The 144,179-nt window shown below is 35.9% G+C and overlaps 3 protein-coding genes across 6 annotated transcripts; 1 reads left to right on the top strand and 2 right to left on the bottom strand.

The window, feature by feature from the left end:
- Positions 1 to 34,102: 34,102 nt before the first annotated feature.
- Positions 34,103 to 57,549, bottom strand: LOC149775784 (uncharacterized). The gene is made up of 2 exons (XM_089944291.1): positions 57,259 to 57,549; positions 34,103 to 38,468 (listed from the first exon to the last, which is right to left on the bottom strand). The coding sequence occupies exons 1-2, from the start codon at positions 57,437 to 57,439 to the stop codon at positions 37,750 to 37,752; spliced, it is 900 nt and encodes a 299-aa protein (XP_089800417.1). The 5' UTR covers positions 57,440 to 57,549; the 3' UTR covers positions 34,103 to 37,749.
- Positions 57,550 to 57,770: 221 nt separating this feature from the next.
- Positions 57,771 to 70,133, top strand: LOC149775783 (exonuclease V-like). The gene is made up of 3 exons (XM_089944290.1): positions 57,771 to 57,899; positions 62,679 to 62,975; positions 66,440 to 70,133. The coding sequence occupies exons 1-3, from the start codon at positions 57,779 to 57,781 to the stop codon at positions 67,192 to 67,194; spliced, it is 1,173 nt and encodes a 390-aa protein (XP_089800416.1). The 5' UTR covers positions 57,771 to 57,778; the 3' UTR covers positions 67,195 to 70,133.
- Positions 70,134 to 75,723: 5,590 nt separating this feature from the next.
- LOC149775782 (major vault protein-like) lies at positions 75,724 to 126,380 on the bottom strand. 4 transcript variants are annotated; one of them, XM_089944128.1, is made up of 13 exons: positions 126,360 to 126,380; positions 114,486 to 114,645; positions 112,111 to 112,306; positions 109,542 to 109,665; positions 105,578 to 105,804; positions 99,302 to 99,427; positions 96,043 to 96,153; positions 92,236 to 92,361; positions 90,449 to 90,837; positions 89,364 to 89,561; positions 88,822 to 88,963; positions 79,772 to 79,983; positions 75,724 to 77,607 (listed from the first exon to the last, which is right to left on the bottom strand). In XM_089944128.1, the coding sequence occupies exons 2-13, from the start codon at positions 114,626 to 114,628 to the stop codon at positions 77,031 to 77,033; spliced, it is 2,571 nt and encodes an 856-aa protein (XP_089800254.1). In that variant the 5' UTR covers positions 114,629 to 114,645; positions 126,360 to 126,380; the 3' UTR covers positions 75,724 to 77,030. The 4 variants fall into 4 exon arrangements, with proteins under 4 accessions (XP_089800254.1, XP_089800251.1, XP_089800252.1 ...); XM_089944125.1 differs by lacking the exon at positions 126,360 to 126,380 and adding an exon at positions 125,844 to 125,977; XM_089944126.1 differs by lacking the exon at positions 126,360 to 126,380 and adding an exon at positions 125,529 to 125,650.
- Between the last annotated feature and the right edge of the window lie 17,799 nt (positions 126,381 to 144,179).

Here is a 144,179-nt window from a genome sequence, read left to right as displayed (position 1 = left end):
CTTTTCCATCGGTGATGTCAAACTGGTCATTGGATTGTTGCACGTGTTGAATTTTGTCCATGACTTTGGAAGTGGTCAATTCTGCAGGGGTGCTAAACTCGATCCAAACAGGGGATTTCAAACCGTCGTGTTGTATGGAAAGTCTCAAGCGATCGTCTTCTTTGGGTTGACATTGTCGCTTGAGTGTGGTGAGCAAAGAATCCCACACTCCGGTGATGAACCCTTCTGCTTTCTCTAACGGTACGTCGGACTTGAAATCTTTAAACTTCACCGTGTATTTGTAAGCCGTGGTTCTAAATTTTCTAGAGGAGCGCTTTTCCGTCTCTCGAATGGAATAGTATTTTTCAGGGTTGACTAAGGGTGACGAACTTTGTTTAGAGGGTTCGAATTCTGGTTCACTCATGTCCTCTTCAAAATCACTGGCATGAATTTGTGCCAAGACTTCAGCTCTGGTACGAGGCGATAGATCACGTTTCTGCCTCTTACTTTCTTCTTCTTTCTTCTCAAATGAATTGGATCGTTTCATCATGAATGCAAAACGTCAAATGACTCAAACTTAAACACCATAAACTAATTTATAGTCATGGCAGACCAGCGTATATAAAAGGGTGTGTGTCTTGTCCATTCACTATTCATTTCACTCTCAAGCCGAGCACAACGATGGAAGAGACTACCCAGATGGAACGTTTCATCAGAGCTTTGCGAGGGGTCATTAGAAAATTCTCTTCAGACCAGCCGACGGACTACTCTCCTTCCTTTCGAGATAAAAGTCAAGATACTTGCTATATCTGTCAGAAGAAAGGGCATTGGTCTTCAGAGTGTCCAGACCATCAAAAAAGAAAAAAAGGGGCTAGAAAAGACAAAAGTCAAGATACCTGTTATTATTGTCAAGAAAAAGGACATTGGTCTCCAGATTGCCCAGAAAAGAAACAAGAGGAGTCAGAAGAAAAGAGGGATTCTTCAGAGGAAGAGAGGGATTCTTCAGAGGAAGAAAGCAGCCAGGTAAAGAAAAAGAAACAGGAGAAGAAAAGAAGAAGGGAAGAAAGTGAGGAGGAAGAAGAGGAAAAGCCTGTGAGGGTGAAGAAATTGAAAAAACAGAAACTAAAAAATGAGACAGAAGAAGTTTATGAACTTTTTAAAGTGTTCTGTTGTGAATTGTGAATTGAATTGTAACTATGGATAAAAGAATAAATTAATTATATAAGGTAAGTGTCTTTGAGTTTTGATTTTAAAATAAGAACGTACACTCACGCACTCATAAACACGTAATATAGGGGTAAAATGTTTTTTTTTTTTTTTTGTTTTTTTTGTTTGTTTTTTTTGAGTTATTGGCAATTGAAATTGTATTTCTTTTCGAGAGACATGGGTGGCCCTGAAAAGGGCCTTTGGTTTTTATGGTGTAGAGTTGAGTTTAAACAATCAACTTCAACTGTCTTAAGCCTTTGCCACGGCCGAGGCCTACTTCTGGACTGCGTACTGTTGATGATGATGATGATTTGGTTGAAATCACTAAGGGTGGTACGGTAGGCTTAGTCACAGGGTTGACGTGTTTAGCTCGGGAAGGTCGTATTCTCTTTGGTCGTAATAAAGAAGTCTGATACATTTGTTTCAGACTTCTTAACTCCGCTAAAATGTCCAACAGTACCGTGACCGTTTGATTTTCACCCTCTTGTTTCTTTGCTGCTACTTCTTGTTGTTGTTGTTGTTTTTTTCTTACCTCTTCTTCTTGTTGCTGTTGCTGTAGGAGAAAAGCTTGTTCAGCTTCCTTTTGTCGTTGTATAAATTTCTCCAATTCTTCTTTCTGTCTCTGTCTAAAATTCTCCACTTGCGATAATGAAGAAGGTAACGAGGGTTCCGGAACAAATTCTTGCGAGGTAAGAAAATCCACAAAATCCCAATGTACCTCTTCTGAAAGTAAGTTCGGGTTCCCTTGGGCGGTCTCCACTGCTGGTGCACCCCAATGAATCGTTTTCTGAGTTTCCGTCATGTTGAATCACTGTCGCATAGATTGACTACACACAGGCGCTAGCGAATCTATATAGACCACGTGACGTCACAGACTGTTCTCTTCGGATTGGATGCGTGCTAACTTAATTTTGTAACGCGTGTTTGGATTGGTGAATGAACTCAATCCGTTTCAATCCTTCCTCTACCTATAAATAAGCGCAATTCACTGCATTGATTCACCTGTTCTCGTCGCCTCAAGATGTGGACCACAGTTGAATCATCCACCCTTGTGTCTTCAATGATGTTTAGGACGGACATGCTAATGTATGTCCGATCCAAGTGGACCGTTGTCCACAGGACAGACACCAGTCTTTGGATACGTAGGATCTACGTAGAAAGACAAGGATGACTCAAAAGAGTGCTGATTTACGGGCCAACAGTGAGACGCAGCCTAAGGACAAGAAGAAGACCAATGCGGTGCCCTTTATGTTAATGGATACATTAACATAAACCCAAAGGCCCTTTTCAGGGCCGCTCATAGGTCTCGAAAAGAGAATGACTTTCGATTGCCTACCCTTTTTTTTTAAATTTTTTTTTTTTAAATTTAAATTCCCCTTGTCCCTAGACAGACCCAAACTCTATTCCCCATGTTCAATTCCCCTTGTTCCTAGACAAGCCCAAACTCTATTCCCCATTTTCAATTCCCCTTGACGCTAGAGTGGCCCAGGGTTTTTTCTCCATGTTCAATTTCCCTTGACGCTAGAGTGGCCCAGAGTTTTTCTCCATGTTCAATTTCCCTTCACGCTAGAGTGGCCCAGGGTTTTTCTCCATGTTAAATTTCCCTTGACGCTAGAGTGGCCCGGGGGGGGGTCTGTAATGCTAATTCCCATTGATGCTAGGGTGGCCCCCTTCACTACTTAGAGACAATCCCTTACCCTCAGTAATATGCTACACTAATGAACAAATACTGGACTTGAAGTCGTTTTTATTATCGAAAGAAGGTGTTGTGGGCATCGATAGAATATTTTCACTGGGAAAGCGTTTTGTCACAACCACGGTATACAAATCGAACAAGGTACTGCGCAAGGGAACTGGAGACGCGCCAATACTTCTGGGGCCACTCATGCTTCATTGGGATGGCCGCCAACAGAATTACTTCAGATTTTTTTTCGCATTTGAGAGGGGTGCTTGGCATGGAAATTCCTGGGAACTGACGACGAACGGGCAATGATCAATGCCATAGACATGGCATTTCCGGGCTGCTCAAGAAAACTGTGTTCAAAACACCTAAAAGATAATATACTTCGACAAATGACTGACAAGATCCCAAAGAGTACCATTGATTAAAAGGAAATCGTTGACATAATTTTCGGAGCAAACGGCGTTGCAACTGCAAACGACTCTGCGACCTTTGAGGAGCGAAACATCAACCTTAGAAACAACTTTGAAGAACAACGTCACAGTGACTTCCTGCAGTATTACGTTCGGCATGTTGAGGACAAATTGGCGAACTACGTTATTTCCAGGGACGAATACCAACTTTGGACAAACAACAGCACCGAAAGCATGAACCACAGATTAAAAGTGAAACTTAACTGGGAACCCAGAAAAACCGGCGAACTGGTTGAAAAGCTATTCGAATTAGTTAAAGTGGAGATGGTGGACGTGAGAAGGGCATTATACGGGACGGGTAACTTTTTGTCAGAACACGCGATTTTCGAAATTTAAGATTACCAAACTTTCATGGACATCGAAGACAGAAGAAGAGAAACAACAACTCTTCAGCAAATTCCTAAGTACAAGTACTCCAAGTGTTTCAGGACTGACATCGTCGGATGGGAAATATACGGCCCATAAGGACCCAAAGATAGCCAAGAAGCCAGATCAAAGGACACGATGCAGGTCTACCAAGACACGAAGCAAGTAAACAGTTAGATAATGTGAGGTGTGGTAATCGCAAATTTCGAAAATCGCGTGTTCAGACAAAAGTTACATCACGAATATATGATTATGAATGTTAATAAAATATTTCATTGTCAAATAATATAAAAGAATACATATGCAAAAGTAAAAGAAATACCTATGTTTGAGATTGTCGACTCCGGTATATAGTTAAAGTTTGATTAAATTATTACTGTTTGAACAGTACTGCATGAATAGATTTGTGTATCTGCTCGAGACAATGTAAAATAGCCACTAACTGCTACATGTGCGGAATATCACTAATTACCATCGTCTGATTTTGCCGACAGCGGCAGAATAATTTGTTACTGTTTGTAGCATAATCGATTCTTAATAAAAGTATTAGTACATCTTTGTCACAATGAATCTGTCTTTGTCATACAATATCTTAAGTTTATTGCATCACGTTGGCATACTATATTCGATTAAATACTTATATTAAACTTATGTATTTCATATTACTTTCATAATATTATTACGTGTCTCTCAATAAGATAATTATTATATAATATTATTAAATCTGGCTTTGTCACATTGAGATTTCTTTTGTCACACGCTATCTGTTTTATATGACTTTGTCATACTCTATCTACACAAATAAGGGTGCGTCTGTACCATTTTTATAAATTTAAATATCAAAACAATGTTATTATATTATAATGTATATGAATATGTATAACATAAACAAAAATAAACAGACTTTGCCTGCCTTTGTCTGACTTTGCCTGCCTTTGTCTGCCTTTGTCTGACTTTGCGGTGTTTAGTAGGACCCCAAATATTTCCACCCCATTTCACATATTTGGACATTTAGGTTGGGGTGTTGGGTCATTGCAACAGCATATCGAAAATTTGGTATGGTAGTCGCTTACCAGCGGGAATAAAAAATGTAGACTTATGTTATATCGACTCATATCTGCATGAAATCGATAGGAAAATTATTTATTTTCTCAGAAATGGCAAGTATTGTACTCATTATGTCGTTAACACGCTGACAGACAAGACGAAACTACGGCGTAGATGAAACATGACCCAGTACTCGCCATTTGCATTACTAGTCACATGATTTCACAAAGCTCAGATGACGACATCGGAAGTCCAATATTCGCGTGATATCAACAACAAACTCCTTTATAATGCTGTTGTACAGAATTCAGTTATATTAAATGAAAGTCATAATTTATGTAAAAACCTGCAATAAGTCCAGTCTGATTAATCAAGCACAGAGCATATGCCAGCGTGGTAGTCACGTGATACAACAAAACTCCAGAAGTTGTTCTCGGAATACATAAATATGGATAAATTTTGAATTATTTCGTTTTTGTATTTTTTTTATAACCAATATACGATTTTCATTTAATACTTTTTTTCTTTCTCTACAACATTTGAAAGTGTGGGTTGTTAGATTTGTGTACTCATGCGACTAGCAATGCAAATCGCAAGTACCAGGTCACATTTCATCAACGACGTTGTTTAATCATGTCTTTCAGGACAACAAAGACATAACGATTTTAATGTTCACAATTCCTGAGAAAATAAGTAATTGTCTTATTGATATCATGCATGTATGTCAATGACTTTTGTAACAGGTAGAGAGAAAGAAAGCTTTAACATAATGGATTACATCCAGATAGTCTGACTTCTTTTTCCGGCGCATTAGACAAAACACAAGCGGCAACTGCTTTTGTGTGCCATTCCTTTTGATGAAGGCACGGACGGACATGAGCTGACCCTGTTGTCTGAATGGCTCACCAAGGACCTAGAAGTTATAATCACACTTATTAAACAAATGGACACGAAGGCTATTAATGTGTGCTATTATAAATTTAAAACCGAAAAAAAAAATCTGGAGCCCAGCAATAACTGGTACTCGTACAGCAAAAACTAACGAATACAACGTAAATATTCACCTTAAATGTTCCATCCATGTACCACCGTTTCGCTTCTCGCAAAAGTCCTAACTGATATTCAGTTACCAGCAGGAAGTGTCGCTCCCAATCTAGTCTGATGTCTGCTGCCAAGAAGTCATGAGCGTTCATGAAGTCCTCATTCTGTTGTAAAAATCAGAACAAATAGATAATTGTTATCAATATCATTCATTTAATAAATTATTATAACTCGTAATAAATTGATAGACGGGTATGGAAAACAGATTATGGTGAAACAAGATGAAACAGTAAGTACCAAAAACCTAATTGTGTGTCGTTGAGACAAATTGTACACAGCAGGTTATTTAGTAAAGCAATCCTAAAATTAAAATAAATAGATTGTAATAAAGTTAGCATACAAATCAATCCCTAAGCACCTGAATCAGTGATCACCAGTAAAGACTTTGCCGTTTATATAGGTATTACATGTTGTAATTATCTTATTTGTTGTTTCGCATGCACATGTACTTTATGGGAGTAGATGTTTTCTGGTCCCATATGAAGTTTACAGATAATCGCCTGGGGTAGTTCCGTAAGGAGTGTCTCAGTAATCGTTACAAAAACTTAAAATCGTATTACATCAAGCGCTGTCGAGACTGGAGGCATGGCAAAGAGTTGTGATTGTAGAGACTTTTATTTACGTCTTAACTGTGATTATCAAAGTTTCCTAACATATTAAATAAATCTGAGACAGAAAACAGGTAAAGGAAGTGTGAAAAGTACAAGGCGATCGCTGATTCTTTCTTAATATCGGTACTACAATCTGCGTAATCGGTAAAGGTCTGCTGTTTGCTATCTGGGCTTTATTTTTTTTTTCTAGGTGTTAATCATCACTAACCAGTGCTTCAGTTTTGGCAGCTCAGTGTTTTAGCAATATATGTAAAAATATCATTGACTTAGGAGTGAATATATTGTAGAAAAGCTTTCTTTTTCTTCTTCTTCTTCTTCTTCTTATTATTATTATTATTATTATTATTACTATTAAAATTTATCAATCTTGTAAACGGTCCGTTTTAACCCGGGCCTTTTCCGACCAGGTCCTTTCTGACCCGTTACTGGCCTTTCTGGACCGGGCCTTTTTGGTACGGGTCCTTTCTGACCCGTTACCTCCTATATATAGGGTAACATATTCACATTCTACACAAAAGCCACAAAAAGTAATATAAACTGGGTACGGTTTTCTCCAGGCGGCTTTTTAGCACCAAATGTATATCCTCGCGGCAGTGGTATTGTTAGAAAAAATGTTGGGTAGCCCAGTGAGAAGAGTCATACGAAACTGACTCAACTATTTCTGAATTATGCCTCGGATGTATGTTGGCGCAGTATTTTACAGAAAAACCATACATTTTGTTTCCAGGAAATTTCACAACAAAAGAAACACAATCTATTCGGATCCATTAGGCTATTTATACTGTACTCTGCGCCACAGTCGCTAAATAAGCGACTCTGCTATCTTGCGATATTCAATTGTAGATATTATCCCTACGCAGACAGCTCTGAGGACGTGTCTGTATGTTAAGAGTAGCAAAACAGTTGCAAACGCTTGGCCCCATTACTTTGTTTCAAGACTTATTCATATCATTCTAATATATGCCTTGATTATAATTTAAACGAAGTCAAATTCTTTGTAAAAATACGTTAACACTTTTTTTGTTGCAAAACGTAATATTTCTCATGCTTTTCGGAGCACATCCGTTGTCGAATCTTTTGTTACAGAGCACAGGTGCTCGACGCGAGCTCGATGTTGAAAAAAACAACAATAACTTAAAGGAAAAAAAGTCATACCGAGTGACCAATTTGTCTTTAGATTACCCTCATTAACCGTTCTATCATATGACCCTGTCTATCATGCTATAAAAAAGACTCTTTGATAGTATGACAGACAAGGTCCTATGTTAAAAAGGGTCATGGGGGTAATCTGAGGCAATTTTGTCACTCAGTATGATTTTTGTTCCTTTAGGTTATTGCTTCTTTTGTTTTCACCACCAAGCTCGCGTCGAGCACTTGTGTTATAGATGTGCATAGATTAACCTATTATCAATCTCTTCAATTTCGGAGGCAAGTAAATCTTGCATGCCGACCTCAGGCCCGTAAAGCCAAGATAGAAGTGATCGGTTTGAGAAAACACATGAACTAGTGAAGTTTCATTTCCACGATTGGATCGATTGCATGATTTACCGAGAAGACACGACTGAAGAAAAAAAGTTCGATTATTCGTAATATCTTTATCTATCCTTGTTTTGTAAATAGCCGAAGTAGTCCGAATGACTACTGTCGATACGCATTCTCGATCGAAACATCGCACGGCCATTTCCATTAGGCTGTGAAATAATCTCAGAAGTAGTTTTAGGAATACATATCAAATTTCATATGTTTAGTGATTCTCCTATGGTGGAGTGGACTACATATGCTATGACATCAAAGGCAGAGGATGTTCCGATTGTGAATTTGTCTACTTCCGCCACCATATTGTTTCATGTGAACAAAACTAGCTCAGAGTATAGTTTTCATTGGCAACGAAAAACATTCGACGTTTCTTTCTGGACTTGATTGAGTATGCCAATGTTCCGATTGATACATTCGAGGTCAATCGAAACATTTTCCGCCATGGGGACTGTTTTGCATACACATGCAATTGCAATTGTAACCTGTATGAAGCCTGCGTCACGGGTTTCGAGGAGCCGTGGACTCGTGTACGCTGCTACAGTAGTTCAGTGCGTGAGCATGTGTATCAGGGATGCTTTGCTGTGAGCTCGCAGGCCGATGGACATAAGCTGGCAACACATAGGTGATTCACTTTCAGAGAATTGGGGTGGACTATTTTAACACTTCACAGTTTGACAATTATAGAATTGTGAAGAATGCACGTTTGCAGTTAATGTAATCAAATTACCAGATCCATGGTGCGTTTTAACGCCAAGGAACAGCTTAAATCGCTGTTTAATCTGAATTCGTCATAATGATTTGTCAAAGAAGCCTAAAAGATGCTATACAATTTCTCAAAGGACGTTTCTTGATCACCTTGTTAAATTACCCAGATTAGGGATCGTGTTGGAGCCACCAAGACAAACGCGAAGAACATAACAGAATGGTAGAAAAATCATTGTATGCTATTGTACATGAAAACATCAAGTCGATGACATTAACCGAATTAACGGCCGAAGACAGTGAAACGTCCAGCGAAGACATCGAAGACATTGAATCGACCAGCGAAGACAGAGATGACTATCGCAGCTAGAGAACTGCATTCAGAGTTATTATACAGATGACATCCGATCTCACTGACTTGGAAAGACATTCGAAAAACATCTACAATGATGCCAAGGAAAGACTGCAGGCACTATGTCTTCAGTACCACTGTATGCTCGATGATGAAGAACCAGGCACCATAGCGGACTTACATATACACGAGTAGTCATTCGCCACTTTTAGACACAAACATACAATGAATGGCTGTGTACGAGTTGTCGTAATATTTCGTAACGTAAAATTTCGAGGAATTTAGCTGAATGCTCTGTTGGAGAAAAAAAATTCTGACCGAGGACCTCACATATTTGATTGGGATCAAGAACGTGTTTACTTAGCAGAGCCCGATGAGACATTATTTAGCAATATCACTACAAAGTATAGTATGCATAATGCTGTTAAAATCGTGTACTATTATCTGGAGTATGTTGTGATAAAACAGAAACTAGAGGAAAGGCGATTAAAAAAAATTCAGTCAAGACTGGCTGCAATGGCAGTTCCAACTGTGAATCAGCTGAAGTAATCCTCGCGAAAATTTGGAAAAAGGATGCCAAAATGTTCAGCAAAGGCTAGTATTATTGCACTATTAAGACATGCTCCGGATGAACCTCGTTTGACGGTGAGAGAACTTGGTACAACAGCAGCACAGTTACAAATTACAATTTCTTCACGTGCAAAAATCGCACGTGTGGTTGCTGTTGAGGAAATAAAAACGCCTCGTTATCACAGTTATTTTTTCCGCCGAGGTTCCGCTCAGACTTGATGAGTGCAACTTCACAACTTTACATGGGTGCTAGCCTCCCATGGCCGATTTATGACCACTCGTCGATACGGTGGCGCTGAACCGGAAGGTTCAATTTGCTTACGTGTAAAGGAATCTACCACGACGAATACATGAGCGATTATGAGAAGTTTCCTGTAACGCAGTTGCCACCGATTTTGAGGCCTTTTATTCATAGTTGTCCCGCGAAGGTATTTCCGGTGACGGCTACACAAGTCCAGTAGTACGTCCAATCGTGTACCAGGCTCGTACTAAATGTGTATGGGTCTCTAAAGGATTCATATATGTTTATCACCACGATATTTACTCCACGGTACCCCGGGTAGCTTCATTATTACAACAGCGATATCAACGCCTACTTTTTTATAAACCTGGAACATTCAGTTCCACCGATGGACTAGGGAAGTTTCACGAAGTAATCTTCTTTGCTCCCCATCGGAAACAAGTTCTGGCGATTCTGACTCTGTTATTACGTGTCACAACCCATGCTGAAATTGAAGCATGAGTTTTCGTGTGACATCGCAAACAATATAAAGACATGAGTAACAAGTTATACAACAAATGACATTCAACATGGCATTACTAAAGAGAAAAGGCTAAGATGCTTTCACCATCGTTGACTTCTCAGCGTCAGCGAAGCCCCAACCACCCGAACATGGCGTGGTGATTCCGAATTCAGTTAGCGCTTTAATTCTTGGGCTGAACGGATCTTGGAAAACCCAACTGTTGATGAATATGGTCATGCGATGCAAACACATTGTGGGTTGAGTTTCGGAATTTGTGTGGAGGTCACCCAGGACCTGTACGTTTTCCTTACGATTAACTTAAGTGGTGAACCGCGCATGTATCGCGCAGGTTTATGCACGAATGTATGAAGCAGTTCAATACCCACAATAAACATACAAATGTATGATGAAGAAATCCGAGAAATGCTACACTTTCTGAAAGCGATGTCATAGAAAAGGGTGCAAAGCTAACCGTGAACACTCGGAATTTATGCACAATTACGTAGGTGCCCGCGAACGTGTCAAAGACATTCGTCATTTACGATAGTCCGCACGGGATGACCTCACAACGGTTTCGAAAAAAAGGTTTGTGCCGCTGGTTAAATCATGAAAAGATATTGCAGACGGGAATCCGAGAAGGCATTAAAGGCAGACAAATTGAAGATGGTGTAGTCACAAAAGGCACCTGTACTAGACGAACATGTCAACGAGGTGCTTGTAAATTTTACACGACCACCATCTGAATAGTAGCCACAGATTAAAACACCTGTTTAATTGTTTAATGAGAAGGTCGCTAGTGAATTTGTGAGAATCCGGTGTATACCGATCTTAACATACCAGATAACTGAACATAGATCGTGCTGAAAGCAACAGCGAAACATACGATTCAAAGATGAATATAGTATGACCCAAGTGGGAATTCATGGAATTCACTGGGAGAACTCTGCCGGCGGTTAGGAGTGGAATTGAATGTTTTTTTAAAATATACTTAACGAATCTACTGACGGAAGAGTAGAAGAGTCAATGAGTTGTGAACAGAATTTATGAACATACCCATAGATCAACAAGACAGTCAAAGCACGTTTAACTAAATCCGGACCATCATACAAACCCCAACCCGGATCCTAGTACTAATTTCAACCTTGAAAATTGTAGGAACCCGAACTCGAACCTGAACCCGCACCTGAACTCAAATCCTCGCATATACGCGATCCTCTACGGGTAGAACTTTCCCCAGCTCAATAATCGCTTTTCTGGCGATGAGAATTTACAATGAAGACAAAATAAAAACCCAAATTGTCCGCATGACTCGTGCACATTTTACCATGCATGTAGAACTTAGGAAAGTTCGGGATAATCTATTGAAATGTCCAACTAGACGTGAACCATACAACCCTAACCTCTATACCCGTATGAACGCCCACTTTGACACGAACCCATAAGTAAACTGAACTCACATACCCAAGCACCACCTCGATGATGGTTGTCAACGAAACCGGAATTCCACGTGGTTTTCCCGGCACCAATCATTGCGGAAAATGCACACTCGTAATCTCACTAGAGTCGTTGAGAATTTATTGCAATCCGATCTATGCCGGAGGGTTGTGTGGCTTCCACACTAGTAACTCATTTGTGTTTTCGGCACTGGGCGATGTAGAACGTACATGGAACGTAGGTAGGTTCCCCATGTGCACGCATGAGATTAGCTCGATCAATGTACGCAAACACGAGACCACGCTAAGATTTACCATCTCAATCGAATCTTCGCAACGCTGAGAACGGTTCTCAGATAGATCGAATATATTTCCAAAATTACAGCGCACGAACAAACCATACGCATGAGAAATACCACGGCTCCCAACATCGTCAGGTTCACCTCAACGATCCAGATAAATCTAAATTGTCATCATCAGCGGCATTACCGTTCAGATTCATCTGCACTTCCACGAGTATTGATTCACATGATTGCATTTTACTTGGATTCTCCCCAAATGCGCCTCCTGGTGATTTGCTGATGATTACTCTCACGCCAGTGTATCTGCCATGTAACAATTCTTCATTGACGCAAGTTCGTTTCTCTCTTATGAACCAGAATTGGTATGCGTTGAACATCCGCGGAGAAACTCTAACATTAAGACTATGCATTAGACATCTACAAGATATATAATACAATGACATTCGTACGCGGACGTGTAATACCTATTCAAGTTATCAATGCGAGAAAGGTCGTTTACGCGACATATGACGGTGATGGTCTTAGTGGTGTCTTTCGGGGATTGTTCACAGAAGCCCAAAAGGTTCTCGCAGCCCTGAATTCACGCGCTAAATCGATCGCTAAACACGTTGCAATGCGAGTAAATGATAGCATCAAAAGCTCAGCTGTTGATCTACTGAAAAATCTGGTATCGCATGCGGTTCAGTCGACTGCAGATCGACTGCGACAGAGGCGGTTACACTTCCATCCACATCAACAATGCCAGTCCAAATCGGTGAAATCATCAGTGAAGCCGCTCAACAATATCTGGCACAAGCCAATACAGATTCGATGGTTGCATGTCTAGTAATAGGAAGCGGTCCTTGACGACATAAAGGGTATTAGGAAGTTGCGTAGATAAGTCTTACACTCGCCCATTACAGCAACGATTACATGAGGTCCACTGGCCTGTCTTTACAGTTTTACAAGGAGATGTCGGAACATGATGATATTAAATACGCCTTTGTGGTTCAGTTAGAGCCGGTTAAGCCAAGTAGTTCCTATGTCAGTGCTGTCCAACCCGCGGTTTTAAATGGCCCGCCAGAGATCGAGCAGCTATATAGTCGTTGCTTTTCCGTTTTCTGCTGCGGCCCTCGGCTTCAAGAAAAACATTTTTCAGTGGCTCATGGTGTCAAAAAGGTTGGACAGCACTGTCCTATGTAAATCTAAAGGCGTTGATTGATTAGGTATCATGGTGTAGAATATTTGTGATAGGGACTGATATTTTGCACAATGGGATAATGTAGAAGGGATTGTTGGAATATCTAGAGACGCCTTTTATTGTAACTATGATGGTAAATGTTGTGGAGTGTGATACATGCGAAGTCAGGTTTATTTATAAGCGTGATTCGACCGACACAGGGATAGAGTAGGAAAACAGTTGCCTGTATTTGGCATTTGAATGGTGATTTGTATTTTATGTTATTTAAGTACTGTCCATCGTTACCGAAATTTAACAAGGTGAAACCATGTAGTTGTGAGGTTGCCGTGCAATCGTGAAGTTGTATACAAAGGTGAAGTTGGGATAGGGCAAGCTGGTTGGAAAATTGAACTAAATTGAATATATCCTTTGGACATTTGAGCTTATTTAGATGAGAGAGAGAGAGAGAGAATCTAGTTATTTAATTACACAACCGAATAACAGAGCTGCAAAATCATCTTTTCATACATATATATATATATATATATATATATATATATATATATATATATATATATATATATATATATATATATATATTTTCTTCCTCTTCTGCTCACAGCAGAAATGGTCATGCAAATTGATTTATGCATCCAGTAGGAAAACAAGGTTAAAATGAACCCGCTACTGAAAGATTCGAAAAATATCAATGATTTCACTCTATCCCGTTCTTCTGGGGTGCGATGTGTCCACTTGCATGTCTGTTTATTATCATTTAGTCGCCTTAAAATCGTCCACAGGCATCAAAATAGTTGACAAGCCTACTTTTACGATTGAGTTTGAGAACACTTATTTTTTTCCATTTTAAATGTTTGCGAAACAGTATTTACGTATCGGTCTCCTGTTAATTACCACATAAACAACAAATCATAAATACCTCTAGTGGCTGGTTCATTTTCGGTTCATTGATCATGCTTAGAATGAAATCCTCAGTGGTTAATCGCTAGTGACGAGTTCATTTTATTTACAAACACACCTGCCAAAGAAATCTCACAGGTTATAATATTACCAATTACGCCTTACTTACTTTAAAATCGGAGACATGCATCAAAACAGTCCTTGTAGTCGGCAAGCTAACATACTGCCTGAGCCTACGTTAGGGACCTGAAAGTCGGGCGAATCCCAGATACGCACAAATATTAAGGTTAACATAAATGGATCAGTTAGAGTACGCTTATTTTATTCCTTATTTGTCAACATTTGCTTCAAATAGTAAATATCCACCTTTGCGAGAAAATTAGACTGATCAGCATATTTGCCATAAAACGGAAATATATACTCTTGTAACCTATCCTATTCTCCCCGTCCCCCCCCCCTCTCTCTCTCTCTCTCTCTCTCTCTCTCACACGCACACACATATATATATATATGTACTTGTTCGTGAGAACGGGGTATGAGGTCAAACTAATTTTCGAACTGTTTTACAGGTGTGTTCCTGAATAAATGGTTAAATCCTGATGTGTAAGTGTGATGAAATTCAGTGATGGGAAAGTGTGATTAAATTCATTCGACTATGGAAGAGACAGTATGTATTTAAGAGAGGAGTTAATATTGGAACGCAATTATATTACCTTTACATACCTTCAAACTCTGAGCAACGACTACATTTTTTGACACTTTTATAGTACATACTTAAAGTAGGCCTATAGGTATTTAGTGATTTTTGTATTGGCGCTCCGTTTTAAGGGACCTATTGATCCACCGTAAATGGAATCAAAATTAGGTTTAAAGGAAAGAGAAATTAGAAAAACAAAAGAAAGCAAGAACAAAAAAGAGTTGGTTAACAGCCTCCATCATCAGACTAAAACCTAAATTGTTTACATACAACAAATGATGAAAATTAACGACTTAATTTGGAGCATTTCAGTTAACATGGTGACAAGAAACCAATTATTGACTGCAAAAAAAGGAATATAAAAAGAAAGAAAGAAGAAAGGAAGGAGGGAGCAGTAAATGGAACGAAGAAAATAAACTGAAAAAGGAAAATCCCTTCAATGAATAAGCTGATCCAAACACATATGCCGTTTTTTAAAAGAAATAAAGAAAATACAGTCAGTGTGCCTGACTGAAAAGCCTCGAAAAGTCGGTCATTCTCATTGTGCAGTATTCAGCTCCACTGTGTCTTTGCTTTTGTGGGCCCCTCGCCAGCTTCCATCTATAAAAATTGATAACCACTGAAGAGTCCCCGCCCCCCCCCCCCCCCCCATGTTTCCGAAATTACAACGGCTTTTATATGCTAGTGTTTGCTCAGAACTGTGATGTTGTATAATCATTAAAAATTCAATAAAGGATTTGGACTTTAAAAAAATGGTTTAAAAACTGTTTTTGATTCGAAGTTGATTTTACTACTAGACAGCACTAACGCCCTGGCTGGCTGCCCCAACGTTCCCATGATTGAGGTCCCCGCGCGATACAGAAGTATAAGGCTGGTTTTCTTCTCCCTTCTTCTTGTGATCTTTGTCCTGTTGTATGCCGTGTGAGTTAAGCTATTTGTGTGCATGCATGGTTTCTGTTTGAGGACGGCACATATACGAAATTCAAATTCCCATCAGTCTTCTGTGTATTTGTTCTTGTGTAACACACGTTCAACCGTGAACAGTGCATATTGATGTTTACCGTCGCATAATGCGCCGGGAGGTCAATATCTGTGCGGTTCCCTTGAGAACATAAACAAAATGGACTGCACAGACCATTATAGTATGTCGCATTCTACAACAGTACTGCTACAGTGTTCTTAATTGGGTACCTTTCACACACGGGTACAAAAATATCTCATACGGGACAATCCCCATGGGAAAAAAAATAATTTAACTTTCAAACCTAATAAATAAATGAACATATACTTTTGCCTACATACCGTGAAGGTTAATATGTAACCGTTTTCACCTTCAAGTGATCTCTCTCCTTCACAGTTAGTCAGTTCGGTAAACTGCGCATTATAAAGAAGATTCAGTGCTAATCTTTGGCCATTATCAAAAGCTTTCGATTTAATTTTAATCCTGATTTACATCAGAAATAGACGACCAAGCATATTAAAAGATAGATAAATAGATTAGAGTTATAATGGAGTATAGTTGGAAGGCCAAAATCAGACATGCACATGTATATTGCCTGGTTAAGGGATATGCAGTAAAGATTTGGGAAAGAGCTACATTTTTATGAGCGAGAGAGCTAATTAAGACAAGACTTTCTAATTATTTATTTATATTCACAACTCAAGGATTTGTAACCACTTATTATCTCATAACTCGCATACCTCAAAGTCACCTCAAATCAGCGACAAGCATACAAATATTAGGACAGAATTTTATAGTACAAGTAACAAGATTGAAAATTCCTCTAAATTGTATTAAGAGTAAGTTTTGATTAAATTATATTAGAAGTAAATTGATAAATCATATTGGAAGTAATTTTCTACTAAAATATATTGAGATTGAATCCATTTATTCGTGTTACAATTATATACTACTATTCAACAATGATTACGCTATTATGATCAAGTACGAACCATCTTATACACACATTACTTGTATCTCAGACTCAGCACAAAAAAGTACATTCATTAGGTTACGTAAATAGATGAACTAGACAGATTGCAAAGATGCATATAGAGGGCAAATGTGCTGAACTTGCAGCAGTACCTACGTAATAATGTACATAGACCTAGACAATAATCTGTAAGAGACTACGAAGCTTCTCTTTGAGATTCTGGCCATCGCAAGAGCTAGGAGCACGCCATATTTGGTGTTGTCTTAAGAAACGGGCATATAAAGCCCCAGCCACGGGCTGACACCAGTTTTGCTGGCCAGAAGCTCAAACAGACTTTTGTCTTTGCAGGTAAGATTATGATCTATGTACAATTTTTCATAGTATAAGACTTTTTAGAGTTATAAGAATTTTTAGTGTTAAGATGTTAACCTAACATCAGTATTTTTAAACATTAGATTATTTTAATATTTCCTTGCTATTCTTTAATATAATGTATCGGAAAGTTTAATTGTTTGAAGAACTTATATTTACTTATAATTATATTATTGATTATAGTAAAAAGCAACGTTCGCTACAAACTTCATACTCAGTAATAGTTAATTTAGAAATAAAACACTCTTTAAATAATAGAGTTTAATATGTTGACATTTTAGAATAAATTTAGTATCATATATTTCAATTACGATATTGGTCTGAAATATTGAATTTTGGATTCTTTTGCTATCGTGAATTTATTCGACATTTAATTATCTATATTGCTTTCTAAACGACATATATTATACAAGTATGATGTTGGTAAGTGAAAGAATATCGTAGTTTTATATGTATTTCTTGTATCCGCAAATTGAGCTTGTTGTAGTTTGATATTGAAATGTAAGTTTATATGTTGAGTATTTCAATAAAGCTTTGCTGGCCAGAAGCTCAAACAGGCTTTGTCTTTGCAGCTCGACCCGTGTACTCTCTCATGCCAAGCTTCCCCAACATGTAGCTGTATTTACAACATCAACAGGTGACACCTCTTTCAAGAGGATTGAACTTCCTTTCTTTTCTCTCTCTCTCTCTCTCTCTCTCTCTCTCGATCGATCGATTTTTGGAAACTGATTGACTTAGAGTTTACGAAACAAATCTTCACATAAAAGCTGGTGAAGAAATCTTTTCGTAAAACAAATATTTGAGAATCCGACTATTTAGAATGATTTGAGAACACTTGTTTTTGTCTATTTAATTGTTTGCCAGTCAGTATTATCGAGTCACCTGTAATTACTGACTACTCAGTGTTACGAGTCTATGCTCTTAAAATAAGTAACAGAAAAGATTGAAGACAACAAGCTTTGTAAAATTCAGCAAATAATTTATTTTCCTTGACTACAAAGTAAAAAATTAAGAAAATGAACTTACGGTATTGCGAATTAAATCCAAATTGTAATCCAAGGATTAAAACCCAAGTCCTATCAACGAAAAGTTATGTTTTAAATGAATCACAGTTCAAATCCCGACGAAAATCCAAGATGGAAGGTGATGACGTATGCAATAGTCAGCGTTGTACTGGTATGTCAACAGTCTCTTGTTGAATCACAGAAAATATTATTCCAGTTTTTTTAATTCCGTATAAATTCCTGTATGTGTCTTTGTCCAAGAATTAATTTAGAACACTTGTTTTTCCAGGGAAAACAATCACTTGAATGTGAATAATTTGAAGAAAATAAAAATTCAGCCTCAAACTGGACACAACATAAAACAACTTGACGTCTCAAGTGGTAAGGCACGACTGATATAATTCTTATCATAATATCAGTTATAAGACTAACTAAAACGCAAAACAGATTCACGGATGGGGTCAAGAGTTCATCTTTCTGGAAAAAAATAGAAGCTTGTTTACGAATTAACACGTGCATCACGTCACGTAGTCAAGGTATTACCTTGACTCAACTTAATGATTCTTACTCTGAGAAAGAATATAAAAATTTAAAAAGTTGTTTACCAAAACTGACACTGATTTTAAGGTCTGCAACAGGATACAATGTTTCTATCATTAGGTATTCAAATCAATGAAATAAATAAATTTAAAAAATCAAGTCAAACAGAACTGAATTTAATTCTGACAAAAAATCAAGTCCAGTGAATAATATTACATTAAAATAGCATGTAATGGAAAAAAAAAAATATTTTAAAAATAACAGACAAACAATTAATTTAATTACGCATAACAACAGCATATCATAAACGCCGCATGTGGATGCTACATTTTCCTAACATAAATGACGCTTTCAATGAAATCCTTCGGGTAGATAACCGTTAGAGACAATTGCCTTTTATTTCCAAACACATCTATCAAAAATATTTCACGAGCAGTTAACAACTACTCACCATAAAATCGCCAACATGAATCAAAACAATTTTGGAAAAGACTGTTGTTTGGAGTCGGCAGTCTGACAAACTGCCCGATACTAATTAGGAGCTGAAACTCGGCGAATCTCCAGTACGTATAAATATTACGAGTACAATGTAACTGAGTAGTTAGAATATATATAAATGTATTCTTGTTTGTCAAAGTTTGCATTAAATATTAAATATTAATTGTATTATGTCTGCGCGACAAAAATGCGAGACTGACCTTGACATTGACTACAAGATAGCAAGGAGAAATACAATAGATGAAAGGAAATGTAGCCAGATATGCAGAAGAAGAAAGCGCTACATACAAACGCGTAATAATGGTGCTAATATACCTATAGTGGCGAGGTCGCAGGGTATAAAACTTACAGAAAATAAAGCATTGGAACTGGGCACGGCCCCTTGTCGGTAAAGTAGCTCACATAGAGTCATTGTATTTTTTCCAGGCCACCGAGTTCAATAAACTTTATTATATTTCTCTCTTACTTCTGTGGACTTTCGCGCGAGCTAGTGACTGTCTTCTACATTTTATACTATATAAAAACTCATCACTGTACTATAGGTTTAATATAACTTTAAAATGTTCGTACGGAGAATTGCATGAACCTGATTTGACCGTTAGTCCGTGCACTCGAACAGTGTGAAATCTTCCTATTACATGCAAACTCATATAACCCCATCTTTACTTTATGTTTTTTACAATTTCGCTATTCTGACATTATTTCTCTGCTCCAGTTGCTATTGTAAAGTGTTAAAGTCTTCAAGATTGTTTTTGTTTTATTCACGTCAGCCTCAAAATCATTTCTCTCGATCGATCGAAGTTAATCACTTGATTGATCGGTTGTATATATTGTCTAATGTTGGGCAAATCATCTGATTCGTCTTTTACTGATTACTAAGCAAATAGAAAAAGTATGGACTATTGTATGAACCATTTACGTTCACCTAAAATCTTATGTCTTTTCTCGTCAATCTGTTTTTGAAGATCAGAGAGTTGTGGTTCTTTCCATATCATTCTCTTCAATATCGCTTAATTTATCGTCAACTTATTCCAGCCACGGCTTGATGTCTTTCAAATTATTATCATGTTCAGTGTTACGTAATTTATATATTTGTACAAACCACCTAGTAGCTGCATCACCAAGGAAATGATGATACGTTTATTCTTTTAGAGCTTAACTACTTTTAACAGTTTGTTCCAGTGTAACACCTCACACTCCTTGTTTTATCAGAATTTAAAGGTAAAATAAATGGCGAAGCCTGTGCAAGATCCAGCTCACTGGGACCTCTTAAAGATATCGCAATGTGTCATTTATGTGACGTGAAAAAGAAGTGTTAAGAGCATACAGTGAACATCTATCACTCTTTTATCTTCTTTGTAAGCCCGGATATTAAATCTATTAAATGTACCCCTATGTAATTGTTTATAATGACCATTAGTATTGTACGAAACAAAGTTTCAGCGAAATACAGCCTTGACCGGCAAAAACTATTGTAAATATGAATAATAACTACTAGATTCATTCTTAGTGTTATTGATCTGATCAAGGAAAATGTACATATTTTAGGGATTCAAAAACCTGCAAAATTAATCTGATTTATTAAATGAGTGTGAGTTCTCTAACATATGAAATCGAAAAATGCATAATTGTAGTTGCTTATGTATTCTGTGTAATTTATACTCCGAATTATTTGAACTTCTTTTAATTGTTTTTTAAAACATCAATATCAGTGCTTTCTTGTTTTATTAAAATTAATACCTTTCTTAGTTTTTTCTTGTACAAGGTTGTAATAATTTTCAAAAATTAAAATAATCCTCTTCCCACCCAGCCTTTCTTTATGAAATATTTTCCGATCCAAGCAAACGAACATGCTAACGAACAAAAATGAAAAGAACAATAACGAAAATAACAACAGCTCTTAAACGTCGTCGTTCTTCTTTGTAGTAAAAATACATAGGAAGAACCTTTCAAACTGTCCAAATACTAAGCGTGTTTGATAAGCAATATGTAAAAATTAAAACTTACGACGATTGTATTTATGTTAAAGAACATACTTTAAACCTTCGCTTCGTGATGCGCGAAAGGGATTTATAAAAAGAATTGAAAAAAACGCACAAACACGTATACACTTTCGAGTGTATGCACGCGTTTTTTGCATCTTGTACAGGATAAGCGTTACCTTTTTAAAGAATATAAATAAGTGACGATAATTTTGAAAACGATTTAGTGTTACTAAAGAATTTTGTTCCTTCTAACTCATCAAATTGCTCATTCGAACGAGTTTATACGATTTGTAATGCATTATGATGACAGCATAAAATACCATTTGATAACGATCACTGAAAATAGTAATAATGGTAGAGATGTAAGAAGAAATTACAGCGAACCAAATTAAAATGTTTTGAAATAAAGTTTGTGTTTTTCAATAACATTTATTTAAAAAAAAAAAATAGTATAATATTACCATTTCAGCGGGTTCGCAATTAAAATTTTCATGTAAACAAGGGTAGAATGATACCGAATAATAATTGTGGTTATCTAATGGAAAGGTATAGTATGCAAATATTTCACAAGATGGATTCCTGAAGAATAGCTTAGAACTGTACTGTCGCAACTTTCATAGGCATGCTCTTCTGGGAAGTAAAATTGGCGTCTTAAGACAGTCTTAAGCGGGTTATGGCCTAACAGAGAATGTTACACTAGACAAAGTACATTGTATTGAATGTACACTGTACTTAAGGATAGGACATCTGTGGTGTCCATCCGATATACGCAAACATGAGTCCATTGAAGTGGCTGATCCTTTTATTGTTTTTAACTGCTGAATACTGAAACAATTTCCGATCATTCTGACAAACCAACTTTGGTACCAAAATTATTTTCCTATATGTTCGAGTAAACATTTGCACAAGATAGCTCTAATTGCAGTACAACTTTTGTTTTATCATGGCCTTTGACCTTGACTTGATAGCACGCTATTGACGTTTGAACATGACATCTCTGAAACGTTTGTGCCTCAAAGTTAAGATATACTCACATTCTAAGTTTGGTTATATCTATGATTATTTCGCATAACCCACCACCCACCTCCACCCCGGATAAATGGCCATTCATACTTTTTTGTGTTATCAGGCTCACAAGACAGAACTGCTAAAAACTGAGTCAAGACCTTTGATCTTGAAATCAATATCAGAGTCCTGACAATAAGCTTGTTTATTGGAATGCAACCAGGTAAAAATGTATGGGAATCCATTTGTATATGTACAAATCACTGTGCTCATACGACAATGAAATACAAACACCCCCCAAAAACAAACAAAACAACAAATAAAGAAAACAACAAACAACGAAAAAAGAAATCAAGCAGCGACCTTCGACTTGAACCCAAGGTCAAGTAGGTCTCGTTTTCAATCTCCTTAACAAAAATGCGGATACGTTGGTGGTCAGATATGTACCATTTGCATTCAAAACTAATTACATTTTGCAAGAAACGTTTTAATGAAAACCTCACGTCAATGGGACCATTCGTGCACAGGAAGTAGCGGTAAAAGAGAGTTTTGATATGGCTACCATAGTACTATGTTGGTGGTAAAATTATCACCGTTCTTGCTAAGAATCAGCTACATACTGTCATAGTGTAAGGTCGGCCTCTTAGTAAGAGGGGTGGTTAACTGGATTTGGCTGTCGTTATCTAGAGGATGACCTCCCTCTATATTATAGCCTGGCGGGAGTGAAAGAAGAACATAATTTCAACAGAGAACTGAGCGAGAATACTGGGAAGAAATAAAGCATTACGAGCCTCCTTTGACAAGAGAATAACAAATTTAATTAGAACAAATTAATAACGGCAATTCTAATTTAGGTTAGATTATATCAATAGAATTTAACAGGAGTGTCCAATATGGATTTATTTCATCATCATAACGAGAGGTGAAAAGAGCTCAATGTCCACGACCGATTTGCATCGATTATCAACCTCCTCCTAGTACACCCTTCCTAAGTTCTATGCTTTGTCCCTTCATGGACTTCTTGGTCCTTTTATTCTGATCTCGCCCTTCTTTTCCTTTGACTTCTGTCTTCAGACTGTCCCGTCTCTCTCTCTCTCTCTCTCTCTCTCTCTCTCTTTTTCTCAGAAAGCTGTTCCTTAAAGGACAAAAATGCCCCATAATTTATGTATACACCAATCTCTAGAGGCACATAAAATTCCCTCACGTTACTCAGAGCATGTTGGCTATCCACACACTGCGTAAATTCTGACTTAGTACGATAGGACATTGACCTCGCTTCCAGCGGCAGGACTTAAAATTACCACGTGAGCGTCTATCGAATATTACCGTATTCTTTTACACGTGCTGCTACATGTTCGATTACTATTGCATGACATTCACAAATTGTAACTCACAGTAATCCTTAACCTACAAGATTATTCAAACGTTACAAAATCAGATATAATTAGGTAATTATCGTTGACTCATTATAGTCTGTATCGTCCTAACAAACAAAGGAAGTTATTTCATATAACCGTATGAAATCCTACACATATGAATATTTGGATCGCATGCAATCAATTCTACCAATGAACTAATAGCTCTAAAAATTAAAAGGTAAATTGCATAACAATTCTAGCATCAACACTTTCCATGAAATTGAGCAAAATAACTTGCATAATAGCTATAGGGTCAGCAGTTTCCATGAAATTTAATAAAATAAATCGCATAGCAACTCTAGCATCAACACATTTCCATGAAATTGAATAAACGATACATAATATGGAAACCTAGTCATAGCAAACACATTTGCATAAATAAACAATCAAATAATAGAATAGTACGTGAAACTAAAAGTGCGTACCTTATTGCTGTTCTCTTTCAAAACATTTCGTCCTAGCACTAAAACCTGTCTTTCTTTTTACAAGACGGTCACCTGGTCCCTTTCTTATTTAACAAGGAAAGCACTATTCTCTTTAGGCTTCCACGGAGTATACAACTTTTCCTCTTCCAGGAAATTATCAGACTAAAGAATTTCGACTAAGAGTGTCACTTTAAAGTCTGATTGCTTCTAAAGTGCACGCCTTAATTTATTCTGCCCAATTGTAGGCAGCGGTCTTAATTTTTCCAAAAGAAATAACTCCTTTCATCAGGTTCAGACAGTTTGGAATCTGTGAAAGACGGTTCGTAACAATTTCCCTTTGAGAAAATGATAAGTGGGCATAGGTTCCTACCAAGCGGTTAGGGTTGGTAGCTCAAATGTTTATTTTCTAAGGACCGTGTTAAGATACCCCGGTCAATTTCACTGAGTTGGAATGCTGCCCCTTTGAAGTTTACACTGACATGGAGGGAGATGAACGAAGAAAGGTCGAAGTGGCCCTTCACAAAGATTTTTTTGGCTTATTTGCGATAAAATTTTAATTCTCAATGCGTTCAACTTTAAAGTTCACTGGAATTCAAAATTCGACACTTCACACATAGCATTGCTTTATTTTTTTTTTTTATCGAGACCCTATGTCGATACGATCATCCGTTCAGAAGGGTAGCGATAGCAAGATTTTCAAAATGGCTTTCTGGGTGGTCATGTTGGATGTGGTGTCGGCATTATTTTCATTTAGGACTATGTAGATATCATATTAAGTCTTTCAGTGAACCCCACCCCCCACCCATTTCGATCAAAGCAACTCTGTTCAGAAGTAGCAGTAATAGCAATATTTTAAGATGGCCGACATGATGGCCATATTGGATATCCGATTGGCACCATTTTCACGTAGGACCAGCTAGACGCCGGTGTGTGTGTGTGTGTGTGTGTGTGATGATAATCCTCCCAGTACTTTAGGAGTAGTAGTGATTACAACATGTCATCGTATCAACTCGTTTGATCTATGTTCAGTAAAGTTATTAAACAAAAGGACAACATCTGATGCTAAATTTAAGTGGCATGCAGTACATAAAATCATCAAATAATATATTTAGTATTAATGATAAAATCTAGTTTAATAAAGTAATATTGTGACTGTCGTCGTGGAAATTTGCTCAGAGTTGTTCTTGTTTGGTTTAGTCAACTGTAAAAGAATTTTTCAAACAAACTAAGCAATAAATAATATCTGTACTGCAGGAGAAATCCAGCGATTTTTAAAATTGGATACCCCATAGCGAGCTAATACACAGAATCGAACAAGAGTCCAAGTAATTGCGTTGTTGTTGCTGTTGTAGGGTTTAACGCCATTTTTCAGCACAAGATAGGCTATACATGGCGGCCAGTACAACTGGTGGAGGAAGAACCCTGGAAAACCCCGGGAAGAACCAGCGACCCACGAGAAGCTACTGGCATGCTTTCTCACGTACCCACGTTAGCCGAGCCTGAGACTCGAACTCACGCAGACAGAGGTGAGATGGCAGTGATCCGTAACGGTGAGCGCTTTAGTCCACTCGGCCACTCGGGGCCCCCAAGTAATTACGTCAAGTACTATGTATATGCTTAGTTTAAATTTAACACACCTGTATGCAAATTGTCAATTACAATCAATTTGCCTTCAAAATCGAATCACTGTGCCTTTGCAATCGGTGGCTTAGGACTTACGGCATCAGACTCCTCACCAGAATGTTGCAGGTTTCATTCCCAGCATCGGATTATATAACGCAGTGTATCATTGGATAGACAACTATGTTTATCTCATCACGAGATAATCTTCAAAGTATAGATGTGCAGTAAAGGACCGACTATTTCTGTTTCATGCATGCGCGTGTGTATGTGTGTTGGGTAGGGGGAAGCTGGTATTTTCTTTAGAATTTTTATTTTCCTAAATCGCATTCACTCCCTCAAAAAAGTTAGATGTTCGGTCCTTAAAACATCTAAATCATCAATTTTTTTGTAATCATGTTTTTATTTTTTTAATTCTTTCAAAATGAAACGATGGACTAATGTGTACTCTCGTCTTCATAAATGCACACGCGTGACGTGTTATGTTGTACTGATAGTGTAGATGGTGTTGGGTATTCATGTAAGGTAATGTTTTAGACTTAAATGTGTTTATGTTTTGTTGTATTATAGTTGCGTTATGTGCGTTCTTTTACATGTTATACGACTTATTTTGAATCTTTGTATGCTTTACTTATTGTTATATATTCTGATCCAATCTAAAACAAACAAACAAAACACAACAAGAATAAATCAAGTTGGGGAAATACATTTCTAACAAGTCAGTCTAGATACTTCAAACTGAATCAAGACAATTTACGCCACTTCTGTTGTATTGTGACAGTTTTAAGTAGAATCATTATCAATTCTTGTGTTCACAAAATGCTTTCCAAACCGATTTTCTGTTCACAGAGAGATAGTATTTATCATTTTAAAAATGACCAGTAGGACAGTAAAAGGATTGTATTGTGTCAACTTGGAGATCAAAGAACTCGCACTTCAGGGAGAATTTGGCCTCGTTTTAGAAACAAAGCAATTTGTTACTATACAACTCAAACAGTAGAGTTTTCTATATCTTGAAATAATTAGCGTCACCCATGCAAATTCAGGTCTACAACAAACTAGCTACATAGGTATGTATGTAGATAGATAGAATGATGGATAGACAGACAGATTCTGATAGATATTACGTATGTATATATGTATGATGTACTATACTGTATGTATGTATGTGTATATATATATATATATATATATATATATATATATATATATATATATATATATATATATAAGTGTGTGTGTGTGTGTGTATAATAGTGTGTGTGTGTGTATACCTATGTATGCATGTATATAGGTAGGTATGTACTGCAATAAAAAGATCCTCAAAATGTCAGTACGGCCACCAGTTTTCAAAGCGACAGAATTCAACGATTCGTATACTAACCAGAGAAGAAACGCCTCACTCTTTTAATTATAGCTTTTGATTAATAATCGTGTTTTGAAAGAAAGTTAATTGCATACAAAATTGGTTGTCATTTTGTGGGTCTTTCTGGAAGATGCTGGCGAGCTTCATTCTTTGAAAAATACAGGCAAGACCGACCTTAGGCCAAAATGGTTGCTCTGGGCCCCGTGCTCTAAGTGACAAAAAAAATGTAGGCCTCGCAAACTATCAGGCCGGGCCTGAACACTGATCATGCTAGCATAGAAAAATGATTACAGCAAATTCATTTTGGTGGAAGAAATACATTCTCCAACAATGACTTGTCTCTTTGTTGGGTCAGCATAGAAACATCTGCAGTGTTTCTAGCCTGGCAAATACTGAAATATATATTGATCCCTAAGCAAACTCGTGTCAATTTATGGCTTGGTTGTGCAATGAAATTGGCATAGAAAAAAAAAAGATTGACTAAAAATCAAAGACAGCGTCTAGACGGTAATATCTCTGTACCTGGCCTAAAGTATGGATCACTGAAGCACGTGGGGATTAGCAATGTTAAGAGCTTGCTGAATAACGATGAAACTAAATTGTCTGATAAGAAGATAAACTTACCATTAACTCATTTCACGAAAAGACTATGATCTGGTTATATATTAGTGTATTGTAAAGGTACATAGATAAAAGCTAAATTCTGTTTATAACAGTCATGAAATTGTTCATGGTTTTGTAGATGAATGTTATTAATACAATCGGGAGAATGTGCCCATCATTCTAAATAAGAAGAAAAAGAGACAGCTAAAGAAGATTCGTGTGGACTTGTTTTAAATGTAAAAATCTGACTTTGCGACAGAGACTGCAATAACTACAAATAATTTCGAAGATATTATTTGGGTGAATCTTGATTCCTCATACTTAAAAATACCTAAAAATGTATGCATTTGTTTCCGTTATATTATATTACAAGGGACATGCAGGTAGCCAATGACTGATTTTGATGGTTACGAATCTATGTTCTTAAACTAAGTAACAGAAAAAGGTTTAGGAAAATTAAACAAATAAAATATTTCCATAGAAAATAAAGCAAACATTTACGAGGAACTTACAGTATTGTGAATTAATTCCCAAAAAATCATAAAAGTTATATCACAAATCGAAAAGTTTAGAGAGTTCCCAATGAATCCCAGAGGAGTTCCGCAAGAATTACAGTCTTGAATGTGCTGACGTATTAATAGTCTTGAATATGATGATGTGACAGTAGTCTTGGTGTATCACAAAGATATGATACAGAATGTCTTTGAATGAGCCCACAGTGACCCCCAAATAGTTCTTTAGTCTAAAAGTTTGTGAACACTTTGTAATTCTAATCAATAAATAATTCCTCTCAAATTATAACTGAACACAACTAAAACTCTGATTATAGATTTCCCAAAGACTGTTACTAAGATAGGAATGAATAATTTGTATTATCAGAACCTTTTATAAAACTTAAGACACAATCAGATGACTAAGTTGTGGGCTATATGTTCGCTTCCAGAACATTTTAAGGTCACGTCAACATGTTTACAACCCACAGACATGGAAAAAAGTTAGCTATCTAAACGATTCTTTACAAATCACAGTTAGCTTAAACTATAACTTACAATTGTGGCTACATGTTTATCACACAACACATATATACATAACATGATATAATACTAAAACTGACAATTAAACTCTTAAACGATATAAATGGTACAGGGGAGTTCATAATTTGCTGTAATACGATGACGAGACTGGAGTAAAACCATATCGTGTAGCTTATTATAATTCAATTCATATACCTGTTTACTCTGAATACAAGCCTGCGTATATATTTGTACGTGTATCCCTGTAAAACTGTCCAATTCAACTGGACACATCCTTCTAAATTTCTGTAAATCCACGAGTCTAAGGATTCTAAATGATCGAGTAGGTACAAAGAGTGGTCAAATATATTTATTGAAAGCAGGAATTATAGTGTTGTAAATTATGTCCTTGCTAGTTATTTAAGTGATCTAAGGATTTTTTTAATAGGTAAAACGTCTTCCAGAAACGGATAAAAATTCTCGAGCCCAGAATGCAACTGGCTTGACCGACGCCTAAGGTTTCTTCCAGCCAGAATTCCTACACAAAGAAAGCGCGAAAAAATATCCATTGGCATGATAGATCACGTTATCTAAAACTTTAAACAGATTGTCCATAACATCGGGTTCAATGCCAAAGTTTTCAGGAACAGATGAATCCAATCACACCTCCCACGTATTTCCGTACGCGAGCGTAAATAAATTTAGGGTTCATGATTCAACTATTTTTTTAGACAACTGCCTACTTTATGTTTTCTATTACGTCTTCTTAGTTAGAAAAGAGAAACGAAAATCATGCATTTGAATAAGACTTATACTATGTTAGTTTGGAATACCAAGTAAAGAAATGAATATATGAATGCTACAAGATCCCATGATATAAATGAATAGTTATGGCATGTGAATAGCGTGTAAAGATTAATTGTACTGTACACGTGAAGATCTGAATACAGAACAAGTCATACGGGTTATGTTATGTTCTGAATCGACTTTTTCATTAACTGGTGTAATTTTTTATTACTAAAAAATTTGAATTGCACATACCTTTACGTGGACATCATTGACTTAATGTTGATCCTCATACATCCACGTTCGTTTAGATGGTCATTATATACAAGCCGTGATCAACATGAACGGCAAAAATAAAGTACGTGTACATTTCTGGACAAGGTCAACGCAGTTGTTTGATCCTGCACAAACCAGATCGAACGTCACGCGATATAATGTCACATCGAAAGCTGCGCGTATAGAAAATGTTCGTACTACTATGGTATTGTTATGATAAACCCAACCTCCTCTTTTCCTGATACAGTTTAGTTTACTACTGGAAAGGTCCAATAATTTCGTCTGGACATTTTGGATGACATTTAACGTACAGAACGTTCAACAATCATGATTTAATAGACTTTGGTTAAACTATATTAGCAATAAGATTTAGAGTAGCAAGGACTATTGAATTTAATTTGAGTAAATGCGCCTACATGACCACGTTGACATACACTTTAATTGTATACTTCAAGTAACAGATACATTTTAAATAAATCTGAGTACACCTTTATTTCAGAAACGTATTACTGCTGTTTTACCAAGGTCGGCAAAACGTTTTATACATTGGTATACATTCGACAGCGAATTAAAAGATACAAGAATTCTTATACCTATCCTGTCAGTTTAGAAATTCAAAATCAGATGTTAGTAGATCTAAAATTACAAAAGATCGGACTAATAATAACAATCCGACAAGGAACTGTAGATTGACACATGATAGACAGACGACCAAAACACTGCGTGAAGCAACATTCTAAAATAGTAAGGAATATTGTAAGTTATTACAGAATTAAACGATTATAGTTCGGTATGTGACAAAATTTACCTAATCACCCACAAAATAAATCAAGTAGCATAACTGGTGATTAAAACACAGTGTCGAAGCAAAAATAAGTAAAATTAGAATAAGTAATAATAAGTAAAATTAAAAGTAATTTGCGACAGTTAATTTGCTCTTAAAGTCTGTCATATGCTGTGTTTGGCTAGAGTGCCGAGTATCTGGAAACAGGAAGGACGTGCGATTGTTATGTTTGTCTGGGTTGCAAACTTTGAGCTGAAATCGCGGGGGAGGAGGGGGCATAGTTTTTGTTCCTTTGATATTGTAAGTGGTTACCCTATTGGGAACCAGACGTTGCGACATTTGGACGTGATTTTTATTTTAAAGTATCTTTTTTTTAAAAAAAATCTCCTGATGATATTATTGATTTTGAATGAATGCTATGTGATGGGTGAATTCCATTTCATGCTTGATGATTTAAAATACTAAGATATCTTATAATAAAATTATTAAATACACATTTTAAAAAATGGGGAACATGGGAGGCAAGATATTATTATAATTAATTAATTAATTATTGTATACATGGTGCTGGCACACTGGATCCTTTTGCCAAAATAAGTTATTTAATAAAATTTGCAAAACATTTAATTTTACGAAAGGGTTGTCATATGGATACTCTTACACAAGAAAGGACCTTTAATAATGTAAATAATTAAAACAGTATCACCTAATGCGGATAAACTTTGACACGTACATATACTGAACCTTAGACTCATAAATTGTTTTGAAGAATTTTATGTTTAAGTCGAATCAAAGTTAGTTATTTAGAAGAATATATTGACTAGAGATAATATATTCATTTTGCATGCCCAAATTACTCATATGATAAATGGTGGGAAGAAATTATATCGTGGATTCATTGATTGTACAAAGGTTTATAAGTCGCTTATAATTTGAATCAAACTGCAAACAACAAAGATCCGGATCTGCCATAGCATAATGCATCTGCAGATCAGGGTCTGTTTTGTTTGTTCTAATGATTACTCTTAACAACCTGCACAGACCCAGATATGCCTGCACATTATGCAACGACAGATCTGGGTCTCAGCAGTTTGCAGTTGGACTCGACTGCGAATATAGGCGGTGTTATTCAAAGTATGTATGTAAATGTAAAAAAAAAAATCAAAGGTAACGTCCCAAAATCTTTCGTGTATTTAAGGTGTACGTCAAGGCAAATGCCTTTCTCCATTGTTACTTCCAATGTATATAAATAAACAGCATGACGAATTCTACCTAAACGGTGTTGATGGGATATAAATAGATACTGTATTGTTAAAAGAAATGTAATAATGTATTCCGATGATATATAAATTTCTTAGCCTTAACTACTGGTTTGCAAAATTAACTTGTCACTTTAAAACTGTACTATGATAGATGGAAATTACTGGTAAATAAGAAAAAAGCAAACTTAATATTTAGAACAGGCAAAACAACATGATATTATAAAGTTTTCTTTGACAGGAATTGAACTGAGTCTGCAGAACAATTTTCTCACTTGTTTTTATTTCAGGTAGATCTTTGACATAAGTTCTAAAAACCTGGTCAGACTCGGTTAAGCAAATACCTTTGCAAATTCACTAAAGTTTCTGTAAGCCTCGATTTGGAATTACCTGATAAACGAGTAAATTAAGTATTAAATTACGAAACAAAAGTATCGAGATTTACAAAGTTAATTCCATTTAAATTTCATAATTACAGGACATAAAGAAATTGTTTGGCGTGAGACAGTGCACACAAATTGGTTTTATATATGGTGAAGCTAGTAGAACATAGTGCCTTACTGTAAGATATTTTATGACAGTTAATATTTGTTATAAAGGGTGCAACGATATAGCGGCATATTACTGTTCTGGCAATACATACCAAAACACGATTTTCTGTACCGCGATTTTTTTTCACGGTCTTGCTTTCATCTTACAAATCTGTGTATTCCTTACAATTTGTCCAATTTATTTAAAGAGCCAGATTTTCTTTTTCTCACAGATACATGCTTACCACGAGATTGCAAGAGAATGTAAAATGCACTTCACAGTACCATTATTGCGTATTCGGGCTAACTTAATTGGACGGGGTGGGGTGTGGTGGGGGGCAAAACAAGATTAGGGGATATTTTTAAAGTTATCAATGATAATTTATAAACTTTACCTTACCTCGTGTGTTTATGTCCTTTCCCTAATGAAACTAAATTAACAATACTCAATACAGACTTCAGAGAGTGAAGAATGAGGTTGACTTGTTCAGGAATGAATCCCTAATACTATTGGATAAGGATCTTTTGAAATGGTGGCCATAGTAGCCAGGAAAACGCTATGCATTCCTGCAACTTCCTTGCCATCGGAGAGAGTCTTTATTACAGCAGAATACATTGTTACCACACAGAGGGCTGCTTTGAGTACAGTGTGTGTGTTTGTCATTTGGATTTTTAGCGTAGCTTTAAAGTTTTAGTCGTATCGCTAAGATGTCTCCAGTGTGTCAGTTTATATTGATGTCTAGCACTGGGTCATCATCCCGCAGACATGTCCCACCCAGCCACATTATGCAGACACCAGGCCGACCTGTCCTAACACTAAAAGTAGTAGTGAGCAGTACCTAAAAGCATTATACAGACCATTGAACTTTGGGTAGGAGTGTGGAGTACCTAAATACCTTCTACAGACTATTGGGCATTGAGTAGGAGTGTGAAGTACCTAAATACATTCTACAGGCTAATGGGCATTGAGTAGGAGTGTTGAGTACCTAAATACCTTCTACAGACTATTGGGCATTGAGGAGGAGTGTGGAGTACCTAAACACATTATACATACCATTGGGCTTGAGGTAAGAGTGTGGAGTACCTAAACACATTATGCAGACCACTGAGCTTTGGGTAGGAGTGTGAGTACCTAAATACCTTCTACTGACCACTGGGCATTGAGTAGGGGTGTGGATTACCTAAACACATTAAACAGACCACTGGGCTTGAGGTATGAGTGTGGAGTACCTAAATACCTTTTACAGACTATTGGGCTTCAGTAGGAGTGTGGAGTACCTAAATACCTTCTACAGGCTATTGGGCATTAGGTAGGAGTGTGGAGTACCTAAATACCTTATACAGACTATTGGGCATTGAGTAGGAGTGTAGAGTACCTAAACACATTATACATACCATTGGGCTTGAGGTAAGAGTGTGGAGTACCTAAACACATTATGCAGACCATTGGGCTTTGGGTAGGAGTGTGAGTACCTAAATACCTTCTACAGACCATTGGGCATTGAGTAGGAGTGTGGATTACCTAAACACATTATACAGACCACTGGACTTGAGGAAGGAGTGTAGAGTACCTAAACACATTATGCAAATCATTGGGCTTAGGGTAGGAGTGTGAGTACCTAAATACCTTATACAGTCCATTGTTATGTAAATTAGACAACTGTAACTTCAACGCATGTACAAATAAGACTTCTTTAAATAGCTTCTCCATAATTCGTTCATTTATTGAAATTAAAATCTGCATGAGTATCTAACATTCTACAGATATTGCTTGTCTCAAATTTGATCATGTAGGACGTAAAACTCAATAAAGTCATCAACTTTATTTTGGCAATACTATACAAAGCAATAAATATGCATAGTAAATACTATACATAACAAACAATATGTATTGAAAATTCTTTACATAACAATAAATATGCATAGCAACTACTAAACATAAATAATATGCATGTCAAATACTACACACAGAAAGGTATTGTATAGTTACCATTTGTACTGACTGATAATGGCAACGTTTTTGCCCCATTTTGAATTAACATCTTACAACTTTGGCAGTGGCATTTACTATATTTATCTCTATTTTCAAAATCATATTGAGTTTTATAGTAAATGATGATTTTTTTTATAATGCTTATACTTGCAAAGATTTAAGTGAATGAATTGTATGAAATTTATTACATACCGAATTCGTCTTACATGTACATGGACGATCTGATGCTTGATGCAGATGTCTTCCCATATTTCCATAAACATCCAGACTGGAACCATTCAGGTATTTTCACCAATGTCTGCGAATTGATAGGCCAAATTGGACTTGTATACATATATCCCAGTCTGCTCTGAATTTGATTCACACTAAAAGAGGGGATATTTATAAACACAAAATCATATTGTGTTTTCTTCAGATCTGGGGGCAAGAATTTGCTGTACTTTGATATGGTGTATGCATACTTGATGTCTTGATGTATCCCTATGCAACATCAAGCTTGTTCTTTCGGCCAGCTTACACCAATAACAAATAGTTTTTGTTCATTACATTTTAGTAGCACTCTACAGTTAGTCGAAAGAGGGATTGGTATATGGTGAATTTGTATACATTGACAACATGCACAATGGAAAGACTATTGTCATCCCTTTATGCTCGATTTATGTACTGTTGCTAAAATTTCTTTACATGTGGTCAGTGTGGAAACAATGCACTAAAGCAGACAGCTGATAAAATGGCTGCTCCCATGTGCTTGAGAAATGAACCTAACATAGTCCAAAGTACACATACTTTATTAGTTATTACAATAGGGAAAATGAATTTTTCCAGATTAGACAATTACTAGCTTCTGAAAGTGCAACTAATGAATCATAAAATAAAAAAACTGTAAAAAGAGTTTTATCAGTTCATCGTTTGCAATTTACCTTTTAAAATCCAGGAAGTGAAATGGACCAAGGGCAGCTAGCAGTTGTGACACAGGTGCACATCTGAAGTTAGGCCAAGCTCTATAGTCTATGACCCAAATTACACCCATCAATCATACACCAAAATAAAGGAATTAAAAGTTAAACAACCAGGATAACTAGTGAAAAAAAATTGGGTAAATTCTTTTTCCTTAAAACTCAAAACCTATGCTAAGTGCAAATCTGAAGAGTGCAACCTTTGAGAGAACAAAGGTGCATACTGTATTTAGTCGTGCATCAAAAAGGAAAGACAAATGCAGATCTAGGATTCTTTCAATGGGGTATGATTTGAGGAGGTGTGGTTCATCAGAAGTTAAGATGGCTAACTTTTAACGGGTTTTTTCCCCAATGAATAAAGTGAACTTCTAGCCTGAAAAGATGAATCAGACTGAATCCCATTTAAATCCATCGCTATAAAACCCTGATCTAGTGATAGTGTTCCCATCTGATCTATTGATGAAGTATACAGTATCACATATAAATACACACTGTTATACACACTGTTCCCATTTCTGGACAAGCATTTCACATACACAAATCAAGTCAGAAATGTAAAGACAATTTCTACTTGTGACAAATTTCATATTCAGTTGCATAATTTGGCAACTATAACGATTAAACTTTATAATTATTAATAACTAATACTTTTATGACATAATTTTCATTACCTCCCCAAATATAAACTGATTATATACTTCCAACATAATGTCAATACATTGCTTTCGAGGGTAAGGTTTACACCAATATATTAAAACTCAAAGCACACAAAAATTTCAACAGAGTCCTCTAATATTTCCCTGTAAGCATATGCTGGTTAGTCTAATTTCAAAACATACCTTACAGGTGTGTCATAAATACAGGATCTTGGACAACCAGTGTTCATCTGATACAAAATTTATTAAACGAATTGAATAATATCATAAGCCACAAACTACATGCAGTGTATAGCATTTAGTGTTATTCATAAATTTCATGTCAAATGAAACCAAGTTTAAGATTCTGTTTATCACATAATGTTAGGATTTTGTATTATCCAATGACATTGATACTGTGGCATTATTTTGTTATTTCATATATGTTGTGTTATGCCACAGTGAGGTTGATGCATCTTGAGCTGCTTGCTGTCAGTAGCATATTGTATTATCCAAGGAGTTTTATAAAAATTTCATGTCAAATGATTAAAAGTTTCAGATTCTGTTAATCAGATAACATTAAGGACTTTGCAATAATCAATAATGTTAAGTGTGGAATTACTGTGTTATGCCAAGGTTATTGTGTTGTGCCACAGTTATTGTGTTGTGCCAAAGTTATTGTGTTATGCCACAGTTATTGTGTTATGCCTCTGATTGGTGAAACATTTTTACAACATGAAATCCTAAATGCTAAAAATGGAAAGCATTGTGATAAAATGCCATGTAATTCATTGATGTGAAAGTTTCGGAAGTGGAAAGCACAGTAAATTATTATGATGAAATGTTCCGACACCAATGGGCAAAGTGACTGAAACTTACACCATGCCAGGAAAAACATCTACATATTTTTCCTTACATCAAAGAAAAAAAATATGAAGGCTTACAGAGGTTATATTCAGCAAAAGGGAATTAATTAATTATTGTCATTGTCCAAATATCCAGAAAATAAAAAATAATTACTTTTCTCTCTCTCCAGATAATTTGTGTACTAATGAAAATCATCCCTTCCATTTATCTGATTACTGTCTGGAAATTTCATATCTTTCTCATCATGATTGTGAATCAATGCAACAAGCAAGTACACGGTCTAGGTAAGTAAATCCAGTTGTGTTATATCCTTGCAGGACAGTTTAGTGTATTTGAAAAGGAAAAAGAAGGATAATAACCTGCATACATGTTGAAAAACTTTGTATCACACACGATAATCCACTTTATTGCGAATCTACATGCATGAATACTTTGACTCCAGTGGTAAATATAACCGCAAACACATTTCAGCTCAATGTAATGATGATACTCATTGATTTTACAGTGATCAAAGACATTAAGTCTACCAACTGTCTCATGATGAAAGGAATCACTGATTTTACAGTGATCAAAGTAATTAAGTCTACCAACTGTCTCATGATGAAAGGTTGTTTCTTCCTGACCGTTACCTTTCACAAGTGTTAGCTTTCTTTAGGGAACCACTTGTTCTTAAACTGTGGAGTATGTTAGCAGCTTTTGCTTCCGCCTATGGATACAACCTTATGTTAATCCATGTGATAACTGGGGTAATCTAAGTGGCTTCATGGCCATACAGTTTTTGAGTACAGGCAAAACATTACTAGTTTACAATTTTTAGCTTTAAAAAGAACTTGCTTAATGTCTGGAAACTAGAGTACTATTTAAACTTATAAAAAATTTAAAAAAAAAACAATGTTCATTAGATTAAATGGTTAGGCTATTTCAGTTAGTTACAGTAATTATTACGAAGTTAACAAATTATTACTTATAAAGAATCAAAAGACTAAGTATTTTCTTTCAGCCTGTTAGAGTACATTCATTCCTGATAAGGAAGAGTTTGTTTGACTAGTTATTGCTAAACTTTTTATGGTACTAAAGTCTGTGACTGCAGCATGAGATTCACGTTCATGCATTTCAATCCCAGAATCCTCAGAAACCGGAGAGCCATTTGCTCCATAATTCATTGCCCATCCAAGTCCTTTAGCTTGAGCTGCAGCAAGATATCTCTTTCTTCGATTAATTTTGTATACTTCTATCCTCTGCTTTTCTAATTCCTCATTTTCTAGTGCATTGTCCCAGCGCAAACTTTCTACACTACTTGAACTATTTTCGTTTTTCCCATTGGTCTTTATTGACAATGTTAGTGCTTCTCCTTTTTTGTTGTTCCTAGCACCAGTCTGATGTCCAGCCTTTGACAAATTATTTTTAGATCGAGATGGTTTTGTGCTATTTCGTTTACTGGACATAGTTGAGGCACTAGAAACTGATTCATGAAGTGAAAGATTTGAATAGTTTGATTCTACCTCTTTTACATGAATGTTAGATAGAGAAGCAGCTGTTGACGGGCTTGGGGATGATCTTCTTTTGGCAGTGCTGCCATCTGAAGGCTGCCGTTCTTGTAAACTGGAAGCATTAATCTGTTGTGATCTGAGTGAATTCTCAGTATTCAGTTGTACACTGGGAGCAGGACATAACGATGCTGCATCACCTGCTGGTATCTGCTCAGAAGAATCCGAATCCTGACCTGTAAATAGAGACCAAAAAATAATGAATTTCAATCTTTACAAATTAAAATCTCCTGTATTAGCTGGTAATTAATATTATGAATTAAGTTTGCTTTAATCACATTATCAAGTCAAAAAATATCCCCTCCAAACAACGTCAAGTCGGTCAGACATACAACCTTTTGGCTTGTGCAGCATTAGGAGTCTTTAATGAACATTGCCCAATTACCCATAAAACTTACTTTTTTATACAAAGTATGATGATGATGCATGGATAAAAATAAATAATTAATAATAATATTTAATAAAACATTAAGTACAAACAAAGGGGAAACTGCAATGTTAAATATGTGCAAATTTCTGAGTTTGAGAAAAAAAATTGGTTGACTTTTATGACATTTGCTATTTTCCAATCATTGTATTTAATTCTTTGAGGTTAAATTTTCATGATTTTGTCTATATTTTTCCCATATTTGATATTACAAGAGATTTCAGAAAAAAATGGTGGGTATTAGCTGAATGACAAAAGATTTATTACTCACACTCATTCATAAAACATATGACAATATGACAAAAATGAAATAGTACGTCATAAAAAGGGCCAATGGTAGAAATACTGGCTCATTTATCAACATGAACCCAGAAAATTGCAATCTATAAACACACAAACAAGAATTCTTAAGATTCCTTTGTTAGAGTGAACTGCTGAAACATGAAAAGTTAATAATACATGTATTGGAAAATTCTGATATGTCCACTCATGATAATTTACTCTGAATGAGTTCATGAAATTTATATGGTATTCCCTCGCTATAAAGCCTCCCAGTAGTGTTGCATCTTTTATTATGTAAGTGTAGTCATCGATCCCATTAAATTGTCAGTGTTGTACCTCGAGTGAACCCAATAGACATTCTCTCACCCCAAACTGTGACAATGAAATTGGTTAAACTGTTTGTTTTGATAACTGCTACTGAACTACTGAATTTACCTTTAGTGTAGTTCTTGGGTCACAATAACAATATACAGTGGTTATTTAGGAAGCAATCATTTTTATTTTTGGTGGGAAGAAAAATCATAAAAGATATTGAATTTTGTCTACTAATATGGATATAACCTGTTTTTTTCTACAAAATGAGCAGGAATACATTTTTCAAGTTATTGGAGACATTTTTTGCAAATAAAGCAAGAACATTTGTTTCAAGCTATTTGGAGGCCACAAAAAAGTTCCAGGCTCTCCCACTTTGAAAATGTAAATGATCATTCCCTTAATTATAACACTGTTCAAGGAAGTCAGATAATCAAAACTAAGTTTACCAGATAAAATGTCTATAAGGTAACTGTTGAGTTAAAAATGCAAATTGTAAAACAAAGTTTAAAAGACCTACTTCCATGAACTTACTTTAAACTTGGGTAAAGTTGCATCTAATGTAAAATAGATGGCTTTAGCTTTCACTAAATGCCTCCAATTGTCTTCCCTAAAGTGAGATTTGTTAACATCTTTCTTACTGCTTTGTTGGCAACAACACTTTTTCTTGACAATGCACCAAATGGGTATCATATGTTAAAAATTGGTCACAATACCTTAACATTCAACCAGATAGAGTCTTGTGTTATTGCTGAGGAAAAATTGAGGACTTCCACAAAATTAAGGAACTGCTGAAATCTTTTTTGTTTAAGAATAGCAAGATTGCTAGATGAACAATTTAAAACTAAAGGATTGTTCTTCAATCACTGTTATCAACTCCACATCTGATTAAAAACAATACTGTCAAATGCATCACAAGCAAGGCAAAGTGAAATCTAGATTTGAGGACAATTACTGAGCAATTTGGATTCTAGTGTATTGGGACCATCTCTAAAAAATGACATACAAATTGCAGCAACATCATTTTACTCTAAGCACCTGTTTGTAAGTTAAATCAAAATGCAAAGAACATAGCGGGGCCCTGAGTGGCAGAGTGGTTTAAAGTACTCTCCATTATGGATCACTGCCAGCTCACCTCTGTCAGAGTGGGTTTGAGTCTCGGAATCAGCCAATGTGGGTATGTGAGAAAGCTTGCCAGTAGCTTCTTGTGGCTCAGTAGTTCTTTCCAGGGTTTTCCCGGGTTCTTCCTCCACCATTAATACTGGTCGCCATATATTGCCTTTCATGTGCTGAAAAATGGCGTTAAACCCCACAACAACAAAAAACATATTCCCTGATCTCCCATCTCATAATATGCCAGAATATCAGAGTCTATGTTGTTTGTTTTATTGATTTCTCCTAACAAACTGCATAGACCCAGATCTGTTGGCACATTACGTGATGGCAGATCAGGTCTGTGCAGCATACAGTTGGACTAGACTTATAAGTGAAAACATAAGGTATGCTTAACTTATGTTTTAATAGCAAAACGAACACCAATGGATGGAAATGTTTCATCTGCTCACAGTAAACACTGGCAACCTTTTGTGTTCATTTATTTGAACTAAAGTCAACACTTCTCTAGAATCAACAATCAATACTGTTTATGCAAGAAGATGAATGCTAGCTAGAAAATGCATCAGCTATTAATCATTTTTTGTGATGGAAACCAATAGCTTTTATAGACATAAATACAGTAAGTAATAGACATAAAGTAACATGCATCAGCTATTCATCATTTTTTGTGATGGAAACCAATAGCTTTTATAGATATAAATACAGTAAGTAATAGACATAAAGTAACATGCATCAGCTATTCATCATTTTTTGTGACGGAAACCAATAGCTTTTATAGACATAAATACAGTAAGTAATAGACATAAAGTAACATGCATCAGCTATTCATCATTTTTTGTGACAGAAACCAATAGCTTTTATAGACATAAATACAGTAAGTAATAGACATAAAGTAACATGCATCAGCTATTCATCATTTTTTGTGACAGAAACCAATAGCTTTTATAGACATAAATGCTGTAAGTAATATACATAAAGTAACATGCATCAGCTTATTCATCATTTTTTGTGACGGAAACCAATAGCTTTTATAGACATAAATGCAGTAAGTAATATACATAAAGTAACATGCAAAATCTACACTCAGAAAGAAACTGGCACACAGGTTTCTTTATATTTTCTGATTCATTTCAATGCAACAGTGATAAACAAGTCTAAATATCTCACATAATATGAGACAGGAAGGTCTGGACCAACATGCTGACCAAATGATTAAAGCATTGCTAAATAACTTCAACCAGAACCTTAAACTTTTAATGATGACGCAAAAATGACTAATATGATTTGCTTCCCAATAATGTTGGCTTGACAAAAAGTACTTGAAAAAATCCTCTGACAAATGTAAAATGTGTATTTGATAAAACATCATCTCATTTAATTGATATGTTTTCATTGTGGACAAGACTGTCAATTCCATATTTTTAATAGTGTTCTTTTACAAAAGAATAAGATATAAGTGTGTGATTTTTTTCTTCAAATTATGTAGAACTGAGTAACTCTCTTGTTTTAATTACTGCAAACATGATTATCCAGTGTAATTGTTTTAGCTTTAAACCAGACAAATTTTTTACACCTAAACCTGGAAATAATGTCACAGAATCAAAACAGATTGCACATATCTCTCTTGTGACTATGGTAATACTACTGATTTTGACTACTTCTTACTATGGTTGCATTGGTGATTTTCACAATTTGTGACTTTGTTAGTACATGTACTACTGATTTTGACTCTTGTGACTATTGTAATATTAATGATTCTGACTATTTGTGACTATGGTAATACTAGTGATTGTGACTACCTGTAACTATGGTAAAACTACTGATTTTGACTACCTGTGACTATGGTAATACTACTGATTTTGATTACCTGTGACTATGGTAATACTATCGATTTTGATTACATGTGACTATGGTAATACTACTGATTTTGATTACCTGTGACTATGGTAATACTACTGATTTTGACTATTTGTGACTATGGCAAATAATACTTGGGCTTTACAGATCAACAACTTCAAATATCAACCTTTACTGACCATAATGGATTAAAACAAGAATATCACAAACAGTACATGATTTCCCTGTCTTATAACTGTTTTCCCTACAAATGACCTTGACCTTTGAAAGAGGAATTTGGCTACTGCATGGTATGGTGTGAGTCTTGTGTAAAATATCATAAAAATATCTGTTGGGATTTTAAAATGACAGCCTGTACAAGAAAACAGACCACTGACTCCCATTATTCCTTGTTCTGACCCTTAACTTAAGGCAGGCTATGTGGCAGTGGTATCTGATATACTGTCTTCATTCAGATATCTTCATTGGTTCAAACATCATATTCTGGACAGTGATAGATGTAAAACAATTACCTTTCCCTATCAATGGCCTTGACCTTGAGGCAGAGGATATGGCTTATGGTACATGATACTCTTAAGTCATGGTGTTTACAATAGCAAAGTTTCATTAACATATCTTCTGTGACTAGACAGTTATTTTCCAGTTAAAAATACAAGTCAAATAATTATATTTTCCCATTCCAATACCCTGACCATGAGGCAGTGAATGTGGCTAAGGTAAGTGACACATTGACTGGTCAAAGTATGTATTCTGAGCAAAGTTTCATTGAAATATCTTCACTATTTCAAAAGTTATGTTCTGACCCAGAAGCTGATGGCACATTTATGGTATTTCACACACCACCTAGTCATGATTTATACTTTAGACAAAGCATCACTAAAATCTCTCCAACAGTTAGAATGGTATGGGTAGGACAAACAAATGTTAATGGATGGACAGATAGACTGACAGAAAAGCAAAAGAAGATGGTGCAAAAAAGCTAACAACAGAGCATGTTCAAATGACTAAGAAAACTGCTGAAATTTACAGAAAGAGTTCACCACATGGCACCTCTATACCATTGTTTCAAATGAACCATATACAGTACTGTGAATTCATATATTTTTTAGGATAACACTTTTCATGATTTTGCATAAATAAGGCATCTTCATCAGTAGTGAACTTATGGACATGCCTCTTCTAACAAAGGAATTCGTGACAAAATTATTTTTCATTGGAGCTTAAAATTCCTAGTTTAAAGCACCCATGAGATCTATAAAAATTAGCAACCATGAAATCCAAGAAAGTTAGTATTCCATGCTCAACACAGGGTTAATTCATGAACACCTGTAGCACTGCTATTACCCAAGCAAATCCAACAAATGCAAGAACTTTTTTTTTATTCTAAGGGAGCTCATAACCAAAATTATTTTTGTTTGGTTGGGGGGGGGGGGCAGAATTTCTTGATAAACCACTGTTGTATACTAAAACAGAAATGGTCAAAAAGACAGTAAAAAGCAAAACAAATCAAGGTAAAAAAATAAGTACTTCATTCTAAACTTATTTGTCAAGGACCAGTCAGTGTTGGAAAAATCGTACTCCATGACAGAAATAATGCATTACATTGCACGTTGTAAGACATTATCAATAAGACCCTGTAAATCTGAAGGGGACAAGAAAATATCTGCAACATTCTATATCAAGTCTTACCAAATATAAATGCAAGCCACTGAGATATAATATGAAACACCTCAATATGGACTAAAGAAAACTTGTGGTCACCCTAGATTGCTCAAACACTTTTTGTGCTTTTGGCAAAATGGTAGATTTTCACTCACCCTTCAATAACACACAATATCCGTTAATGAATACAAGTTGCCTGGGTAAGACTGGTTATGAGAACACGACTATCTGTTTACAACGCAAACAGCTCAAGCGAAATGCCGTCAAGCAGACCACAAAACACAAATGAACTGCTTTCTAAGGTCTGAAAACAGATCTCCAAGTTGTAACCTGAGAAAGTCTTTTCAATTTGTGATAAAGAACCTTAAACCAATCTAAATACAGAAGTAATCACAATTTATATCATGACTGATCAACTGTTTTCAGTTAAACTGAACTTGTGTATTTAATCTTACAATGAAAGTGGCATGAATTGATTTTCCTGGATCAAATGCCTTTAATGAACTTTGTTAACAGATTGAATTTATTTTTCCAAACACATAATCAACAAAATATGAATCATTTAAATGATAAAATCATACAGGTCAATCCTTTATTCAATGTTTTGCGAGCAAATAAGCCCCAAATGGTAAAATATTTGATAGCATTCAATGAAAATTCTTGATATAGTCTTGCTTTACAACTAAACAAAGCCTAAAACTTGTGGTTCAATAAAAAAAAACATTTAATCAAGGCAGTTTCCACTGTAAAAAGAATTTTTTTATCATATATGCCAGCTTATAAGTTGAGTCCAACTGCAAATTGCACAGACCCAGATCTGCCATCGCATAATGTGCCAGAAGATCTGGATCTGTGCAGTTTGTTTGGAGTAATCATTACAAAAACAGCAGAGACCCAAGTCTGCAGGCACATTATGATATGGCAGATTGGGATCTTTGTTATTTGCAGTTTGATTCGACTTGTAAGTGAGTATATATCATAGATAAAAGTACATTATTGTTCAATAAATTTAAAAGCTCAATATGATTCACAAGATCACAGCAACTATAATTTTACACAAACATTACATAGACAGAATAATCAGCAATTAATAGTTTGCATCAATTGTGCAAATTCGATAGATGTATTAACATGAGTAGGATAAACAATTTACGACTACATTTCAATGATCATTATTAACATACCCCCACCCCACCTGATGGGCCAACATTTCTTTGAAACAAAAAGAATAGATTGTTTTCTAATGGGAATACTTGACTCTTTCAATGGAATGCTTATTTATTGCCATGTCTCTTCCTAGAATGGTTATTTTCAAAAATAGTTTTTAAATGGCATCAATGACTAGACTCTAATGATTACCTCCCTTGAAATCACTGTCGGCCATGACAAACTAAATAATTTCACGAAGCCCATGTTTACTGAAAAATAGTATGCCATTGTTTAAAGTGTATAACAAAAATATACTGAATATTATTTTGAAACTGATTTTAAAAAACACCAGGAATATTGTCCATCATTAACTGCATAAAAATATAGCCATATGCCCATGTGATGAACATTTGAGAGATGGGTGTCATTTTTGACTCCCATCCCTGGGGTTCTTGGTAGGGGGTGAAAGTTCATGTTCAAGAATGACAATTATGTCATTCTGAAATATTTTCTGACCAAACTTCATCCTGTATGAACAGTTTCAATCATTACAGGAATCTACATCATATAGTTTCTGGATTTTGCAATAAGATCTAAGGCTTACTGTCTGGAGGTTGGGATAAGTGAGAGGTGGGTGAGGGAGGGAAGCATGAGATAGAGGAGGGGCTTTGAAATATGCTATAAAAAGTACATGGATTTATAATGCAAGCCACTGCAGTCGCTCTAACAAGTGTGAAATTACAACTCTTCCTGTCAATAATACCCTTGAGCAAAGTTGACCTAGATGATGATGGGCACCTGCTTCCAGGGGAGGCAATGTTACTGGAAAAGAATTGACCTATCTATAAACAAGACACCTTTGTAAACAGCAAGTAAAATTTCTCATTATTAATTTTTGTATATTTTTAAAACCTTTTGTTACTGCTACGTTCTGCAAACTTGATAGCCAGATATTTGTTAATTATGAGGGGATGCACAATATATTCAAACAGTTACAAAACAAATTAGATACAAGTTCACACTGTAGGTTCTTATTTGAATAAGGTGTAATGGTAAACATGTCTTAGTTAATGTAATGGCAAACAAGGCCTAGAGCATGTACTGGTAAACATGTCTTAGTGCATGTACTGGTAAACATGTCTTAGTGCATGTAATGGTAAACATGACTTAGTACATGTAATGGTATCAATATCTTAGTACATATAACAGTAAAAATGACTTAGTACATGTATTTAAAAACTGAAATGCTGACAAATGGAGTTAAATACCATATATATATTTGCTTATAAGTTAAATCCAACTGCAAACTGCATCCACCCAGATCTGCTGTCACATGTGTAAGAATATGTGGGTTTATGCAGTTTGGAAGGAGTAATCAGTACAACAAACAACACAGACTCTAATCTGATGGAGCACTATGTGATGATAGATCAGGGTCTATGATAAGAGATTATATACGGAAACTTGATGAATGCATAATTATGCACCAGGCTTTGAGATTACACATAACCTCTGACTCAACTACAAATTCTGACATCTAATTGACTAATGTCAATTCACAGTTACCAATCTGAAGTCAGGTTTTGGAATTAAAGTTTAAGTTTCAGAATGAGATTTTGTACAAAATATTTGGCCTGGACATGCTAGCAATGTTCCCACTATTGATCAAAACAAAGCAGACTCATGAAAAATGCACCAGAAGTATGGTATCAGCTATTTGTATGGACCTGTGTTAGCCAGTTTTCTGATCTATCTCTCTGACTTGAACATTACAGATAGCAAGTCTTTCTTTAGGAGTTAATGTCTAATTTCAACATGCTTAGAATCCCAAAACAGATTTGTGTGTAAAATATGTATACATCACTGCAGACAAAAAGTGCAAGTTCAAATAGGTTAAATATTTACCCACCCACCCAAGTTAATTTTTGCTCTAATGGAATGAAAATCTAACAAGGTCATTTACATATGCACACAAACATGCCTTAAAAATTTCATTTCTGCACATCATGTTTTTTTTGTTGTGATCATGCTAAGAAGAATTTGCCTATAGGCCCAAAAGTAGAGGCAATTAAAAAAGTTGAAAAGTTGGAACAGTTAGCTAGCAACACAAAACACTTAGAGTCTAATAATGATATAAAATATATCAAGGTGAAGAAAGCTAAACTACATGTATCACAACCAGATATTTTTGACCAAAAAGCCATTTATGAAGTATCAAATCTACCACACTGTTGAGTCTATGGGAAGTTAGTAGGTTACTTGAGACTGACCTTCAGTTACCTATTTGCTTTTGCTCCAATGGCTTTGCATGTCTTTTTGTGGATTATGCCATGGCATAGCAGGCAAGACGTATCACTGATGAATTCTTGTTGAATGTCATGGTTATTTACATGATATCCATTTCTTTAAAAGTCCCCAGTGTACAGAAAGAGGAGTGAATGGGAGGAGGAGCTATACATTTGAAAAAAAATTCTGCTGTATGACTTTGATATCAGCCCAGTAAGGATGATTTATCAGTGGTCTACAGAGCTCTGAATACATCATATTTTGCAAAGTACTCAAAGAATAAAATTTAAGAAAAGGGATTTTTGTCTGTAGCAACATAATGCATGCTTGAAAGTCATGAAACTTTATGAGTGTATTTATTTTGGAGGGTTTAACTCAACACGTGCAAAAATATGTCACAGTGACCTACTCTTTCTGCTTATATGACTTTGCATTTTTGTGTGTAGATTATGCAATGGCAGAGTGAACGAGACATAGCATTCATTCCATGGAATTCTTGTGGAATGCTATGATTATATAAATGATTTCCATTTCTTAAATAATCTAAGGTGTACAAAAAACAAGTTGAAATTGAATGGAAACTGGAGTCATATATTTAAAAAAGTTGAACAGCTTGAGTTATTTTTAAAAAAACAACAAATTGCTGCTGCTTGATCTGTAAGACAGTTCATTTAGAATGATTTTTTGGTGGTTTACAGTATGTTTTTAAAAAAATATGTCAAAGAAAGAAGGTGTCAAGATTTAGCTCAAAAAATGTTCAATGGATTCGGGTTCTTCACAACAAAATCCAAGTATACTGGAGACATTGCAGTAAGTTTAACTACACATTTTAGGCATACATATAGTCACCTGCTGGCAACCAAGAAAACAGATGACTTAACCAATGATCCACATACTGCATCACAACAATGGAAACATACTAAGTGTAAGATTCTCGTTACTAAATTGGGGGTATCATGAAGTGTTTATGTTTCCATATGGAATTCACACTGTAACCTAATATAGATTGAAGTTATTGTAAACTGCTAAAGTGCATACAAAGCTTTTATGAAAGAATTGCCAGACATTGTCATGTAGCAGGGGTTAAATTCAATTATCTTAGTAAAGTGATTCAGCCATAATGTGTTTGTACAACTATTTTAGGTAGATCACTATAGATATATTAAAGTGGTTTGAATGTCCCGATCACAGCAGGTTTAATTAAAAAAATACTTATTCAAGACAGACTGCTTTGTAATGCTGACTATTTAAACAAGATATAACCTGAAATGCTAGTAGTCTATTGGAGATAGAAATTATATCACAAGTTAATTAATTTAAAATTCTAGTAGTCTGTTTAAAATACAAATTATGTACTAAACGTTGAAATACATGTATGTTTCTGCAGTAAAAAAAACTACAAAAAAAACCCCAAAAAACTGGCTTAAATGCAGTCTTTTCAGTTTGAAATACTGGTTACACTGGCCTACTTTTGTTGGAATTGTACTGCACCCACCAAAAGGCATTCACACATAAAACTAGCTGCCTGCAGTGCATGAGAAATATACCTAACACATAACTGGTAACGTCTCATTACAGCGCAAACCATTAGAGCTTATCACGCTAGAGCGCCAAAAATATTTTTGTCCTACTAGAGCTAATCTTATTAGGGCGCATCCCATTAGAGCGCAAAGAACTAGTATCACTAGAGCGCGAACAATGAAAAACACATTTGTTAACTGTAACTTTATATTTATTTTAAATGGGTTGATTCAGAATGAAAAACACATTTGTTAACTGTAACTTTATATTTATTTTAAATGGATTGATTCAGAATATGGCTAATACCAGTTATCAGTTCAATAGCATCAATTATTGTCCGCACTTCTCCTATCTAATCTATATGTAAACCGGCCAGACTTTCGGCTAATGTTCCTTCTGACGTTTTCGTTACTACTATATCATCCATGATGCTATTTTAAAGTAATATTTGTGTCCTTTCAAAACTTCAAGCACCTCCTGCACCAATCATGCCTCCCCAGGTAACTAAACCCATCAAAATAACAAAATGGTGAATGAAAAGTAGCCCAGCCATGAAAACTCTGAATACGTCGACGAATTTTTTATAAATTATTACAATGAAGTCTTGACGAGTTTCCGTATCCCCCATAGTGTGGGTGTTTGTTTTTCTGTAACTAATCAATTTTTAAGAAACAAAATATTTATTATTCTCATTCGGGGGTTGCTCATTGATCTTTGCATTTTATTACTTTACGATGTGTCGTACTCATACTGTCCCTGGAGCTGGTCTCATTGTTTTCCTTATTTCTTTATGACATATACTTCCTTCTTCAGACACTAGATCTTGCAACTGGTTTCTATATCATGGTCCCTAAATTATAGTGATCTTGACCAAGGATCAATCTATTACAGTATTGTGTTTGTGTTATATATGTATCTATATTGTTTTATTCATTTAATATCATGTTTGTGCTAGGAAATACCACTTTATATATTTTAATTTGCATTATATTTTTTATCTACTTGTTTATTTAGAATAAACCGGTGTAAGGTATAATAGTTGTATAAAATTATGTGTATTGATGGTTCTCTGGTTTCTGTCTAGTAATTATTTTCTAATAGTGACGAGACCACCGTTTTTGTACATATTATAATATATATATATAACATCAAACGTGATGGCAATTCAATCTTGTTGAACTTAATTTTTTTCTCCGTGCCCTATTGTGAATGTGCTCTAGTGAGATTTTTTTGCGCACTAATGTGATTAGCCCTAATGAGAAGGAAAAAAAATTTCAGTGCCTCACTGAGCGGCGCTCAAGTGAGACCAAACCACATAACTTAGCCAAGAAGTGATAGATAAATGGAAGGAAAAAATAACTGACATTTAGGGTAACAACTTTTGCCCCTAGGTAGGGTATGAGAAGCCAAAATTTTGCCTATCAGTATGAAACAATGTCTCAATTTGCAAAAGTTTATGGTTATTGACAAATAAAACAACTAATTACAGTGATATTAGCTGGAATGCTTGCTTTCAATAAAATGTGACAGATCTGCAACCTATTGTGCACATTTTTTACAATATATGTTTTGTGTCAAATTTTTAATTACTACTCTGGGCCATTAATATAAGGCAAAGTTACTCGCTACAATCAAAATTGTTGATTCTTTTCAATATGGAAAAACTTGTATCCCTGTAAATAAGCGTTGAATCATTATTACTCACTTTTCCAAATTATATCCCAATATACATGAATCATACTTTGAATGAAAATGCAGTAAATAATACCTTTAATGCATAGAAGAGCTTTAGAGGTCAGAGGTCATTCAGGTAAAACAGGCTTGTTTGAGAATGGATTTCAGCAATTAGAGGTTTTATGTACATGTATGTTTTGTAAAATATGAGGCTGAGACCAAACTCCTGCATATTTTGTGCTTATTTAATATTTTGATCAATCTGAATAACATCCAAATGAGAGTAGTGTAACTTTATCCCCATAGAATCTTATATAAAGGATATAACATGCATCTCACATCAGATACATTGTAGATTACTGTATTCCAAATATCTTCTGGTCTCAAGAGAGTATACATTAGAAATCTTATACTGTTCTTTCAAATAAAGCATGACCTGTTCTGCACCTGATAAATCGGAACTGCCTATAATGTCTGCAATATTTTGCACCATCTTATTTATCAAACACCATCAATTTATTTAAAATAGGGTGGGGGGGGGGGGTGGCACAGAGAAATATGAATTTTCTGCATGGTACTGCAACAATTTGTATTTGATAACCATGGAAAATAATCACAATGTGCTTCACTTAAAATTATATTTACAATAAAATATTAAATAAATCATGAAAATAATATGTAATAAAGGATGCAGAAAATGTACATACAATATGGTTGTCAATTCTAGTACCATTTATCATGAAACTGGCTTAACCAGTGTCTGTATATGATCATATCTCTAATGTCAACAAGAACAGCTGGTGTCAAAAAGTACTTTCATTCCCAATACTTCAAACCTATCTCCAAATTTCTATTTACACAAGCCAAAGTCCTAAAGCAGTAAAAGTGTTTGCTTTGTTGACATACTTCTTATCTCAAAACCATTTTCTTACAGTGACCCATGAAGTAAAATCTTTAATTTAATCATTTTTCTATTTTTGCACATGACTGGATACAGGAGAATAGAGACTCTGCAGACTATCCTTTATGAAGTAAAGCCCTCAACCAAACAGTGCAGAACTGTTATTTATTTAGCTGATTAAAAAAAAGGTAAAACTCTACAACTGGGACAGATACTCTAAAACTGTACATCTAATTTACCATATAAAACAGAAAGGTTAGATACATATACTAAAAACCCAATTCAAGCTGTATTTGTACATGTGGTATACGATTCAATAACTGATTGTCTATAAATGCAAGAACATTGATCTCATTCAAATCCAGCTTGAAAGTGATGTAATTTCCTGTTATAAAAATCATATCACATTGTACTATAGTTTAGCAGTCGTGTAAACAGAGAAGCAGAGCATTCTGAAATTGAACCCTATTCCGAATGAGAGTGCTTTTACTTGGATATACAATGAAAGAATTATACAAATGAGAGAAAAAACACTCCATGATAATTTTTGGGAACAAATTTACAAATAAAAATCATGTATATTTTGGTGGTGAAATGATGTCAATATTTAAATTGAGTATTCTGCCCTACTTTTCCAATGAGTGCTATACTTTAACTGTCATAACGACATACTTACTATACAAACTATCTGCTAAGTCAGATGTAATTAAACCATTACCCATTGTCATGTACTGTACTGGAATACACAACAAATTATTTCATTCCTATATAACCCTAAAGTAAACTAATAAAAGTACAAAGATTTGTCTAACAATAGCCCCTTTTATTAACTTATAATGTAGAAACACAATTCTGTAATTTATTCAAGTAGATATCATCTCTCTAATAACTATAGGAATCAAGTGTTTGAGTAAAAGCTAAAGAGATGACAAAACATCTTGGTGAAGTAAACCTCTGGCAACATGAGCTATTGTGCTGAAAACAATTTTCTTCTTTTAGTCAGTCATTTTGGCCTTTTAACCCCAAAACAGATAGGGTTTTTCCTCACTCCAATTGCAAGCCATCCACAAAATTTAGTTATTGCAGATGATGGACAACCGAAATGAAATTGGTAAAGACAGATGAATGAGCAGAGAGCAAAATATAGCCCAGTTTGGTAAGTGCATCTTGAATTATGTCCCTTGACATGCTCTCCATTGCAGACGATAAGAAAAGTATAAACTGCCACTTCTGGGGAGCAATTTCCAACAACGGCTAGGATATTTACTTAAAAGATTGCCATTTCTTTTATGTGCTCTGTGGATAGATGGACACACAGGAACACATGACTATTTAAAGAAGGGGGGGGCAATAGGAGTTGCAAGCTTTCTCAGCGACAACCATGGGTAATAATTATCAATCTCCTGAGCACAAAACTCCAAATCAAGACTAAAGTTTTCAGATTGTATAAATTTTTATATAAATGGATGCTTACATAAAATACATCAATACTGGTATGAACTTTATGTCAGGTTATTGTGGAAATAATCATGAAAAATTAGAAAAGAAATGCACATAACTTTGATTTAATTTGTACGTAAAATGTAGTATTATAGTATTATCAATATCCTCTTTAAATTTATTCAAAAAAAAAGATGTATTGAAGTAGCACTTAGTTTATAATGGTTTTTAATACAATGCACATATAAATGTATTCTAGAAATCACAATTTAAGGGAACATAAATTGAACAGCATAAAAAAATCTGAAAATACTATTTCAATTCTTCTTTTATTTTCTTTTAAAAGCATCCAACTAACACAGACATTGATTGTTCTGACAATACTGAATTATCATTCACCTAATGGTTTTAAGTCTTTCCCACGTTTAATATGTCTAGTGAAAATGTCAGGGACAACTGCATGGAGGTAAAACTCGTTCAACATGGTGACTATACTCTTTACCCTTTTGACTTGCTTCTCGCGTCACGTTTAATGATCAGCAAAAAAATTAATTAATTAATTAGAAACGACAAGTAAACGACAGAAGTATTGCACATATTGTGGTTAAATTTGCATATGAATAATGAATCATTGGAAAATCACAGGGGTTTATACCGTTGCTTACAATTTAACTATGTGGCAAGTACTTAGTGGTTTATAGCTCTGTACAAGATTCATTCAAAAACATTTTTATGTTAAGAAAAAGGAAAGGTATAATTAATATATTCAGTTGCATAACTTCTCAAAGTGCAAATATTAAAGTCGTTATCTCATTTGTCTGTGTCTAATTGACCATGCGTAATTTCATCTATATAGTTGTCACTGAGATGGGAAAACCCAGTCAAAATTTGTTATTTCCCCAACAGGTTCATATATATTTTATTTCAATCTTAATATATATTAGTTTTCTTCGATGTACTCACATAAATTTGAACCCCATATTTCTTCACAAGCCTGCTATGTTATTGTTGTTGTTGTTGTTGTTGTTATGTGTAATTTGTATTTTCAAGATTTAGTTATTCATTACCAAAAAGGAAGGATAAGTGCTTTGGCAAATTTATAAATGACATTTGTTTCTCTATTTCTCCTGCATATTTAAAACTTATGACCCCTCAAGTTTATGCAAACTTTACATCATTTGAAACAAAACTCGGGTAAATATTCATGTAAGCAAACAAATTACACATACAATTCTACTAAAATACACTTTAAATCTGGTTCAAAGATTCATGTTATTAAGCGTGAAGACCAAATTGTTTGAACGTGATCCAGTTTGACAGCAATGCATTATTCTGTTTCATTGCAATTGATTCACTTATAAATCTTAAAGTAAGAGCAAATGAAATATTTTACAATTTATTTCCTGCTGAAAGTCGATTTAAAAAGCAGCAGAGGTTTTAAATCAGTTAATGTTTTACAATTCAAGTAAAGAATGGTATTTTTCAGAGCATTTTATGTTACATATTTGTAACGTTTAAATTTGATGGATTGCCTTTTCCTTTGTTTAAATCTATTGTTACAATGCTTCCCAAAGTAACTAATGTACGCTCATTGAAAGAATGACAACTCTGCAGTTATTCTTTAATAGAGGTAAATAATGTTATCGAACTGGACTAGACCGTCTGTACTTGATTACTATGTCAAACTGCAAACAACAAAGATCCTGATCAGCCATAGCATAATGCACCTGCAAACTAGGGTCTATGTTGTTTGTTCTATTGATTACTTATAATAAACCACACAGACACAGATCTGCCATTGTATTATGTGACAGCAGATCTGGGTTTGTGCAGTTTGCAGTTGGACTCATCTTATAAGTGATTATATGTCGCAAAATTTTCCACCCTACTGCAGGCATATAAAATAATGATGGATACTTCTTTACAGTACATCATGTATTATAGAAAGACTTCCCTCCATTTAATATTTGATGAATCAATCTTTTGACATGTAGAAAACTTGCTTTAATTGTGGAAACTACTGTTATCATTTTCTTCAAAGTAAAGTCCCAAGAAAGTGCTCTGGTTAGACACTGGTTAAGGAAAATACATACCAGTTCATTTAAAATTGTTTTAATCATTTATACATTTTATAACAAAAATAAACAACAGCACAACATATTACCCATTTTGTGTTTATTTTACACCATCTTAACTATAAAGGCACACTGTGATAAAAAGGTCTGAATAATTTGGTTGATACAGATTTCAGTAAATGATGTTCTAAAATGGGATTATTGATGGCACATAACCATAATCATAGCTATACAGAGCCCAGTAAGTTCAGCTATCTCCAAAATGGAATACAAAACAAAAAGACAGGTAAAGGAAAAAAAGGGGTAAAATTCTTAAAATGCAAAGTCACACATTTTAATATTAAGTAATCTTTTCAAGAGTCCAAGACTTTAGTTATATTCATAACTGTTGGATAAACAATAGCTATAACAAGAACAATAAGAACAACAACAGCAATCACTGACAATGGACACAAATCATTGGTTAAACATCTTAGCTTTAAAACATGTAAAGATCATGCTGAAAAATTTTATTTATTGTAAAGGCACACCCAAATTTGAAGCTGGCATTTAAAAAAGGATTTAATATAAGGTTTTTTTTAAATGGAAAAAGTCATAATAAAGTAAGGTAAGTCTTATGGGCAAGCTGACATTGTTGCTGGGAAAGCAAAATGGGTTTTTACCTGGTTTAAGCATATTTTATTCCTGTATTTTGAGCACGTGGGATCAAGTTGCAAGTTCTCACAACTTAGCAACAACTCTACCCCAAATACACTGGTAGATACTTGAAAAGTGGCAAGGCATAATAATAGGTGTATGTACATGGATTAAATAGTACATTAATACAAATACATGCAGAACTTCATCATACAAGAATCAAGAAAAGGCAAAATGAAGACCAAGAAAAGTTGATACAAAATAAGTGATTTATACAAGAGAAAGGAAAGGGGAGAATTGGCTGTCAAAAATTTAATAACATTACAAATATACCACTAGGCAGTCATACTGCCCATGCACTCACATTGAGCTATCAGTAATCTTAAAATAATTACTGTCTAAATCACTGCAGTTTCATCTGATCCTAGTTTTAAGCATTAATAACTGATAATTTCCTATTACAAGTATAATAACAAAGTAGACATAACTGGTCATCAGCAAAATTTTACAGTTAAATATTAACTAATTAATGTGTTTAATGTTATACTGGATCAAGTAGAATGTTCCAAAACATTTTTTGTAAAAGCTATATATGAATTTCTGGAAATTTCAAGACTAGCATGTATTTGTTGAAAATTATTTCTACTTTGTAAATTATCATGTGTTCAATTTTTGGAGATCCTAGATCTTGACTGTACAAGGGAGATGAACCATACACAGTTTTATGAAAAGTACAGACTTCATGAACTTTTCTTATTTTGAGTAACTGGAGCCTGCCAGTTTCTCTGTATTTTGTGTTAGTAGAAATCCCATTACCATTCTTTCTGTTTTAAGCTTGAGTATTCTAAGGCTACAATAGGATCCTATGCCTTAATAATTAAGTTAATTTGAGCAAATAAAACTAATGTCAAAGGCAAAAAGATGATGGTTGTTACAAATCTACTACTTGAGTAGAGTTATTCTTTCAGAAATTTGGCTAATGATAAAGCTATTAAACCCATATCACTATCAGTTAAATAATATTGGTATGTTTATATTAACTGTACTTTGTCTACCATGACAGATGACACAAGATTCTCGTGGTAATTAATTTTCCAAATAAGGGTTGCTGTGCCATTTACTCTACGACATGTTATTCAATGCGTATCATATTTTCTAGAATCTGTTCACATTTCCAAATACAGCAGCAAAGTCCTTTTATGGCATGCGTGAAAAGAAAAAAAAACGAGGCTGAAAATGGAAGCATTTATCAGTTTAACTAATAAGGAAGATGATTTAAAGGAAATAAAGAAGTAAACAATATTTCTACAGTGATATGCAGCAACATGAGGACTATTTAATTTCATTCAGTATATGCAAGGAACATGTTCAGATCCACCTTCTTCGAATCGTGCGTTCCTGACATTACTGGATATTTTTGGGAGATACGTAGTGTTAACGTATATACCTCTATTACCAAATATTGGCCACTACCACCCTACCCCCGACAATCACACAAAACTATGTAGCGTTACCTAAAGATGTCAAGGCTTAAGCTGCAAGTCCTGTGATTCTATGCTTGCAACTAGAAACCTGAATGTATTTCAATTGATAAATAATAATAATATTCAATCGTGAGGAATTCGTACCTGGCATATTATCTAGCGCACGAACACCCTCTATTTCTAGCCGGGTGTCGGGGTCTGTTCCTGGGTCGCTGTCTTTCTTAGACCCTTTCTTGTTTTTTCGTTTTTTCTTTGACTTCTTTTTATCAACAGATGACACTAATTTCTTTGAGCTGTGACGGGCAGAATACATTTTACTTTCCATTATTTAGCAAAGAATTATATCTTCAATATTTTAGGTCCTGTTAAAGCCCCGTATCAATGGACCTAAATACCTTGGACAATACATTTCGAAAACTTAGTGTTTACACCTTATTACCGCATATTACTACACCCAACAAGTTCGAAATAATTCTCAAATAAAATTATAGTTTTTGATAAAATTTGAATCTTTAATCTATCTAAACCAAACTTAGAAATAATATAGTCTTTATTGAAAGTTAATAAATATTTACAGAACATATATATCAAGCAGACATTAAATACATCCAGCGGAAGTCTTCGCGTAATGATATATTGTATCCCAGGACATCGGCTTCCGGTAATGGCCGTGTCCATGGCGGCAAGTTCGGATAACGTAGACGACATTTGCGCAAAAGATCTGCAGTCATATTACAGCTGGAGCGACGACGATGACGAACTACTTGTTACTTATTGTGACCAAAGTATATATAGCATTATTCGTTTAGGAAGAAATTACTTGCGCTCATCGTTCATTCAGTTACATAAATCGGAGGCCTGTGTTCAAGTATCATACAGTAACATGTTTCCGATGACGTATTTTAATGCCTGCGTTGAAGTGAACTACAGCTTGTTACTTTTAAATATTTTTATTGTTGGCACATAAATAATAGTTGATTAAAAATAATTTAAAAGCGTGGAAACAAAACATATAATATTTTTAAGCTGAAGTTGCATTCTTAAGATGCAGCACTACAGTAAAGACACAAAACTAGACCAAAAGTAACCAAAACTGTTCAGATATAACCCAAACTGCTGTGATGTTACTCAAATCTAGATGTCAATACCAAAAATTAATGGAGCATACAAGTTGAAGAAACCGAAAGATTCTGCTGGTTTAAAACCATTGCTCAAAGAAGTTTTGTTTTTTAGACACAGGCCCCAGATTGGATTCTTATACATCTACATTCCTTTTTAAAGTCGTTATTTAGACACCCGTTAAGTGCATACAGCAAAATCAGTGTTAAAGTAATTAGACATATTTGGAATAAATGAACCTAAAGATGTGATCCAGTACAATCTGGATTGAATGTCTTGTGCAATGATATCACAATGAAAGCTACGCATATTGATAAACAAATTCGTACTATCCTATATTGTGATGATTCCACTCAAAGTGCTCTTTTCTTGACCCAAGTTTAGTACATGGCCACCATTATAAAAAACCATAGAGATTGATAATTTTCATTGAGAAGTTTCTTGATGACTGTTAAGGTGCAGAACATTTAATAATCAGGATTGAATGGACTTTGTTTTCAGAAAATTAGTGTTAAATTTCAAAAGAAAATTTTATATTTAATTTAAAATGAGTAAATACATGTACATGACCCCTGTGACTTTTACTATAATATTAAACATAAGCGACTAGTATAGGTTTTGTTAAGAATGTGGCTACATACGACATGTATTATTCTTATTAATATAAAATTACCAAATACAATGCAAAATTATACTGCAATATTTATATTTGCATACCAAGTTTGTATAATAATAACCAATGAGTTTTGTTTCAGTAAATCATAATAATCATTTTTAAAGTTGCTTCAAAACATACTGAAAAAGAAAGTTTACTCAAGAAAATGTTAATGCATCTAGTATAATCTTATCTTATTAATTTGAACTGATTTAATGTTAATGCTGCCTTTGAGGTAAATGAATTAAAAATAGAGAACAAAATTACAAACAGTTACTGTTAAGAAGTATAGTTTTGTAAACAATAATTTTTAAGTTCTATTCTGTTCTGAGATGGAATTTTGATTAGTGATGTATGTTGATGTAAACATGTAAAATACATGCATAATATATTGGAAGATAAATCCATTGGTTTTTTATTTTTTATTTTTTATTTATGATTATCACCGCACCCACTCATCAGGCTGAGTGACTGAAAGCAGAGTCAATCAAATGTCTGAAAGATCAAGATGATGAAGCATTATTTTTGGGAAGACCAGCATTCAAACTTTGAAATGGTGCAGTAAGGGTTCAGTACTTCCTAAAGAAGAAAAAATACACACAACAAAGCCTGAAGCAAGGGGTTTCTTTTCCACTATTCTGGACACATATTTTCACTTTTGTTTTTCAATTTCTGTTTTTTTTTTTTTTGAAAAACTATTGACAGGATGTGATTTTCTATATATTCTTGTCTTGGTTTTTTAAATATAATATTGTTTACAAATTACTCAGTCTTAAATTGACATCTTTGGCAGAATCAGTCCTACTGTTGTGTTCATTATTTTCATTTGGGTGAAATTGCTTATTCAAATTATTATTCACTGGAAATACAAAGTGTAAGTTAGTAATATTCTTGGACAGAAACATTAATTTGGAATTATAGTGAATTCAGATAATAACATTTTTGGATCATATTGTGATACATCAAAAGACTCTTAGTACATCGCCACAGTTCATGCTACTGGCACATTAGTGTATTCAAGACTACAGGCACATCAACACATTTAATATTGGAACTTATTTGAAATACCTGTTGAATGTTGAAATTTCATACATTAGGACTTGTGATAGAAATTTTAGGACTGTTTGTGATTTAATTCACCATTCTGTAAGTTCTTTTTAAATTTTCACTTTGTATTCTAGGGAAATAAATTATTTGTTGAGTTATATGAAATTTGTTGGGTTTCGCTCTTCTCTGTTACCTAGTTAAAGACCATAGAGCAGATACAATTAGATTCCACCAAAGCAGCCTGTTCATTTGAGAAGTCACTAAGTCGGACAACAGAATATCATTAGCATCATTAAGAGCATCCATCATGCACAGAATAGATTTTGAATTGTTTTTATGTTGAAACTGTTGGATCAAATAAGAATAAGAATAATAATAATAATGAGGACTTTGTATAGCGCCTAATCTTTAGAAGTTCTGAGCGCTTTGCAACATTAGACAACACCTATAACATAAAGAAAAACCATATATAATGATATGATTGTAAAAGACAAACACCATGAAATTAGAAAATCAAAAAAACATGCTGAAAATATTTTAGGTAGGAAACATTATTAGGTCTTTAAGTTTGTTCTTGCAGTCAAAATAAGTGAGTTTTAAGAGCACTCTTGAATGGGATCACTGTGTCTTTGTGTCTAAGTTCAGTGGGTAATTCATTCCACATTGCTGGGCCCTGGTATGCAAAAGAACGTCCATGTGGGTTTGTTTTCATAGTGGGAATAATGAGTATGTGATTGTCAGAAGAGGAGCATAAGTATCTTGCTGGTGTGTACACATGGGTGAGGTCAGAGAGGTATGTTGTACTGGAGTCCATCAGTGAATCATAGCACAGAGAACAAATTTTGTGTTTGATTTTGGATCGAATGGATAGCCAGTGTAGGGTACAGAGCAGCGGAGAGGTGTGCTCTTATTGTGGTGCTCTAAGGATGATCCGAGCAGCTGTGTTTTGAAGTTTCTGGAGTAGATATTGAGTTGAACCAGACAATTGCGATACAATAGTCCAGTTTTGAAAGTACTAATGAACACACAAGTGTTTTAGTGGCATCAACTGAAAGATATGATATATTAAGTAAATGAAACAAATTTGAAGAAAACAATGTACACCTTGGCAAACATTAAAAACCAGAATGGAAGAACTTTTACTCTACAGTAAGGTTTTTGACCAAATTTTGGATGGGTGATAAAGAAATCAGTTGATTCTGGGGCATAAAGATCGGAGAACACAGTCATGTTAAGTATAACAAAAAATATTTGAAATGGTTTCTGCTTATTCAAGACCTACATTGAGACCTGTTAGTTGTTGACAAAGCACCTTCATAGAAGAGTATTGAACACAGGGTGGGCATATGTTGTGTTGCTCACATTATTTTTCTTGGCTTGTACTTTTGTCTATTTTGGCTTGTTCCAGTTCCATTTGGTTTGTTTTGGTTATATGGCTTACACACACAAATTGACACTTCATCTGCCATCACAAACAATGTTACCTTCTCTGCATGCTAAAGCTGCAATATTTCTGTGTTTCGGGTCTTTGAATTTCAGTGGATGCAAACCACCACATCCAATTAAAATTAAGTTGTTTAAATTTGAACACTGTTCCTACATGATCAAGACAAGGGAAGTACACACTTGAATGGACTCACAAATAACAATTTTTCACATACTTTCACTCAAATACACCTGTAATGGCTTCTGTCTGGCACTTAGTCGTACTTTCAGTGTTAAATTTATGAAGTGTTCTTGTGAGGTCAGTTGCCACCACCATTTTCGGCTGATGTACAATGTACTGCTGTTGCATATTATTGGTTAGTTGGTATTGCATACTAAGGGAGGCAACTCATGAAATCCAATAGAAGTCACTAGGACAAAGCACTAAAATATCTGCTGGATCCACCAAGGTGTAGATAGGGTTAACAGATTGGAACCTTGGCTTCCAAAGCTGGCTAAAGCTGCAGAGGTTAGAGGTCATTTGGAGTATAAAGACTACATTTGGAAGGAATTTCAACAATTACCTGCACAAATATTGCAGTTTTTCAGTATGTTTTGAAAATCTTGTATCTAACAGATTGAGATTATATTCCTGCATTTTAATAATAATTTTTCTGTTGAATTAAATGAACTCCATTTTTAGCATAATGTACATTTATTTTAAAGGATCTCTGACCTTGTGGAAAAGGACATTACTCATATTTAACCTATGGAAATATGGAGATTTTTCTTAATGAAAAGAGGGTGATTTTTTTGTCCAGGTATTTGATTATATCTATGGCATAGCAGAGATAAACATTTAGTTAAAACTTTATGAAGTTAAACGTGGAGACGTAAGATAGTATGATACTAGTGGGAAAATATTTTGACTTCACAGGATGCCCTCAAAGATGTTTTCAACTTTGAGAATGGTTTCCACTTCATGAAACAGTGCAAGACAGATGGAGGAAATTTTGTGTACATGTCATTACATATACTTAACCATCATAATCATGGCAGATGGTGTCATTTGCACATGAAGTTAACTGCCTTTGTCTTTGCCTGAACAATGACACTTCAAATTTAAATATTTATAACTGAGAAAATCACAAAACATTCTGTTCAGTTAAAATAGAAAAAGCTCTGAGGGAAAAAACCATGACACAAAAACTGAATGCAAACATCTGATATTGATAAATTGATAAAAGCTTATTTACCAATATTATTTTCGTTAATCATTATCGCAATATGCATATAACTGTTTATTACAACTTTTCAGATGATGTAGACCAACAAAGAAGTTATGGAGAAGAAAAAGTGATTAGCAGTCAATATTCAGAGATTAGGAATGAAAACAATACAACTGGTCCACCAGATGACTTGAAAGACGGGGTTTTAGATGTGGCAACAGATCAGAGACCTCCTTTGGAGAAGTTCAGGCCAGGGTATTTGTGGATATCAGACCTAACTTGCCAGAACTGGTGTGAGCAGCAGCTATACTACACCTTCACAATTCCAGGAATTGTTGAGGAGAATCCAGTCATGCTACAAGGATCTAACCTGCACTTGGCCAGAGGTCATTACTGGTAGATCTGTATCACTTGGCCAGAGGTCATTACCAGTAGATTTGTTTAAGAAATTAAATTCAGATAATGAGATACGGCAGTGCTCAAAGAATTATGTTTTTTAGACACAGACCACATGCTGGTGACTTAAATAAACTCACAAGCCCTGACTGAAATTCCACAAGCCTGGACTTCAGTTTCCACCTGCCCAAAATATCCTTTTTTTTAATATTGTCACAATGTTGCACTAGCTACAGTTCAAATACAAATTCAACATGGGTTCAAAGGGGTTTGAAGGTAATGCAAGTGTCATTAGTGTTCATCACTAAACTCACTAGAGACTGGACGGTCCTGTTATTCAAACTTCTTCGCTGGATTCTCTGAGTGAATCCTGGCCAGAACTGAGTTGGCTTATGTCAGTGTGTTGTTTGCAGTAGGTACAAAGAAGTAATACACCCACCCCCCTTATCTTTTTTCTTTCTTTTGATTTGCTAGCATGCTTCACAAAGTAAAACTCCATCAACCAAGAGTTTTGAAATTTATTTTTGTTGGGCTTTGCAGATAGCTAATTGCTTCCTAAACCAGCTTAAAAAATGAATTACACTTGAACACTATTCCGACAAATCAAATGATCATGTTTTGCACTCTGTATGTTGTAGTAAAATCCGACTTCAAAGAAACATTGCCACTGTTCACAAACTTGTGAAAAAGATAATACGTATGGCTTAAACATTGTTATTCAAGGCATTGATATGTAATAATTTTTGTTCTTGTACACACATCTTGCATCTCTTTGATTTACCTATAATGGGTTGTTCCACTTATGCTTGTACCTGTGCAAATTAGCACAATAAACGCACCCATTGCAGGCTTTCAAGCACATCTCACTAGCTATTGTCAGCCAATTAAATATATATATATATGAAATGGTGGTTTATACCTGACCTCATGGTCTTTAATTGCCACTATTTAAACTGCCCAAGGGATAGTTTTACATCAGCTCCAATCATGACTGTTTACTCTTCATATATGCCACATGCAATGGGCATGTACTGAAAGTGGGTTTTTTGTGTGAAGATTACTGAAAATTGTGTTTTCTAAAAACAAGACCGTGTCAGGGGAATTGTGAGTACAAAATCGTATTGTTAGCATGATGTACTATGCTTCAGTTTGACTAATAACATCTCAGTTGCATGTAGGACAGTGGTAATCTGATCTAGAATGCATTGTGTTCTGTCAGATATGTCAATATATTGAAAATACATTTACACATCACCAGCGTGATCAAACATTCCTAGACTTTGTAGTCTATTACAAATAAAAAATGGGCTTATCTACTCTCTGCCTGTTGTGAGAGTATATATAAGCTAATTGTGTTTGGATTGGACAGGTTCCACTGTATGATAATTACACATTTTTATTCAGCCGTTGTAACAAGCATCTTGATTGGCTGAAATCACATCATGTGATACAGAAAACTCAACCATCTTAGAGCAGTTAGGATTTTCACCAAAATGCCAAGGACATGTTCTTAGATGTTCCCAAGTATGTTTGCCCTAACAAGAAAACTTTATCCAGAATTAAAAAAACATGGTACATCAACACTTGGCATGTTCGGCAGTATTTGTTCTTGTCCACTCCCACTTCAGATATGGTACAATTTCTGAATGCGTAAACATTTCTGACAGTTCTGAAACAAGGTTCTTGGCATTAGGACAAAAAAAGATCCACAAGAACATTGATTTTGTGTCCCTCCCAAGGATATGCTAGAAGTTATGAGTTTATAACACTGAGAGAAACCACTTGTGTATTCTTGGATAACCAAGGGTTTTATTATAATTATGTTATTTATTTCTCAAGATTGGTTATTATTTGAATAACTATTAGTAGTTATAAGAATTGAACTTTATATTTTATATGATTTGTGGAGTCCTGAAGCTTGGAAAACAGTTACTGTGTATGAATGGTCTTTGTTTTACTCTCACTGTAATATACAGATTTTGTAATAAACAAATGAGAGTTAAAAACATATTTGTGTACCCTGCAAGTGTCATAAAATACAAGTGGCCTAATGATTGATTTATTGTTAATAAATCTTGATCCTAAAATATATTTCAGTGAAAGATTTAATACTTATGAAAGTTTTTTGATTTCAGGGCTTAAAAGAAAACTTAACCAAGAACTAATATTTTCATGATATTGCACTGAATTCTATATTTTTATATCATTAAATATTCAGTCTCCCCTCCCCAATATTAGTGACATACAAATTGCAAACCTTACCTACACAAAGTGCAAGCTTATATTTAGTATTATAGGAATACGTCATATAGTTAAGTAGAACAAGCTACATTGCATGCAGACAGGCTTGTGAGTTGACATGAAAGTTAATGAATAAAAGACCATGAGCTGACAAATTCTCAAACTCTGCCCATCTTCCAGCAGTCAGTTCTTGTATATATTTATGGGCTGCTGTGCTATTCAGTGAATTCAGTTTTCTTTGTGAAATAATTAAGATAATATCTGGAATGATAAGCCTTCCTTATATGGTGAATTTAACATGTTTCACTGATGGTTTGACACCTTGGGAAATTTGACGTAGAAATTCAAACTGATATAAATTCACTAAAAATGAAAGAGATATTGTGATGCCTTCCATCTGTCTATCTTCTCTCTACATCTGCTGCTAAACTGCTGGATGGAAATTGACAAAACTTTGCACATTTGCCCTTCTGATAATCATTTGTGAGAAGGGATGATGTTTTTAGCCCAATCACTAGGTTTCATGAGAAAAGGATCAGAGGTACTAAAGATTCCATTTTAAAATAATTTCTGATGATATTTAGTATGTACAGCATTGAAGAGAGAAAAGCATGTGAATTGTCATCAGAAAAAATGATCATATATGGCATTTCTTTTGTCTTGTGTATCATCTCCTGATGATTTTTGATATACATTCAACCATATTTCCCACTGAAATAATTGTCTTATTGACTTATTGTCTGGTTTATACTAGCACAGGATTCATGTTACCATTAAAGGTGAGTCTTGCTTTTCTTGGTAAGTGAAAATAATGAATTTGAAACTTGAGAATAAGAATGAATTTTTAAATGTTTAAATTACATGTACAATGAATTCATTTACTTTTTTTGGCTGCAATATTTATAATGGCATGGAATGAAGAAGGGGTTTTGTTGTTTCACAGGGATTATTGTTTATTGTGTTTAACTTTGTGGCCTTTGCTAACCACAGAATGCACACAAACCGGTACTCTACAAAATTATTAATTCAAAGTTTCAAAGTAGTTCATGATTTCCAGGTTGATTATACGCATGTTTTCAAAAGATTTCTTCCGATTGACTCCTTTATACTGGATTGTTTTTCATTTTTGTTGTTTAATTTTCGCAGTATATTATCTTTTCCAAAAGTTATTCTTGCATTTGATTTGTGATAAACATTTTTGTTTCTGTTGCAGAGTTGGCAGTTCATGATGTTGTGTACGTTGAGGTCATGTCCAGTGAAGACATCTGGGCTGTCAAGCTTCTGAATCTGTTGACAGCTGTGCAGGGATTCCTGAACGGGATTAAAATAGCAAGAGAGGTCCCTGTATTTGGAACACTGTACGATGAAACATTTTTTGTTGGACTTGTTGATGAACTGAGGTTCAATCCTGAAAATTACACCATTGAATTAGTGGAATTGAAAACCCGTCAGGCAAGAAGTTTTCCGTCAAAGGCACAGCAGACACAACATAATCTACAAGTTATGTTGTATAAAAAGCTATTTGACAATCTGGTGCAAGGGAAGGTCAGTAAAGAGGTGATGGTGAAACATTTGCGTATCAGTTTGGACAAAGAACTTGGAGAGGGCGTGAGAAACCATATGGGAGACAAACTTTTGTCAAGCAAGACTCTGAGAGAACTTACCGATCACTTATTTGAGAGACTGCAGTGTTTGACATGCATAAGTGGATTAAGTATAGAATATGTGCATCAGGAATCCCAGGAAACTATGTTTCATCATTCAGTAACCTATGATGAGATTCTTCTTGAAAGTCAGGTTCACCATTACATGGAGTTCTGGAGGGGCAAGAGGCCCCCAGAAGGAGTGGACATTGAGGAGGCCTGGAAATGCCAAAGATGTGACTTCAACTCTGTCTGTGAATGGAGGCAGAGAAAGGCAGAGGAGTGCATGAGAAAAAACAAAACTGCTAATAATATGTCAGAGTAAAATGCTAAAACGTATGCCATTCTTTAATGACATATCTCATTTATATACTTTTTATCTCATTTTAAATTACATCCAGATTTACATTATTTGGTCATAACCATTTATTATATAAAACACCATGCCAAGAGTATAAATAAAATCATCAAATAGGTGACTTCACACCAAGTGTTAAACACCCAAATCATTTAGAAACAATTAAGGTCTGGGGACTGGAATTCATATATATATATATATATATATATATACTGCGTGTATAAGCCGAATAATTTAGGAAAAAAATAAAGCATGGATGGAGGGGAGTTGGCTTATCTGCGGGCCAAGGTCTAAGTCTGAAAATTTTTAAGCTTTTTTCTTCTCGATTACCGGTATTTATTGTTACTGTCAATCGCCGAAGATGAGATCACATGCCTAATGATGCCACATGGCTCATATGATATGTGCTGTCGAGAAGTGAAACAAATATTCTTTATAACTTAACTGGTAGGATAATGAATGAAAAACATGTATTACCATACTTGATGTCTATTTGACAGATGTCCATCCACTAGTAAATGCAGCCATACATGTTATTTGAGCCACTGGTGGTACGTGTATTTTCCAAAAGAACCGCTATATTAGTAATCTCTCAGTCAAGTATTTAATCCTCAGCTAATCAGTAATCATTAAACTCTATGGTACCATACAAATGCATGCTAGCTTATTTCAGTGTAAATATGAAAAAAATCTACATTTAAAAAAAAACTAGAATTACAGTAATGAAGGTATTTACGACACAAACATTTTGGTATCGAGAGTAGAACTACATGTACAATAGTCTTAAAGGAACAGTAGCAAGAGGCTTCGTAGGGGTTTTTTGCGCGCATGCTTAGGAAGGGTAAATAACATGCAAGTAGCAATATACAAGTCAACGTGAATGATTGTAAAAATTTAATTTGTGTGATTTCTTTGACAGGTGTTTTAGAAGTAAACGTCAGCCACAATTTATCTTCTGCTGTTGTTTAGTTGTTTGTAAAGCAAAGTGGTTTGTTAGCGGTAGAGTGTTGTACAATAGCTACCATATGCTTAATCTGTGGTAAATGCCTCGGGGATAATAGGTTTGTTTCGTTGCACAATGCCAATGACTTTACTAATACATGCTGACTCTCAGATATATTGTTTAATGAGATATGGTAGTGGACATGGTTTCTGCTCAAAGTTATAAACTGTCACAATACTTGAATAATGTCCACGCTGAAACCAATCATATTTTGGTCCACTGAATCATGCTACCAGTAGTTAAAAAAACAAAATACAAAACAATGATAAATAATTATCCAATACAAATTGATAACCAACCACCTATGGAAAAAATTACAGGATAAGGTATAAACAGTATACTACCACTATAAGAAATTATTTCAGCTTAATCTTTCCCGAAGTTTATATTCAGTCAGATAAAATGAATAGTGTTGGAAGTAAAAAAAAAATCGTTCTGCTTATGATGCAGCATTCAGACTTAAAGTTATTGAATATGCAGAAACAAATAACAACTGTGCTGCAGCACGCGAATTTTGAGTGAACGAGAAGCAAGTATGGGAATGGTGGAAAAGCAAAGCAGCATTAGAAGAAATGCCAAGAATCAAGAAGGCTCGTCGGACTGGGATCGCCTCTTTCCCTGAATTGGGGAAAGAACTCAGTGATTTTGTAAGTGAATGTTGACAAAAAAATGGATACATTGTCACATGAACTGCAATTCGTCTGTGTGCTATGCAGATGGCGAAATATGACAAATACAAGATGGCAGATTCAAAATTTGTTTCATCAGCCAGTTTTATAAACCGGCATGGTTTCTGTCTCAGGCAGTAAACAAAGATAGCACAAAAGCTAACAAATAACTTGGAAGAAAAAATTAAATCATTTCAGCAGTTCATCATTAAATGCAGAAAGGAGTGCTCGTTTGAACTATCACAAATCGGAAATATGGATGAGACACCTATGACCTTTGACTTACCAAGCAATAAAACAGTCAGTGCTGTTGGTGAGAAAACTATTCTGATAAAAACGACCGGCCATGAAAAAAAGCATTGTTTTGGCCTGTTTAGCTGATGGATCAAAGCTGCCTCCTATCATCATTTTTAAAAGGAAGACACTGCCGAAAAGCATGAAAGTTCCTGCTGGTGTCATCATTCGTGCACATGAAAAGGGATGGATGGACAAAAGTGGAACGATTGAATGGTTGGTGAAAGTCTGGAACAAGAGACCAGGTGCACTTTTTCAGAAACCTTCAGTGCTTGTCTGGGACATGTTTCAAGCACACAAGACAGATGAAGTCAAAAAGACCGCAAAGAAAATGAAAACAACATTGGTTGTAATACCAGTTGGTTTAACATCAGTGTTACAACCTCTTGATGTCTGCCTTAACAAGCCGTTTAAGGACAATTTATGAAAGATGTGGTCCGAATGGGTTTGTTCAGGCGCTGTGAAGATGACAAAAGGCGGGAATTTAATGAGGCCGGACATCGACTTGGTTGCCGAGATGCATGGGACTCAGTTTCATTGCAAAATCATTTCAAAAGTGCTGTATCAGCAATGCCATGGATGTTACTGAGGATTATGCCATATTTTAATCCGACAATGACGAGGAGGAGAACGACACGCTGTCGGATGACAATGATGACATATACGATGACAGCATGCCCTTAACAGAAGCAGAGTCTTATGAACTGTTTGACAATTCCGATACCAAGCCAGATTTTGAAGGATTCTAAAAGTGATAGAACTTTTATAATTCATGATTTTAGAAGGAGGATTTTTTAAAATTCAATTAAGACTTAACATTGAAGATAAATTGTTTTTATTTCAACATATAAATTAGCTTTCTTACTTTAATTTTCATTAAGTTTGAAGATAATATTTATTTTAGTAATGTGATTTGCCTAAATAAATGTATTTAGAACTCACTTTGTGTATCTTGTGATGTAGTCTAGAACTTATGGGTCGGCTTATACGCGGGTCATGCACTTTTTAATATTTTTACCTATTCAGCTGGGGGTCGGCTTATATGTGAACGGGCTTGTACGCGAATATATATATATATATACACACATGCACACTCACACACTTCGGACTATTGATATTTGTATTTTTTTTAATGAATGACGGCATTTACATATAAAATAAAGTATCTATTTGCATTTTTGTTTTCAACCGACTGTAAGGCAAAGTGAGGTTCTGGTATGGCTCAAAGTGTATTGTCTGTCAATTGTCAAGTTCCCATTTTTAACTCAAAAAATACCAGGCCAGTTTCAGCATAAACTGTTTGATGAGAATTTATTGGCACTCAAGTCGAGACTATTTGCTCATTTTAACTTCTGAGTGTTGAAATCATCTCTGATATTCTTGAGCAGAAAGATTTTAAAATTGCCCACTGTGGTAGCCATATTTGATGACAGATTGGAAAAACGCATAATGATAATCCATTGAGGAGAATTAGTGAAAAAAAATTTAGTATATTCATGTTGGCAGCATTTTCATTTTTGCCCAATAGATATCATAATCAGTCTCCTGTTGAAAATCTCGTGTCAACTTTCCATATTGGAGAAGTAGTGATAAGATTTAAAAAATGGATGCTGTAGCAGCCATATTGGATATCAGATCTGTACAGTTTTTATAAGACCGAAAGGACACCATATGTTTTCTGGTGAAAGCCCCATGCTGGTACCACTTTTTCTTTCCAGGAAGAGTACCTGGAGCAATAACAAGATTTTCAGAATGGCTGCTTTGGTGGTTATATCAGCATCATCTTCATTATGGCCAAAATGATTTCATAAGAAGCCTTTTAGTGAAAAACCCATTCTTGATATGACTGTCCATTCAGGTGGAGAAGCTATAACATGGCATTTAGGATGGCCACTGTGGTTGTGTATTGGATGCCCTGGTGGTACCATTTTAATATATGACCAACTAGACATAATTAAGAGGTCTTCTGGTGGAAACCCCATGTCAGTACAACTTCCATTCTTCCAGTACAACTTTCCTTCTTCTGGAGAAGTTATAAGACTTTCAAGTGAACTGCTATGGTGACCAATATTCAGCATTGTACCATTTCTGTTTAGGAGCAATTAGTCAATATGTCTTTCATTAAAACCACCATGTTAATATGACCACCCATTCAGAAGTTTGATTCAACTTTGAATCACTGCTGATTTCATCAAGAGCTCAGACGAGTTCGTTTGAGATTTACAGATGCAATAGGTAATCATGCATTTGCTTAGTGACAAACCCATTTTATAAGATGTAAAATGCAAAATTTTCCTTTTCATTACTTTTGTATGTGATAGTTTCTTTCATTGGTCCTCATTGCACTGGACAGCTCTTCTCCTGTGAAACCAGTAATAGCCTATACCTTGACATCATGAAATCTATGCTGGTTATGTGATAGGATATTGGTTGAATTGACCTGAAGTTTGGTAGATGTTGAATAAAATGGAGATAATTTGGATACAATTTGATTTCAGATTAAAAATTAACAGCAGTCTCTCACAATATCTTGGAAAATATTCCAAGTTTATGTAATGGATCAGTAATATCTTTCTGTAATGAAAAGCAGTAGATTCCCAGAGTTGGTTACATAATTTGACAGCATTACAAAATTGTCGTTGTGGGCTTCAGTCTCGGACTTGGCCAATGTGGGCATATGAGAAAACTTTCTAGTAGTATCCTGTGAATTTGTGGTTTTCCCATGTTCTTCTTCCAGGCTATACTGGCTGCCATGTAAGGCCTATGATGTGCTGAAAAAATGACATTCAGCCCACAACAAAATGACATTCATTCCTCTTGCATCTCAATGATCTTAAGTTTTCACTATTTACCAGGTAATTTAAGATTGATCTGAAGTTTTCACTATTTACTTGGTAATTTAAGATTATTGTTCCATATGCTTTTTTATTTCAATGATTCCAAGAGTACTTCAACAGCGAAATGGTGGACCAGTGTCTTAGTGATAGACTTGATTTGACCTAGTGATGTCACAACTACACCCATCATGGTGAATTTTGTAGCATGACTAGATGTGAATGTTGTAAATTAATTTGCATCTTGAAGCAGGTGCTGTAGATCAGAATACAAATTCAGTATATATTTGCAGTCGCTTATTTCATACATTCAAGGCAAAAATTATAATTAGTGTTCATTTATGTTTTGATGAAGTGATCTTGAAATTTAGTTATGAAGTTTTGTGATTGCCAGGTTCAACAGTATGAATACAGCAGGTAAAAAAATACGAGGTCACAAGTTAAATGCAAAAACTAAACATGTCTGTAAAATGATGGTCACAGTAACGTCTTTTTACGAAGATTTGGTACAGATGAATACAAGCATCTAGTTTGATGATTCTGTCGTGAACAGTACTTTAAACTGAGGTCAATTTATAGGTCACAGTGACCTACTTATTTTGTAAGGATGTAGATATATCCCCCCAGGCAAGTTTGATGATTCTAGATATGAAAATTAGTGCAAAAAAAAACAACAACAAAATAATTGTCACAAGCTAAACACAATTTAACCTATGCCATTGCATTTGGTAACAAGTGTCCTTTTTTCGTGAGGGATTGGTACTAAGATGCATATGATCATCTAGCTGGATTATTTTAGCATGAACAGAAATTGAGATATAAACTTAAAACACAAATTTTACCTAAACCAGTAAAGTGTAAAATAAGGGTTATAGTAGGCTGCTTTTGTGACAATGTAGTATTTGTCAAGATGCATACCCTCACAAATTTCAGTTCTCTAGGCATACTGGGCTAAATAAAGAATGTACAACTAATTAACGTTAACCCCTTGAGTCCGTCCCTAAGGTGCAGGTGCTTTGAAATCCGCTCCAAACTGTTTTTAGGAACCTAGGAGAAAAATTCATTGGGATGCAGTGAGGACTGTACATATCTATATACTCTGCTCTGGAGGCATGCAAAAATGAAAAGTGGGTGGGCTGACCATCAGGGGCTTGAACTTGGCAGAAAATGATGCATAATGCTGATAGTTTAGCAGTCTGATGAATACCAAGCAGCATATCAAATTTGGCTAATAATCAGGGATTCATTATTTGGAAAAAAAGTGCATGTGCCAGATTATTATAAAGAAGGCTGACAATTAAACTTGGCCAAGGTCTTGTCATTATCTGCCTCCATATCAGATCTGGCTGAAATGCAGTAATAACAACAGGAGTGGTGAGGAATTTTTTCACATGAATATATCCCGATGTCTTGTACTCTCCATTCTTACCCCATGATGAGACAAGTGTTTAGGCAAAGGACAAGTGCCTTGTGAAAATAGTGAGTGATCAAGATGTATTTCCTGATGACCACAATATATAGCAAGTATTATGGGAATCTGCTAAAAGCTGCAACAAATAGGCAACTACTATTACTATAATCAGTGTAGTCATAAAGTTCTCAATCATAAAATCTTACTATAAAATTACTGAATAGCCATCAGAAGTAACCAAGATTCAGCCAGTGTTAAAGAGCAAAAAGTGGCTTTTTGAAAATATTGATCAGTGACCTTGACTTTGGATGAAATTATGACCATGATATGAGAAACTCAAAAACTAACATGGCTCTCATGTTAGAAAGCAGAAGGGAACAGGTGACTGATATCTAAACAACTGACCTCTGACCTTGATGTCAAAGACTGGGTCCTCTATATGGCATATAATGCACCTTTTATTGATCGCAGAAAGTTCTACCAGGTGTTCTTTCATATTAAATGCCTCTAAAATTATAGTGGAAAGGAAACAAGAAAAATTCGACAAACAAGACATCAACACTGACCATGAAATTACGACTACAAATGTACACAAAACACTTGCTAATGATGATATATATGTATACAAAGTTGCATTGTTTGATCTCGGACATTGATAAGTAATGAAAAAATACTGAGCCTTGACCTTGATAAGTGGTATGTAACACACCCTGTAATGATTTTTGTATTAGGTTTTATTCCTTAATGTTGAATAAATTTGAAGTTATAGAGCTAAACAGAACGTGCAATGAAAACAAAAATCTCTCCATGACCTTGTCCTTGAAGATGTTACCCCCCATACCCAAATCACAAAACTTGGAGTGCAAAGAAAGCAAAATAATGAGCTGCAACCACGTTCTTGAAACCTTCAGTATTTACAAGTTTGATACATTGATATCACGGCTCTACATCTATAGACCAAAAGGAAAAGTGTGAAAAAATTATGAGTCATTTTAAGAAATGACCCTAATGTGAATGCAACACTTTATAGTGATAGCGCTTAAGTATACAAAGTTTCAGCCCTTAATATCAAGGGGTTGTCAATTTGCAAGCAGAAGGGTGATGGAAAATATTGAGCAATGATCTTAACCTTCTGGATAGTACAACCGACATGGCATGCAACACACCTAGTTATGACGTACAAGTATACTAAGTTTCATCCCTTAGTTTTAAATAGCTTGAAAGTTATAGAGCTTAAGGGAAAGTGTGATGGATTGAAAGACATCAATGGCCAGAAGCACAGATACTGTCCTAAGGTTTTCTTCTCTAAATGGCAGGTGACAATTAAGGGAGTTATTATGTAGAAATGAAAGTGGGGTGGACAGCTCCAATCTGATAATCCATTTTCTATGAAAAGCAGCAAACAATAAACTTAAAACAACAAGCTCACAAGGCAGCTCCTATTTCTAATAATTAGGTGACAGTGACTTTCGATGCATTGGAATTACAAGTCGTGATATTGGTGAAATTTTTTTAAAACAAGTCTTACACAATTATTAAGAATTCTGCATCAGTCCTTAAGAGCATATGATGCGAGCCAGTGCAGTACTGAAAATACACAATCACATGATGCTCCAGCACTGTTTCATTAGAATAAAATTATCAAATAAAAGATTAAGCATAGACTTGGTGGAAGGATGATGAATTCTGAGTGCTATGTATCATACACTTGTTAAAGCTGTGATAACTATATTGTAAAATGTTTGTCAAACCAAGCATCTTATGAATACTAACCCTTGTAAGCATACAGGGTAACTGTTTCAGAGATCATGACCCGACCATTGGAGGACTAATCTTTACAAAAGCCATCAACACAATGGGCATCTAATAATTGGCAATTTTTGCATTCAATCAACATCATAAGTTTTATTGTATTTGAGATGCATTGTACTGCATTTTGACATTGACTGTACAAGCTGTTACAATCAGCTGAGTGGTAAGAAGCATCCCATTAAATGCAATACCACTCAGTTGAATATATTCCTTGTGTGCCATCTCCATTTCAGTCTAGTGTAAAATTTGAAAACTGGTATATATTACACGAACAAGAAACATGAGGGAATCGAGCAAGGATGAGCAACTTTTGTCAAGGCATGGGCCGGACAAGTGACTTTTAAAGTCAAAAACTATGATTAACTTAACAGATATACCAAGGTCACAGGCTGAATCCAGCCTGCAAGCTGTATTTTGCCCACCCCTGGAATAGTGGAATTGACAGTTCACGCTTCATAAACAACAAAAGTGATATGCGACAGTATATCTTTAATTACTAATACAAGTCAGTTAATGGCAAATTGCACTCTACTTCAACATGGAAAGCAACAAAGACCACCTATCACTAGTATACTTTCAAATGTATTACAGTATGTGCATACAACACAGATACACCTGGGAAAGATACAGCAGGGGAATACAAAAACATGGTACATAATAAACACAAAATCTCTATATAAAGTTAAGAAAAGCAGCAGACAAGAAAACGTGACTGTACAAAATAACTAGTTCATAATATTGTAAATTAACAAAAGAATACAAACTTCTGTCATTCAAAGTAAACTTAAAATGTTGAAACTTGTGTGAGTATATTTTGATGGAAATGTGATCATGATGCTATTTTAGAGGATGAAAAAGCTACTAAAATAACAAAACTGTAATGTCTACCATCGTGAAATGCGATTCATTCAGTATAGTCTTTTAGAATCCTGGATGTTAGATATAACAAATTATGAGCAGTTTAATTAAGTGCGTTAACTAGTTTATGGAAATTTAGTTTTCTGTAAGCAAAAGTGGTCCCTCGATATAATGCCACTCAGTATTACCACTGTCACCCTTATAATGTGGGTATAGTCATAATGCCACTCAGTATACCACTGTCACTCTTATAATGTGGGTATAGTCCTAGATGCCAGGAAGTTGTTTTTTTTTTGCTCTTAACTGATTTATTTCACATAATTTTAGTTTCCTGGCAAATGAGGACCAATTAATGTGATTTGACATAATTAAATACCCTCCATTCCATTGATACAACCTTACTATAGCATTCCTCTGTACAAGTTAACCTCTTTTGCAACTCAGATGAACAGTGTTATGGACATGGTGCACTGTATATAGCTGTCATAATATAAATGCTTAATAGCCCTCCTTTAACAAAGCACTGATAGTAATCCAATTCCAGCAATCTGTAATCCAATTAAGATTTTTTATTATTATTTTTATTTAATTTTCAAGATGGTGGCGATGTTGATGGGCAAACTGGCAATATTTTCAGGTGGAAGCAACTACATCTTGCTGGAAGTGTTATGGTGACATCATATTTGCAAATAAGATTTTTAAGATGGCTGCCATTTGTAATTAAAGACCATCAATATATTGCAAAAAATAGTTTTTAGTGAAAACTGCTCTCCAAACTTCTTTTCATTTGGTCCAAATATATTCTAAGAATATTTTTTCTACAACCATCCATAATGAAAATGAAACATGAAGTTAACTGTACATGGAAAAAAATGTTTTGTTTCATATAACACTCTATTTATTGCAAGTCCAGCAAGAGCAATTTACTCATCATCGTCATCTGTACGAGGACGCTTAACTGGCATCAATCCCCCAATAAGTCCAGAGGCTGTGCTAAAGAGATTGATTGGAGTGTTGCCATCTGTTATGAGTGTGGATTTCAGACCAAGTGCCTGCAACATCTTCACCTGCATCTCGGGTCCAGCACATGCCATGGCCTGCAATGTGCTGGCTCCAATTGCATCAACCATGTTCTTGAACTTGTCAGTCTCAATTTGTGCCATTTCTCTGCTTTTGTTCATTTCAAGCTCATTCTGTTCTTTGATATATTTCAGTTCTGCCTCTCTTGCCCTCTGTAACCTATCCAGTTCAGACTCTGCCTCGATTTTCATGGCCTGTGCCTTAAGTTTGGCCTGCTCAACAGCTGCCTCACCCTCAATCCTCGCAGACTCAGCCCGAGATTGCGCTTCTGCCTTTGCTTGACCTGTGCTTTCCACAGCAGCACTGAGTGATTGCAGCTCTAACAGATCTCTACGAGACTTCTCTGCTTCAGCCTCATCACTGATCTTCTGTCGCTCCAATCGGCCTTTAGCTTCCTGTTCCAGCCTTTCAGCCTCGTGCCTGAGAAAATAAAATAAATGCTTAAATAAATGTGTGTAATTTAGCTAAATAAGCATGTAATCAAAATAAGTTTCCTTTTGTAGAAACAAAAACAGACAATTATAAACATGCACTCCACCAGAAAACAAAAAAATATATTCATCACAGAACCATAATGCTCCTGTAGACCAAGCAGATAATGGATTTTAGATATTACTTTGCCTCTCCCACATCCCAGACAGTCTCCACCAGTATCATAACAATTCAAATCAGATTCAAGTCGTGTGATCTCCAGCTGAATGATGAAAAGACCAACAATGTTTTTAAAGTCGTGACAAAATGACTGGACATTATATACATTTTCAGGCAATGACCACAACATGTATGAAGGAATCAATCAACATCTACAAGATAAGCTGGGTTCACAAAGTTCTGTCCTATATTACATTCACGAATTATAGCCAACTTGCTCACATAAATATTCCCTCACCTTTCCCACATTCCACTTCTACTAAATAATGGAGAGGAATCTATAGTAAAAGAAAAACGCATAACTTGTCTAAAAATAGGACAAATACGAGGTCTGTCAATATGCAGATCTTCCGGGATGACCATAATATGTCCAGGTTTCAAAGGAATCTAATACCAATTGTAAACGTAATTTCATTTACAAAATTATCTTGCTCAATGCATTCAGTCGTAAATCAACAAGAGTATTAACTTTTACAAAAGTCTAAAGAGGAAAAACATTTATCTGTACATCTTTAGAGGATGTCTATAATAGGTACAAGTTTTACAGCTTGCACTTATAAAAATGGCAAGACAAACTGCATTAATGAGATTGTGTCACACATTGGATTTAGCAACAAAACAAGGGAGGACTGGAACAAAATTGTGGAAGCAAAAGGGATCTGTCAATTTACGCAACTTAAGGTGATGACCATAACATGGAATAAGCTTCATGGCAATGTATCAAAAATGGCAGGGTTTGTTTGTACTAAGAAGACTCCTACAGCATTATGCTAGAAAACAAAAAGGAAATGAAAGCTTATGCAAAGAGAGGTTGGAAGAGAGAATGTAATTGTGAGAGAACACTATGTGCACATGTAAGCGTGGAAAGATGTTTGCATTTTTAACATTTAATGAAATTTTAGCAGAATAACATACATTTCTTCCAAAGACCACATCTGTTCACATGAATAAATACAACTGTTCCATGCAGAAATGCAATGTTCATCTCAGGAAACAGGAAATGGTACACTTGTATAACTACAAGTCAATTACAATTCTGAATGATAATCTATAATGTTTAGGTACTCCATAAAATTCATTATGCTCCCAGCCATATTCTTCTCCCAGTTTATTTAACACTTAATTTGGCACCAATTCAAACCCTTGATCAGACTAATTTTATCTTTATTATCCACAATTAGATTGTCTTTTTAAAATGGTTTATCTACAGGCATTTGGTTATTAATAATTTAACTTAAAACCGGACTTTTTTATACTGTGCAAAGACTTCATATTAGCCTATAGTCAGTTCGAATCTGCGTCTGCATGCATGTCAAGTATTGTTTTATTCTTGTGCATTTACGACATGTTCTCACCAATAAGCATAGTATTTGCTAATCGTAAAAAATCGTGTGAAAAATTTAGCAGCTAAAATGCATTTCCAAATTTTAAAGTCGGTTTTTGTTTTGGGGGCATGGAGTAAGCCTAAAACAAAAATCTTGGATCGAAACATTTCAATTTTTAGGTTAGAGGATTTTCAGTTTGCTGGAAAAAAATTACAATAATAAACAGGGATAACGCAGGACCCCAAAGAATTTTAATCTTGAGTGGATTCTGGTACACAGAGGCTACGGTTTTGAGAAGTTTTACTGTACAAATTAATTTTTTTTAATGCAATTAGATGCTAAGGAAAATAATGAATGTTGTGTAATCTGTTTACTAACTTGTAATCCATGATGAAGCCATTAAAAACCTTTTGCCCTTGAAATTTAGGTGTAATGACCTTAATCTTACTAAAATTTTGCAACTTTAACCTCCCAAATTTTTTTTTCTTTTTACCTAAACTTGCTGAAATAATAAAAAGTACTTCCAAAAATAGGACAATAGTCAATGTATTTATTTGCAGTATCTGTGACAAAAGTGTATGCAAAAGAATCTATGTAACCATGGTTACCTAGCAGCAGCTTCCTGTGAGTTGGTGGTGATCTCAATAGCCAGCTGTACAGATTTCTGCAGGGCATCCCGTGTCCGCTGGTCAACTGGTTCCACAGACTGGATATCAATGCTGGTGATGTAGAGGTTATTTTGGGGAAAAACAAATCTGTCACGCACTTTTTCTTTGTCATCGAACCCAAACACAGAGGAACGGATAATTCTGGCTGAGTTCTGAAAAAGAGAAAATGTGATGGATTTATAACACTTACATCATGCTTTAAGTCTTTTATTTTAATACATCCAGCAAATAAGATGTGAAGAGTTGTCAAACACCTTTCAAGTACAACCATAAAACTTAACAAAAGACCCACACAAGACTGAGATCACTCACCTGACTTACATGATCCTAACAGCCAAATCCAAAGCAGAGGGTCAAAAATCTGGCTCAGCTTGATACTTTCTTGAAATTTCCCAAATGCTGTTGACTGCATAAATCAAAACATGTTTCAAGGTTTTTGATGTTTCTGTATCTTCATCATGTGTCTTATATTAAAAGACCCCTCTGCCTGAGCGTTTAAAGTTGATCATACTCTGTTCAGCACCTTTTTTAATAGAGTTGTGCAAGTATTTTTGTTACTAATTTATGAAACAGCAGTCATTTAAAAGGCAATATTTGTATAAATCTAAAAGGTGTTCAAAACATTTATGTCATTCTATTAAGGAGTTATTATTAAGTCATTATAGGTTTTCCAGCTTTAGTAGTAGCAGCCATAATTTACATCATTTGTACTATCATAAAACATTTTCATGCAAGAAAGCTTTCTATAACACTTTATCTGTTGAGTGTTTCTTTTTACAAGTCACTTAACAGCTTATTCATTTTTAGTAATGGTATCATGTCCCACCCAGTCACATTATCCTGACACCAGGCCAACCAGTCCCAACACTAACCTCTTAATGCTGAAAGCCAAGTGAGGCAGCTGCTAGAACCATTTATAATTATGGCAGTCATATTTGATGGCAAATCAGAATCAGTTGTATCAGTCTGAAAGTCCTTAATACCAACATACGTCTGTCATTCAGCCAAGTTCTGCTGAGCACTTTCTATGTTGTTTGAAGGTTTTTTTCTTCCCTTTTTTAAAAATGGTGATCATATCAAAGGGTGGATGGCATAAATTTAACAAATTTAAAAGGTATTCATGCAGTTATGTGAAGTTTCATCAAACTTTATTCAGCCATTCTGGATTTCACTATTTTTAGCAATGGTGACCATATGTGATAGCATGTTGGCATCATTTTCATAAAACTGAAATGTCTCCATGAAAGAAAACTTTTGGTCAACTTTATTAAATCATAGTACTGTTTGAAAAGACGTCTTTTTTCTATTTGTAACCAGATTTATTTTTGGATATTTCTGTGTGGTTTAATGCCATTTTTTTCTGCACAAGATAGGCTATTATATTTATATCTATGGTGGCCAGTATAGCTGGTGGAGGAAGAAACTGGGAAGAACCACCAAAACAAAAAATGCTAATAGAAGCTTTCTCACATATCCACATCGGCTGAACCAACACTCAAACCCATATAGGTGAAGTGTGAGTATTCTGTAAAGGCAAGTGCCTTAAACCATGGGGCCACACCATATTTGACTGTAGAAGCTGTGCTTTTTCCCCATGATGCACTGTGCCCATTAGTTTGGTTTCCTCTTGTGTACACTGCTCTGTACCCAGCTACATTACTAAGAGACATAGATACACAGATTTGTTAACTTACCAGCCTACGATATTAGCTTGCCAATATTGGTCATGTACCACATAGCACATTACTGGGATTATATGAAGAAGGGAGCCAAACTAAACGTCATGGTGCAAAATGAGAAAAAAATTTGATTCAGTACTTTTACAAAAATGGAGGATGCTAGTTCTCTAGTCTCATAAGCACTAAAGTGTGATGGAGTTATCAGTCAATATACCATACAGACAAAAAGACAGTTCTCATCCTCTACCTCCCCCTCCACCAACTGGTGGCTACCCATATACTGGCTGTTCACCAGTTCAAACTGAGCAATACAGATGAGGATACTTGTATTTATTGGGAGGTGGGAATGCACTTGAAATTGGTAAGTATGAGATGCATTATTAACTATTAACTTTCTCTGTTGAACACGTTCTCCCCAGTTATCCTTCAAAAGAGATCTGACTTATTTCAAATATGAAGGATAAACCACTCCCTTAACAAGAGGGCAACATAACTATCGGTGACACTTGACATAAAAATATTGTTGGTCTGCAACAAATTTTATATTATTCACAAACCTTTGGACAAATCAAGCAAAACCCATATAACCACACTAAGTGAGTAGGTTGTGCCTTTATTGACTTTGTTTTGAGGTTGTCTGTGCCACAGTCATTGGGTCCAACATGTTCAATTTCCTGCTCTGCAACACCAGCATTTGGAGATAAAAGCTCAAGAAGGGAGAAGCCAATGGCTTCAATGATGCACGAGATAGAAATGTTACATTCAAATGCAAATCAAAACAAAAAATTACGTCTGAGATACTTTACAGAACGACGAGCAAATCACACACAAAGTACACTGATCATATTGAACATATAAGATTGAGCATATCCAAGTACACTGAGCATGTCCAAGTACATGTAGCATTTGCATATCCAAATACACTGAGCATTTCCAAGTAAACTGAGCATGTCCAGGTACACTGAGCATATCCAAGTACACTGAGCATGTCCAAGTACACTGAGCATGTCCAAGTACACTGAGCATTTGCATATCCAAGTACACTGAGCATTTCCAAGTAAACTGAGTATATCACAAATCTTAAGCCAAGATGCCACAGCTTGTGGGGTTTTGATGCGTTTCCTCACCATTACCCAGTGTATCCCCCAGGGGCGTAAAATTGAGGGTTAAAAAAAAACCTTGGTGTCAGAACTGGGGGTTAAATAAAAAATGTGGAGGTCAAAAATGTACTGACAAATTTTCATATGACTTGTACTTTTTTAGCTTGAAATAGGATATTGCAACTTGCACAACATACTCTCTCTCTCTAAACATACAAATACATCAACGTGCACAATCAACAAACAATGCATTGTCCATTCAAAGAATAATTTTATTAGTTCATTTTTGTTTTAAAGTCATACTTTTAACAGTCTCCTTATAATCAGTATGAAGCAATATTATAGCCCAGCACAGTACATACAAGCCAATACAAAAAGCCAAATAAATCTTTTTAACAAAATGGCAGTCAAATTACTGCCTTTCATAAAATGTGTACTATCATCGGTTTCATTGTACTTTTTCGTCCTAGAACATATTTATCCACATATCAAGGAGGATAATGATTCATCTTCTTTCTAATAAGTTACACTTGAACTTTAAGATCTATCTTTTACTGCAGCAAAGTTAAAAACCAACAAAATTTGCAATGACCTGCTGACTTTGTAATCCAAATAACGCATTTGTCTCTGCAAGTTTACTGATTTCTTTGTTGTGAAAGAATGTCTTGAGTTATAATGTGTTCTCCAGATATCTTGTGGCGAACGAGGGCAGATTTTTTAAAATTCTAAAACCTTGTCACGAAAGGATTATTCACTTTTGCAGTCTTCTCAATCACGCAATCTTAAGTCACACCGGTAATCCTAATGTATGAATACCGTATTCCAGTCAAGGGTATTATTTTTTCCATTTTTCATTAAAGTTAGATCCACAGTTACTCTTGTGTTCTGCTTCTTTCACTTTCTTCGCTAATGATTTTTAGTGCATGTCGTTTTAATCTGGAGATCACTTTCTAGTGCAACAAGCATTGAGATTAAACATCTAGATGACAGCTTGCTGAGCTCGATGGAAATAGCATGAAAGCTCACGATTAGGGGAAGCTACTCTGTCATAACATTACCTATGCTAGTCTGGTTCATTGTTTTGAATGTTCCCTGCATTGCACTCTACTCTACGAATAGAAGAGCGCAAGGCAAGGAACAAACAAAGCGGGGAACCAGTCAATGCCTATGCTCGAAATATATATGATGCCATCCATCATCCAATGCATTGGGTATTAAATAAATCCTGATCACATTATGAAAATCCTTTGCATCAAAAAAACGCACGGCAACAAAAAGTGTGTGTCAATTTTATACAGTGTGCGTCCCTGATGCACAAATGTGCATAAAGGGAAACACTGCCATTACCAGAAGGTGCTTTTTTAGTTCCATGACTGTTTTCCATGATTTGAGGTAAGGTCTGAGAGCAGGGACCAGACCTTTCATCACTGCCTCTATTGATGATTTGAATGAGGAAAGTAAGCAAAATCCCTATCTTCAGATAGCCCAAAGAAGGTACCTGTTTTTGGCTATGAAGACCAGTTGCATTATTATGACCACACAACCATCCAATCTGAACTGCAGTTTGGATCCATTGAAAAGGGATGCAACTTGCTCACACTACATGTCAAGACAAGACTATCAAAAACATGTTTTGTAACACTGCAGCTTCAGCATGGTTCTGGTCAGTGTGTCATACTTGTTGAGTCATTAAAGATTCCACTTGTGGAATAGTGTGAATGAGCTGGACTGATTCAAGTCAAAAGTAATGGATCAAGCCCAGCAGATCACTGTCTTGACCTCTTCCTAAATGTGTCAGATCAGGGGGCAGGAGGCCCTGGTTGTAACAGGTGGTAACCTTTTCTCAGAGAATTTTTTTAGCAAGCTGAGAGATAAAGACCTGCAAGGGGACAATGTTGATGACTTGTACCAGTCCCTAAAAAGATGCCACCATCCCCAATATACCTTCAGTGGAAAACCTAGCTCAAGAGATCCTATCCATATCAAAGGGTCAAAATTCCTCCTTTTTATGCAAGGATCTCCAGACTGGAGCCAATCATACTGAAGAATTCTGTTCCAGCTGACTTATAGGACGCCCATGACCTATGCTTCTGGGTTTAAGACTAGAGCTTGTAGTTACACCTTGATGAAAAAAGGTCTAATATTGGCAGCCGCCCCCCCCCCCCCCCCCCCCCCCCCCCCGCCAGCACATATCATATGAAAGGCTGATGGATGAATAGACTATTCTGTTAATGAGTTGGGACACTTCTCAACAGTGACTCGGATAGGATAAGCCACCTGGGAATGTGCCTGACCTGGACTGTGATCTTGAGCATCAATGCAGAAAGTTCCATACCTGGACACATATGTTGGACGATTTGGTTCCCAATTCCCTGAAGGATGTCTGCAATTATGGCTAATCTTTCTAAAAAAAACTGACATTTCCATAAATGAATGTATTTACTATAACACTCATTTCCACTACTAGACTGATATGAAGTTCTATGGCTCCCACCTGCTGTTTACCATAGTGGGGCATGGCAACAGGTGGGCTCTCCAACTATTTGAATTGGAGTCCACACAGTCTGTAATGTTTAGTTCAGCTATTTCAGACAATTCCTATCATGAGCTATTGATTATCTTGGCACTAAAAGACCAGGAAAATGATGCCACTGGACCGGTAGAGCCATCTTTGTATGAAAACACTATTGAGAAAAATCAACACTGAGCAAGCCAATGAGTTGAAAAACTAATAGCATTAAAATCTACTCCTTGCTGGACAATTAATTCTACCAGCTTGAGAATCCATGTCAAACACATGCCAGGGAGATGAACAGGATGAGATCAGCAAAAAGTCCATAATGAGATGGACAAAATAGTAGGGATGGGGCAAGACCTCATCTCACTTCTCCCAATTTATTAGAAACCCAAAGATTTTTTACTCTGTCCTTAACCAAAGATGAACTTATCTGTTTTTGAAGATATTATAGCTTTTGAAATTGATCTAAACATAACGATGCAGTTGATGATTTTTGTGAAAATCAGTTAGCTTATGTCAAGACTAATTCAGAGAGCAAGGAATTGGTAAATGGCTTCTTAAAAGCCAACATAAAGGAACTTGTGTGAAGCCAGGTGGACAGCAGCTTGAAAATATGTGACACTGATGTTAAATTTGTCCATTTTAAGTCAAAGATTGGGTGTTAGTGCCATTTCTGTTTGAACCTTAGCATGGCTTTGTTCGCATTCAGCTGGCCAAGATCTATGAATGGCATGTACTTCCCATTGGGTTTTGGCACTTGAACAAGCCTGGAACAAGATTTCAGCTTGCCAGCATGTCAAGCAGACAAATCTCCTTCAAAATTTCCACATCCTCTGGATTGGATGTAACATTATGGATGGAGAAGATGAAAGGACAGGGAACTGGATCAACAAACTCTTAAGCCTCTTCAAAAAACAACTTGGATTGACCATTCACTTTGCTAACAAACATCAGAGCAAAGCACGCCAAAAGTGAGAGTTTTGTGTCAAGAGGCAGGTTGTTGACAGGCAGGTGGAAAATCACTGGTAATTGTTGGGAGGCTGGGGAAGGAGAAGCCTTGTTCCTATCCTCCTTATTAAGCCATAGGGCATGCTAAATCCTGAAATCAGACCAAGTCAAAACTGCTGCTCTTGTGTGGTGTTAAAACTCCTTTTGCTGACATTCATATTTCATCTGTGGATGAAGACATTAGTGATCCATCTTATAAAATTGCAGGATTGAAATGTTCACAACCATGATATTTTTATCCAAGCTTGGTAAGTCAGCATTGTGTGTCTAAATGTGTGTATTGTCAGCTATCTCTGAATTCCCGATGTTTGAGATCTCCAAAAGACAACCAGTGTTTCTCTAATCTTCACCAAATACAGCAGTAGATATAATGAGGTATGTCCATCCTCAACTCCTACTGAAGCCATGACTGTATCAATTTATTCAACAGTCCCATCTTCAACTCCTACTGAAGCCATGACCATATCAATTTATTCAACAGTCTCATCTTCAACTCCTACTGAAGCGATAACCGTATCAGTTTATTCAACAGCCTCATCTTCAACTCCTACTGAAGCCATAACTGTATCAATTTATTCAAGTCTCATCTTCAACTCCTACTGAAGCCATAACCATATCAATTTATTCAACAGTCTCATCTTCAACTCCTACTGAAGCCATAACCATATCAATTTATTCAACAGTCTCATCTTCAACTCCTACTGAAGCCATAACTGTATCAATTTATTCAAGTCTCATCTTCAACTCCTACTGAAGCCATAACCACATCAATTTATTCAACAGTCTCATCTTCAACTCCTACTGAAGCCATAACCATATCAATTTATTCAACAGTCTCATCTTCAACTCCTACTGAAGCCATAACTGTATCAATTTATTCAAGTCTCATCTTCAACTCCTACTGAAGCCATAACCATATCAATTTATTCAACAGTCTCATCTTCAACTCCTACTGAAGCCATAACCGTATCAATTTATTTAACAGCCTCATCTTCAACTCCTACTGAAGCCAAAACCATATCAATTTATTCAACAGTCTCATCTTTAACTCCTACTGAAGCCATAACCATATCAATTTATTCAACAGTCTCATCTTCAACTCCTACTGAAGCCATAACTGTATCAACTTATTCAAGTCTCATCTTCAACTCCTACTGAAGCCATAACCATATCAATTTATTCAACAGTCTCATCTTCAACTCCTACTGAAGCGATAACCGTATCAGTTTATTCAACAGCCTCATCTTCAACTCCTACTGAAGCCATAACCGTATCAATTTATTCAACAGCCTCATCTTCAACTCCTACTGAAGCCAAAACCATATCAATTTATTCAACAGTCTCATCTTCAACTCCTACTGAAGCCATAACTGTATCAATTTATTCAACAGCCTCATCTTCAACTCCTACTGAAGCCATAACCATATCAATTTATTCAACAGTCTCATCTTCAACTCCTACTGAAGCCATAACTGTATCAATTTATTCAAGTCTCATCTTCAACTCTTACTTAAACCATGACCGTATCAATTTATTCAACAGTCTCATCTTTAACTCCTACTGAAGCCATAACCGTATCAATTTATTCAACAGTCTCATCTTTAACTCCTACTGAAGCCATAACCGTATCAATTTATTCAACTGTCTCATCTTCAACTCCTACTGAAGCCATAACAGTATCAATTTATTCAACAGTCTCATCTTCAACTCCTACTGAAGCCATAACTGTATCAATTTATTCAACAGCCTCATCTTCACCTCATACTGAAGCCAAAACCAATTTATTCAACAGCCTCTTCTGAATAAATTCCACACAGTCCATGGTGGGGGTCAGAGCCAATTGATCAAGGATCTCCCTGCACTCACTGGAGGGCTGGGGGAGTCCTCTGACATTACTTTATGTCCACATAGGTCACTCCCAGTGGCTGTAAAATTGTCTCTATGTATGGCACAGTATCTATCCACGTTAAAGCAGATGAACACTTAGTGCAAGCAAGGCACACTTGTGCATCCTTGAGGACTTTAAACCATTTTGTCACCAATGTTGAGCTAAAATGACAGAAACATTGGAAAATAATAACCCGTAATAAATAAGAAAATTATAGCAAATAAGAAGCATCAGTGGCATACAACATCAGAAGTCCTCAAACTGAAAAAATAAAACAATTACTGACAAAAATACAAAACTAATGATGCCAACATGTGATAATACATTAATAATCAATACTTTACCAAATTTCTGGATGGATGGATAGAGAACATCGATTTCATAGACAATGAGATGCAGTGGTGGATGATATTAATTCTACTGTAGCAAAAGCTTCAACTAGTAAATATCCAGTTTGTGGGTAGCCAACTATCAGTGGTAAAGGGATGTAATGGGTAAGAATTTCTTCATTTCTATATATTAAATACATATGGGGGAGAAAGATTTTTTTCTTTTTTCTAGGAGAGATGGATTCAAGAGGCAACAGAGCAGATTTCCTACTGTTAATATGATTGGTGAATGTTTTCAACAGAGAAGCAATGGAATGCAACACTAGTAGTCTGTGAAATGTTAACAAGCCTACCAATCTTATAAGGATTATAAAATGAAAGATTCATGTAACGTGTCACACAAAACTATATCAGTTTGCTATTTTAAAGAAAAATATCAATATAAATAAAAGTTTCACTTAGACAAACCTTGTGGAAGTCGTCAAACTGTACTTGTGCCACAGCACCTCTCACACGGGAGGCAATGGCCTTGCAAGAATCACCAACAAAGTCTGGTACACTGAAAATCTTGTCAGCATCTTCCTTGCTGGTTTTATCAGCCTCAAAGTGCCTGAAATTAATTATAACATGTCTGAGCATCACATAAAATCTCCATGTGCAAGGCCAGTAACCTATAAATTTAAAATGACTTTCCTTTGAGAAAATCAAAATAGCAATATCATTATTTATGATTCATGTCTTTCTATTTAATGTTTAAAATTTTTTTTATACATTTACCACTTTGATCTAAAAGTGAAGGCATGATAACATTGTGATAGTTGATGATGTCAGTGATGATTATATTGATAATGATGATGATGATGACATAACATTATTCTTTAAACACTGCGACTCCAGACAGGACCATCACACAAAGAAACCAAGATAATTTAGATCAATATCACATTTTCATCCAAAAATTATATTTCCAATACCCAATGTGACAAAGAGTAACTAAAATAGTAACTTACCAATTATAGGAGAGCTGGAGGGAGAGTCGGGCATGATCAGCAGTTTCCACGACAACGATGTCAGTACAAAAGTCAGGTCCCAGCAGTAAGCACAGTGATTTGATTACATTTGGCTTTTTTGGCTTTCCTCCTGAGAGACTCAGTTGTGTGAACTGTTCATCTGGTCCCAGCATCACCAGCTCTGGACCAAACACAACTCTGAATAAAACCAATAAAACTGAATAAAGCCCTGTAATTTAACTGCAATCTGCATCAGATACAATCAAAAATGGAACAATCACAATGTACACATAAATATGTCCTTCTGTGATCATGACAAATTATGAAGATTTAAATTTTAGCATGTCATTTTATTTAACTAAAATTTCTGAGGAAGGTTAAAAAAGCAAGATTTTATTATCATTTCAGAATCTGTGAAAAAGACCATTTTGCAAAATTTAACCACCAGTTAAGCTGAAGAAAAATACAAAAGGTTACATTTATGTACAGAAAACTGGAAATGTTTTATTTTATTGACATGCAAATGTATTATCAAGAAATGACAAAACAAAAGTAAACTACAGAATTGTTCCACCCAAAAATTTTAACCAAACAATCACTACAGAGAAATGAAAATCCCAATTTATTTATCCTAATGTGGACAGTTTATTTAGTGTTTCACAGCATAGTAATACTAATAAGTAACTTAATGCAGAGATAACTGGAGTAAAGTGCCTTGTCAAATGGAATACAGTAATGGTATTATTTTCCTGTAGTTAAGACATGTCTAAAGGAACATAATTATGAAACTTTCTAAGACTGCTCTTTAATCTGATGACCACATCCTATGATAATAGAATGCATTTCCATACTTGAAGTCAGGATCAAATAAAAAAATTCCCATGTCAGATAGGTCAGGTATTTGATGTTGGCCAATAAAACATCAAAGTTTTAAATCAGATCTGATACTGGAACATGAGAATGCTTTTATAATCTTGGGGATAGGAGGACTTCCACCTAAGATAAGCAATGACTGGACCCTAATAAGTTAAAATAAACTCCAACAAGGAAGAAGAAAAAAAACAAGAAATATATGCTTTTCATACCTCGCCTTCTTCTCTTTGTAGTCGTAAATCTGTACTGCAGCATTATGAGGCACACGGAAAGTAACAACTCTTGTCTTGTCACGGGGCTTCGAAGCTGCCTCACCCTTTGCACGTTCTCCTCTATCAGCCAAAGGGTCTTTGGCCTGACCCAAAAGGTTCTCAACTGCAGGTGGCAGCTCCTTCTCCCATAATTCCTCATCCTGGCTAAGCATGTATGTCTCGCCAGTGACATCCCGAACTTTACCAGTCTTAATGTCACGGACATATATACCTTCATTCTCATCCAGGGGTATTGCTTTTCTCCTCATCACCACTTCTACCTCAACTGGAGGGACATATTCTTTTGGCCCACGGATCATCCATCGGTCTCCTGGGTTACGCTCCAAATCCTACAATACAGGAATGAATGATTACAAAACCAATTTCAATTACATCACAATTGCAAGACCAGAGTCATCTAACGATAACCTACCGGAGAAGACATCCTCCTGCTTACGTATCGATTACAGAAAGTATCCTAAGGAGGATTACTCAGTTTATATACAACCCATGTTACACTTAGTTTCCATGGTAAAAGAAATAAATTATTGAATTTGGAAAATTCTAAGCATCAAAATACACATGTACACAACCTGCTTAACATTTGTATCAAGTCTGGTTGAAATGTCTTCTGGTGGCATTTTTTTTTTTTAAGTGCTAAAGTGAATAATATGAAGATAACACTAATATGCAGTTGTCCAAATAAGATTTAAGGTTTGTGACCTATCTATCCCTACTGCCTCTCACCTCTTCACAAGGGCAGCACTTCCAAATGGGCCTAGGGTGGCAAAGTGCTAAAAGTATCATTGCATACCGGGGAGATGATTTTATAAAAAATTATGATGATTGGATTCATCTATATTTCCAGCCCCACCAAAATGTTTGCAATGAAACAAAATAATTACTAAGATTCCACATGTAGGAAGTTTGTATGCTCAAAGTACAGAAGGAAGTGACAGATATCACAAGTTTCGTTCCAGAAGTGAAAGTGTGGATGGATGAATAACAAAGAAACAAAAAAGCTTAGCATATTGAAATTGAAGAATTTTGAAGAAAAAAATACAATCTACATTGCTAATTTAGTACATGTACCAAATTTCATATTAAAATGTTGAATGGCTTTGCAGTTTTGCTCCAGAAACAAAAGTGTGGATAATGGAGGGAGGAAGGGAGGAATGTGCAAAATCATTAAAAATATTTAAAACAAATATTCATGAATAGTAAAGGTACATCTACACCACTAGTTCAATGATTGTACCCAATTTTATAGGGATATCAAATGGTTCTGGAGTTGGAAAGAAGGTGTGCATAATGGATTGGTGCATGTATGGACTGATAAACAGACACAAACTCAAGACCCAAACTGAGGAATTGTGAATAGCAAAAGACAAATCTGGACCCACAGGTCTAAAATGTATGCCACATTTTAAGGAGACATCTTGACCACAGGCCTAAAAGGGGACAGAAGGGCACACAGTTGGTACATAGTGTTGGGTTTTTTTCAGGAGTGGGACAGGGCAGCATCTTTTGATTTCAAGTTGGAACACTAATGCAAGGGTAAATGATGTTACTGGCCACTTGCAAGAAATTAAATGGTGTATTGTTTACTTGTGTTTATAACTGAGTGTCCCATCATGTCAATATAATCACAATAAAAACTCTTAATGGTAAACATGCTTAATTTGCTGGAGTTCCCAGAACTCAATTAACCTAAAAAGCATGGTTTTGCAATTTAAATGTACACATACTTCTTCTGTATCAGTGAATTTCTCATTGGCCCGAAGAATGAGTCCCTCATCCTCACCCATGATGTACACATTCTGAATTCCTTTCTCCAAGTGCTCACCAGGCATCAAAAAGAAGGACTTCTCACCCTGCAAAAAAGTGTCATAATACAGTCATATATATAAAAAATCTTGTGGTTGTCTTTTCATTTCCTCCGTAGTCAGTCATATGCTCCAAAAAGACACGACAATGTAAAATAAATAACCATGAAGAATTTTCCTTAATTGCAATGAAAAATTATTTAAACATTACAATTTGGTTTAAAAACAATGAAATATGAACTGAGCAAGTATACCTATGACTTTTAAAAATGTTCAAAAATCTTTAACAGTTTTAATATTGCTGATCAATTATCAGAGTAGGTGACAATAATGTCAAAGTGATATCCACCCTGCCCTTTACTAACTGCTTAGCAACAGAACAATAGCATCAGGTCATACTCTCTTCCGTAAAGTTCATAATATACTGAATTTCAAAATAATCAATTTACATGCATCTATTAAGAAGAACTATTTGGTATAAAGCATATTTTGCATAAAACTCCACAGCAACCATAATCAATGATTAGATAGTTCAACTCAATGAAGCTTTTATCAGTCTCCTGAAGCCATTTGAAGCATTAATCAGAAAACAATTTGAGACTATAGTCATCTTGACAATGAAATGTTGGTGCCATTTATAAATAAAATTATTAAAAATATTATACATTACATTAATTTATTTTATCATTTTAAAAAAATTCATTTTAACTTGTAACTGGCACTGTAGTATTATGCTGTAATATTATTAAACTAAGCAATCAACAACAAATCTACATAAGTTCATAAAACACTAAAATTTCAAAATTATCTGTTTAAAAACTTCTGTTAAGAATTCTTAAGTATATTTTGCATAAAACTCCACAACAACAAGAGTGTAATCAATGATTAGATAATTCAACTAGCAGTCTCCAGCTGCCATAAATCAGCAAAAGAAAAAGACAATAGCAATCTTGACAATGATATGTTGGTGCCATTTATAAATACATTTTCTTTTACAAGGAACCATTCTTTTTCAATATAAGGTTCATACAACAAAATGAGTTTACAAGAAATGTTTCTTACAGAAATTAAACATTTATGTTATTTTGTTAATCACTGCACAAATGTTGTTGTTGTTGTTGTGGGGTTTAACGCCATTTTTCAGCACGATAGGCTATACATGGCGGCCAGTATTAATGGTGGAGGAAGAACCCGGAAAACCCCGGAAAGAACCACCGACCCACGAGAAGCTACTGGCAGGCTTTCTCACATGCCCACATTGGCTGAATCTTAGACTCGAACCGCCGCAGACAGAGGTGAGATGGCAGTGATCCGTAACGAAGAGCGCTTTAGACCACTCGGCCACTCGGGGCCCCCACTGCACAAATAGTTAGTAAACTAATTAGCAAGCCACTACAACAAAGAGATACTACTCCATCTGGTAACTACTCAAGACATCTGACTGACCCAACATATTTGTTTTAATATTTATTTATTCATTAGTTTTGGAAAATAAATAAATATTCTGAATTTAAAAAGTGATACATTTTATTTAGTTCTAGCTTTGTGTATTGCCTCAGCTAAATCAAAGGAGTTTCAGGAAATACCAGTTTAGTTTTCCAAGAAATTCAAGAACTTCTGAAGTCAACTGCTCGAATTCAAGCTATTTTCAAGGCTGTATTAACCACATCTATAATATCAAAGTTGAAGAAATATAATGAGCTCATAAATAATAGAGATGAATGTCATTCTGAAGTATTTTTGACAAGTCTCATTGTTCTTAAAATCTGCTAAACAAGCTATAATCACTCTCTACCCATGAAACCATATTTTACTGGGTTAAAGTCACAGGTTTTGAATAAGCTTAGAGTGAAAGCAAGTAGTACAAAAATCACACAAACTATTACCTTACAGTGCCTAATTTCACAAAATAATGCACACCAAAGATGTTTTTATGTATGGTTCTCATGATTATCTGGCCTCATAAAGCTTCAACTAATACTCTCTTCCTCTAATTTGTATAACTTATAATGTGCTGGCTGCCAGTACATCTGCCAAAGGAAAACCCCAGGAAGAACCACTGACCTATGGGAAGCCACTGGCAAGCTTTTTCAAATATCCACATTGAATGAAAGAAAGCTCAAGCTCATGCAGAAAGAGGTGAGTAAGTGCCTTAGATTTGTCAACCACCTGGGTCCCCTTGAAAACATGTGAAGATGAAGTTTTTTTAATAGTGTTAACAGACTACAAAGTTGTTGTCCACAATACAGCATCAATTTTATAGAAAATCTGAGCCAACCTTAAAGGGCACTGTTTGGGAATTTATTACCAGATTTTGTATGAAGCATATTTCTGTTGCATAATGTAACGACCTTTACTGAGAGCAGACCTATCTCACAAGGTCTTTTTTTGTTTTTGCAATGGGTACCAGCTTCTGTTTTCTTAAAATGTCTCAATTATGAGATTTTACAAAATCTTATTGATAGCAGATCGTCTAACAACTTTTTTCTGAGACACAGGAAGAGTTGCAATGATGAAAATAATTATCCAACTGTAAAATGTCACATATGGAAATCTTCTAATTTGATGAAATTCTTTAAAAAAAATTGCAGCTTCTGTTTTCACAAAATGTCTCAAAATCTCTGCTGAATTCCAAGATTTTACAATATCTTAATGACAGCAGACCTGTTAACAATATTTTTTTTTTAAATTTCAAAGACAAAGAGATAGCTAAAAGGGTGAATTTTCAAATTTTAAAATGTTACATCTAAAATTCTTCTAATTTCCTCTAATTTTTCTCAGGAATGAAACAAGAGGCATTGTAAAAGAATTCAAAATATTATGGGTTTTTCAATTCTTGATGTTTGCTCAAGGTGAAATCTCCATTGATGCAAAATGAGCAATAACAAATAAAAAATAAAAAATGCAAATCTGAAGAAGTAAATCTGAGATGCATGTGAAACTATGAAAAGGCCCTGGTTTCACTAAATCTTTTCAATTTTTTTCTCAAAATGAGATTCTAGATTATCTTGCTTAAAATAAAATCTGACAATACTGAAATTTTAGTAAGAGTCATACAGAATGAATGTGTGTCATTTGGATTTTTAATGTAGCTTTCTAAACAATTTTTCAATTATACTGCTATGATGTATGCAGCATGGCAGTTTATAGTTATGTCTAGCACTGAGGCATCACACCCTACCCAGTCATATTATCCTGACACGTGGCCAGCCAGTCCTAACACTAACTTTTTAATCTTGAGAATCAATTGAGGCAGCTGTTAGTACCATTTTTTATAAGTCTTTGGTATGACTCAGCCAGGGTTCAAACCCACAACCTCCCACAGACAAAGGAGACACTGGAACTACTCAGGCCACTGGAGTGGTAGATTTTGTTTTTTTTTAAAAAATAATAAATTCATATGCACAGGTACCTTTTTATTCATATAATTTTTTTACAAAGAATTTCTTAAATTTCAAAAAGTTCTTGATTTTTTCCTGAAATAATCGGACTATTTAAAGGTGAATTTAACACATTATCTGAATTTTAACCCACGATGCCTCTTCAAAGTTCAGTGAAAAAATAAATGTTTTCAACATATCAGTATGAATCATTAGGAAATATAAATTTGAGGAAGAGAATTTCATATATTCAGTGAAACTGGGGCCATGTCTCTCAAGACAGACTCAATGTATTATCAAAAATAACAGTATATAAAATAAGAAGTTCATTTGCTAAGATTCAAATTACCTTAACCAGCTTTTTCTTCCCAAGCTGTGGTCGCCCCTTGTCATCAACTGGGTCCAAGATAACACAATACTGACGATTGGTCAAGGTCGTGATGTTGACAACTCCAACAACCTATAATGTTTAATATATAAAAATGTACAATAATAATTTCTGGAAAATGTCAAGGTAGGGTGCAAACTCTCAGTGGTTTCCTTCTCTGAACTGCAGTTCATGGTATTAATACAGATGTCCCATTCTCCCTTTTTAATATCTCCCTTGAACAAAATCTTTTAAAATTAAAATAAAATCTGTTTCCACAGCAAGCTGTGTTAGAAAAAATGAACAAGACATTTTATGTGTTTTTTTCCACCTGGGATACCAGACACAAATGCAATGAATGAACAAGTCATGCGTCTCCAATGAGGTGGCATGAGTTTTTCTTGATCAAAGAATATAAAATTAAAAATTTCTCTCTTGCACATAATTCATGTCCAGGATAAAGCATATCTTGTAATTTGGAGCAAACATAATGCGATGAGATCAAGATAAAATATGTCACTGACGAATTCAGAGATAATTTACTTGACTATTAAGTTACTATCTAAAGAAAAATACAGAATAATAATCTTCAAAATGATGATGAAATGATCTCTATAAATACAATCTCTATAACACAAAAGTATTATAGACACATTTTTTAAAAATTTAATGCAACAAATTTAACCAACTAGACTGAGTACTTCCCATTTTTCAAATGCCGTACATTAATTTCCAATACAAATCCTAAAATTTCTGAAAATATTCTCACTAACTTTGCAGCTTTTAAGACAAGGCCATAACAAGAAACTAATGTTTTGTCAAGCCATACTTTTATCAAATTCTTTAACACTCAGCTTAAGTTAATCTAAAAACACTGACCTTAATATTAGGTGTGGATGGCATGGTTCCCATGCTTTTCTAAATATAAATTTCCAGGTCTTTTCCAGGTTTGTTTCCATGGTGAAATTATTTTCTTCAAGGTTAACATATGATCATTACTGAATGGAATTAAAGAACATTTTGGATTATAAAACATGCATTTTCCAAATCTGATGATGTTTCTCTTTCAAGACACTCGAAAACATGTAGAAAAGATGATCATGTACAAACCACAAAATAAGTCACACAAAACAAATCTGAATATATTCCTATAAATTGGCATTTAAAGCCATTTCAATGTACAGAATACAAATCCTAACATTACTTTGCTGACCTGCATTATATTGCTACATGGAAACAACATAATCAGCATAAATTATTTTGTTTTCTTTCAAACCTTTAATTCCAAAGAATTCGACAGCAATATATGTGCATGTTATACAAAGTAAACAGTTCCCTTCACAGTATGAAAAAAACCCAATAAATGTAAAGTATTAGAATCTTATCTTGTAACGAAAAAAGTTTAACCCTGAATTTATGTGTGCCAATAAAATCTCAAACAATATTTTTCAACCAACCTAAACTCCTTAAGACGATTTGATTAAAAATTCCATCATTTAAAGACATTTACAAAAGGGTTGATTTAAATTTTGACAAAAGACCCTCAAAATTATATATTGTTGTATAAACAAAGACTGAATTTTCTGTAAAATCAACTTTTCTTCATGTAGTTCAATAAACCAGTTCCAAAACCTGTATTGATACATGGGCTCTTATCGTTTCTTAATATATAATAAAAGGGATGACAATTTCCCATTTCTCCTGTGTTATATTTTAGATCTGAAACCAATGCTTCAAGCTACATGTCACTGTAATAGTTTCACACCAAAGTTCAGCTCAGTGATTCAACATTTTTCTAATCTGGGTTTCCTCCAAATATTCCAACCCCATTTTTTCACATTTGGACATTTAGGATGGAGTGTGGGTTCAAAGCAATTACATTTTAAAAAAAATTGGAATTTGCCACCACCATAAGATAGCTTACCAGTGGGCCTAGCAAATTTAATCTATGTTATATCGACTTATAACTACATGAAATTGATAGGAAAATGATTTATTTTGTAAAAAATGATAAGTATTATATTTGTTATGTCTTTAATCCGCTGACAGACTAGACGAAACAAGGCACAGATGAAATCTTACCCGGTACTTGCCATTTGCATTGATAGTCACATGACTTCACAACTCTCAAACAACGATATTGGAAGTCCAATAGTCAAGTGATATCAACAACAAACTCCTTTTTAATGTTGTTGTACAAAATTTCAATTATATTAAATGAAAGTCTGATACCTTTTGTAAAAACCAGAAAGAACATAATTCTCAATGTAATTATTTCACGAACTATAAGGAACTTGGCAAATCCAAGTCATCAAGCAGTGTAGTCTGGTTCCCTGCTTCGTAGGTCTCAGAATAAATATACAGAATTTTGTGCTCTTTCGTTTCTGTATTTTTATTACAACCACAATATGACTTTCATGTAATCTTTTTTTCTATAAGATATAAAAATGATGGCTGTGAGATTCTGTGTGCTCGTGCAACTAGCAATCAAAAGCACTAGTACCTGCTAAAATTTCATCAACACATTCATTTTATCATCTTTAAGCATATTAAAGACATAACGACTTTAATACTCGCAATTATAGAGAAAATAAATAATTTACATATCGATTTTATGTAGGTATAACTCGATTTAACGTTTAAGTTTGCTAGCCCATCCACTAAGCGGCTATGATTTAACGCCACCATGTTCTCCACTTGTGATGCTAGACTGGTTTTAATACCTTCCATGTAAAAAAAGATACGGATATCAAACTTTCTATGAAACAAAATGTCTACTAGATGAACCTAATCCACTGAGCGTTTGGATTGTCTCAACAAATATATTTATGGCAAGCACCCAAATGATCCATACTGCAACCTACTAATATTCTGGTTAGAACTCGATAAATTTAACTCAAGATCATTTCTGTTACAACTCAATTCCGTAATTGTTTCGGGCGTCATGTTGTGGAGGAAAATTCTTGGGGTTTTCCTGACTTTCGTCAATATTTACAAAATTTAAGGACTTTTCAGAGTCGGGAAAATAATTATCATTTCTCACGACTTTTATCCAATTCCCAGGTAGCGTGGGAACCCTGGGATGGATCTACAAACATACTGTCAGATGAAGCATATGCAAAGAATGCATTGTGATCTCTATGTCCAGATTCTGCCATGGCAGGCTTGACAAATCATAAAATTAAAGTGATTTCAGGAATATAAATTACATTTCGGTGAAAATGGTTCTGATGAAACCTACCTCTTCATACACTCCAGGAATATGGGTTTCAGTGTCACTCATTGTGATCAGCCACTCCTCTCCATTCTTTCTGGTCACACCAAAGTCATCCTTAAATGTTCGCAGAGACCGCAAGTGAAGAGCTTTCTGTAAAATAAACATGGTGATATAAATTTCAGATTATTGTTCTGTCAAATAGACAGGACAACAAAAGTGACAAATATTCTACCTAATAATTTGCACCAACTTTCTGCTCATTAATGTGGGTTTCAATAAATATTGTATCAATACATAACTTACCCTTTCCTAAGGATGGTTTTAGTTTCAATTCACACTTATAAAATGAGATTAGATTTAAAGAACCAGTCCAGCAAAATGAAATGGCAGTCAAGTATCATTTCAAAATTCCACATATATTATTTAATGCTGTTTTTTCATACTAAACCAATTTGCTCTTTCCTAACTGAGAGGTTATATAAATATTACAAAGTGAATTTAGATATAAAGAACCATTCCACTGAAATGGCAGTTGAGCAAAATAATAAAACAACTTCAGCACTGGTTCATCTCTCATGCATTGGTTATTTTGATGCTGAATGGTTATTTTGGAAATGTTAACAAACTTGAATTCACCCTTCTTGCAATATTACAACTGTTTTTATGCACTGATTAGTTCCAAAATTTTATTTAGTGTCTGAAAATAAATAAATGAATGAAAATTCCAAGCTGAAACAACCAAACCTATAAATGATATAATGCTATCCATTAAGCCACACGGCAAGGTAATCCTACTTTTGGGACAGTGGAAGGTTAGTCCTACATATTACTATTAGAACCAATGAACTGATCCCAGTTTGTGCAGTCTGGTACCAAAACTTGTACATGACTAAAAGGAATCTAAATTACAATCCAACATTTATAAATTCATAACATATAAAACACATGAAATAAGTATCTGTTTTGTGCTAGATAAGGGGTCAGCAAATATTTTACATAGTGTGCCACTTTTTCTGGATTAATTACAAAACGAATGAGCGTGTGCCACCAGTAAGAGAGCAGCACGGTTAAAATCAAGATTTTTTGATGCCCTTCACGTGCCACACAAAACCTCTTGATGTGCCACATTGTGGCATGCATGCTGTAGGTTGCCAACCCATGCTAGACTATATTTATCCACTGAAACCAGTTCCTATATATGTCACCATATGTGACCATGCACAGGTTTCATTATTATCAATAACAGAAGTGTTAAACAAAAAATTTCAAATTAAGGATTTGGCTTTAACTCTTTCCTACCACTGACGTATATCCACTGCATACAAGTGCCTTGCCTCCACAGTGTCTGATAAATCAGTCTGTATCCACCATATCAGATATCTGCGTGGCTGTTACTTGTATGTGCTTCAGACCACAGTAACAAATAGATGTGATGTGAAAAAATGCATTTATTTATTTTCCCCTGGTATTAAATCAAAGAATTGTGGCTCAAACTAACACCTATGGTGCAAAATGGATGAAAACGAAGCATGATGACGAAGTATATAAAACAAGATAAAAAACGAGGTGTCCATAATGTGCAAACATTGTGATGTTTGTCTGTTTAAAACATAATTGCTTTACAAGTATCACCAACAGCAAATTAAAAACTAGTATAACATAATGATCAAGTAATTATGTGTACAGATCTGAGATAAAACTACAAAATAAATTATAGTGTTACAAATGGTGTGTTCTAAGATCAATTCAATGAGCTTTTTCATCAATCTTGTGGAAGTTAGTGGTATAAAAGAATCACAAAGACAAAAGGTAGTTATAGCTTTTATATATGCATGATAATGTATCTAAAATAGGCAATTATAAGGAAAATAACTAAAAAGAATTGGCCCATATTCCCAAATCATTAACTAAAAGTTATCACTTGGCTGCAGCAGCATCAAGCTCTGGGAGTCAGCCCACAAAGCAGCTGTAGTGACCCCAGCAGCCAGGCAAAACAGTGGGTCACTGCAGTAGCACTAGAAGTTAAAGAGTCAATGGTTTTCTCTTTTAATAAAGGGCAACATTCTTCTGGTATCTGTACAATTGAGAACTGTTCCCAACAGGTCAGCAATATAGTTTTAAACAATATGTTTTTGGTTACATCAGTGTCAGTTATCTTATGAACTGAGAAATGTGATACATCCAACTTTTGACAATTTAAATAATATTGTAGCTTGCCAATACTATTTGCAAAGATAACCAGTCATTCCTCCACTTTCTGAAACCGGTTTTAATCCATCTTTCTTATTTTATCAAAGACTGAAAACACTGGCACATAAAAATTTTGTTCTTCCAAAATAAAAAGGCTGGAAATTACAAGCATAGAAAATTATTTTGGCAAGTTATGTCCAAAGATGCTGTCAGAAAACATGGCAATGTAGTGTAAAGGTTTGTCTGCTGCAAAATGAGACCTAATTTGTCCATATTTTGTGTTTATGTAATTTTTCTGAAGTGTCTCGGGGAAAAAACACCCCAATGAACAGTGTAATGACTTGAAAGACTTTTGACGATAATGCAAAGTTAGTTATCATGGCATTTATGTACAATGAAGTTTTCAACCATACTTGATTGAATTTTCAATCAAAATACTGAAAGTACTGCAAGAATGGAGATTTATATGTATGAGCAGTATTATTAGTTAATGTAGAGTTTAAATGCACATCAGCACAATGCTGGCTATATTGTGCCAATTAAAAGTAAAACTACAAAAACAAGTCACACCAAGATAAATCATGTTAGGCCATTGTATGAAACGATCCAAGACAATTGCAGATAAACTACAACACCCATCAAAATTAAACCAGGTCACACCAAAATCAATCATGTTAGGCCAGTGTATGTCACCACTGAGGCACTTGCAAAGGAAACTTCAACCTACATCAAAAGTGAAGTGTAAGATGAAGCTATAATCAACTTCTGAGTCTCATTAACTTCTTGCAAATTATCTATCAGTCACAAAAAAAAGGAAGTACTGAATCAAGGTCTTGGTGAGGGCTGACCCAGTGAATGATTACACCATTGAATTTCAGCTTTACCCAGGTAAGATGCAGATAAAAGGGAAGAGGGATTAGCAACACATGAAAAGGTACATATTTGCACTAAGATGGTACAAATGACAATTTCCATTACTGCAACATCAGAAAGATTCGGGGCAATTCAAGACAGCACAGTAAGTGGAATTTACCGCTTGTGTTTGGATTGTCAGGAAGTAGATAGATATACATGGAATCAGCAGTAAAAGTTCTATCAGCCAGATTCAATATTACAGCTATAGCACAAAAACATGAAATATAGTGGACCATGCAAACGAACTGAGAACTAAATATAGCATTGTCACAGTATTTCATGTTTTTTATTTCATGTTGTGGTCACCAACAAATCTGAACTAATAAGAAAATTGGAACATCGTGTCAAGCTGACCAAGAATAGATGGAATAAGACACCACACATGGTGGATTTCAGCTTGGATCTGAAAGCCGCTTATCAGACACAACCAGTAACAACACTAGTTACAGTCACAGGAAGGCATCTTAAGAATGATGAAAAGAGAGCAGCAATGTCAACCATGGTACAAGCAGAAGCAATAAAAGAAAGTTGTAAAACATTATTTTTGTGTGGACTGCTTTAAAAATATCACCAAGATCTGTTGCAGAATCAGTAAATAAAGACTTGCTGGAGCTTGATAGATCTAATTTGTTTTTCATTTCAATGACCATCTTGTTCAAGAGCTTCATCTGTTTCTCAATGTTAGTAATAAACTCTGAATTTAAAGACTTTTTCCAAACTTTCAAAGACCACAAACATAGATTTCCAAGACCTATTTTTGCTAACGTTTTGTATACAAGTTATATGAGAAAACAATGAATGCAAAATACTACAATATTGTTTAATGATGAAATTCAAACTATAATTAATTTCCAAAAATGGCTTTATAATGATCTGGAAGATAGGTTTATGATTCATTGTTATTTCAGAAATATATAACTTATGTATCAGATTTAATACAAAATTGTTCTCTTAACAAACATCAATTCTGCTTTAAATGCAATATTATAGTGGCTGTTTTTTTCTCTTCAATCATTTTTGAAAGAGAAGCTACCGCTGTCATCTTTTCCTCTGCTCTTCTCCTAAGCATTTAACTCTGTTACAAGCACAATGAGCCCTTTTAACATTGCTTCTTCTGCCTTCTGAACAGAGGAAGCATGTAGGATGGCAGTGTCAGCTTCAAGAAACAGATTTTTGGCCTAAATTCTTCCACTTCATCTATGGCTAAACCCTGTTTCTTTCCTTTTCTGATTTTCTCATGTTCCACCTCTGCTTTCTTCTTATCCAGATAAGCATGGTACTCATGTCCTGCAGAGGAGGCATACATCATCATTTCATTGCTAATGATGATTTCCAAAGATCCACCTGCTTTCTCATTGTGTCATTGATTAGCCTTTGAGCTCTGAGGCTTTCTCTGCTGAGGTTCTCTCATATACCTGTTTGTTGACAGAAAATCCTCTCTCCACTGTTGACTACAACATTTTCTGGAGAACATTCCAAAGTTCAACATATTCCTTTCTTTTGGAAAGGAAGGAATAAAACACTTTATCAAGGCTGTCATTTGTTCTATTGAAGTATTTCATGGGATGATTGTCCGACTGGATAACTTCATCCACTAATTTTCCATACTGAGTCAATATTAAATCGGGACTTTACTTCTCTTCCTGCCTCACACACATTTCATAACAGTGTGTAGTTATTGTGTACTAATTTGCATCTTACCTTTGGCATGACTTGTAAGGGCTCCCTCACCCATCAAAGCCAAGATGATCGCCTTTTTACTCAATGCAAAAAACGCCTTTCATTTACATGTCTTATCCTATCTCATGTATTCCTTGTATTTCTCTTGTTCAAGCCAGATATCGTTGAAAGAGCAAAGACCTGGTATTTTTAAACATGAGGTGAAACAAAACTGAAGACGTAAATCGACTGAACAAATTTTGAATCCTCGAGCATGTGTTACTTTTGCGCACTTTATACATAGAGTGAGCTCAAGTTCAATGTAACCAAATTTCAATTGGTTGAACAGTCTTGTTAAAAAAAAATTGTGATTTAGTGTAAATGAACATTTTGATTGGCCAAAGCTGATGAACTTGTCCAATCAAATTGAACAATTCATCAAAAGAAAGAAGCCAGGAAAACCGACTACATCCGAATATAACGACCTTAGGCGATTTTATTTGCGATTATAATAATAATAATGAGGACTTTGTATAGCGCCTAATCTTTAGAAGCTCTAAGCACTTTACAACTTTAGATAACACCTAAAAATATATATAATGATACGATTACAAAAAACAAACACCATGAAATTAGAAAACAAAACATGCTGAAAAAGTTATGGTGCTGACTTCTTTTGATGAAGGGTGTAGCCGGCTTGTTTTGATGAAGAGTGCATTTGTTACTGAAGTTGCCGCCAAACCCAACTTTAGATGGCCAAACAAACGTTCGTTTGTTATTGCAGCGGCAATGAATCTGAATGGGTCATCAAAAGAAAAAAAACAGGAAAACTCCACTATCCAAATCTAACAACCTTGGACAATTTTATTTCTGATTATGGAAAGAAATTAAAATGTTTGGGTTTATTTCAATTTTCGAAGACTTTTAAAGACCTCAGGGTAATCTGCTCGATTTTCCCAAACTTTCAAGGCCTTGAAAATGCTACCTCATTTTTCCCAAACTCTCAAAGACTATCAAAGACCGTATGAACCCTGCCTTGCATGTGAGCCTTTTCCTTCTGCATGTTGTGAAATATATACCATTATGTAGACAATTTGATAGAGTGTGTGTGTGATTTGGATTTTTAATGTAGCTTTAAAAAAAAGCAGTCATATCGCTACAATGTCTGCAGTATGGCAGTTTATAATCATATCTAGCTGTTAGTGCCATTTTTTAAGTCTTTGGTATGACTCGTCCGGTGTTTGAACCCACAACCTCCTGCAGACAATTTGATAGAGAACAACTTTGCTAAAAGTTTTACCTAAATGAAGAAATAAAATGTAAAAATGTAACTAATTTGTTACAGGCAGCCTTAGCTATAAACATCAGTAAGTCAGGTATTGTCAATGTTTCTCAGGCATACAGTTACTGATGTGGATACAACTGCCCAAGGTGATTGCTCTAATTGTATGCCTGGCTGTTTGCCTCACAAGGTAATGAGCTAAAATTTAAAAAATGCCCAGTGGGTGTAAAAACAAGTTTTAAGTAATCACTTACTTTCTCTGTCAGTACAAATGCATTCACCATATCCACCACTTCTTCATAGGCCCCTGGCAGGTAGGCACCAGTCTTCTTTACAAGCCATTCTTCACCAGTAACCCTGGTAGTACCACTGCGGTCCATACATTCTTTACGAGCACGCAGACGAATGGCCTGGTTTGGACCAATAACAGATGCCCTGATTGTTTCCTCAACAACTACTTCCTTTCTGGGTATGTATGTACCTAAACACAAGACATGTTAAGTTAGGTCAAAGGCAACTAATTACTGTCTGGGTATGTATGTACCTAAACACAAGACATGTTAAGTTAGGTCAGAGGCACCTAATTACTGTCTGGGTATGTATGTACCTAAACACAAGACATGTTAAGTTAGGTCAGAGGCACCTAATTACTGTCTGGGTATGTATGTACCTAAATACATGTTAAGTTAGGTCAGAGGCACCTAATTACTGTCTGGGTATGTATGTACCTAAACACAAGACATGTTAAGTTAGGTCAAAGGCAACTAATTACTGTCTGGGTATGTATGTACCTAAACACAAGACATGTTAATTTAAGTCAGAGGCAACTAATTACTGTCTGAGCTACAGAATCAGACAATGTATGGTAGTGTATTAAATATCATCTATAAAAAATGGAGGTTGCCAATTATCTGAAGATAAATATTGGAAAATAACAACAATTATATTAAGAAAAAGCCTTACTTACAGGTAAATTGTGTGCAATAGAAGACTTAAACAAAGAAACATTTTTATTTTATCATGGTTGCCATGCATTTTTATTGGGGCACCTACAGGTGATTTTTTGTAAAAAAATGAGCCAAGCAGCATAACATTTGTGTGATACTGATTTTCTTGGTTTTCATGGGTAAACTAGACCATAAATTTAAATATTTAAACTCACAGTGAAATATTTTCCAAGTTATTAATGAAGTGCCCCACCCCCATCTCAGTGTATCCAACAATAAAACATCACAAGTTTGTGTGCTTGTTTTAGAAACAATGGAAATTTATTGATTATATTTGCATTCAAAATTTACAACTTTATCTTAACACAAGATTAACAATTCTCAACTTTCAAAAGCAGGTCTAGATGACTGGAGCTATTAATAGTTATTAAGTCTGGCCTCTTTTTCTATATCCTGGCAATCAATTATGATACATTTTCTCTTCTTCTGATTTTTCCACAATTTCATTCATTTTCTCAAATGTCTGTCTGCTTTTATTGTGGATGGATCGCTCCTTGACACAGAAGCAGTGATAACAATTGGACAAATAAACATCTTCCATTGATACTTAATTAAATTTGTAACTTGGGATTTTATTAACATTGACTGGGACCACTTGGCCTCTCCAAGGTAGTGAAAACTGAAGTCTACGATAAAGTGAATTACTTCCCTTTTCTATGGCAAGCGCAGTTCATGCACTACTTTTATGTAAACCTTTACCAGGCATACTCTTCAAAGCAAGTAAGGCAAACACTAACGATTTTATGTGAGTGCAGTCAACGTCACTGAGAAGCTTTCTTTTAAAATACAGCAAATTTTAATATTAAGCTGTTATATTTACAGATTACCTCCCTTTTTTAAGTCCTCTTGCCCAGCACAACATAATTCATTTGATTTATGACACATATCAACACAGAGATCAAAACTATATCATTAGGTTATTGGGGAAAACATTTATTCCTTTTTGGAAAATGTGTTAATTTATTATTAAAGCTGAATCATAAAATAAATTAAATTCATCTGTATCTTCAAAAGAATAACATTAAGTGACAATGTTTTTGCAGGAGGTTTAAATGAAAAAATGAGAAATCACTGTGAAAAGTAAATTTGAATTTAGATCACAAGGAAGTAATTTTTTTATGAACTAAGGAATCGGCCTATGTGTAGTGTTATACTAAATATTATATTTAAAACAATGAAGGTTGATTATTTGCTAAAAATAGCTAACAGAGAAAAGTAAAAGTGGTATTTTAAGTTTAGTCTGCTTATGCTAAGACTGTATCGAGACAGTCATCAGAGGTGATGCAATTTTGACCTAAATGAAGATAATATATAGAATAAATATTTCTTTATCTGTAAATTAAACTGTTGGGCATTAAGAAGATATCATACTTCCCCTTCAAAATATAAATGTTGCCCATTTATTTTTTATCATTATGGGTATCATGCTATTATCACAGACTCCAAGTTAAGACAAGAATTGTTTTACACTTCAGAATTATGTACATTTATTTTGCTGAGATTACTTCCTTTAAAGAATCTTACTAAAGACTGGCATCATTTCTATTTAGTAACAATAAGACATCTTTTGGTGAAAGAACAATATTTAGATGACCAGTCATCTAGGAAAAGTAGCCAAAGATTTTCAACAAGGCCATTGTGGTGGCCATATTGGAAGTCACACTGGCACCAATTTCATTTAGAACCAACTAGATATAAGGCATCTTTTAGAGAAAACCCCATGTTGATGTTACATCCATTCAGGAGTAGTACCAATAACAAGATTTTAAAGATGGCCATGGTTGAGGCCATACTGGATATCAGAAATCCATTTTTTTTCCATTAAGGACCAGCTAGACCACGGAATTAATGCAGGTGTTAAGTTTCATGGCAATCCTAAGTTTCATGGTAATCCTAAGTTTCATGTTAATCCTCCAGGTAGTTTAGGAGGAGCAGTGATAATAAAAGTTAAAAATGTAAACAAGCACCATCTCATGACCAGGCAGACATGATGCTTCAAGTGCAATTCAGCATAATTAAAAATTCAACTTAACTAAATAAACTGATGACTTTGAGAAGAAATATTAAATCAAAACAAATAAGATTTCCATTATACCAGTGATGTAACCTAGATGAATTGGTGCTCAAAGTAACAAGCCACTTAATTCAGTTTCTTTACCCTATGGTTGTTGATCCACATCATTCAACCTCATTCATGTGGAATGGATTGTATCGATAACCCATGGCAAGAGGATATGTGTTTGACTATGCTTGCATTAAAACTTTTCTCTTTTCAAGAAGCAAAGGATTATCCAACTTGTATGAGGCTTGGCCAAATATTATAGCATGAGTTATGTGTATTAGGTGTAATCTCATTATTATGGCTATAATTGTTATGCATAATTAGCAATATATATATATATATATATATATATATATATATATATATATATATATATATATATATATATATATATATATAATATTGAGCTTAAAATTGAACTTTAAAAAAGTGAAATTATATCAGCATTGTTTCATTCCAGCTACAGGTACTCAGTTATACATACTCTTTCTTTTTGGAATGCATTCTTCACAATGAAGTTACCTTATACTTACTATGCCTAACAGTTGATCAGCTCGAATTTGAATTTCAGAATAATAATTTATTTTTCAAGTTATTACTTTGAAAGTAATTGTTAATGGTTGTCAATGAAGGTTTGTTTTCTTTGACTGAAATGTTACATGCCTAAATAAATTTGATATACTGGTAATATATACCTTACCATTTTTAATGGTTTTCTTTGTATGCCTGTCAATCAAGTTCCAATAATTCACAAAACAAAATATAAGTAATTTAAGATGTATTTTTATTTAATATAAAACAAATATTTGATACTATTTCTTGCAGTCTAAACCAAGTTTCTCTTCATTTAATAAGTTTTAAACCTTTGTGTGACAAAGATGAATTATAGTGTAATTGGAACCAACTATGGAGATTTGGATGATAGGCAACCTGATTTCCAAGTTAGACAACTGCAACTGAACTCTGTTGTCTACTTTCTACAATTAGACCTTTATTCATCTTTTAATTTCACTGCTATTACATTTCTGTATCCTAATGTCTGGCAGCTTCTCCTATCTTGACATTCATCTTATTCTGCCCAACAACTCTATCCACATAATGGCCAACAATGTATGAATGTAGCTGTAGATAAGAGGGAATAAAATTTACCTGGTCCCTCAAAAAGCCACTCATCTCCAGCTGTTCTCTTTTCACCAGTCTCATCCTCAAAATCTAGAATAGCACGTAAACGAAGGGCCGAGTTAGGGGCAACAACTTTCAGAGGGGTCACAACCTGAAAAGTGTCAATGCTGATTTTATTAGAGCATGCTACCCAGAATGTACAGTATGCAGTCTCTTTTCCTGAATGAATGTTATAATTACAATACAATTAAAATTTTACTAACCAACATTTTAAATCATACTCTGAGGCATGATGCAGGAGTTTGATGAAGCACAATATTTTAAATAATTAAATTTGTAATCCTGGTCAATACCTAACCATTAAAAAAATCAATTAAAAGTCTACATCGCAAAACAATAGTTCAGTTATTACCTAACTACCTCAAAATCTAAAATTTGACCAATATTTGCCTGTGAAGGTGTACCCCACTTGGAAGAAGAATGAATCTTGAGTAGGGGTGAAAAGATTCATTGATATATAGTACTTTTGCCATACTAATACACATATTAATACAAAAGGTGAAGAATCAATACAAAATGATACTTAACCCATGCAAGTTACTTTAATCTTCAGCCTTCAACAAATTAACATAAGGGTGACATTGTTCGTAATCTATACCCACCCTCTCAGTGATTCCATGCTAATTATCTTATCCCAACAGCATGTTCAACATAAAGATGCTTCAAATATGTTCCCCATGTATAATGAAGTACTTACTCTTCATTTAATAACCACTTTTAGGCAAAGTTTCTTTGCTGATTCATATCCTGTCTACGTGGGTCAAATATGATAGCTACACTTACGGTGAGTCAGGCAGTGAAATATGTTTACACTCATTTCTCCTTGGTGGTTATTCTTTGTCCTGGATAAACAATTACCATTAATCAGAACTTAATGTAGCTTGCTTCCCACATGAAAAACAGCAAGTACTGGCTAGAAACTTCAAGCAAAAAGGTCTCATTAAATTATGTAAAGTAGTTAAACTGCACATGGGGGGAGAAATCTGGAATGTCTCTTTTTATGTTATTTAATCAGTGAATGAACGTGTTGACAGGGAAAAAAAATCTGCAGAGAATCGGCAGAGGGCAGATTTCAAACTGCACAAGTCTGTCACCTTGTATACATTTTTTATTTTTTTTGTAGAACATGAGTGGGTATTGTCAATTGTTTTCTATCTTCACTAACAAAAATAAATGCCCATGGCTGCAGCAGTTGTTCTGCAGGAAGTACAATGTGATTTTGTTGGTATTCATTCTCACTTCCACACCTGGACTTGTTCTAGACAAGATTTTCCTTGCATGAGAATTGATTTTATTCTGTTTGGTAACACAGTAATGTCTTCCAAGTTTATGCAAGACATGAAATTAGTATAAGATACTTTAAAAGCAGTGCAAAACCTAGGTGTAGTTGCTAACATAAACCCTGCATCGGGAACTGCCTTAAATAGCCTAAAAGGCTGAATTACAATCATTGACAGCTAACAGATAGTCTGTTTGAAACTATTTCTGTTATCTTGTCATGGATGAGAATGACATATAAATAGATGCCATGTCTATGTCTCTCTCTAATCTGCATACTAAAAATACAATCAATATGTCAGCACACATAAATGGGCACCACCTACCACTGACAGACCTAAAGATGAAGACCATCAGGTTGGCAAGTGTAGCAATAATGTATAGCATCATATGCTATGTATCATGAATTGTATCTAAGTGAGTAATGTTTCACCCCTAATCATAAGGTCTGTAATTTCAATCTCCTTGATCAAGAGTTAGGGTCCAGAGTTGGTTAAGAGTGCCAGGTGCCTTGAGGCCATGGACAAAGAAATCAGTTGCAAGTAGGGTATCTAAGTGTCAGGAATGTCAAATAAGTTGCAAATGGATATAGAGGGGTCAGATCATCTTCACTAGCTAAGGTTCAGATATGTTAACCCTATTTATACCTTGGCAGACTGAGCAGACATTTTAGTGCTTTGTCCTAGCAATATATATTGGAATTCTTGAGTTGCCTCGAGTTGCCTCACTTTGTAATGCCAACTAACCAATAGCATGCAATGGTGGTGCACTGTATATCGTCAAAAAATGGTGGAGACATTTAACCTTAAAAGGATACTTTCTAAGTTTAACATCAAAAGTGTGACAAAGTACCAGAAAAAGTCATTACAGGTGTATTTGAGTGGAAAATTGCTTATTTATGAGTTCATTCAAGTTGCGTGATCCCCTTGTTTCAATCATGTAGGAACAGTGTTCAAATTTGAACAACTTAATTTGATTTGATGTGGGGGCATGCCACTGCATCCAGTGAAATTCACAGACCCGATGTGCAGAAATATCTGCTCAATCCACTAAGGCATAGATAGGGTTAATATATTGGAACCTTGGTTAGCAAAGATGGGGGTCAGAGGTGAGTGAATAGGTTGAGAATGGGTAGCTAAGTGACCCCTGCTTTCTTGTTATTAGATCAAGTGGTTTTTCATCAGTGTCTCCAAACTAGGACGGTTTGTTTTGGTTCAGGGTTCGCAATGGAGGGAGATGATATCTGACTGTTAATTACCTGTTTAAGGACTTCCCCTGGGTAGAGGGGAAATGGATCCTGAGCAAGTCTGATTTCCTGGTCAGCATGGAGAAGTTTAACCTGACCTGCACTGTCAATGACCACAACGCCATCCTTGTCTCGCATGGTTGGATTCTCGATGATACAGTAGTGCCTTGGCGGTACTGTGATCATCTTCTCCGGCCCAAATACCACCCTAGTGTGGAAGAAAATGTGTAGATATAATATTTCACTATTTCTGCTGTCACTGCTTTAAAAATTATGTCACTTAGGATAAAGATAAAAACTTGAAAAATGTACAGAAACTATTCATTCAACTGTATCTTCCTTCCAGCTATATGGATATAAATTAAATCTACAAGAGAATGGTGAATAACAAACAATACATCATATTAAACAAGTAGTTCCATGTGGGCCTGATGCTGCTCACCTGGCTGACATCTGCTTAATAGCCAAATTTAAGAGCAACTCGCCAAGAAATTTCTTTCTGTGCAGCCAATATGCTGTTGACTGCATGTTATGAAACAACTGTTGCAAGTTTTCTCTATATTTTGGCACATCAGCAACATTTGTCCAATTATGGAAAGATTTTCATGTCAAAGTTGGTCAAATTCTGCAGTTTTGTTTTCTTCGTTTTTTTAATCAAGTTCTTGAACCATGTCTGATGGAGGATTGGCTTCATTTTGTGTCAATTTTACAAAAGATTACTTACTGTCAAATTTGGTCAAATTCTGTTGAGTGGTTTTTGAGAAAAAGTTGCTAAAAATGTAACATTTATTATTTAAAGGGTATACATTTTTATTAATGACACATCTAATAGAAGATATACATCATTCAAGCAGCAAAATTCAAGCTCTTGATGTCTAGAATGTTTTCTGTCAAAGCAAGTAAGATTTTGTTCAGCACTTTTACATATGTATCATTTCCCTACAAATGCACGTACAAGATCTGTACCAAAAATATACAGAAAGATGTTACTGCAATAATTCTTATTTACTGAACTTTGGCCTTTTTCAGGGTAAGCCTTGGAAGGGCCCAAAAGTCTCTCCTGTTTTGCAGATGATTGCCACATGGACCACCTATGTACCAAGTCTGGGTAATTTCCACCAAATACTTCACATTGAGATGTACAGTCAAACTGGTCCTAATGGTCACCTTTTCTCCAAGGTCACCTTTTCACAATGGCCACTTTCATCTGACCTCTCCCCTCGCTAACAAATTTTGTGTATAAATGTTCCTAAATAAATGTCCTGTATACAATGGTCACCTACCTTTCCAACAGCAGCCAGATCTTTCCTTACCAAACAATGGTTTCTTGCTACCTTAAGTGGTTACTAGAAAGTATCTGCATGGACCATCGAGTCTATGCAAACTTAAATTTTGCTTCATGAGGAAGATTTTATTTAGATACAGGAATATCATGTGACATGATGTGCAAAACATTTGTCTCACTTGTATTCATAACTCCAGTCATGGGGACAGTTTAACTCGAAGGTGTCAATATGTCAAATTTGAATACAAATCAGTTTTATCATTAGGGTATAGGGTTGAAGCAATTCCTTTGATGGATGGTGGGAAACATTGTTATATTATTGCAACAAAAATGGAGGTTGCCTTATGTGCCAGGGTGATATATTTTGATATCTTATTTGCCTGTAAAGGATTGCTATCTCTGAAGAAAAAGTCTGTCTTTAAAGAGTGATATGAGTTACATCCCTTTTCATTAGGGTCAAGGGTCTTTTAATATTCAAAATGTGCCTGTTGTGGCAGGCAAAGTTTCAGTTCATGTGTCACAAAGAACAGCAATATATAGCTTCTTTTGATTTTCTGTTCATCACAGGTTTCTCACAAATGCAAACTCACATATGCAAACTGTCTTTTGATCTTGGTGGTTTGAGCAACTGACTGATCATATACTGGTTTTATAGCCTGAATAAACTGTGATGAGTGTATATTTTTAAGTCCGTGATGACTGCATTTATTAGATGGATTAAAGTGAACAGGATACAGTAATCTTATGTGGAATATAAATTTGGGAAAGAACAAGATAATTATGATGTTGTATAGTGCACATAAAAAATTTTTGAAAACGTGACAATAGTAATAATAATAATAATAACAGCATATTTGGTAATTGTTCAAAACCTAGTTTTAACCTGCATACCACTGTCGACTATGTGCAACAGTTAGTTTTGCCTTTTCCATGAGTGGCCACTATCCCTTTACTAAAACATTTGATGGTGAGATAAGAATTGTTTGCAGTGAAATATGATTCATTTGTATTGATTTATTTCAGCAAATATAACCTAATAATCACAGAAATATGAATATCCTCATTGATCAAGTTAAATCTATCTAAAACCAATTGAACATACCTTTCATTGTCCTGCCGGATGAAGGTCTGTGGTCCAATCTCTAGCCTGGTAACATTCTTGTTCTGGTCCAATACATGGAGGTAGAAGTACGGGGGAATCCTGAACAAGGAGGATTCATCACCGCCTTTCTTCACTGATGTCATTTTCTTGGTTTAAATATCTGGAAAAACATAACATTTTACTTCTTTAAAACAAAAACATCATCAATGCATTCAAGTTCCATATACCACATAACACTGATCTTTCTGAACATCAAAACTTGAAATACAGGTACATCACAAATCAATAAAGCCAAATCATTAAATAATTTAATTTAGAGGAATCCCCCCACCCAAAAAAAAAAGAGGTTCTATAGTGTTGGAATGATTTAGCTGTTTGAGACCAGATTCAACCATTTCCTAAATGTCAAAATGTAGCCACTTTCTACTGGAGGGAAATTGTGCCAAAAGTAAGATCTTCCTTGTCTACATGATTAAATCCATAATCCCTTTCACACTTTCCTCTAAATTGTGCATACATATACACTATGCTTTTTAAAATAATCTTTACTTCCACTGGTCAGAAAGATCTACTGAGTTCTAGTGGCAGAGTAACATTTTAGCTACAAACATTTGTAAACTCTGTGTGTGTGTGATATGGATTTTTAACGTAGCTTTAACAATTTTTCAGTCATATTGCTATGATGTCTGCAGTGTGGCAGTTTATAGCAATGTCTAGCCCTGGGGCATCATGCCGCAGACATGTAGCATGATGTCCCACCCAGTCCCATTATCCTGACACCAAGCCGACCAGTCCTAACACTAACCTCTTAATGCTAAGCGCTAAGTGAGGTAGCTGTTAGTACCATTTTTGTAAGTCTTTGATATGACTCTGCCAGGGATCGAACCCACAACCTCCCATATCCAAGGCGGATGCTCTAACCACTTGGCCACTGGAGCGGTATACCAGTATTATGGTTAGGAAAAAAGATCTTCCTTACATATTTTGGGTCAATTTGGCATTATATCTATTATCCCAGAGAGACCCCACTTGTGCGCACCTGCACAAACATATCTGGTTTTTCTTTAGTAAACTACGATATAAACAATCTAAAGTTTGCATTACCAGATAACCTTTATCAGTACAAAGTAAGCAACCTCAACATTTTTACAGTCATTGATCTGAAAGCATTAATCAAACTGGTAAATTGTACAGGCATTGATCTAACTCATGGTAATTATACAGGCATTGATCTAACCAGTAAATTATACAGGCACTGATCTAACTGTTAAATTATTCAGGCACTGATCTAACTAGTAAAGTATTCAGGCATTGATGTAACTGGTAAAGTATACAGGCATTGATCTAACTAGTAAAGTATACAGGCATTGATCTAACTAGTAAAGTATACAGGCATTGATCTAACTGGTAAATTATACAGGCATTGATTAAACTGATAAATTATACAGGCATTGATCTAACCAGTAAGTTATACAGGCATTGACCTGACATGTTAATTAATAAATCCTCAATACCTCACTGGCTGGAATTGATCTGACTGGTTAATGAATCCTCAATACCTCACTGGCTGACATTTTTCTCATCCTTTAATTACTGAGCATCTTCAATTCATACAAATTAAGAATTTACATTCTTTTCCTTGAAATTATTAATGAGATCCCAAAATACAGTCCAAAATCTTAAAAAGCAAACAAATTTGCACTTACCTTGAAAATGGATATATTTTCAAAAATTACAAACATGGGTGAACAGTGAAAACCCTCAAAGTGATCATAAACTGCACTATTCTACACAAAATTTACCTTAAAAAAAGCTTGCACTAACATGCACAAGAAAATCTGCCAAAAAATTAGCACAAACTGGAAAATGCTTTCATACCTGGTTGCAGTTACAACTTCAGTGCAAATAACAAGCTTTCACTATAGTCCACAAAACTAATACACCTTAGTAATGACAAAGCCGTCATAGTTTTGTACAGGTATGTACATGTTCCATGGTATCTTAAATACTATCACAAAGGTAAAGGTAAACGTATTCATTTATTGACATAGTGTATGTTCTCCTATATGCTGGCCTTATTACAGGACACTCCTTTTCCTTAATGATTAGTAATATTCTACATAGCCTGATTAATCCAGTCCTGTCTACAAGATCAATATATATATATATATATATATATATATATATATATATATATATATATACACAAAAGACCTAGGCTGGCTGTGCATCCAAATCCCAAGACCAATCTGCAGGTTTTGCCTTCAAACAAACAGATTATATTGAACCCATTTTTGCTGTGTTGGCAACATATTAGTCACAGATACAAGTTCTGATGCAAAATTTGGAAAAATTGCCCAAGCATGTATTCATAACTATATATAGAATGCAAGCACAGCTACATTAATGTCCACTGATTGGCTTGATGGTATTTCACAACCTTGTGACACAGCCAAACAAGCATTAGTCAAGCAAATCAATTCCTGAACAGTCACGCCCTACAGTCATCCCTACACCAGATATGCATGTACACATGTATATAGTGAAACTAACTGTCCATGGACATTCACAACAAAATTACACTTAACATGGACAGGTGTCTTTAAATAAAAGTTAAACACATAGGTCAACTGGTCAACTCGATAAAAGGGATTTACATATGTACATTTCTGTTAAAAACATATTTTATCAGAATGTGTCCTTTACAATACATACTTGAAACAATCACCAGAGCTGTGAATAATTATTTACTGTTGATAAATGTATCACATTGAAGTGGTCCTGACATAATGTTATGTATCATGATACATCTTTCTCTACAACTGAAAATGTATAATCCATGATGCCCAGGAAATGGAAGTTAGGTAATTTCCCCAAAGACAAACTGACACAGCCAGTATCAAACCCAAGACCTTTTGGATTCTGATGCTCGACCAAACAAGTTACAGTGGTTCCTAATTTAAATATAAGAGCGTATAATATTTTTATGCGTGTGTGTGTGTGTGTTTATAACAGATTATTTAATGCTGTAACCAAGGACATGCCACAGTAGCCAAGCCGTGCTGCTGTAATAGCAGGATTCAAACATGTACCATTACGGTTGCTAGTCCTGCATGATAACCACTGAGACATGCTGGCTCAAAGACTGGCTTATGCAATACTCAATATATGAGGAATAAAGAAATGTTGCATATGGAAATTATTAACGATAAACTCAATGAACTAAATCATCAACAAAGAAAACATCTTATCATTGCAAGTAAACAAAAGAACGTTTATGAAAAATTTTGCCAGTTCACTACAAATTCAATCATTTCTCCCTATCTTGTGCCTACTTGTAAGATTCATGCTAATTACTAAAAACCTGCACGAAGAAATCCATATTTTAGGTATTTACTTCATTACCCACCCCCTTACTGTAAAGGCTGAACCATTCCCATTACAGTATCATTACGAGAACAAACCTTGAGCAAACACTGTTTTGTAACCTCTGGGAGCTTTCTTCCTCTTCTTTCACCTTTTCTAAATCTTGTAGATCTACCTCTCACTTATACATGGATGACACATAATAATAACAAAGATACATGCAGTCTGCACTTGAGTGAAGATACATTTTATGTCATTGTAGAAAGATCAATATTTCCAATAAACTCTGCTGTTCATTACAGCTCTCGGCTGTATAAATTACATGGCTGGGTATAGGCTGTATAAATTACACCCAACATAACATGGCTGGGTATAGGCTATATAAATTACACCCAACATAACATGGCTGGGTATAGGCTGTATAAATTACACCCAACACAACAATACATGGCTGGATATAGGCTTAGCTTAAACAGACAGGGATGGAAGGACTGACTGCAGGTTCCGGATAAAATAACTCACCCACCTACCCCAGCCCCCATGAAATCAATCAAATATGTAAAAACTTTGAAAATAGTGGGTTCAGAGTGAAGACTGGAGTTTAAAACGATTCATATACATATATTTATCTACATAGCCAGTCACATACGTATATAATATTATATAATATCTTATTGTATATTTATAAAATTGAGACATGTATTGGAACAGTTTTACTATTTTTCAGGGCTATAACTAATGTTAGTATTAGACTGGCATGACAGCTGTGGATTTACCCTCTTTTCATTGAGCGTCCAGGTTACTAAAGCAATACTACAGCAATGGTATCAACACTTCATAATTTTATTATTGCAATATTTGGTGCTGGATCTGATAGAAGAATATCTCCATTTCTCTCAGACCCTTCCATGCAAACACTGTGCCTTCAAACTGTCTATGGACTGTATTTGCACAACATTAGTAATTTACCAAATTTACCACTATGACATGGGTCGGTGGTTCTTCCCTGGGTTTTCCAGGGTTCTTCCTCCACCAGTTATACTGGCCGCCATGTATAGCCTATCTTGTGCTGAAAAACGGCGTTAAACCCTAGAACAACAACAACAACAACCACTATGACATTTGTCTACACAAGGAACACTAAAAAAAACAAAAACAATGCAAATGATACAGGTTAATTATTCATTAGACTCTTGGCTAATGTAATCTTAAGTCTGATCTAACACATACATCAGAAAAAGGAAGTAAATATTGCTTCATTAGCTCACTGGGAATATAGTTCTAATGTATGTGGTTGGTTTATTTTTAAAAACACTTTCAACATTCTATATTGGCTATACATGTGAGTTAAGTGTCTTTCCTAAGGCCACACAGATGAGGCTATCTTAAGCATTTCCATGCAAGAAAATCTGGATTACTGCATTTGCCAAACAATTTATTATTGAAAAACTATTTGGTTTAAGCCTTTAGTCTTAAAAAACTCATTGTAAGCACTTTCAAACTTGTTAGGAGAATGCAGAAATGCCAAATTTTTCATACAGTTATTCTTGGTAATAAGAACTAAATTTAAAAAATAATTTTAATATTTAAGGTACCTAATATTTTGCAACATTTTTTGAAGAAAAAAAAAACCACTGAACCAAAAATTCATATTGTATAATTACAGCTGGATTTATGGCATATGGAAAATCATGCAACGACAGGTACATAATTGTTAGACCACAAGCCTATATATTTTCTTTATAAAAAAAAACTGCATGGACTATGAATCATTAAATGTTTATGCGAAATACGTATTTAGTACCGTATATCTGACACATTCAGAAGCCAAGGTATCTGACTAAAATGCATACTGTACTTGCAAAAGGGTGTATGCTCAAATCATACCATCAGATAAACCGTGTCAAACTATTATTTTATGTCCTTCGGCAAGGCACTTTACTCCAATTGATAAATAAATATGTACAAGTTTTCCAATAAGATGCAAATGTATATTCTATGCAGGACTGATTCAAATGCTACAATATCATCAAATAAAGCAAATGCTGGAAGAATAAAAGGGTAGCTTAATGACAGTCTGTGGCACCAATACAAGTAGAGACCCACAATGAATTGATCCATTATCATTCATACTATGAGCTAGTGGGGTTGTTGCCATTAGCAGTGATCCACAACACAAGCAATACAAACTGTGGTGTTTTCAATGGTCTAACACACATACAGTGAGAAAAAAAAATGCCTTGTCAGGTATACTACTGAAATTATTTGTCCCATAATATCAATGTAATTATACCTTATATACACGCTTAAAAGTTTAGTCCAACTGCAAACTGCATGAATCCAGATCTTCCAGCGCATAATGCACTGGCAGATCTATGTGCAGTTTTATAAGAGTAATCAATAGAACAAACAACACAGACCTTGATCTTCTGATGCATTATTCTATGGCAGATCTGGATCTTTGTCGTTTGCAGCCTGACTTGACTTACAAGCGAGTATATATTTAGTATGACAATCCTTAAAATTCTGAATACTGAATCTTCAATGAACCTTTGAGCCCCATGCATTGCAATGAAACTGTTCAACAAATGAAAAGAGGAACTCTACAGTACTTTCACATTTTTTGCACAAAGATAAATACTTTGATATGTTAAAGATACCAAACAGCACATTGGCATTCAACAATGAACGCTTCATTAGAAAGCATGATAAGTGACATCCGATTACACAGAATTTATAAAAGGAATGACCAAGTTGTTCCAGCAAGTCTGTATGAAAGCAAATTTTGAATCTATGTCTACAATAGCCCTTAGAACAATACTGCACATATTCACCTAATTACTAATAAAAGGTAAGAACTTTCTCTAGTTGTTGTTGTAGGGTTTAATGCCATTTTTCAGCACAAGATAGACTATACATGGCATCCAGTATAAATGGTGGAGGAAGAACCCAGGAAACCCTGAAAGAACACCAACCCATGAGAAGCTACTAGCAAGCTTTCTCACATACCCACACTGGCCAAACCCGAGACACGAACCCACGTAGAGGTGAGATTGCATGATCCATAAAGGTGAGTGCTTTAAACCACATGGCCACTTGGGACCCTGAACTTTCTCTAGAGTAAATATATAATATTACACATAATACGGGCACATGACAAATGACAATTTTTACTGCAACAATATTTGATGTAAATGTAACAAGATAAAATCAGGTCACAGGCAGTAGATCACACATGCCTGATGTCATGTAGATTTCCAGTGTCCTATGTGAAGATCTGACACAGTCCACTTAAGGATCATGTTCTAGTGACCCATGTTATTACCATAAAAGCTATTTTTATCTGCCAGTCAGATGAAATTTTATATTGTAGCATTTGGGAGACTGAGCAGTATGACTGAAGAGAATCAATGTGTGTCAAACAATCTGATTCACTTTCAATTATCTAAAAGCTATATTTCTATTGGCCAATTCAAAGGTCACCAGAACATGACCCCTAAGTGGTCACTGTCAGATCTTAACATAGGACAACTGAGATCTGATGGTGTCTGTTCATGCATGGGATGGGGATTTTACTTCCCTTTTCTCTGTGATAGAGACATCCATAAACATTTTAAAAATGAAATTCAATTTCAAAGTTTATGAACATGCAGAAATCTACCAATGTCTGTTGAAACATGAAACATGGGAATTAAGTTTTAAATTATTGTCACTATGCAAATGCGTGATGATGAACCACAGTAATATTAATGAAAAACAAAAGCTGCTTTAAGAAACATGATAGATCCTATTCCCAACCCTCCAGATATGCCATGGAACATCAATGTTTGCAACGTCTCTTTCAGTCCGGTGTATTAAAAAGTGAAAAATCTAACGGTATCAATCGATTTTTTAATCCTTTGTCAATTATTGATGGCAGTTTTTAAAACCCAAATCTATAAAGGTGGTGCTTTACAGTTTTCGCATTTTGCATAGGGAGGGTTAGAATTTTGAAGAAAAAGACTTTCCCTGGGTTTCTTCACTGGTTATTCTGGCTATTTAAAAAAGACCTTGTATATCTTGCGTATTGTTCCAAGAACCTTTAATTCCCTTTATTTTGGTGTATGATTGATGGACGTAATATGGGTTATAGAGTATACAGCTTGGCCTTACATCAGATGTGAACTTTCAAAAAACTGATAGCTCCACTTCGTCATTCTCACTTCCTGGACTTGAGAGGTAAATGGTAGAAAAAAAATGCTGATAACTTTTTTTTACACTTTATATATTTGGTAATTCATCCATTGCACTTTCAGAAGCTGGTATTGTCTAGTCTGGCAAAATTCATTTTCCCAATTTTATTCGTGCTAAAGATAGTGTACTTTAGATTAAATCAGGGTAATATTTTTAGCACAAGGGAGCAGTCATTTTAGTTAGTACATGTTCAAAGCACACTGCTATTTCTATAAGTATAACATCCAAAGAAATGTCAGCCACATTACATCATGAATGTAGCATAGAGATATACCAACATTCTCTCCACTGTGCATATTTCAAATGCAAACAACTTCACCTCACATAACGTCACTCTCTCAAAAGTAAATAATAACTGGTGAGTGTCCCCAAGTAGAATTTTCATACCGATGTCTTTATTGAAGAAAGGCAGTAGTATGGATTGACACAGTGGTAATTCTTAGCCCATAGGTCGTCATGCTCTCAAGTGGAACACTGAGATCAATCCTTATCATTTGAGATGTCCAAGTGTTTTTTTACCATTTGATGGGTGGAAAGTGATAGGTCACAAGGCTAACTAACACCACAAACCTAATCTATATCACTGCCCAAAAAGTTAAGATGTGGGATCTAGACAGGACTCTTGTTCTTTTAATCCATATACTGCATATGGATCATCTTTAGTCAAAGTTTCTGACATCTGTAAACTGCAAGTGTTACATTTTTTCACCAAGTTTTTTTTATGTACAAGGCTTAATGGTACATCAACACAATCATGGCTAAAGAGTGCTAAGCTTAGGCATCCTCAAAGAGACATTCAGGCAAAATAAGTTAAACTCCTAAAAATACTTTGAAGTCAAATTTTTCATTTACAAGCCACCTCTTGAAAAAGACCTCATGTCAAACATCTTCATGGGACATATCTATGGATTAAAACAAATCTGTTTATCTCTTATGCAAACACGAGATAAAACAGAAGTAGGGTTAAGAAAGAACAGTAGATTTGTACAATTTGGTCAGTGTTCTAACTCCAACAGAGAAAGGACCGTCATTAACCATATTTTACTACACAAATGGACAAAAATTACAACTATGGAACAAATTTTAATTCTGTTAGTATTAAAATATGCACATCATCTCATCACATCTGTCCTTTCAAAGTAACTTGTTGCCATTCATATTCTAGTTATCCATATCAAAAGCATTTTTTGCATATCTTAGTAGATCACTGCCTAGATTATATTTTAGGACAGTCCTCATCATTGTTGACCTTAACATTTAGGAGATGGTGTATTGTTGCTGTATCCAGGTTTCCTCAGAATGGAAAATGTCCTTTCAGTGTCAGCACTGGAAGGTACTGATGTTAATACAACTCACACAAGTCCAAAAAGAGGTTTGGCAAAAGAGGATTTCAAAAATTAAACTCAAATGAACTATAAAACCCAATTTAATGCCCTTGCATCAACCTCTGTTTTCAAACTGATTAATAAATGTCTTTGCAAAGTAACATTTAAGTACTGTACAAGCATTCTGTAGTAAGGATAACTCTCGCTTACCTCTGTAGTAAGGATAACTCTCGCTTACCTATCAGAATATTGTACAATTCTTAAGTTTTGGGGCTCAATAAGGTTTAATGCAGAAAATTAAATGATGGCTTCATGAATAGAAAAATATGTATAGTGCAAAAGCATAAATAAATTATGCTAGTTTTACATTGTAAGATATGTTAATCCTGATATTTGTGACAGGAAAAGGCAATGTCTTGCTGCTGTCATTTGCAGTGCTGTGTAACATGTTGTGAGGTCAGTCGCAAGTAAAGGTCAAACTGCGAATCCCTCACATACTTGGCATCACATAATGATACTGCCATACAGCTTTGAGTGCAAATGCTTTTGATGTACTATCTCTACTCTGATGTCTTCTTTCCAGACAGAATCAATTCAATAGAGTGGATGTGTTTCAAGATTAGCTGTCAAACACTCTAGTAGAACAGTGTTGGTAAAATGTCACCCCTTAAATCCCATCATAAATATCAGGGTTGACTTCTTTCATTCCAGGACTAAGATTATGGTTCAGTGACTTCATGGACAGAAAGAGTACAGGGGCACACCCTGAACCACTTTTGCTAGGGAAGGAGCCTAAACAAGTAGGTGCATGGTTTGTGAGTCAGACACCCCATTTCAAGAGCAATAATTTTAACCATCAAACCTGTAAGGAAAATAAACTCCCAGAAATATTCCAGTTGATTCGCCTATTTTATGACAAGACAGGAAAGGTGCACACAGCCCACCCCCCTCACCCTCACACATACTGGAATGGAGCCGATGTGTGGAACATAATTTCTCGAAGTTGCTAACCTTGTCTCTTTGGGTGGCAGAGTCCAGTTTCGTAAATTGGCCCCTGGCAAATTTCTTAACTTAAGGCTATGGTATGACTTTTTCAGCTATTATTGTTTACTATTTATAGATATGGATATATATTTGTGAACTAGGTGTTTCGGGCTTGTGTTGTTCTTGAAATTGATGTCAGGCATGTACACCTTCCATAGTTGCTCTGCAGTATGTTGATAGTGAAATACCAATAGTCGGCTAGGAAGAAGAGCTAGCCTCCCATAGCAGTAGACACGTGGGTTCAAGGCAAGTAGAGTATCTGAAAAACGGCTTGGATGACAACTATTCTGAATTGCATCAAACTATTTAGTATACAATGTTTTTCAAAATTTTCATCCAGGGAAAGAGCTTGTGTTTGCACTGTGAGCACCACATGCTGTCAAAAATGGCCTTTGGATGCGAAAAATGCATGTATAAAATAGGGGTTGGATGCATAAACTTCTTCTGCTATGAACTGCCATTGACTTCTCTGGTCAAGTGAATACTATTCTTATGCTTTGTTTTACTATAGGTATCTAAAAATATGGACCTTTTTGACCTCACTTGTGTATTTGATTTTTTATGATTTTTTATACTAGGTCGCTGATTGTACATAAAAACTGGTTCCTGCCCCCTTTGAGTCATCCTACCTTTTGACACTCTGCATGTTTGTATTCTCCCCTGGCTCAAGCCTCCTATTGTTTTTTATTCAACATTCAGTTTATGCTAGTCACATGCGTACGAGCTCATACGGGGGACCCCGAGTGGCCGAGTGGTCTAAAGCGCTCTCCGTTACGGATCACTGCCATCTCACCTCTGTCTACGTGGGTTCGAGTCTCGCATTCGACCAGTGTGGGTATGTGAGAAAGCTTGCCAGTAGCTTCTCGTGGGTCGGTGGTTCTTCCCGGGTTCTTCCTCCACCATTAATACTGGCCGCCATACATAGCCTATCGTGTGCTGAAAAATGGCGTTAAACCCCACAACAACAACAACGAGCTCATACGGAAGATCTAGTCCTTCCATGTAAGACGTCTCCCCTGATATCTGTTATTTTTAGGGCGACTAAACAACACCAATATATGAGGAGGATTCTTACATTATAGGGCCAACTGCAGACCTGTCAGCAACCCGGATCTTAGCCCAACATTCAACAACTTGTTCACGGATTCTTTCTTTTATCTGAAATAACTGGTGGCCGAGTCAGAAAGAAAATAAGACGGTAAACAAATTGTTGGTCTACGCGGAACTTAAGTCACGAAACGGCCGGCAAGGTGTGGAGTACAAATCTTCTTGTATCTCCATTATTTGCGAACACAAAATATAATTACAAACCATAATTACTGTTAAAGTTAGGATTTTTTTTTTTAAATTATACTAAAACAAAAGTATCAATGAAAGGACGCTTTCTTACCTTTTAACCCGTGCAAAGACTGCTAACTCAGTTGCTGTCAGTTTTATCTACCGTGCCCACGCTCATGTCCAGCCAATGGAATGTCTGGGTATTTTTAGATATTCAGAGCATTTATTTTTAGAAATGACGCTCTTTTATGGCTTTTGTGTTGTATAACGTTAATTCGTTTTAATGACAACCAGCCTCACTTACACATCCAGTGTCATAGACGTTATTTTAACACTGCAGTAGGCATTATTCCCGTAACAGCTTATTTTTAACACCAGGGTCGTTCTTTGGGGTAGGGGTGGGCATTCACCCTCTCCCCCCCCCCCCCGCCATTTGCATCTGCTGTAAAATGTAAAATTGCTGTGGCCTATATACGAAAATTAACAAGCCCGTCAAGTTTTGCCCCCCCCCCCATCAAGTTTTGCCACCCCACCCCCAAAAAAGTAACCCAGAAAATTCTATTTACTATGCATCTTTTAGAATCATACAAATAAATAAATACATTATATAAAAGATGGAAATGTGTACCTTAAAACAAAACTGTAGTTTAATCCAAGTTTCCAATTTTGCAAGAAGTTGTCCCACACGTACAAAACCGTCTGCTACCCAACGTTTCTACTTGCCGCTGAAACATAAATTCTCAACAGATTCCCCGGCGTATAGTCTGTTTCTAAATTCTGTAGTAATTTTTCCCCATCAAAAAAACGTTGTAAACACATTACATCCTATTCATTGTTGTTTCTCTTCCATGTAATAGCTTATTTTTCATAAAATGTTGAACTTTACTAACTTTTTTTACAATATCGGTTTAGTTTGCTTAATACCTCTTGCCATTTAATGGCATTATTACGTTGAAATTTGTAAAACTAGCTATAAAACTGACCTAATTACTCGACTGAACTGCTGACAGAAACAGCCCAAAGTAATATATTTCATTTCTGTCGCAAGATGGATAAACATTACATCTTTTCAAAGTTATGCGCAGAATAGGCCGACATATCGCGAGTCAGAAAAACAGGGGGTAGCATCTCCTGTTTTCAAAATTAATATTATTTTGAACAGAATTGTTGTTGTTGTTGTAGGGGTTTAACGCCATTTTTCAGCACACGATAGGCTATACTTGGCGGCCAGTATTAATGGTGGAGGAAGAACCCGGGAAAACCCCGGAATGAACCACCGACCCACGAGAAGCTACTGGCAAGCTTTCTCACATACCCACATTGGCTGAATCCGAGACTCGAACCCACGCAGACACAGGTGAGATGGCAGTGATCCGTAACGGAGAGCGCTTTAGACCACTCGGCCACTCGGGGCCCTTTGAACAGAATATTCTAGTGACAATTACATCTTTTCAAATGGTAAGCGTTGCTGTATTTTAATTTTTTTTATTTTTGTCAATCGCTGTAATTCGGTACGCGTTTTGCTTCAGTATTGGAAACGAAAACCTTAGGTGCGCAGAAATGCCCGACAGCAGTATACACCTAGGCATTCTTGCATTCAGACTACACGCAAGATTTACTTACCTTCGAAAAGGAATACCTTGACAGTGTGCGGTTCTAGAGTCAAGACGTACCTTGATCGAAATCTAATAATCAAAATGTACACATGAACACCGAAACGTAGTCAAGTCAGTAAAGCTATTCGTAAGTCAAAACGTTCCGATACCAAAATTTAACTGAATTCTGCGATTTGTTACAAAATGAATTAAACTTTTCTTTGTAGTTCACCAGCAGCAGCAGAGGGGGCGAACCCTACAAGCTTATAGAGGGTTCCAAATGTTAAAATAAGGCCTCCATCGAATCGAGAAAAGAAGTCAATTAGAGGGTAACGATAATTGCCGGGGAAAGGCCCAACTTTGCTATCGCTGCGTTCTAAACGATTTTTTTTTTTTGTTTCGATGGGGGTTTTGGTTTACGCGACGAACCCAACTCGTTGTCGTCGCCCCCTCTGCTGCTGTGAATTAAAAATTCAACTAAAAATTGTATCTAACCCAACTCGAGGATATAAATTAAAAATACTTATACCAAATAATGGTACACTCGGAATCTTACACAGCCAGGCTGTCTAGGGAGCGAGCAGAAGCACTTAGCAAATATATTCCAGTGAAGGGAAAGTTTAAAAGAGACATTCAATCACAACAGCAAGCACAAGCTGAGTACGCAATAGAAACAAAAGAATTATTTAAGCCTGTTACTGCGGTCACTGAACAGGTTTTAACTGCTATTAGGGGCCCCGAAGAGCGAAGAAATCTTGCTCAAATATTGCGAGAAGAATCTGGACCTGTCAGGCGAAAAATGATCGATCTTGAATCGAGATTTACTCCCGGGGGTATGGAAGAAATTGAGAAATTTAAGCCGACAGATCCTTATAGTAGTGGTCTGTTTGGTGAGTTTGCTGCCGAAAGTTTTCGCCGACGAGATCAATATTTAAAACCTGAGTATGCCAAAAATGTGAAGAAAAAAGATTGGGGCGACTGGTTGTACAAAATAGCCACGGATAAATATACCATAGATAAGTCAGATGTTGGTTATCCATTTTTTGCCAGCGGAATGAAAAGTTATGACGAGCAACAAGAACAAGAAAAAAAAGAACAGCAAGAGAAAAAAGAACTGGAAAAACAAAAAACCCAAGAGCAAAAAATAATACGTCAGCAGCAACTGGCGGAAAAGCGGAAACAGCAAAAAATAATACGAGAGCAGAAAAAATTAGCATAGCAGGAGAAAAAATTAGCACAAGAGCAAAAACAACTGGCAAAAAAACGTCAACCTGATCCGCAGCCACAAGACCTTTCACTTCCTGCGCAGTTACAACAGACAGAGAAGAAAAAACGAGGAAGACCCAAGAAAACATCAAATGTCATAATAGTGCCACACGTGGATGCACCTGATCCACCGCCTTCGCCGCCATCTCCTCCTTCGCTACAGTCTGACTCTTCTCTAATATCTTATCTCTCATCTTATGGTCTGTTGCCTTCGCAACAGACATTTCCTGATCCCGGTCCGTCTGAACTATCTGCTCAACAGCCATCTTCTGGTCCGTCTGAACTATCTGATCAACAGGCACCATCTCCTTTCCGTCGAAAATCCTTTAAACAGATTCAGCAGGAGGAGAAGGAACATAGAGCTCGGGTAAGCAAATCTCAACCTGTTCTTACTTCTACCTTACGAAGTCAACAGCCACCGCCTACTGGTAGTGGCTATAGAATTCCTTGCCCTGATAATATCTTCAATGATGTGTCTCGGCTAGAAGTCCTCATCGGAGGAAGACGTGCCGGAAACAACTCGCCGGAAATAATTAATGAAGCCTCTGATATTTGCCGGAGATTATTTCAAGGTGGTATAATGGACGCTCACATATATCAAGAACTCGTCGATGAGCTCGTTGACAGTGACTAAGGTCAATCGTGATTAAAATCACTGCGATTGGACACATGGCAATAGCATAACATGGTCATATATAACAGACACACAACCGCACAGATCCGCGCAGTAAACTCACGATTACCAATCTATAGAGCGACTTACGGAGACGGGCTTGGCGATTCAGCTCAGAGATTATTTGCGGGATTGGCACCAAAGTTGGGTCCACTTGCAAAGCAGCTATCGATGAAAGCCATTAATGTTGTTAGTGAAAAAGCTCCTGGTGCAATTGTTGGCGCTGCTGGCAAGGCGCTCTCGGCAATCGAAGAGAGAATAGCGCGACTAATAGCGCGTAAACCTCAGCGTGCACCGGTGAAATTACCAACCACAGAAACCATGCCCGCGGATGTTAGTAGCATAATAAACCAAGCTGCAAATCAAAAACTAGCGGCGCTGGAATCCGACATTCAGCGAAATATTACAGCAAATTTGATAGCGGGATCGTCCATTTGAAATCACACGCAGTAGTATAAAATGTTCAAACTGATATCCGATCCAGCGTTCAACATAGATGAGCCGGTTGAGCGAGACAAATCGGTGCGTGATTATCAATTTTATTCCTACGATGCACGAGATCCAAATCAACGGGGCCGTATTGAACTTCAGGTTCACGACACAAGTAGATATATCTTGCCAGCTGATGCGTTTATCGAAGTAGAAGGCACACTTACAAAGGCAAATGGTACTAACTACGGCGCCAATGACAGAGTTGGTTTTGTCAACAACGGGATTATGGCGTTGTTTGATAGCGCCGCGTATATGATTGATGGGAAAAATATCGAAATAATTCAGAACGACCTCGATGTTGCCACAACAATAATTGGTCTGGCGAGATATTCTGACGACTTCACGAGATCATCCGGTCCATCAATGATGTTTGCCAAGGATGTCACCGATAACGCTCATCATATCAGGTATGCTAAAATACGAACACCACAAAATACTGCATCTGATCCACAGCCAGTTGCTGCTGGTCCTGAACACGAAGCTAGACCAGGTGCTGCTTTTGATATTGTACGAGGTGATAGCGCGACTTACAACTTGGGATTTTCAACACGCCAAGCAATGCTGTCCGGGGATACCAGAAATTTCTCATGCGCGATTCCACTCAGTCACATTTTTGGGTTTTGCAGAGATTACCGAAGGGTCATCTTTGGAGCCAAACACACATTTATGCTTCACAGAAAAGGCCACGACAACGATGCGATCTGGCGAGGAGCTGGTGCGGCTGATCCTGGTATGATAACACTAACAAAACTTTCATTGTGGATGCCAGTGTTAACTCCATCAGTCACAGACGAACCGCGGCTGCTCTCTTTTATGAACCAAGGTGGTAAAGCGCTGATGTCATGGCTTACAACAACCACAGACGCTGTCACAAGTCGAGTCAGGGACGTATTTACTTGGCATATAGCATCACAACAGGGAGTTTCTGCGCCGCGACATATCTTTATTGCGCTGCAGGATGTTTCCCGGATAAACAATCAATTAAGGTCTCATATGATATTTGACAAACTTAGCGTCACTGAGGTTTCGCTGAGAATAAACGGTCAGCAAGAACCATCCGAAGATATATCACTGAGTTACACAAATAACCACGTGGCGAGCGCATATCATCGCTGGTTGACATTCCTCGCGAGCAACCTAAACATAGACACTGGCACACAAATATCACAACTTGACTTTACACATTTGTACCCGATTTATTACTTTTCGCTGAAGCATCTTGACCTGTCCAAACAGTCTGTTGTTGATATTCACTTTCGAGCTCGTGTTGGCGAGTTACCAGTTACCGCAGTTGGTCCTCCAGTTGTTCACGGGGATTACAGAGCAATCGCGGTCATACTCTCCGATAAACCAATGTTACTTGAAGGTATTAGCGGTCGAATGAGAGTCATTGATGCGCCAGTAGAAAACATGTAGACAATTAGATCAATCGTGAGATTATAAGAAATGTCATACAGTCACGTTAATGTCACTCTGACTCCTGGTCAGGCTAAGAAATTACAATCGGAACACACAAGCAGATGTGGGACAAAAATAACTTTAAAACACGATCAAATCGCTAATGGCGGTCCAAACAAACTGTCATTAACTAAAACACAACTTACCCATTTTAATAAAGCAAAGCAGGCGAAAACTGGAGCTCAACTTGATTTCTCTCCTGCAGCTGTCAAAAATATGGTTAAGACTGGCGGTATATTTCCTCTTCTCGCGGAAATACCAGCGTTGATAGCCGCTGCTGCCCCAGCTGTTGCTAAAGCCGCCGCGTTAGGAGCTGTTGGAACCGCTGCTGGAATGGCACTGAAAAAGGCGACAGGGAAAGGATACAAAAAAAGGGACGAGGGCTAAGACTTCCATGAACTCCGCCATCATGGTACCCAAAACGGTTCTGACACAATACAAAGTATTGCACACACCGATGTCCAAGTTTGATTTGCTTGATGCTGTTAAACAATTAAATATAAAAAATTTCAGAGGCGTCTTTATGCGAGATCAGCTACCACGACAACCGAATAATCCAGAAACCGGAATTATTAATCTCGATAACAGCGATGGTCCAGGAACTCACTGGATTGCTTACGCGATCGATCCGCGTGGAATTATCTATTTTGATTCGTATGGGTTAGCACCGCCAGTTGAATTTCTCCGATATACAAAAGACGTCCCCGCGACAAAGTCAGGGAACGTTTGGTACTCAACGCTGCCAACACAGACACTGACCGATCCTCCGATATGTGGCCAGCAAGTATTGAATGTTCTTGATGCGATATCAGCGTCAACCAAACCACCTCACAAAGTTGTGCACGACTATACCGCGGGTCGATTTAAACAGTTTCCTATCAAATAATGGTTGATATCTACGGAAGATCTCTCCACAACAGAAAAGTGAAGCGCACCGTTGTGGATTTATCAAAATATGCGACCAAAGATGAAATCGATACTCTTTTAAGTCTGACCGGGATAGACCCAGATGAGGTTGTTATTTTTCAGGACCGGCACGGAAAACTAAAATCCAGTGATATCAAATGGCATGAAATAATTCGTAGGGTTATTGGAGCTACTCCGGGTAACATCCCTGTGTTCACTGACAGTGGAAAAATCAGAGATTCGCTGATGTCAATTGCGACACTGCGGGGGGCGTTCCAGTCAGATCTACAGGAGCGTGTAAATAAATCCGGTGATACAATGACAGGCGAACTCAGCATGAACGGCAACAAAATAACCGTTTTAAGAGATCCAACATCGCCGGAAGATGCCGTAAACAAACAATATGTTGGCGCGCTATTTACAACCGTCGGAGACATACTCGTTACTCGTTTAAAAAATACCGGTGATACAATGACAGGTGGACTCAATCTCGACAACAATAAAATAACCGTTTTAGCGGATCCAACATCCCCGAAAGATACTGCAAATAAACAATATGTTGACACAGGCGCTAGCGCCACTGACGGTAAACTAACAACGTTGCGGGCCGAGTCTGATGTTCATGTAAACGCGTTTACAAATCTCCGTAGAAACTTTAGAAAAACTAATGAAACCGCAGAGGAATTCTTTGGTGCTCCACTCACCGTCGATATGAAGCTTTCTGATATCAAGATCAACATTGACACGATCAAACAAACACATCAGGATATCGTATCGGGGATTCCTGAGATCGTTAACAAAACCAGTTTGATTAAAATCCCATCTGGAGTAACTGCCTGGCATATTATCAACAACGTGTACACGGTATCATCTGGATTTGCAACATGGTCTCGACAAAATAATACTATCAAATATACAGCAACTGTCACTGGAGTGTACTGGCTGTCTGTGTTCAGTGCCGCTCAATTTGAAATCTTCACAACATACCCCTGGCGACATTCCACCGACAAGTATTCCGGGGTTGTGACCATCATATTAAATAGCGGAACCGAAGAAACATTTATACTGGAATCCGCCGACAAGAAATTAACCGCAACATCTTACTGGTGGTGTTTGGAATTTGTAGCCGAAACGCCTCAATTGGTTACTGCGTAAAATAATAGAATGGCCTCCCTGACGAAGACAATGACGAAGTCAACGACAGCGCAACAATACAGATATGATCAAGTACGCGAATGGCAGTCAGAGTTAAAAAATATCATCAACGAATGCACAGCAAAGGTAAAAAAATACAAACGGCGTGTAACCATGTTAGACACAGTAGTATATTTGGTATCCGCGGTAGTTGCATCCACGTGAGTATTATTATCAGCGTTAACACCAGTGACAACTGCAATCACAGCTACCGCTGTGGTCACAATTACAGTTTCAACATCAGCGACAATTGCAGGAGTTGCTAATATTATCGCGAAAAAAATATCCTCGTGCGCGCTAACAAAATTGCACGAGTATGAAAAGTTAAACAGCGCGGCCACGAGCGCCTACTCGAAATTGTCGTCGCTGATATCATCCAGTCTTGACGATACAACAATATCAGATTCCGAATTCGCGCAAATGGCAAAGATGTACAACGACTACACTCGGAGTACAAAGTACTTCGATTTGAAACGACGGCAGATAAATAACAATGTCAAGGGAATTACTTCAACAGATAGTTGCAAATACAAGCCCGGCGCGAACATCTTTGTTAACAGTAACCTCAACTAAGCCAGAATTCAGTATTAATTTTCCAACTGCGATTCCAGTAAGCGAGATCGCGTTAGCACAATTACAAGTATATCACAGTTGGCCCAATATCAGGTCAGCGTCGTTTGGTGGATTACCAGCAAATAATTCGTTTGTGTTTACATATAAAAATAAACCCGACGGCACGCCAGACTGGAACGTCATTGGGTTACCAACCGGGTCTTATCAAATCGAAGAAATCAATGAAGAATTATAACGTCTTATAAAAAATATTGCAACAAAGGAATCCAAAATAGCAATAACTGTTCGTGAGCCAACGCTGTCATCCGCGATCGAAATAAGCATCGCAGACTACGCCGTGGATATATATCAGAGTTCGATCAGAACAGTGTTAGGATGGCCTGAAGTTGCTCCGCCGGCACGACCAATGCCGCCAACACCTGAGAGATCTGACTATGTCACTGATAAAGAATCATATCACGAAGTTCATCCATCGCACAAGCAAGACCTACTTGATATAAAAAGATCAAAGTTGCCGGGGTTTATGTTTCGCAGCAAGGATGATATAGTATGGTCTCCCGTAGGAAAGGGTTATGCGCTTAATTTAAGTATAATTATTAATCATTTTAAAAACATTAATCAGGAACATGAAACACAACTAACGCGACTACGGCAATATTTCCAAGAACATCTTTTTGATATAACAAGTTCACGCGTTGAACTCATTAAACAAATTGAAATATTAAATCAGCTTGTATCAGACATGGAATATTATCACCGGCGATTAATTCAAGCAATAATTAACGATGAAACTCTTGTCAATAAACAACGATTTCTCGATTATTACAAAATAACAGAAGCTGAATTGCCAAATTATAAATTCCCCTGGCACAACGCAGACGAACTAAAAAAAATCCACCACCAAAATCATCAATGAGTTCTTTGACGACATACTCGCACAGCACAGGCGAACAATACCGGAGTCAACTATTCTCAGACACAACAATAGCCCAACCGGAGAAGGCCGGCATGTATCCCCGGGTGTCGTAAACATCACCGAAGTGGTCGCGGTCAATCTTGTGTGTGATGTCATTGATGGCAGTTACAGCACGGACACGACAGTATCAAATCAAGCTCAGCACGGATTTGTTCTTTATTCATTTACTCCGAAAGATGTACCGCCTGGATTTCTGATTGTGCAAGAGCCGATCAATCCGGTCTATCTACGATGTCATAATCCGTGGCTGACCAGAATAAATTTCGCGCTGACAGACCAGCGTGGGAATCTTCTTGATTTTCGAGATGAAACACCACATATTAATCTCCTGGTGAAGTCATAGACTTCCAATCCTAGGATTTTCAATCGTAAAACGACTTTCAGTTTTACAGTAAAAAATTAATTTTCTGCAACACTGACAAATTCACTGAAATTTATAGAGTATTTACTAGTAAAAATCATGCGAATTTAGTAAAAAGCAAAAAAAGTATATTTTTTTACTGACAATTAATCAAGCAAGTATTATATAATGTATCACCGTGTGAAATGTTTCATACATAATAAAGAACTTCTTGATAAAGCTGCCAGCGGGAAAAAGGTACCCCGGAAAAAATAATTGTTGATGTATACGGCAATGACGATTTTATACTGACTGATACGCAACTACAAGTATTAAAAAAAGATCATATTGTGATCGCGCATTGCGGTATACATCAAATCCTCGAGTATATACGCGTATTTAGATCTTAGATTAGATTAGATTTATATAAATCTGAAATATGTACCACCACACAGATGTTTTCGTGTATGACAAACAAGCGCTCGAGCAAGCAGTTAGGGCTGCATTTGCACAAGAAGAAATTAACGTTAAATTCATTATTGACGAATACGGAGGCGAAGACTTCTTATTAACGCAGCAACAGTTAGATAGTCTCAGACGCGAGCATATTATTTCAATTGTATGCGACAGAGATCAAATTCTCAATTATCCACACTCCTGCATTAAACCCCACCGATTAAGGGAAATACTATCACGCTGATGAAATCGCCTTGATTTATCAAGGAAGTAAAAAAAAATATACCGTTTTTTTTTTACTTTCACTTAAAAGTACTTGACTTCTAAGTAAATCAGCGTGAGATATTTACTTCCTTGATGCTTGACTTTATCCTTGATTTCATCCTTGACTTCATCAAGGTGAGGTATTTACTTGCTTGACTTCGTCCTTGATTTTGTCATTGACTTCGTCAGCGGACATACAATCCTTTAACTTCCTTACCCGAGTATTTATTATCTTCCTTGTTTCATGCTCTTGAGCTAATTTCAGCCTAATCTTTTCAATTGCACGAAAATGAAACAAATTCATGTATTTGTGCTTCTTCTACTGTAGCCAGCGATTTATACAAATTATTTTGAATTCTTTTTATAAACCGATACTGAGCAGGAAGAATATAACTCCCTGCGCATTTAGCTTCATGTAATGATTCAAAATCAGGCATAATTGTTTCAGAATTTAGTGATATATTAAATCTGCGCTTTTCTAATTTTTCAATAGCAACAATCACATCATTGATATTTTCGTAATTCATATATTTAAAAGAAAAAATAAACAGTAGCCATTGATGAGCGGTTGGTCTTACATTGGCTTATGGGTCTTTCAGACTTTAGATTTTTTACTTCCTTGATTTTGTCAAGGTGATTTTTTTATCTTTCAGATTTTTTTTATCTCAGTCTTATAGAGCTTTTCTGATAGCTTCTCTGCATCCTCGTGATCGGTTCTTTTAGCCACATTCTTTTTGACCGTAGAGCTTTATACATCCAAGGCTACTGTTTATTTTTGGGAGCTCCATGTACATACCCCCCAAATCGAATTCCCGGGGGTAAAACACACCCCCACGATTAGACGTGGAGGAGATATGTACACAAGGTCCCTGCTGGAGCCCCCATTTTATTATAAAACCCTATAAATTGGGACCGTCGACAGTATGTCCGTGACGAGATTCGAACATGGCATTTGATAGAGTCGGGACGAGAGTCAAACGCGCTACCACTCTGCCACTATCTAATCTGATAATATTGGATTTAAAAATTATCATATAGGTAACTACTGACAACGAGTTAACAAATTCAGAACTGGAATTTAAGTTGGATCTAAATTTAAGTTCTGAACTGGATTTTAAACAGCGAATCTAAATTTTAACACAGAATTTGAAAAATACCCGTAAACGCGGAAGTGTTATAGACTGTGATTCAATTGTTATACTGCTCGGGTATTGCACAATCTCAAGGAGTGTTGCGCAATCACCTTGACAAAGGGAGGGAACTCATTGCATGAGATATGCTTAACGGAGTTATCTCCCATTGGGAATCCTCGGATTTTAGAGAAGTAAATAATGAAAAACAATCCTGTGTTTATATGTTTTTGAGATGGAAGACTTGTATATTTTTTCTGCGACTTTTCGTACTGAGGGTACACAAATATCAAAATATTTGCCAGCTGAGTTCATCGATTGAAATATTATTTCTTCATTCGTATGTAAGTTCATGGATACAACTCTCTTGGCGCTCTTATTGCTACGGCCAGTATTGCCAACCCTACAATTTTGGCTTTGCGTCACAGCCCTCAGATTGGATAAACTGTTGTCGGTTGTCACGCCATTGATGTGATCGATCACAAGACCGTCTTTGATCTCTCCAAAGAAACACTCGAACACGAACCTGTGATTAAGATACTTTTTTTTCCAGTGTTGAATCTAAGATAACCAGAAGTATTAACAACACCAACTGGTTTTTTCAATCTACAGTGCCTAACTATTCCCTCACGATTCGCTTCGTAGTTATCAATGATAGGATGCGAGATAAATTCTTTGCTCATTTATATAATAATGTATTTGTCTAATTTATAATTTGTCTAAAAACTTAGTTATATAATCACGCTCGGATTTCAGCGCAAGGTCGTTATTTTTTTTTTTTATAATATCGCTTGAGTTCACGGTATCGTTTTCCTGCGCAATCCGCACACAACAGTGTTTTACCCCTGACCCCAACACCACATCGCAGACATGGAATTTGCCCTAAACTTCCCCTTCGGACGCTTTGGGAATGGTTCCCGCAGAATTCACCTCTGCAGAGTTTATTACAAACAGTTACGGATCCAACTTGAAACCACTTGCACCGGTTCATTCTATATATAATATTTTCTTATTTAAATGTTTGTCTTAAATATAATATGGAGGAGTTTGAAAGATTATCCGCCACTGGCACCGGGAAAGCTTCCAGATTCGATCTTGACAGACTAACCCCTGACTCGCGGAGACGAGCCCTGACTGATCTGTTTGATATTATCAGGAATGCCAAAAAAGAATTCCGCGACGACGGTGCATCTCACGTGTGGTCGTCATTTAAAATTATACGCAACACTGAAGGTGTCGTTGACGAAGTCAATGTCGCTGACGAAGTCATTGATGCTACAATGAATAATGCACGGGCGAAAACAATTATCGATTTGATAATTGGAAATATTTTTTCAGAATAAAATTTATTGTGCAAGCAGATTCCGATATGTGGATTATCCGTGATAAACGTGATCCTGTTCTTGCTAGCGGAAAGACCATTCTGTTAAGTAGCGATTCCAGACCAGGAGCGCTGACCGGGATTGATAAACCATATTACGCGAGAGCGTACCCGGTGACCGCGGTCATTTATGGAATCTATCCGATAAAAAAACCAAAAATTGATAAACTCACCCCGATGAGGACGACTTCGTCGTTGGCGCTGAATTGTGTAGCCGAGCGAGTAATGGAACATTTTAAAAATAGCGATGCGCGGAAACGGTCTAATTGCGTTAAGATATTCCAAGATAGCAGCGTGGGCGGAGCGAGTCAAACACACAGGAGTCTCAATAAACGATGTCGCCGAGCTAGAAAAAGCATTAAGATTTCCCATAACCGTAACAACGATAACAAAGGAAGTATTATACAAATCGAAATATAATCAAAACGGAGCTCCAATGAATATCATTGACCATAACACTCAAGCTTGGGCTAACACAGTTACGATATTTCTGCGGGATCGTGTTGTGAAATATTATCAGGGAAACATATTCGATGCTATCAAGCAGATAAGCAGCAACGACCCTGTGTCGATGTGGTTGTTTAAAAGTTCCGAAGATGGCGAGTATGATCAATTTGTAACACCCAACGGTGAATTATACCGGACGTAGTCTGTGCAACAACAAATGAAAAAACTCGCAGAGAAATATTCATAAAACACTGAGCAGTTATTAACTAATTGTTTTACAGTTCCGAGTGTTGTCGCTCACGCTGCCAGAGAAAGAAATTCGTGGAGGCCAACCCGAAGTGAGTTTCTCTCGGACATACAATTGAGTTGTGTCGAGTATGGGCATGGCGGGCTGTGGAATGCCCGGTATGACCGCCGCAGTATGATTTCCGTGGATATGATTGTATGCTACCCGGGAAGCTTTCTCGGGATGGGCGAGTGCAGCGAATACTTTAAGCGATTTGGACATCCCACGAATTCGATGACACGAGTTGCTATAAACGGTCCTTTACCCGATTTTCCCCTGACAGGATTTGCTCGTGTGACATCGTTTAAATTTGCGGAAAAGCTTCATCCGTGCTGTTATGTTTGGTTTGGCAGACACTTTAGTGAAAAACGCTGGGCGCCAACAGTGTTATTGCGATATATGCGCGACAGCCGAATACTGGTATCGTTGACGGTCAGTGAAGCAATCATATCATATCGACCGCAGACTTTAGTTTGGTTACCAACACCGGAGCGTATCAGTGTAGACGATGTCATTGGCGAGTATGCACGAGAGAGTCCAAATACTCCCATGGATGTCATTGTCGGTGAGGCTCCTTAAGTTCTTAAGATTAAACTCAGCAATAGTGAAAAAACAGCAAAAGATCTCGGACGAAGAATAGTCGGTAAATTTACTCAAGGTGGCGCATATCATCATAAACTACATCACTCACGATTGATTATCGATGATGCTGAATTAAAATTTATAATTGCCGATTCCACCGCGAAAAATATATTTTGTAATCGGGAGGATGATTACTTGTCCGACGGAGAAAAGTTGGGTACAGTTGTAAGTTATATCGACGGAGAGTCACCTCAATACACACATTTAAGATCTTCGATGCTGGCTTATGTTTCTATAAATTTGCTATCAATGATAAATCGATTTCCTGACACCGCAGTTAGAGTTGCAACGGATTCATTTTATATCAGTAGCAGATACTCAGAATCACTGGCTCGTTTTACAAGCAGCGACGAATCATGGAGTTCGTGGAGAATAAAAGCGGAGATGTTACATGGATATTGTGAATCCGCTGATGTTACGATTAAGGATGATTATTGTAAATCAGAATTATCAGAAATGTCGAACGCACCATCTGTGTATGATCCAATCACTAGACACAAAACTGTTTATTTGAACGGACCGGGCGGGTCTGGTAAGACAACTCGAGTGATTGAATTATTTCGAAATTCAGATATCATTGTGCTAACACCCACACACAGACTCGCCAGGGAGATGAAACAACGAGGAGTTAATTCCTGCACTTGGCACAGCTTTTTCAAATACAGCGGTGGTGTATGGACGTCAGATCGAATGGGAACAAAATATATTCCCCGGAAAATAATTTGGGATGAGATATGTACGGTACCGTTAGATATATTAAAATTGTTTCTGGGCTGGCTACTAACAGCGAATACCGCAGTGATAATGTGCGGCGATCACGGTCAGCCACCTCCGCTTGTTGGTCCATCTACGCATTTGTGGTTAAAAGATTTTGTTGACTACGTTGAAGAAGTGTCTGATGATCGTAGAGCACTTGATGCAGCGTTGAAGGAATTTAAAACATTAATCAGATTACAACCGAATAAAATTCAATGCGAAATCATACGCGAGATGATTCCTGAAACTTCAATGAGCGACTTTTGGAGCGCGTGGAAACCAGATGATTTGATAGTGGCAAGTAGAAAGATAGTTAGAGACCACTTCAACAGCAGCTATTTCAATTACAGCGGGAGAAATTTCCAATGTTGTCAGTGCCGTTATGTTATAGACCAGCTGATACGCGGTTACAGAATATAGATGTTGATATTCCTGGAAAAACAGAGAAACAAAATTTAGTATTGAATGATATTGTCACAGTTGATGTCAATGTTGTCAAAGACGCACTAAAAATGAATAAATCACCGTGGACGCTAGGATACGCAATGACAATTCATTCATCTCAAGGACTGACTGTCAGTGATACAACTGTCTGGATCGTTGATGATCGAATCGAATGGTCAAACTTGGTCTACTTGGCTGTGTCCAGAGTCAGAAGAATACCTCAACTGCGAAGAATTGTCCTGGAAGAGTTAATAACTGATAGCCATGAAAGCAACAGCGACATAATAAAAAGAAAACTAACCGTTTGCAAACAGTGACAAAAAAAAAATAATCGCGATTTCGACCCTGATGTTGAATTTATCATGACACTAAAACAACAGCAGAATAATCACTGTGCGAGTTGTAATTGTATAATGCTATGGCAGTATTCGAATAAAAATTCAAGACAATTTACCGTAGATACAAAAGATAACAGTCATGGTCATACACGTGATAATGTGATGTTGACCTGTCTTGAGTGTAATCGACGTAGAGGCGCCAGCGCTAGTTAAGTGATCGGGGTGGTAATTGTGTGTCCTCGGGAATTACTTGTAATTGCTCACGTGTGAATCCACGTTGAGGAGCAGTTGAATCCAGCCCGTAGATTGCTGGTCTACCAGTAGATCTTGTTATACTTGATATCTTGTGTGTGGTGATGCTCCAGATAGGATCAGTCGCTCTTCGTTTACCACCTTCAAGTTCACCTGGTTCATATAAATATCTCACAGTGACATTACCTAATATTGGTTGTGCTGAAGAATCACGTTGTACAGGTATATATTTTTTTGTGATTGCGATGGCAGGTTTCATGTTGGTTGTTCGAGTTATTTCATTATTTAGCGCAGCTATCACACTTGGTAATCTTGCAACCCATTCGCGCGATCTCTTATCCTGAACGAATTCCTTCGCGTATTGATATCCAAATAACCGCTCAGCAAGTGTTCGATTAAATCGCTCAACAATTGCCTGATCACGATGAATTTCAGTATGCCCTCGTCTGATGGTGACGTTATGTTGCTTCATCAGCGATGATTCTGCACCCTGAAATTCTTTGCCAGGATCAACTTGTAGCAGCTGTGGCCATCGCAGACCACCTTGTGGTCCAAGTCCTCGTTGATAAATTCGTTCAAACGCAGAAGCAACCTCAGACGCTGTTTTCGTTGGTAGCGGTTCTGCATCTTTATATCTACTTACAACATCAACTACAGTTAACGTGTACTTGTATGTGTTTTGACGTCTTCGGATTTTAATAGTATCATGTGCAGAAATAATATATCGGCTTGATGAACTTCATTTGGTACACTAACATCAAAATGTGCAAAGTAAATTTGTTTAGGACGCGGTAGATAAATTTGCCATATTGCCTGTCGGGATAACCAATTTTTAGCAGTAGTTCGCGTAACTTTTGCTGTTTCAGCGAGTTTACTAATTGCTGCGCTACCTCTCCAATATCCTTTTGGGGAATAATAAATCGACTCCATTATATACCAGCACCTAGCGCTAATTTACCTTTCATCGCGGATTTTATTAACCAGCTAGCTAACTTTTCGTTGAAAGATTTATCAGTGATGGCATTTAACGCGTGAATTAATTTCACATCCGCGAGATGGCGCTGTTGCAAATCCTTACTTCGGTAAGCTACATCATGCGCATGACACGCCTTATCAATAGCGTTTATCGGATACTCACCTGGATTGGGCTGATCTAAGGCATCAAGTCTGATATCAAGTCGGGTTCCAGGACCACAGTACTTATATCCCGGAAGATGTTTTTCTCCTGGGTATTTAGCCCACGGAGTTCCTGGCAGCGCTGTTAACTTGGCTGCGATATCACTACCTTGCTTTTTTTTTTTACTCGACGGAATAAATCTAAACTTGCTTGTGCCGCATCGTTCACACTTGCCTGTAAGCGCTTGTCGAATATTTTTTGTTGTAGTGGTTGTTATGTCCGCAGTTGGGGTACGTGCTCTACATTTCACAGAATATAAATCCATATTATTTTATAATATATCTAATGGAGATCACTGACTTTTCTGCTACAAAACGACGAGAGCCAATCAAACATAACTCGGCGCTACCAAACTCTGTTCGTATGATTATTATAGGTCCATCTGGGAGCGGTAAGACGCAGTTGTTACTTAATTTAATAATGAAGTGGATGAAGTGGGATAAGTTGTATTTGGTGGCTCCATCTGTGGACGATCAGCGATGCTACAGCATGTTAAAAGATTTTAATGAGAGTGCAAAATCGATAAGCGGCGATGATGATGTTATTGAATTTATCAATGACATCGATGAAGCACCGAGCATTGATGATATAGATGGGAGCATCAATAATTTAGTCGTGTACGATGATGTGATGTTGGACAAGCAATCAAACCCCGCCAGGATATTTTCACGCTGCAGACATAAAAACACTGATGTGATTTATGTAACCCAGCGATATACACAAATCCCAAAAGTGATCAGGGACAACTGTAACATCCTTGCGCTATTCAGCGGCGTTGACGCACACACGTTACAAAATATACATCAGACTTGGTGCAGCGGCGACATGGACATAAATAAGTTTAAACATTTCTTCGGTCGCGCGCAGGCAACCCCGCATGGATTTGTAACGATAAACTTACACGATCCTCGAACACGGTATCGAGTTGGGTTAGATACAATTTTTAGCTAGAGAGCAGCAGAGGGGGCGACGACAACGAGTTGGGTTCGTCGCGTAAACCAAAACCCCCATCGAAACAAAAAAAAAAAATCGTTTAGAACGCAGCGATAGCAAAATTGGGCCTTCCCCCGGTAATTCTCGTTACCCTCTAATTGACTTCTTTTCTCGATTCGATGGAGGCCTTATTTCAACATTTGGAACCCTCTATAAGCTTGTAGGGTTCGCCCCCTCTGCTGCTCCACCAAATTAAAAAAGAGAAATTGATATTATTACAGGTAGAAAATAAATCACTATAATTTGGGTCAATTTTAGTCTGAAATACCTCCCCGTTTGTTTATACCCACCTCCCGATTTAAAAAACGAAAATCATAAATAAGATTTTTAAATTGCATGCTGGTTATTTCCAGGTCATGGAAAAATTCATTTTCAACGAAGGGGTGGATGCAAAACCACACATGTAGGT

The sequence above is a fragment of the Sinohyriopsis cumingii genome, chromosome 19, assembly GCF_028554795.1.
Source record: "Sinohyriopsis cumingii isolate HCF-2022 chromosome 19, ASM2855479v2, whole genome shotgun sequence".
Classification (NCBI taxonomy): domain Eukaryota; kingdom Metazoa; phylum Mollusca; class Bivalvia; order Unionida; family Unionidae; genus Sinohyriopsis; species Sinohyriopsis cumingii.
Note: the sequence above shows the minus strand (reverse complement) of the source record. Positions and strands in the feature narration are given on the sequence as shown.

Coding starts and splice junctions, on each gene's coding strand:
- LOC149775784 (XM_089944291.1), bottom strand. CDS start 57,439: ATGGAAAGTAAAATGTATTCTGCCCGTCACAGCTCAAAGAAATTAGTG. Junction 38,469..57,258: donor TGCGCTAGATAATATGCCAG/GTACGAATTCCT, acceptor CTCTATTTACAG/GTCAGGATTCGGATTCTTCT.
- LOC149775783 (XM_089944290.1), top strand. CDS start 57,779: ATGGCCGTGTCCATGGCGGCAAGTTCGGATAACGTAGACGACATTTGC. Junction 57,900..62,678: donor TGTTACTTATTGTGACCAAA/GTATATATAGCA, acceptor ACAACTTTTCAG/ATGATGTAGACCAACAAAGA. Junction 62,976..66,439: donor TAACCTGCACTTGGCCAGAG/GTCATTACTGGT, acceptor TTTCTGTTGCAG/AGTTGGCAGTTCATGATGTT.
- LOC149775782 (XM_089944128.1), bottom strand. CDS start 114,628: ATGACATCAGTGAAGAAAGGCGGTGATGAATCCTCCTTGTTCAGGATT. Junction 89,562..90,448: donor TACAAAGAGAAGAAGGCGAG/GTATGAAAAGCA, acceptor GGTTTTATTCAG/AGTTGTGTTTGGTCCAGAGC. Junction 79,984..88,821: donor AGTTTGACGACTTCCACAAG/GTTTGTCTAAGT, acceptor TCTCTTTTTCAG/AACTCAGCCAGAATTATCCG.